General features: G+C 44.6%; 2 protein-coding genes across 6 annotated transcripts; both read right to left on the minus strand.

Moving 5' to 3' along the window:
- Window positions 1-11946: 11946 nt before the first annotated feature.
- LOC147621962 (uncharacterized) lies at window positions 11947-112389 on the minus strand. 5 transcript variants are annotated; one of them, XM_086822982.1, is made up of 7 exons: window positions 111975-112389; window positions 111222-111318; window positions 53771-53809; window positions 13273-13438; window positions 12676-12841; window positions 12404-12493; window positions 11962-12280 (listed from the first exon to the last, which is right to left on the minus strand). In XM_086822982.1, exons 1-6 carry the CDS (start codon window positions 112218-112220, stop codon window positions 12407-12409), a joined length of 801 nt encoding a protein of 266 aa, XP_086679108.1. In that variant the 5' UTR covers window positions 112221-112389; the 3' UTR covers window positions 11962-12280; window positions 12404-12406. The 5 variants fall into 5 exon arrangements, with proteins under 5 accessions (XP_086679106.1, XP_086679109.1, XP_086679107.1 ...); XM_086822981.1 differs by having other exon boundaries at window positions 11956-12493; XM_086822980.1 differs by having other exon boundaries at window positions 11947-12841.
- An 11165-nt stretch (window positions 112390-123554) lies between these two features.
- LOC147621963 (tubulin alpha-1 chain-like) lies at window positions 123555-125456 on the minus strand. Its single transcript, XM_086822988.1, has 4 exons — window positions 125245-125456; window positions 124888-125122; window positions 124432-124802; window positions 123555-124349 (listed from the first exon to the last, which is right to left on the minus strand). The coding sequence occupies exons 1-4, from the start codon at window positions 125335-125337 to the stop codon at window positions 123693-123695; spliced, it is 1356 nt and encodes a 451-aa protein (XP_086679114.1). The 5' UTR covers window positions 125338-125456; the 3' UTR covers window positions 123555-123692.
- Window positions 125457-144179: the final 18723 nt, after the last annotated feature.

Raw genomic sequence — 144179 nt, forward strand, 5'->3', positions numbered from 1 at the left:
GGCTGGAGCACAAGGGTAATGGCTATGTTAGGCCAGAAGGTGTGGGACCTCGAGAAGCGTGCACATGCACATAGAAAAATACAAATGTGAGAGAAGAAACCAGATTGGGTCCCAAATATCCCCAAGCATGTGCCAAAAACATCCCTGCTTGAGTATTTATAGATTTTATTACTTCAAAAATAGGTTACATGACTATTTTAGTCCAAGCTTGCTCTACAAGCTTTCTTTTTATAAAAATTGGATAATAAAATATTTCAAAAATCTCACTTCCGTGACAGTCCTCTCGGTTGAGGACACAACCGTCCTTGGTTGTAAACTATCAGCACACATAAGAGATTAAACACATTAATCGTTCCCAAATTGGATTCACTCACAATGTCTTTACATAATTAATTGGATTCACTCCTGATGTCCTCACACACGTCACACGTTTCTTAGAGTTGATCAGATTCACTCATAATCAAATTCACAAAACCTTTACATGCATCACACGTTTCCTAGAGTTGATCGGATTCACTCATAATCAAACTCCCATAATCTTTACACACATCACACATGTCTTAGGGTTAATCAAATTCACTCACTATCAAACTCCCATAATTTTTACTCGTGCCACACATGTCTTAGAGTTAATCGAATTCACTCACAATCAAACTCCCACATTAGATTCACTCTCATAATGTCTTTATATACGTCACACGTATTCACAGAGTACCCCACACGTCTCACACGTGTCATAGCTAGTAGTTGGATTCACTTACAACCAACAAGGGTCACCCTCTAAAGAATCAATTCACTCTTAATTATTTTACCACATTGGATCACCCTCATCAAGAATTAATTCAGAAGAGTTAATCGGATTCACTCACAATCAAACTCACACATTCCTTACATGCATCACACATGTCACTCATAGAGCTGGTTGGATTCACTCATCACAACCAGCTTGGGTCACCCTCTCAACACTTAATTGTGTTAAGTTATCCGTCTCACAGATAAATATCACAGACATGTAAAAGAGACATTGTATCATCAAGGACTTCTATGTGTAATAAATTCTAGTATCCCATACCACCAAAAGATTATCCCACACAACTCTAGAGATAAGTATGTATCGGAATACTTCACACAAGATTAATCTCGTGTCCCATACCACAAGACTAATACATAATTCATAAAGTATAGTTCAAGATGGAAGGGCAAGTTCCTCCTCCAAGTTCTCCTTGAAGTTTACAAAAATTCTTAAGTAAAATTTGTTATAGAGATAATCAAATGAATATGTTACCCTAAGAGTCGGAGTAGTCGTCTCATATAGCACTTTATCTTGCTCATTCTTGGGGTAATGCTTAAAATAAGTATCTGACTTAGCAATCCACTCCTCCAACTCATGTAAAGCAGAACCATCACCCTTGAATTTGGAGAGGGATACCTTTGTCCTTGATATCCTTAGAAGTATTTAAGGATGAAATCTCATGATGTGGTTTATTCTTTTGTGATTACATCCAGGAGTTGGAAAATTGAGAAAAGTATTTGTACTCCTTTATTGATGAAAGAAGGCAACTCCATCAAGGTTCTACTTGTCTTCATGCAAAAGACATACCAATCATCATGATTGGCCCCATCCTTATCCCAATGCATCTCCTAATCTACCATGATGGGCTGAGTTTCTTTTGGATAAGATGGTACCCCCATAGCATGGATCTATATGCTTGAAGGAATCTTGTGGTGATCTTCTATTCACTTGAGACATACTAGGCTGAAATGAAGAAGGCCTCAAATCTTTTATGAGAGGTCTCCTAGCATCCATCATAAATCCCAATGAAGGAGCCTTCATGGGAGCCTCTTGCATAGATTGTTTACCTCCCTTGTGAACCACCATAATGAACTTCATGCATAGGTTTCTTCCCTCATGAACCCCACCAATTCTATCCTCAATAGCTTCTTCATGGTGTTGATTCATGGATTGACCGCATTCATCTTCAAGGGCTCCCATCTTGGTAGTCATAGATTCAAAGTTTGAATTCAAGGTTTGATTCATGATATCCAATATAAAATCAATTTTATTTATAAGCAATTGCAAGAGAGTGTTGTTTGAAATGGCTTGCAAAATTTGAGAGGTGTGCTTATGGGGTGGGCACTTCCCACATTAGCATTCCTCTTCAACTCCCTTTGAAGTTTGACCCATGGATTGAGAGGCATTTTTATGAGTGCTTCCCCCAAGAATTTTCTCTTCAAGCTCTTCCAATGTGTCCATAGTGGCTTGTTCCATCAATTCCTCCCCTTCCATATCCTCCATTGCCAATGATAGCTTTCTAGGTCTACCTTTCGGCTTACTCGCCACCAATGATAGGACTGTTTTGGCAAATTCGTAATAGTATGATGTAGGAGTGTCATATTTGGGTATTCTATGGCTCTATAGAAAGGTGTTAGGATAAGAGGTAAGCCTATGATATCAATTTTGGTTCAATCAACCCTCTATATGCATTTGTTTTGACTTTTTTCCACAAGACAAATAGTGATAGTTTGTCCACCGCTTGCACTCCAATGCTCCAAATGAGTTGAAACTTGGTGGTCGTTAGGGTATTTAGCAAGTGGAGAACACACTGGTGAAGCCAAATTTATGGTCCAAGACTTGGTTTAAATTATGTCCAAACAGAGTACACGGTAGAGAAATGGGCATAACTCCTCAACCCGAAAGCCAAACAAAGTGGTTGAGGGCTCTATGGAAAGCCGTAATGGTATGAATAAACCCCAATATTCAATTTAGGTTCAATCTAAAACCACTCATACTGAATCACACTTTTTTGAAAACTGCAAGGTATGTCAAATTGTCAACCGCATGCAACCAACTTGCAAACCAATGCACATATGCATCTCAGCATATCAAAAGCATCATAATGCATCTAAAAAACTTTCATCCAAGGAATTTTGACCAGCTTTTGGAAAAAAATTAGCATGACTTAATACATTTATAAGCCAATCTCAATCACTGTATCAATACCAATGTGCCCAATAATGCCAACTATGCATCCTTGCAAAATCCCATTGATTGTCAAATGTATTTCAACTCATTGTCAAATGTATTTCAACTCATTGTCACTTGTATGCATAGACTCATAGCCCATTTGATTCGATGTAGCAAGTCGATGAAGAGCTTTTGCTTTTGCCAATCACCTAGCCAAGCCTTCTCACCCCCTTACCAAAGTTTGTAATCTAATGGAAAGAGTTGAGACCATGTCTTGATCACCATGTACCTAATCCCCCTCCTTACTACTTTTCCAAAAGCACTCATGACAAGGAGAGTTCAAGCCATGCTCCCCCTTGGCCTCTCCACTAATGCCAAGGGTACCCTCTCAACATGCTAGATTCTAGTGCTTGTTTAGAATGAACTTATACAATTTGATTGAGAATCCATCAATACGAACTGTTTTAGGGCTTACAATTCAAAGCATGTGCATATGCTCCCCCTTGGCCTCTCCACCAATGCCAAGGGTACCCTCTCAACATGCTAGATTCTAGTGCTTGTTTAGAATGAACTTATACAATTTGATTGAGAATCCATCAATACGAACTGTTTTAGGGCTTACAATTCAAAGCATGTGCATATGCTCATGTACGTTATAACTTTAATATATACTCATGCTTACATTATGCTCCTGGTACTCTTTCTTGATCAAAATCCTTTCTTGCAATAGTCATCCAACCATAGAGAAAGGATTGAAGCATTCTTTCCACTTAGTACTTGTTGGATTCTTTGCATGTATAGGGTAACAATGCCCTCACCAAGGCATAACAAATTCAAGAAGCATCAATGAATTGCACTCTTCTCCTCTTTTAATTCAATTGTTGGATTCTTTGCATGTATAGGGTAAAAGTGATTGGAAAAATGTGTGGAAATAAAGAGCAAGTAGAGGTTCAAGGCAATGTAAGAAATATGCAAGGGAGTGATGAGAATCCCATGATATGTAAGAAATTTTTCCTAAACCCTATTTTCTCCCAAAACCCTAATGCCCTTGGCCAAATTGATCAAGCAATGCATGATTGTGTAGAGAAGATCAAGGAAAGAAGGATTATGGATTAAAAACGTAAGAAATCCTACCAAAAATCCTAACCTTGAAGGTAATTTTCAAAACCATGTTTCTCTTGAGAAACCCTAAACCTATGATCATTATTTTAAATCAATGATATGCGAGGGTAGAGGAGAGATAGGGGAAGAGAACTAACACCTTGGATCTCAAAAATTTTAAATGAAAATCCTAATTTTGGCAAGAATCCCTAAATCCCAAGTAGCCAAGAAATCCTAATTTCTTATCAAGAATGTAACAAGGGTGGCATCTATATGGATAGAGGAGAGTGTGAGGAAGAGCCAAGCAATGCCAATTTCATGAAAATGTGTGGAGAAACCCGAATATTTAAGAAAACTCCCAAATTGAAGAAAAAGGTCAAGAAACCCTAATCCCATGGTTTGAGAGTTAACCAATGTATAAGTGAGTAGGGAAAAAGCATGAGAAATAAACTTATGGAATTCCTCATAAACCCTAATTTTATAGAAAAACCTTAATTCAAGAAAACTTGATGAAATGAAGCATTGAAGCATTCTTTACACTTAGTACTTGTTGATAGAAGCTTCATTGGCTTATTTTGTAGCATAAAGAGCATCGCCATCACTCATCTTCTCCATGAAATTGTGCACAGCAACAAACGCAGCCTTATGGGTAGGAATCACCGCCTTCTCCATGGCAACTAGCTACTCAATAGCTCTTCAAGTCCCCAATCCTTGCCCTAGGTACTAGCAAGCTATAAAGGCCACAATGGTGAGGGGGATAGCCATGGAAAACTCAAGAAAAAATAAGGACGAAGATGAAAAACATGAGAATTTTAAAAGATTCTCTAATTTTGGTCCATAATTTTCTAAAAATTGGTTTCCCATTCCAAATTTGGTCCAAAAATTGCCAAGATTCATTTAAACCTTGCCCAAATGCTCCAAAATCTTAGAAAATGATTAAAAGAAGAAAAAAATTACAATTCCACCATCTTCCCCATCAACATCAAGAAAATCCAAGAAAATGCAAGAAGAAAGTATGCAAGAAATCAAGAAAATACCAAAATCACACTTAAAAGTCCATTTTCTTACAAATCTCTTACTGTATTAGCATCAAAATTTCTATGACCAATATCAAAGCTCTGATACCAATTGAAATGGAGAACCATTAATGTAAGATTAAGGTAAGATTAAGAAGATAAGATATGGGACAAATCATCATGTAGACTAGTATGCAATTAGTAAGAATCACACACATAGAACACATAATGCCTAAGTGGTTTAATCTCCCACCATGAGAACAGAAATAGCCTTCCATAAGCCAAAGTGTGGTAGCTCAAGGCTCCATGGCTCATTCAAATGTCAAATGATCAAAAGATACAAAAGTGGCCCATGAGTCCCCTTTTATACTTGAGTCCATCACCATAATCTCTAATTCTAACTAATGAAATTACTACTTCATTACACTAAGGATCACGATCGTGGTGGGAGGAGATTTATGATGATGAGGTGACACTGATGTGTTACTCAGATGTTTACTATATGTGATGTGTAACATGCATATGTGATATATACATGAATTGAAGAGAATAATGTGGTGTATTCTTTTTAAAGGATTGTTTTGTAAAGGAATATGTGTGTGAATTATTATTTTGAAGTTGTGTGTGAGTAAAGTGGTAATTTTTAATTATGGGTTTGTGAGTTAACACCAACTCCATAGGTCGAATGGAGGGTGAAAGGATAGATCCATGGGATTGGAAGGGGGTAGGGTGAGCCTGTGGATCTAGTCAAAGTAGAAAAAGAATTAAACACTGTGGAAAGTAGGCAGTTGTGTGAACCAAAGAAGCGGATACTTTCCAAAAACAAAAGAAAATTGTGTTATTCGAATGAGAAAAACATGGGACGAATAGCTTAGTTGGCAAATCATGAATAAGGACAGACACATTGTCTTCATAATTGAGGAGTCATGATATCTTGTTAAGCTGGGAGGAGCCACTCCATGTGACTTGCTTGTGAGAATTTATAAAGGGAATACACTTCTTGGAATCATTCACTTTTATTGCATAAGGATTGTTCTAGTCAGATTGAGAGGAGCGAACAGAATACCCAAGTGTTAGTTACTCTACCCTTAGTATGGTTTCGCTTCCATAGATAGAGGGGTAGAAGTCTCACAATTGGTATTAGAGTTAGGTTTGGATGTGAGATTACAATGTTTAGATGTATTTTTGTCGTATGATACACTGCCTAAAATCGAAACTTACAGTATTTTACTAGGTTTCTCTTTCAGATGGAGTATTAGTTGTCTAGATCCTATCTATTCGCAGTTTCAAGCTATCTCTCTCTGAAGGCTGACATGCTAGTTTTTGCATTCGAGCATCTCCTCTCTTTAGCTCGTTGCATAGATTAAGTTACCCTGATTTGACATTTTAAGAGCCTTTACTTTTTAATCGTCACTGATGATCAAAGGTATAGGTGGTTCTCATGACAGTGGATCGTGGCTACCTGCAACCAAGATGAGCAATTGTCAAAGAACATTACCATTGCAATAATCCTTATCTGACTAGATATTGTGAGAGACATAATTCTTCATGGACTGCTTTTGGCAAGATCTTAGAGTTCATATATTGGGCACTTTCACTTGAGCTTCTTTATTAACTTGTGCACTATTCCCATGAAGAAGTGGTTTGTTAACAAACATGTGTTGCTTCCTCAACATCACCATCAATAATGGCACTCTCTTTAGCATTAATCATAATGTTTTGTACGTCATCTTGTCATGCTAGGGATTTTGGGATCATATGTGATCAAGGGGAGTATGACTCTCGCAATTTATGTGGAATTGGACAACCTGCCCATATTTTTGGTCAAAAGTTATTGTAACCTTAATAAAACACAACCAAATGAGCATGCAAGAGTGTCGAAAGGGTGTGTGTGCTCTCGATTTTTCCATGAGCTGGTAAAATTATTAGGGCACAACTCTCACCTCCACATGTAACCCTATCCCCCCATGTGTGTAGTGTCAAATCAAAGCCTATTTTGTAGCCCATTGGGTAGCTGAGTAGAACCACTCTAGTATATGACAAGGAGTGTAGGTCCAGTGAGACAGTTAAGGTGACAAACTCTCGGGGGAGTGTTGGGAGAGTCAAAATGATGAACGGTACATCTTAGGAATAAGGTGGAGTGTGCACCTTAAAAGACATATTTGTGTAAGGCATAAAGGGTCTTTGATCAAAGGTTAAATATTATAAATGTAAAATGGAAAAGGTGAATACCCAAGGTTGTAGATTCCCAATGATGTAAGCAATGAGGTGTCGAAGTGTCCCTTGAGGTTGTGAAGAGGTGGAGCTAGATGCTTCCATGAGAATATTACGATGTACTCCTTTTCTTGTTTTAGAACTTGATTAATAAGAATGTTATGGTGTGATTTTTTAGCACTATCATCTTTCGTAGCTTCATTCCATTAAGTGTCTAATAAACTTAATATTGCCATTATCAATCATGAAGCTAGTTAACTAGTTTGATCCTCCATAGCTCCATGAATTTAACTAAATGGACTCAAGAAGAGCCTCATAAGGGGGAAGGTATAGTAGAGCCTAAAAAAGGGGATTAGAACCTTAAAAATAAAAAAATGTGGGGCTAAAGGACCTCAAAGGCTCATGAGCTTTTTACAGTTCCCCTCCACATTTCGCCCCTCAAAAGTGCACTTTTTTCCTTGATGTCTTATCATTGCAATGATATTTTTTTTCAACTTAGAGCTCTCATCACTACACTAGTTTTTGAGCTTTTTATCTTTTCCTGATACTTCCCCCCACATTCCAAGGCCCCCTCTCTCCACTCCCCCTTCCCTTGCACCCACCCTTTTGCCTATTCTGTTTAAAAGAACTCTACAACATATATCCTAATTGTTCATATCCCTAGGCTCTTAGATAATCGGGGGTATTTTCAAAGTTCCTACATTTAACCAAATGCAAAGGATCCTCCATTCATCCCTAGGCTCTTAGATTGATTGTGTAAGAATTTCCAAATCTCTACATTTAACCACATGCAAAGGATCCTCCATTGATGCCAAAAAATGGCTCTAAGGGATCCGATTTGTTAAAAACATCTGCATGGAAACTATGAAGCCATTCATGTCTACCTTAGTGAACTTGAAGTTTCTCAGTAGCATCCAGACCTTATAGAGAATCCCATAGTTAAGGGCTATGTTTGATAAAAACATGTAGAGAGAGGGAGACATGAAGAGGATGAAGAGTGCATGAGAATGTTGAAGATGAAGGATGGAGAGGATGTTAGAGAGAAGATTATGATCGAGATAATGAAGTGAGTAAATGAAATCCAGAAAGAAACACAAGCTCATTCATATAAGCATTGTAGCAACATTGGAACATAGGTAGCCAAAGTCTTACAACATCATAACACAACATAACAGTCATAAAAACTTTAAATTTTCTAGGGAGCACCATTACACATGGTTCAATAGGACAACTTTAACTTTTAAGTATGAGTTGTTAGCTAAGGGTTGTCCAACTATATTAATGCTCACTCACCAAATCAATTGGTCATCCTTGCTACATATTCCACTTTTTTGCCTTTAAGAAATTTATAGTCCACCCACTTGGCTGCATAATTAGAAGGTGTCGATTCCTTTAATTTATAGTCCACCCATTTGGCTACATAATTAAAAGGTGTCGGTTCCTTTAAGAAATTTATAGTCCACCCACTTGGCTGCATAATTAGAAGGTGTCGGTTCCTTTAATTTATAGTCCACCCATTTGGCTGCATAATTAGAAGGTGTTGATTCCTAGATGCACCCCACCTTACCCTTCCACTAGGCTTCCGAGGACTGGACCAATGTGATCTTGCCTTGACGTTGGCGGTCCGGCTTTAGTCCACCCACTTGGCTGCATAATTAGAAGGTGTCAGTTCCTTATATACTTGGTTAGTTGAAATAATGGTCCCACAAAGTCCATTAGGGATGGAATGGACTCAATAAGAGCCTCATAAGGGGAAGGCATAGATCCTAAAAAAGAGGACTAGAACATTAAAAAGGGGAAAAGGTGGGATCTAAAGGACCTCAAAGGTGAGCTTTTTACCAAGTCCCCTCTCCACATTTCCCCCCCTCAAAAGTGCACTTTTACCTCGATGGCTCATCATTACAAATAATATTTATTTTTTCAACTTAGACCCCTCATCATTACTCTACTTTTTAAGCTTTTCAAACTTTTTTCTAAAGGGCAAAACAAATAGATTTTTGGGTTTATAGAGTAGAATCTAAATGGATCTTGTATTCAATGCCCACCTTTTAAAGATATGACAAGTTTCATGCCTTTTGTAGAATATGGGAGGGGAGGGTTTTAGGATAGTTTGAGATATTATCTACAGCTTGTGACTTTGAGGGAGATGCATTTAAATATGCAAACCATATACGTCAATTTTTTGAAAGCTCAACAAGTCATGATGTTAGCCACAATAGGGTCAAAAACTTTGAGTAAAAGGAGCATTTTTATTTTAAGGGAGTGACATAATCAAAGGAGAGCAAAATACCCTACAAGCTACTAGTGATAGATGCATTATAATCATAGTTGCACTCCCCATTGATCTTTCGTACTACCACCAACACTAAAAAGCATAAGAACTTGCACATATAAGCAAGTACAAGGAGTACTTTATACTCAAAAAGCCCAACATTTTGTAGCATCTTGATCTAGGAACTATGCAAAAACTTAAGAAAACGAATGTATATCTTTGGGTTTTCAATGGGAGGGGAGATTGTCTTGGATACTTTGAGATATTAGAGGTTGGAGAGAGAGAGAGAGAGAGAGAGAGAGAGAGAGAGAGAGATGTCTTATGATATTTTGAGAGGTTGAATATGAGTTGATCCAAAGTACCTCAAAGCTCCTTGGAGACATTCCAAGAGAAATGTTCTTGGGATCATCTGAGTCTGAAGAAGAACCAAATCTCCCTCCATCGGCTAACAAAGATTCTTCCTCAAATTAATGCAAAGATCTCATAAAGTCCATTAAATAAATGCTTTTCAAACTAAACCACAATTTCCTTGCTCTTCAAAAAAGCAGAATCCATTAGAGCGACAATGAAGAGGCTTTAGTGAGCCTCCTTAGCAAAAGCGTGGTGGATTCAGGCATAGTGATAGTGGTTATGGGTGCAACAATAATAATAGCTGATGGCAAAGCAACAACAATGACCATCAAGAAAATTCAGCATGGGAAGAGTTGGCTAATATAAAACGATGATTTCTTCTATAACAGTAAGTCTTGTTCTAAATCACATTATTAATAATTTGAAGACCTATTTCTATCAAATGAAGATGAAAAGAAGGAAAAGAAAAGCTCACTCTCCAACCGGTGGTCGAAATTACAAAAACCTTCCCGTGGAGCAGAGACGATCGCCTCCTAGGGTGGCACTTTAAAAAAGCTACCCTTCACAGTAGAAAGAAAAGGAAGATAAAAATTGAATGCAATGGTCAATCTTCGTAAAAGAAGGCCATGGCCTTGAAGAAGAGGAGGGGAGTGTTTGTGAAACAAGGTGATCTCTTGGCCATCATCTTACTTTCTATTGTTTTTTATTTGCAGGCCTTGATTAGTTGAGCATTTTTATTGTAGGGACTTCATGATTAGCGTCCTGAGTGTCGCAAAGATATAAGATGAGGTGGAAGTAAAAGAAATTTGCCTTTTTAGAAAAGATATAAGATGAGGCGGAAGTAAAAGAAATTTGCCTTTTTAGAAAGTCAGCTAAGACTTCAAAATTTTTAACCTTCAATCAAGAATTAAACCCAAAAACATATGAAAAAGGGGCATCATTTTGCTGTTAATGAAGTTTTGTAAAGCCTATACTTGTGTTGATGATTCTATACCTTGTATTCAATGTCACAATGTCATTCTTGAACATCACATTTGATGATGGTTGCAAAAGAGGCCTTTTAATGTGCTTTTGTCATTGAATAATAAATTGTACAAGTTTGTTGAATGCACTTCAATAAATAACAATGCTTTAATATGATTACAAGAAAAAATTGTACAAGAGTTTGTTGAGAGAGAGAGAGAGAGAGAGAGAGAGAGAGAGAGAGGAACATAACATCTATACATTAAGCAATGCCAATAATATCCTAGAAAACCAAGTCCAGTTACACAAAGAACGCTAAACGTCCTCTCGAGTCTCAAGCTTTACATCTCACGCTGTTGGTTGGTGTTGAGTGTAGGAAAGGCCAGGAGGCGTTAAATAAGAGATTGAACATGTATCATGTGAACGCCATAGACATGAAACACACAAAAACAAGTAGAGAGCCAGAAACACGAGATTACAGTTTACGGATCAAACAGGGTAATGCATCAAAAAATTTGAATTTCATTTTGACAGGGGCACATGATTTGGATTTGGTCTTCAATACCAACATCTTGATAGACTTGTTGAGCAGCCTCACGAGACCACCAACACCTCTCTCTCTTGAACCTCCCCCAACTTGAAGTTAAACAAGAACCTTTTCCCAAGGAAGGGAGAGAGAAGGTGAACAACATCATGTAATAAGCTGGAGGAGGAGGAGGAGGAGGAGGACTGCATCTCTATATAGGTATTGAGCTTGCTTGCTTGCTTGGTCTTCAAATAGGATCAAGATGTCCGAGAAGGACTTTTGCTAGTGTATTTGGGACTTGCTGCCATTGGCAATTTTTACGAGTGCTCTCTCTACCTTTAATGTTTTTACGAATCTAAAATTGGAAAAGGCCCATTCAGTTTCCGACGAGCTTATCAACACACACAACAGTCAGCGTTTAACTCTCTCTCTCTCTCTCTCTCTCTCTCTCTCTCTCTCTCTCTATATATATATATATATATATATATATTGACGCTCCTCTTCTCCAGAAACAGTTGGACTAGTCTGGAAAGTTAGTTTTATACGTCACGGCGGATGGATGGATGCCCCCCCATGGAAGGCAGCGAAGCACGTCAAGTCAACCGAGGGAAAAGTTTCCACCTCCAAATCATTGTGTGTATGGACGACACAGAATCCATTCTGCAGGTTTCGACGGTCCTTTCCTTTGTACAGGTTTCCATTCTGCATCCGTGTCGGGCCTTTCCTTTGTACAGGTTTTCTTAAATGGCTAGCAGCATCTGCATTTTAGGGCGCCTCCAAAAGCTTAAGTCGTCACCAGCAACTTTAAACCGTCTATTATTCCCTTCATAAGCAATCTACATAGCTTTAATGCAATGTTTTCTATGAATTACCTGGAAAAAAACAATTTTGCGAACTGAAAACATAATAACTAAAACAATGCTTAGCTTAAGTAATGCTTTAATCTAATAACCAAAACCCAAGTTTATCAAGAACTCTCTGAGATAATTGTATACTAGTCATCTCCTCTTGGAAACACTTGCACGCAGATTTGCTTGGCGGCTGTTTGGAAGCTTATGGAATACATGGGAGTGTCGATTCTCTTCCTGTCAATGTCAATGTTCTTTACTTGATGAAAGCAATCTATGCAATACGTTAGGCGTCATTCTTGCACATCAAGCTAGTTGCTAAACGTTCCAAAAAAAAATTGAATCAATGCCATTCTTTTGGGGACAGCTTTATTTGTGTATATATACATATAATGTATGTAATGTAGTGTTGTAAGTACCTGGTATGTATGTGATTTATCTGTGATGTATGTATGCATGGTGTCCCTGTTTGAACTCGTGCCCCATGCTGCGAAACATGGTATGATAGCCACTAGGGGGCCTGCCCGCTGTACCAAAGCCATTTTGTCATGCTTGATGAATGCACATTGCCAAATCACGTAGTTTCTGGTCCCCATACAGAAGTCCATGTTAAAATGTGCGTAATGTAACATAGTGCATGTACCTCATGTATGTATGTAGTGTGATGCATGTAATATGTGTACGTATGTATGGCGTCCCTGCTGGGCAGCATGCTACAATAGCCACTCATGAAAGTTCCTGCCGACCATATCAAAGCATGCTTGATGAATGCACATTGCCACATTACATAGTTTCTTGTCTTAGTTCCTTTTCCCCCCTAGAGGAACTGGATGTTAAAATGTGTGCCTCGGTCTACTATTTTTTTAAAATAAATACATACTAGTTTTCCTCCCAGACATGTTCGCACTCTTTCTTCTCTTCTTCGCCTGGCACTGGAAGAAATGCTACAAGACAAAAATATAAAGAGGTTGGGGGCTGTAAAAATCTTCCAAAGACTAACTGCACTGTAAACATACTTCTTGAAAGCTTTCTGGAGGCTCCCAAAACAGCTACTGCCTTTCTGGGCTGGTGCCAGTGTTTTCTTCTTCTTGGTGTATGTGGAAACCAAGGACACCTCTTCTTTCTCCAGTTCCAAGACAACGCTCACAGAAATCCAAACCACTTCCTTTGCAATCTCCACACCTTAATCAAATACAAAAACACGTGATAAGAACTTGCTTGCCATTTGATTAAACACGCATAAAGCTTCAGGGAATTTGAAACCTTGAAAACAATCCCAACAAGGAATTAGTTATAATAACCTGCCCTGTTTATGTTGGGATAGATTTGTCTAGATAGCTGCCCAGATGGTGCGTGTGTATGTGTGTGTGTGTGTGTGTGAGAGAGAGAGAGAGAGAGAGAGAGAGAGAGGAGTGTAATGTAAACTTTAATTGTATAAAAAGTAAAACAAGTGACCACATTTCAGATTCATCAATACATGTATCAAACCCAGTATGACCTCATCAATAAATGGAAGTCTTTTAAAAAATATAGATATAACCTACCAAAAAAAAAACATGTACTCATTCTCATCAATCTACTTTTGAGTGTTGTGCTGCTATGTCCCTCTGCTTGCTTGCTCCATGTGTTTGTGTGTCGCTACCTTTGTCTCCACTCCAACAGTTTAACCTGTGTTTTTCTTCATAGGATGCTGGTGTTTTGGTGTATAGGGCATAGATGGAACAATAATTGGCCTTCTCTCCCTTGGTTAATGGTTGCAGGCTTCAGCAATGTACCGACACTTGGCTGCCCAAGAGGATTGCCATGCTAGCTGCGTTTAAGGTGGGGCATCTGTTTAGCACACTAGTGACATACATAAATACCTCTAGCCAAAACACATGAGGCAAATCCTAGCCTTTAACCATGCAACATAGAGATTTGTTCTTCCTCTCAGCCACACCATTGTACTAAGCTGTGTAAGGCACTCTGCATTGATGTTTTATGCCTCTTTCAGCCATATATGCATGGAACCTTTTTGACATGTACTCCCCCTCTCGATATGTACGAAGGGTGCCAACTTTTTTCAGCCATAGTAACAAAGCATCTAAAGCATGTAAAAACCTCCGACTTTTCCTTCAACGGATACACCCAAGGTGTGGCTAGAGTAGTCATAAATAAAAAAACACAAAGTAGAGATATTTCCCGTCGATGATATCCTCATAGAACCACATACATCACTATGTATAGGCTGTAATTTCTGGACAGCCCTTACTAATCCATCTTTCGGGAATGACGCCTATTGCATCTTGCCCAAAATGCACCCCTCACATGCATGTTTGATAAGGGCCTCAAGATGTGGCATCTCTAACACCATCTCTTGCCTTTTAAGACGCAACAAACTGCCAAAATTCAAGTGACCAAAGCAACGAATGGCATAGCTCCACGTCACTCATAGTGTGTGGCAGTAACTGAACAAGCATTATGTGCCGATCTCTCATACATGTCCAACCTACGGCTTAGAGTATCGGATACCACAATGATGTCTCCATCACCCCGGTCATGAATTGTACACTCGTCATCAACAAATTTGACCACTAGGCCTACCCAAGCAATGGCAAAGACTGACAATAGGTTCTTTTCAATGCCTGGCATAACCAAGACTTCCGAGAGAGTGATTATCCCACCATTTACAACAGTAAGTACAACCCTACCAACTTCTTTCGTTGGATATGAGAAGTTGTTTGCATATGTGACTGTGCCTCCTTGAGAAGAAAAGTCAAGAGAGGAAAACAAACCGATAAGAAGTAATGTGCATGCTAGCACCACTATCAAAATACCAAACATGTTGATTTGTCACTGACACGCATACATCATGCCATCATGGACAGAAGGGTCATAACTACAGTACACAATGAATGCTCAATCCTCTTGGACTCCTCCTTTTCAACACTTCGTGCTAATGCATCGGCTAGAGCCATGCCTAACTCTTTCCTCTTCTCCTTCTCCAGCCTTTTTCTGCATTCTCTGATATAATGGCTTGGCTTCCGACATTAGTTGTATTTGCCTTTCTTCTTAAACTTATCAAAAAGACTGGCTGATTCTGCCTTTGGCTTGTAGATGCCATCAAAGAAGGCTTTGCCTTTACCTTTTTAACTGCCTGCAAATGCATGATCTCCCACATGCATAAGAGTTCAGTTTTACCGAGATTGCTCTTCTTGCAAGAGCACTGCACCCAACTCATCAAACATGAGGGCATTTGGGTTACTCTTCGTCATAAGACGAAGTGTGGATACCAAATCTTGGTATAAATGCGGTAAAGCTATGAGAACAATACATACCAATGAACTGTCCAGATAGGCCTCATCACAATACAAGCAAGCTCCTCTCTGAGATCTTTGATTCTTGTGAGAAACTCATCCACCGAATCTCCCTTACTCATGCACTCAAAATCCAACTGCTTGTGCAAGTAGACTACAAGCACCTCATTACACACATGTTAAAGCGCAGCAAGCGCATCCCAAGCCTACTTGACAGTTTTACATGAGCGAAAATGAGGAATAATGCTCCTTTTCACGGAAAATGCACCAATGCATGTACATGTGCATCCTTGCCATCCCACCGGGTTTTCTTCGTTGTGAGAGGTGTGCCACAGTTACATCTAAAACCAGTATCACCATCCGAAGTACATGTACTATCCTGCACTTACGAGACAGGGCGTGCCTCAATGCCAATAGCAACATTTCAAAGCTCTTACATGACACATTATATAGAACCACAATGGATAGTGGCAATGTCTTAATGATGAGTTCAAAGATGCAATATCAATGACGATGGAGAAATGGCAACAATGTCCCTATAAGAATTATGGCATATGCAAACAATGTCTGCACACCAAATTTATGTTGCTACACTGCAGAAAACCTAAAATCAAACAAAGACGTTCCAACTAACACTCCTAAAAGGATAGCTCAATCTGAGACAATCAGAAGAGCAACTTGAGGACGTGATGACGAGAGCAACCAACGAAGGCGAGAGTCAAGATAACTTGCTCTGATACCAATTGTTGGAGTGGAGACAAAGGTAGCAACATGAATACAGATGCACGTCAGCAGAGATATAGAGCCAAAGGTAGTAGCATGCATACAAATGCAACAAGCAAAGATATAGAGAAGCACAACACTCAAAGTAGATTGCTGAGAATGAGTGAAGTACCAAGTAAAAAGACATGATAAGGTCACTTGCACACTCACTCATACGACTCACTTGGGAGAAAAAATCTCCTCAGGGAAAAAGTACCTCGGCCCATTATTAGCCTACGTCCACACATCACTACCATATAAATGGCTACACTAACCAGCATGTAGAAGCATAAACACACATCACAAAGCTGTCCAACAGATGCTACATCAGATGACCAGCATACAACCCAAGACACCAACTTTCTGCTCAGCTACTATATATGAAGTTGCTGGGTAGCACAAACCCATTGAATTGAAGCTACTCATTTAGGGCTTTTAAAAAATTTTGGTGTGTTTCTGAAATATGGAGAAAATCATCAAGTTGAAGCTCCAACATTCACAATTCAAATTGAGCCTGCTGTACCAAATTGAAGCCTCTGCATCCGCCACAGAAATTTCCAAGGCCGCCAGCCGACTTCTAGAGCTGAGCGGCACCGCCGTGTGCACCAAGCTAGTAGAGTATAGGAGGATTCGGTTCTGTTAGAGACCCGCCGACAATGCCCAATCTGGAGCGGAGGCAGCCGGCGAGCTCCGTCCGCTGTTTGATTCATCAATTCTCGAAGCCGACAAAGATGACCATCGCTGCCTCGCCAATGAGGGCTCTCCCACCAGAGTCCCCACGTGGCACCCCTGGATCCTGGCACTGCTAGTGGATTACAGTTTCTTCCGATGTCTTCCGGTGGAAGGAACTGATATTTTTGAGGAGACAGTGGCTCCCATTCGGATCTGTGAGGTGCTTCATCATTCCAGGCCATTCACGCCAAAGAGTGGCTTGATAATCTTCTCCTTCCCCTTGAGTGCAACCACGGGGACGGAGTGGGATTCGGAGTCGGTGGCTGCCGCCATCCAAGGACAAGCAATAGAGCTCTCGCACCATCTTCATGATCTACGCATCGACGATGTGCTCACCCATTCTCTCGTCCCTAGCTCGGATGGAGCTGAGAGGCTCTGGCCATAGAAATCAAGACGAGTAGGTGGTGTCCTCCAGCCTTGGAGGTGCTGCTCTTTGTGTTCCTTCATATGTCAGTTGGAGTTACCCTCCAACCCTCTTACAGATACCTTCATTGTGATCGATGTAGTTCAGAGTATGCCTACTCTCATGCTCGGACAGAGTGGCGACACATGGAAGGCAGGACCCACGCCCACCTAGCGCTCCATCGCCCCAGGACCAATTGTGATTACTCCCCGTCAAAACCCACGCCCAAGACTCTTCAAGTGGAGGCCAATTCCTATAGTTCCGCCTCCCACAGAGATCGATATGCGGATAGCCTCATGGAACATTCAGGGTTTGGGAGGGCCTCAGTGCTTTTAGAGGCGAAGCATCCTTAGAGAGCTTCATAGAACTACAGTTGAGGGGGGTCCCATTGACATTCTTGCTTTCTCAAAGTCTAGGAGAAGCACAATGAGGTCCTGTTGCTGCTTCTTCGCCGAACTTGTCGCCCTCCCAGAAAGTGAAGATGTTGTCCAAAATGCTCTGATCCCGAACAAAACTTGTATGAGTGTCATGGATCAAGTCATGGAGGAAAGGTTGAAGTCTCCGGCTGATGGCTGTGGCCAAAATCTTGTAGGCGGTCCCGAGGAGGGTGATGGGTCTCCATTGCCGGATCTCTAATCTGCATAGTTGTTTCTCGTACCGGTACAAATGGGTTCGTACCGTACAATATCGTACGGTACGAGTTTTTTTTTTCCAAAATTTTTTTCCCTTGAAAAAAAAATCCAAATGCTTAAAAAAAATATAAAAACCTTGCTTAACGAAGATCCCAAATGCTCGCAATACTTCGCAACTTTCGTGTCCACTCTGTATTCCATATGGGGTTGTTGAGAGACCTAAAAAATCTGGCGAGGTAGACTGGTAGTGTACACTTGATTGGTAGGATGAGAGAATCTTGCTACGTCACTTGGAGATCCCTGGTATAGGTAGGCTAGACAATTAGATTCTCAAGTTATGTACGAGGGAGAAGATTTGTACATGGCCATTTTGATCTAGAGAGGAGTCCCTAAACTTATCACCCTAGATGCACTGCTCGCATTTGTGCAAGGACGGTCCCTTAGTCATAAACGCTACACTGGGAGACCTTTGGTATCGCATTACCCATCCAGGTTCTTTTTTTGAGACAATCGGGAGATCCAACTAGGAGAGACACATATCCATGTTCTGGTTCCTCAAGCACTGTAGACTCCTCCCCTCCCAACCTTCCCTCACATTCAAGCTTGAAGCTCCATAGGTTATAAGTGTAAAAAATAAAAACCGTATTTTATCGTACGGTATCCGAAAATTTCATATCGTACCAAAAATTCCCGTACGGTATCGTATCGTACGGTATCGTATTTTTGTACAATGACAACCATGCTAATCTATCACCACCCTCCTAGGAATCAATTGAATCAAACCCTCTGAAAGCCTCTCTGGCATGGCACTTGTAGTCATAATCTCATTCAAGGCTACACAAAGGCCGCCTTTCATGAGATCCCAATGGCGAACAAAGAAGGAAACTGGAAGCCCGTCTGCCGCTAGGCATTTGCCCTTAGGAAGAGCCGTCAATGCCTCCGTCAGCTCCTCTATTGTGAAGGGAGTCAATAAGGTGGTCTGGAGAGCGGGGAGAACCACCTCTGTTGTGTGCCGCCCCTCTCTCGCGTGTCCACCACCAGTGGGGATAATGGGGCACTCGTGAGGAGGGATTTGAAAAAATCCATGGCAATGGCTCTCAGATGGGGGGGGGTGAGAAACAAATGCTTCATCTTGGCCACGCAACCTGCCAATACCATCTCTCCGCCTATAAGGGCCTGCAATCTCAAAGAAGTCCCCCCTGACTCTATCTCCGGCTTGGGTCCAGAAGGAGGCTCTGGCATGGTATTTGTACTCGACCCTCCTCTCCTCAATGAATCCGATCTCTGTATGGGCGGCGGTAAGTTGACTCTCAATCCACGGGCTATCGGAGGAACTCTCCTGGAGATGCTGGACTCCCCTCCAAATGCTCCTCTCCTACTTACGAAATCCCTCCAATCTGCACAGTATTGCCTCTTACAAAAAGTTGTTGATTTTGTTGAGGCGCGCATCCAAGGTGCACACGGTAGAACCTAAGATAAAATCCAGTCCGACCATATTTGCTCTGTCCTGTTCCAGATCTCAGGGTCCTATATGAGGCTGTCTGGAATCCTAGTGCTCACATGCTTGTCTTGCCTCTAGGGGTCCTCCAATGAAAAATAACTGGAGCATGATCAGAGAAAGTGGTGCCCGCCAAGATGCCAATCATGCCCCGCGACCGCAAGCCCACTCATCCACATAAAATCTATGAAGTCGAGAGCAGTTGGGGCCTGTGCTCCTCCTATCAGACCATGAGAAGCACAGGCTCCCGGGGATACGCCCAAACTTTGGTAGATGCCAACTTCCAAGGGTCTACGTGGTAGGATCAACTCCTCCCAAGCAAAGCACTTTGTGCTTGAGACTCTAACTGTGCCTCCTCCGAGTCTGTCCTCTGTGCACCTATGCACCAAAAGTCAGCCTGAGGAAGGGCTTGATGGATTGTACTCCTGAAGGTGGCTCTACCTGCTGCGACGTTCGGGGCATAAATATTGAGGAAGCCCACACAGTCTTCTCCAATCTTGATGGTAACCCATTGCGCTCGCCCGATGACTGACACTTGAGCCATCCACTGTTGGCAAGAGCTACTCACTAACAGAAATACAAACTCCTCCGTACGTTCTCAGCATCACAGTCAGGTTCTTATTCAAGGAGCCCAAGGTGACAGATTTTCCCTTTCTCGCTCGGTCCCGCAGCCTGTCCACTAGCACCTTATCTCTTCCTATTTGTCACCGAGGCCATGAGCAGTTCTCTCTCAGCTCAGGAGACGGGGCTCCAAGGATTGTGTCTCCCCATCCGTACTCAGGAAGAGCTGTTGGAGTTTGCAGATGACACAGCAACATACCTATCCAGAGATGTGGGGAATCTCCAGAGATTTGCTGAGGCGATCGAGATCTTTTGTCCGCATCTAGAGCGCAGATCAACCGGCACAAGTCATGTGGTTTTGGGTAGGCTCTACACCTGCCCCGACTTGTCGTCCAATTGAGGCTTTCCAGTGGATCCCTAGGGGCACTTTAGTCCGCTATCTAGGATGCCAGATGGGCATCGATATCTCCTCGGAGCAACAACTCACCCCTCTTCTTTTGCGCATTCAGAAGAACCTTTTGTACTGGAGTTTTGCAAGGCTCTCCTTAGCTAGCCGAGTGGTAGTGGCAAACATGGTCCTTCTTGCCAAAATGTGGTGCATTACTTCTTGTTGGGCCTTCTCTTGAGCATGCATTGATCAGGTAGAGTGGTTGATCTGGAACTTCTTGTGGGCCGGCAGTGATGGGAGGCCTGCCCGGGCTAAGGTGGCTTGGAGAGTGATCATTCAGTCATGATGCAAAGGAGGCCTAGGCATCATTGACCCCGCCATTCAGAGCCGCGCCCGGCCGGTAAAGTTGATTGTTAGAGGGCTTCTTCCAACTGGTGAGTCTTGGAAGGACTTTCTTTTGGCCCGGATTTCAGCCCATCCTAGGGGAGCCCTGACCGCAAAGCACCATATGGATCTTCACAGAGATGCGGGCCCGCGGCTTTACCAAACTTTTGAGGACAGGTCTGGAGCCAGCCTACTCTGAGCTTGGGATCACCTTAGGCTGGCCCTTCAATAGTTGGCTCTAGTAGCCTTGGACGAGCGTCTTCGGTAACCCTTGATCTGGAACCCCTCATATGTTTACCTAGTGGCCACATGTTCGGGGCCCGACCTCGTGTATCATGGGGAGCATTGAGCATAGGACCTACCAAGTCCCTTGGAGATTGGCTTGCATTCAGACAGCTTCCCCCGGAGGCTCAAGAGAGAGACTTGGCTCGGATGTGGAGTAGAGATAGACCCAGTCTCGACATTGACTCTGCTATTCCCCAGGAGTGGCTGACCCCTATTACACACCCGACCCCCCCCCCCCCCCCGCGGGCGCGCAGTGGCTAGGCATGATATTCGCTTGGCAATCCATGGCACAGATGACAGCTATGCTTAGCTCACTTTTTCTATTGGACCCCATGGCAGATTAGAGAGATCAGAGCCCCCTCTGGATGATTTCAGTGGCTTCACCTTACAAAGGGTGAGGGTGATCGGATTTCAAGCACACGAGTGACACATTGACCCCCCACCAGCCAAGGTGGCCAAGGAGAGACTCTAGAAGTTATGGATTTGGGAGAGCCGACCCCCACGCGGAACCAGTGGGACCCGAGGGAGTGGACTTGGGGTGATCTTGCTGATCGGGGAGGAGACACTTGGTACCCCGTTCTTCGCATACACCGCATGGCTAGGCTGCAGGATTCAGATGCCCAAGGTTGAGGGAACCCCGGCAACAGCAGTACACTAGCAGTCACAGGGCCTCTCACAACAGTCTCTCTCAGATTTTTGGAAGAGGCTCGCCCTCTTTCTTTGATTGCTAGCACACAAGAGTTTGGTGGTTGGCATGTGGTTGGCCAGCAGCTTGTCCGAGGTGCGGCCACCCAAAGGAGTCTCAGCAACATTGTCTTTGGGATTGCCCAAAGGCTCAGTAGGTTTGGCAGTGGATTCTCCGCATTTTCACGATGGATAGGACCTCAACCCGTATCATTTCATGGGGCACTGTCCCTTGGGCCATTGAGACTAAGGTTGTCATGGCATATAAGGAGGAAGGTGGGGGGTTAGACCTTCAAGTCTCTCACCTTAGCATTTCGGCAATATCAGTCCCAACCCCAGTGCCAGAGATGGGAGATTTGTAGCAACATTGCAACCTAGCACATCTCGAGAGCTTGATGCAACAAAGCAATCGAGGGCACCCACTCTCTACCTGCGGAGTCCATTAGGAGCATTTGGCTTGACACCATTCATAATACTATAGCATGCAAGAGGTTGATCGTCGTAACACTCAACAAAGCCTTCTTTATAGCCGTGAGTCTGTGCAATTCCACTTAGAAAGAAAGAAAGAAAGAAAGATTTTATTAACGTCTTCCAAAAGACCGAACTCGGCCTATGAGACAAATCGGAGTACCTGTGTGGGGTATCCTCTGTCAATAGAGAGACAATAGAGAAGAGAGAGAAAGCAGATAAGAGTTGACACAGTATTGGGTCACAAATTTCCCACTAAAGGGGCCCCCTTGCAAGCAAGCGTATTTGCTTATATTACTCTTTGGGGAACTTACAATGAGCATGAATGATGACTGAGGACTGCCAGACGCAAGGACAATGTAGACCAAACGCAAGCTGATCCAGATGCTGTCCAAGCTCCGTTAAATTGCTCTTCAATGACCACTATGCAATCCCAAAACTGAGGGATGCACATATGCTGGCTGAATGCTGAAGATTCCCTTCGTGGAGGTCTTGGGAATGCTAGAACTGCTTGGAACTCATGCTGACTTTGTTGAATACCTGAATAAACAATTGGGAGGGATGCGCATGCTTTTATATGCTTCCATCTTGCTGGTCGGCCAACATAAGGCTATGGCCAGCTCAGTCTAGACAAATAGCTGCTGAAAATAGCATTAAATGCTATTTTGATGTTGCGCATGGGAAAAGAGGAGTTTTAATGATGCCCAACTGTTGTGGTGCAACCCAACTGCCACCTAATGTTAACAGACGTGGCCGACTCGAGATTGATCACCATAGATGCTGTCGTCCTGCTGTATATGCTGGCCAACTGCAGCAAGGTTCTTCGGCTATCCCCTAATGATGTCCATGGCTGTGATTAGCCCTTGGACAGGCTCTTGAGGCCATGGGCTGGCCCATTGGTTAGCCCATAGCTTACTGATGCATACCTAGTACTAAGGCTGACTGTATATGCACTTATCTGATGAACTCTCCAAGTGGGTTAAGAGGACTAACACTTGTCTGACCTCTAAGGCTCGGAGACTAACCTATCTAGCTCGTGCCTGACATGTCCCGGGCTGGGGCTCACAATGGGGCCACAGCATACGACAAAATATTTCTGAAAAGGTAAATCCTACTGATAAATGATGCATTGATGTAGAGCCAGTCTGTCACATAGCACTCCAATGCAGGGTACATGTCACACATACCCTCCATGGTCAATGGGGGAAGCTGCAAGGTGGCTCTAACCGCATGCGGAAGCGGCAGGAAGCTTTCTCGAGGCTCTAGCAGCCTAGCCCTTTTCTCACAGACAGTGGTGGTGATCCCACTTTTCATTACAGACCACTTGTGTGGTTATTCCCCCCCGCCCCCCCCTCCTCCACACGTATGAGATAGCCTTCTACTCATAAAGCGGCCAGCCACAAGAGAAGTGCATCTTTCTCCACCTTTTGATTCTTTGATTCCTGCCCCGTACATGGAGGCGAGACTGTATCTAGCCCTTTGTGGTTGTATTTAGACCTTCGAGGCTGGTTTTTGTTAACTCATAGATCGATCTTTTTCCTGGGAAAAAAAAAAGGGCTTGGGAGGTGTAGTCCTATCCGACCATGTCAGGGGCACCTTACTGGCCAACATGCAGCCAACTACTAGATCGATCTTTTTTGTTAACTCATAGATCGATCTTTTTCCCGGGAAAAAAAAAGGGCTTGGGAGGTGTAGTCCAATCCGACCATGTCAGGGGCACCTTACTGGCCAACATGCAGCCAACTACTAGAACTAATGCCATGTCAGGGGCACCTTACTGGCCAACATGCAGCCAACTACTTACTAGAAGTAATGCCATGGCAGTGCCATCGTCCTTGTAGTGAGGTCCAAGGCTGGTCTCCATCGCCCAGGCAACTACACTCATGTGATGAAGTGGCCGCCTCACTATCTTAGGTAAAAGGGCACAAGATCCTCCCTGTTGTTGTCATAGGTCAATCTCAAGAACATTGATGCTGGGACTCTCGAGGCACACCCATCGTAGCAGCTCGCGATCGACCCATAGTAGCTAACCATGACCCCACAACAAGACCTCAATGCGCCGTGAGCAAGAGATCTTGCAAGGGCAAAAGCTACACCCCTTCAAAACTCTAAGAGGATGGGTCCTGCCATACCATGGTCAGTCATAGTCGCAAGAAACATTTAAAGGTTTCTTGGGTTCATTTTGGAAAAATGACCATGAGGTTTTGAAAAATTATTAATTTCACAGCTTAAATATTTATAAAGCTTTTGCAAGGAGGGGCTCCCCACTAGCATGAGCGCCACCAGCCGAAAGAGGGCGGGGTAGAGGAAGGGCACTGGTGACTAGTTGAGAGAAGGCGAGGGAAGCGGGCAAGGGAGGTAGAAGGCACCGGGGTTGCAGCGGGGGGGCGGTGCCTTCTACCTCTACCTCCCCTCCATCTATCTCGAGCGTGCCCCACCCCCCCACCCCCCCCCCTCCCTCGGACCTTCTATCTCTACCTCCCCGCCCTCTATCTCAAGCGCACCGGGAATGGGCATTTTTAGACTCAAGAATGTTGGGAATGGCAGCATCTTCCCGTTCCCATTCCCGTCCCATGTCACTCTATAGTCACAGGAAATGGCCATTCTCAATCTTTTCCGTCCCCATTCCCCGTTCCCCATCCCATGTGACTATGGCGCACCCCCCTCCCCTACACGTTTCCCTCCCCATTCGGCCAATGCTCAGCCCCCTTCCGTCTCTGCACTTTGGCCACCAGCTCCCCTCCACCCCTGCACACAACTTTGGCCACCCCTTCCGTCTCTACACTTTGGCCACCAGCTCCCCTCCACCCCTGCATACAACTTTCTTGTCCCCTTCTTCTGTGAGCTTTTTTTGAGCACAGCCCTTCCTCCCCTTTCAGCCCCTTCCTAGCACAGAGCCTACCCTCTCAGCTCTTATTACTTTCTTTGAATTTTTTTTTTGTACCCATGATGATGTATTTCATGGACATTTTGGTCTCATAGGTCATTTTGGCCTTTTTATAGGCGTTAATACAACTCTCTCTCTCTCTCTCTCTCCCCCCCCCACCACTTTCTTTCTGAGCTCTTATTACTTTCTTTGAATTTTTATAGACGTTAATACAACTCTCTCTCTCTCTCCCCCTACCCTCTCAGCTCTTATTACTTTCTTTGATTTTTTTTTTGGTACCCATGATGATGTATTTCATGGACATTTTGCTCTCATAGGTCATTTTGGCCTTTTTATAGACGTTAATACAACTCTCTCTCTCTCTCTCTCTCTCTCTCTCCCCCCCCCCCAACCACTTTTTGTTTTGCCCACCCTTTGTAGCCTTCGCTCTACCTCCTTTACTTTTTCTGAGAGGGTTCTCCTCCTCTTCTTTTCCCGCTTTTTTGTGTTTTAACTCTATCGTTAGCCTCCTCCTCCATTTGGCTTTTAAATATAGTCCCTCATTCTCCTCCATGAAAGGACACCATGGAAGTTCCATCTTCCCCAACCGAGGCTGCCCTTACCTACAAGTTCGCCCATAGCAGACTTGCCTGAGGGCATATCCCGATTTACTGCAAGCCGTGTTAATCAGTAAGCAAGGCCAAATCTCTAGCAATCTGTTCCTCAGCTACAGCTACACTTTGATTGAGTTCATCACAGTATGGGGTGCACATGCATACTCCACAAGATGTCACCACAGCTTGAAGCCCAATTGACCTGCTGGCCTTGGTGGTTGGCTTTCCAATTTGTCATTTGCTTCCAGAGCCTCCCAAAGGACTACCAACAGCTTCTCCCGGTGATAAGACATCTTCGATAGGTGGCTAGGACCCCCTAGTTGATGATAGCCGCCATGGCATGGGCTGCAAGACTGCCGTCCCTCCAAATGATCATTCACTCACTCAGCATCTCTCAATTCCTCACTTGATGTATCCAATTTTCTCAAGCAGATGGATTGCCCTGCCAGTGCTTCATGTGTCACGAGATGAAACACATTGTGTCATCTTAACACCAGCAGCCATAGGAGAGAGGTGGAGCCTCACCCCCAATCGGATCATCACTGCCAAATATTAGGGCTAGCAGACTCCTGGAAGTGCGCAAGCCTTTAGAATCAATATGACATAGGTCTCCCTTCACACCTTAGAAATCCATCAACCATGGATGCCTACCTTTAAATCCTCACATATTCTCAAAGAGTTTTGGTCAAAGTACAGGCAGCGGCCAAGAGATAGGCAACCAGGAAGATCTCTAGAACTCCACCGAAAACAGAATACGAATGGTACAGCTGGTACAACCAGTACTAATACTACATCAGCAGGTACAGACAATACATCGCTTTTCCCTTGCTTTCTCTTGCTTTTTGGTAAATCGTGCCACAACCTCGTGTTAGGGCCACCAAATAAGACCTTCACATGTCCTTGGTTCTGATGGCAGCAGGCACAACCACATGCAAGGTGATTTGGTTCAGAACAGCCAGGTGTAAGACTGCACAACAGCCTATAGGTGGATGACGTCAGCACTGCCATGTCAGCAATCTACAAGCAACACCGCTAGGCAGGCTTGGTTGTGCAGTAGTAGACACTACAGTCGGATATAGGTGCTACGTCAACATGCTATATAGCAGTACGGACTGCAAGGTGGAAGAGCCCGATGATGCAATCTGTGTACAAGACTTCTTGTAAACATATGTATCATGGTTGTTTACCGGACGGTACGAACCTGTTCATACCATATGGTTCGTAAGGTACAGTACCATACAATATCATACGGTATGATGTGATTGTTGGGTGCAGTTTCAACCGTTTGCAAAAGTGTCGTTTCCCGCCCGTTTTTGTCTATTTTTTGACCTTTTTTTGGCGTTTCTTGCCTATAGGCTTGAGCTCTTGAGCAACTCCTTTAAAGTGCCCTCCACCCCCCCCCCCCAAAAAAAAAAAAAAAAACCTTCCCTCACATTCAAACTTGAAGCTCCATAGTTTGTAAGTGCTTTAAAAAAAGTTGTATTTTATAGTACGGTATCCCAAAATTTCATATCTTACCAAAAATTCCTGTACGGTATCATACCATACGGTATCATATTTTTGTACCGTGATAACTATTACACACACACACACACACACACACACACACACACATATATATATATATATATATATATATATATATGCGCACAATGCATTTTCTTTTACGTTTTACTTACACGCTTTTCCCTTCATAAAAATAACAAGGCTAAGGTCCTAAACCTCCCTGGGCGCCCATAGGTATAAAACCTATTACTCACAAGGAGCCCGAAATATGAATAGTCCAGACCTTCATAATAAACTTGTCCACCCTTTCAATAATGATGTGAATACACATAAATAGCATGTTTTCCACACATCTGACCTTCCAATCAACCAAATTACCATCGGCGGGGCGGGCACATGTCCCGTGTAATCCATGAAGCCAGAGATGATCTGTCAAGCTTGAGTCGATGTCTAAGGTGCCCATAACCTATTTGTGGATAAACTCCCATTCCCAAAGCTTGTCTAAAAGTCAATAAATCCTCATAATGCTAGTAATCCCCAAAATGGTAACATCACTCCCCTCTTCTTCAAACAATTGTCCTCAACCGTGAGAAGTCTCAAATCTGATACAATTTTTGGGAGTGCCTCCTCTCTCTAGCACAGCCACATTAACCATGAGATTTGAGAATTGAGGAATGTGCAATCAACATTAGCTATTGTTGACATGCATACCTCTCAATTGCATGGTGCATTGATTGAGTGCTTCTCCAATGTCATCCATGAACTCATGGAATGGTAAGTGTGTTGCCCTCATGTCCGCAATGGGAAACACATTGTATATGCGCTGAGTCACCTTGACAAGTGGGAAAGGACTCTAAAACCTAACCCAATGAACGTTCAATCACCGAGAGGGGTGTGTGATACTCCTTAGGGAGGCTTTGGAAGCAAACCAACGGGGAGAAACATGAGACACCAGTCAATGGGTCGGAGTGCTAAGAGAAGTATCTCCACTGGGAGAAGTAAACCTGAGAGCTCTGCACTTCCAACAGATCTTCTCGCAACTAGAGAGGGTGAGCCAAACTCAACTTGGATGTAACCATTGCCGAGGAAAATAATGTCGACAATGTTCCTTTGCTTGCCTACTAACGTGGCTTGCAAGAGGAATTCGTCCCCAAGCTGGTGTGCTGCCAATGAATTCGCCCACCAAGGTGGTGGCCTCAAGGGAGGCCACTAAGGAAGCAAGGAACTGGAGATCCGTGTCAGATAAATGACAGCTGATGGCAGTCTCGGACAGGTAAGACAGAACTGCTGCCGTGGAGTCCTGCAATAGGAGCAAGCCAAAGGGCACCACCAGCTGTCTAGAGAGCAGAAACGAGTGGTTAAAAGCGCGATATGGGAAAGAGGCAGCAGGAGGAGTGGGGGGGTGGGGGGGTTGTAAAGAGGAAGAAGGCAGATGGGACAAAAAAGAGGCAGAAAGGGGAGGGAGGGAGGGAGGGGGTTGGGGGGAAAGGTCGACAAGGAAAAAGGCAGCTGGGGCAAAAGGCAGCCCAGAAGTAAGGTGGGAGGTGGCAAGGGTGAAGACTGAGGCAACCAAAGGTGAGGCAAAAGGGCAGAAGGGGAGGGGAGGCGCAACCGCTGCACAAGAGAATATAAGGGGGGGGACGTTGTGCAGGGCAGACAGTCAGTCAGGGAGCTCCAGCTGCTTCGTTTTTCCCGAATGCTTATCTTCTAATTCTCACAAGGAGAAATCCCAATAATCAATTCAAACATCTCTCCAGCTGGTTCTGTTTATAATCCAAGTCTACATTTTTCTCCTTCAGGGCATCCTCTTTACCCTCATTTTGTTTGGATATTTTGCATACATTTCCCATATTTCTGGAATCTCTGTTGTCTCCTTCATGTTTTTGCATCTCATACATAGATGTCTTAAATTTGGCAATGTCCTCGGCTATATCTGAGCATCCTGCATATACTTTCATAACCCTACATTTTGCTTTTGGGCAAATTTTAAATGCACTACACTCAGCTATTTATGTGTATTTACTCACACCCGCAAAAGCATGCATTGCTCTCCCCGGTGGGTGGTTCTTCTTTGGAGGATGAAATTACTGAAAAAAATGAAATTTGACTTTGCTCACCTTGCATAGTTGATCATTAATGGCTCTGCCTAAAACTTTTTTTCTCTCATTTTGTAGCTTCCTCATTTCAGCTTCGTAAGCTTACCATGGCTGTCTCATCAATGCTGAGCTGCAGTACCCTTGCGGCAGTTATGACATGGCACCCACATCAAGATGCTCCAAATCCAACAAGAGTGGTGCCAATGGAAAGCGCCACTGTCCATCAATCCAAACCACCAAGAAGAGGAGGGAAGGTAGGCACTGCACGAGGCAAGGGTGGATGACAAGTAGAGTCAAGGAGAGAAGGCAGGCACATAGGTAGACGGGGATGTTGTCACATTCGTGTCTTCTTTCAGCCCTGAGTATGCTGAATAGGAACCTTGATGCAAGACACCAACCAAGACAGAGAGAAGAGAGAGAGAGAGAGCTGTATTTTCAGTATATTATATAGTACATAAAGCTTTCCATAGGACTGTACAAAACTGTGGCCTGAGGGCTTCCAAAAGGTGCTCTAAAGACCTCTAAGAACTGGACTGTTGACCCTTGACCTGCCCCAAAAGGGGGTCAGATGAAAGGCCTGACTGCTAGCCTAGCCTTATATAGGCTCTTCACATCATAGTTGCTCTCCTACGATGTAGGCCTGTCGTACGTACCGTACCGTACCATACGGTCTAGAAAAAAAAAAATCCCAGTTTTTGACCATTGCTGGTTTTGACCGTTTCTGACCGTTTTTTTTTAATAGAAAAAACTGCCTGTTTTGCCCGTTTTTGCCTATATATGGCCATTTTGGGGCTTGCTTCACCTTGGATGGGTCTTTGACCTCCCTTTATAAAGCTCCCCTCCACCTTCTCTCCATAGCTATAGCCATTGCCATTCTCAAGCGACAAGCTCAAGCCATAGCCATTCTCTTTTTTTTCGTAATGGTTGGTTGATTAGATTACGAAAATATAATACAAAGCAAAGGTCGCATGACCAGCTATACAAACATGTACATAGAGGCCATCAAACCGCACGCACTAAAAGCCCACATGAGGCATGCCCACCGTACGAAGAGCATGTGACCAGGGGTCAGCTTGCGCCCTGGTGATAACATGTGAATCGATCAAAGAAGAAACTTGCCAAAACAATAGACCACGAATGCGTTGGACATGATCTTTCACCCTTGATTGTGAATCAAAGATGAAAGCATTTCACATGAGCCAATTATGCCAAAGACCCAACCATCGAAAGAAAACAAAGACCTCATGTTGCTGATAGTTCCCCCCCCCCCCCCCCCCCCCCCCCCCCCCCCCCCCGGCGGGCTGATCATGTCCAAATACCCACTGCCTCGGTGACAAAGTGTCCAATCACCATTTGCCACACTGAAGAGATGAACTCCCATATCTAGCGAGCCACCAGGCAAGAAATAAACCTGTGCCGACTAGATTCTGGACAAGTCTGACAGAACAAACAACTGCCATTTGAAAGTCTCCAACGCCGAAGGGCAATGGCCAAAGACATGCCCCCAACCATGACTCGCCAAATATACACTTAGCCCTAAAAAGGAAGCTTGGAATGCCAACCACAAAATAGGATGCGCTTCCACCAGGAGACCGTTTTCTTAACATTCCATACTTTCTTAGCTTTTGCTGCAAGCCATCTCTCCTCTTGCACCAAAAGATGATATACAACATTAGCGGAAGCCTTCAACAGCCTGGTCTTGCGACCCGGAACCCAATCATCCCATCCATGAGAAGAATCCATCTAGGAAGGCACCCTAGAGACTGCACTTGTTGCTGCAACTACAACCAAATACACTTGTAACCTCGGGGCACACGAAATCTATGAAGAGTACGGCAGAATGATAACATTCACACCCGCCCAACAATAAAATATCAAACATCCTCAAAACACCCAGTCTCGCCATACAATTGAATTGTTGTCTACAATTATTCTTCTCTGGCCAAGTAATCACACGAGAGGTGGCCAACACCTCTGCAAGCAGGAAGTTCTCATCGAGGGTACCCGACACCATCAGGAGCATATGGCTAGATATCATTCACACCCTCCACGGTCAGTGGGGGAATTGAGGCCATCGAGGGTACCCACACTCCGTCGGCTGAGACCATCGGGAGCATTTGGCTTGATATCATTCACACCCTCCGCAGTCAGTGGGGGAAGTTACAGGGAGGTTCTGACCGCATACGGAAGCAGCGGGAAGCCTTCTTGAGACTTTGGAGGTCTGGCCCTTTCCTCACAGATAGAGGCGTTGACCCTATTTGGCACTACAGACCACCTCTGTGGTTGCTTCCCCCCCTTCCCCTGTATGAGATCACCTTCTCCTCATAGAGCGGCTGCCGACGGAGGAGAAGCATTTCTTCCCCTTATAATCACTTGTTTCCCGCCCTTATATGAGAGGCGAGGTTGTATCTAGCCCGTCATGGTTGTACTTGGCCATTTGTGGTTGTTTTTTCATTAACTAATTGAAGGATCTTTTTGTCGAAAAAAACAAAAAAAGATGCAACAATCCGGGTCTTCCCATGCACAATACCCACATCCTCCAAAAATGCAACAGTCATGTCTATCCATGGCTGGGAATCAACACACATAGCCTGAAGTAAAGTCCACCTACGGGCAAGAAGGTGTACCCAAACATCCAACAGAGTTGCCCCTCCCAATCTCTTAGGGGTGGTAATATGCTTTCATGAAACCCAAGTCAACCCTGGATTATTGCCTTTCTCTTTCCACAACATGAATCGAAGCCGCTGGGTGAGAGCTGTCAAAGCCTTTCGAGACCAAGGAAGTAAGGGCAAGAAATAAGAAAGCATAGCTAACATAATGACATGTGCCACTTTCAGCTGGGTGTGAAACGGACATGCTTGAGACTTCCAGTACACAACCTTTTCCCCAATACAACCTGATATCCATTCTAAAAGTTGTTTGTTGGTGACATCCACCCCGATAGGATAGCCCAAGTGACGTACAAAGGTCCCATGCGGCACAACATGACCCTACCAACCAAGCTCTTGTAAATCTCTCTCTGTGCAGCTAAGAAGGATTGACTTCTGGGTATTTATATGCAACCCAAAAGCTTTCGCAAACAAAATCCAAGCGCCATTGCCTTCTCAATGTTGGCTTTGTTGGTTTTAAGAAACATAAATGAATCCTCAACCAGTGCTTGGCCCACCGATTGCAGACCCGAAGGCAAAGTTAGCCCACCAACCACCTCCCCCTCTTGAGCCAACTCAGTAAGCATAGTAAGCATGGGATGGATATCCACCATTCATCATAATCCGAGAGTGAGATCTATGGCTGAGTGTGTGGATCGAATGAGACATACGTGGCCCAAAACCCATAGAATTCATCAATTCAGCAAGGAAAGACCAGCTGACATGATCAAAGGCTTTCTCTAAATCCAGCTGAACCATCACCACCTCCTGCTTTGTTTTCCTTGCATTATCGATGCCTATTTGAACATTTAAGGATATTATGCAAGATATTGCGCCCCTTTATAAACCCATACTGAGCCAGATGTATCAAGTCCGGTAGAAACTTGTGCAATCTATTTGCCAATACTTTAGAGAAAACCTTACACATACAACCCATCAAAGAGATAGGCCTCCAATGTTTTAAAGCAAAGGGAGAAGGCACCTTTGGCAACAACCGAATCACCCCCACTTTCCAAGAATCAGGCATAGCTCCAGATTTGCCAGATCTCCTGACAAATAGATGTCAATGGACCCTTCAACTGATCTACATACTTGGAAAACAATTCATTAGTAATGCCATCCCAACCTAGGCTCATCTTTGGGCAAATGAGCAAGCACAAAGCCAACCTCATGCTCTATAATATCAACATCTAAAATGTTGGCCGAGTCCAAAGACACTTGATGTTGCACCAATGCTAGAATACTAGGGCGTGCTTGATGAACATCATCAGATAGCACCTCAGGATTGCCCAAAAGCTCCAGGTAAAACTGAACACACAAATCAATGATGCTATGAGGCTTTGAAATCATCTCTTCCAATGAATTTTCAAGCCTCAGAATATTCTCTCTAGCATAAGAGGGATGCAACTGTGCATAAAATTGATGTGTCTAACAATTATTATCCTTAAGGGCCTCCAACCAGACAGATAACTTAGCCCGCGTATAACTTGCCTCTTGACATTCAACAACTCTACGAGAGCGCCAAGTAACAACAGTATCCACTCTATCATTCACAAGTGATATAGCCGCCTGAGATTGCAAGGCTCCCCAGTAAAGATTGCAGTAGTGTCAGCTCTTGCCTCCTTTTCGAGGCCTGATGAATACCATACTAACGAGCAAGGCGTTGAACATTAGACAAAAAGCAATCCCAGGCTGACATTCCCTGCTATATAAAACATAGCTGAAAATTATCAATCAATTGCAGCATGTATCCATGAATAACCTCATGATCAAGAAAGCTGTGATTGAAGCCCAAAGGCAACCTCCCAAGCAAAGTTTTATAAACATCCACAGGCTGATGCATTATGTCCAAGACCATTGGGAAATGATCCCAAAGAACATGTTGCCTCTCCACAACCACTTTCAATATCTCAAGCAAAAATAAATCATTGTGCATAACATACATTCTATCCAGCCTGCTCCAAGTACCAGGATACTGGCGAGACTGAAAAGTAAAGCGAGAATCATAAGGATGCAGCCAGGACCAAATCTCCTGTTTAAGGACTAGAGACATAAAATAGTCACAAACCTGCCTTTCCGGATTATCCATTATAGAGTGAGGCGAATTAGCTTGATCAGCACAAGCGTAGATATTAATATCCCCATGAGAAAACCTGACTTTCCTAACCTCAAACATTGTTGCACATCCTGCCAAAGAGAACAACAAGCCCCTACTCTATGGGGAGCATACACACCAACCAACCAAAGAAGTTGTTCTTCATACGTGATCTCCACAACAATAAATCTACCATGTACATCTTGATGCACAATAGAAGGCTGAAAACGATCATGGACATTGAAGAAAACATGAAAACCTCTCTATGTATAAAGCCACCACCCGCCTGACTATGTTGTTTGTACTCAACCGCACAAAGAACATCCCATTGGTTAGACAACAATGTTTGCCACAAGACATACTGCTTCTTACGGGAGGAAATCCCCCACACATTCCAATGAACCAACTTCATAAAGACAAGAAACAAAGTCAATAAGAGCGAGGTTGCGGCCTGCCTTGCCTTTCATTAGCAGACTGATCCATCTTTTTGTCTTTACGACTAACTACATCTTTCCAAGGAGCCTCCTCCTGAACTACTTGTTTTCCTCTATCCTCAACCTGGTTGGTGTACATCAACATGTTGTACATCAAAAGTATTGTATGTCCTCGACAACCATGTACGCCACCTCAACAGGCACCCCTGATCTTTGTCATTGAGCTTACAATCAGCAATGAAATGCCCCAATTGACCACATTGAAAACAGTGTCCAGCAAAAGCTCCCCAACAGAGCTTGAAATGCATACACCTCATTCCTGATCCATCAAGTCAACTTTAATCAGCTCAAAACCATCATTACCTCAGCGCCAATCTTGAAACTTCCTGATTTCACCAAGGAATTTGAGGTGGTTGCTGATGCCAGTAGTCTAGCACTTGGTAGTGTCTTAGGACAAGAAGGAAGACTAGTGACTTATACTTCTCACAAACTGAAGCAATATGAAGCAAATTATGCCACCATGATTTGGAGCTCTTAGCAGTTGTTCATTGTCTCAAATTATGGAGACATTATCTCTTGGTGAGCAAATTCCAGCTTGTAACTAACCACAAGAGTCTGGAGTGGATCTTCACCCAACCTAGCCTCAACATGAGGCACAGAAGATGGATTGAAATCCTACAAGAATATGACTTCGACATTAAATTCCGCCCTAGGAAGGATAATGTGGTAGCGGATGCACTCGGCCGCTAATTTTTCTTGAGTGCAATTTCAATGCCAAATATTCCCATGATGGACAAAGTCAAAGAAGTCTCATCTCGATATCATAACATGAGAGTGTAGCGCAACTTGCTCCCCCCCCCCTCCTGTTGTTCTGCTTGCGCCTCCCCCTCGCCTGCTGCTCTTGCCCCCCCCTTCCTTCTTCACAACTGCGTCTGCCCTGCCCCCCCCCTCCCCCTCCTCTTCTATTCTCTTTTCCGCCACCCCCTCCATAGGCTTCGTTTATGTTCGCTTGCCCTTCCCTCCCCCTCGGCGTGTGTGCGCACCCCCCCCCCTTCTCCCTTAGCTTGCCCTTCTCCACCGTTTTCTTTTTCTGTCCCCTTTCCCTTCGCCGCCTTTTTATCTTATTTTATTTTTCCTTTCTTTCTTTTCTTTTTCTTCTCTTTTTTCTTTTCCTTTTATTTTCTTTTTCTTTTCCTTTTTCCTTCTCTTTTCTGTTCTTTTCTTTTTTCTTTTTTCTTTTTTTTCTTTTTCTTTTCTTTTCCTTTCTGTGCCCTCCGGCCCTCCCTTTCCTGTCTTCTCTGCCATCTCTAGCCCGTTCTTGTTCCTCTGGCAGCGCCCTCAGGTTGTGGGTATTTCTCCATTGTCTCGGCAAGTTTCGGCCTCTTCTGGTTCGCCCCCACGAGGACTCCATAGCAACCGCTCCGTCTCCTCCGACCGAGGCCGTCGTTACCTGCCTTTCGTTGTCCGAAGTGGACCTGCAGCTTCTCGCTACAACTGTTGCATCCCTAGAGGCCTTCACTCTGGTATGCAAGATTGCCAGTAGCCGCCCTACGCGTGGCCAACTCGGGGATCTTCTTCGGGCTAGTCTCCTAGGTGTGCCAACAAAGATCGCAGATATTCATCCTTTGGGGCGCGGCTACTACCAGGTTGAGTTCGACTCACCAGCAGCGTCTGATCTTGTCATGCAACTGAGCCCCATTGCACTACATACAACCTAGGCCTTCTTTGAACGGTGGCAGCACGCCTTCAACCCGCCATCTGACCCACTAGCTGGAGTTTCAAGCTTTCCCGTGACAGTCTACTTTCCAGGCCTCAAGAAGGAATACCTTCCTCTTCTCCCAGTGATTGGTGGGTGCCATCGGGAGAGTGATGGAATCCTCCCCCCACTGCTACCTCGGCCCTCGCACGAGCAGTGGGGATTCCATCTCTCTTCATTTGTATTGCCTCTCCGGATTCTGTGCCTCACATGATATCTATTCCCAGTCTTCGAGGCGATCCCATTATGCAGTGAGTGGAGTATTCCGGCCTTCCAGGCAATGCTTTATTTGTAGACAGATGGGTCATCTGGCCAGAGTTTGCCCTCGGCCTCAGAGTAAGCAACCGCCCCTGGTGGTTCTCCCTCCTACTTCCCACTCAGATCCACATCAAGGGGCCGAGGGAGGAGCAAGTTCCCAGACCGCGGAGCACCAGGTTCCAACCATGGATGACCCATCAGCCGAAGAGTGGCAGGCGGTCGGCCCCCGCTCTGGTCGGCAACCGAGCACCAGAGTTGAGCGTCGTCGCCGTGCGCGCTAGGCTGGCAACATGCAAGAGGATTTGGTTCTGTGAGAGAACCGTTTCGAGCACTTATCACAGCACCCGCCCGCAGACGACAGGCCCCCTCCAGTCATGGAGAGGGTCCCCCTGCCTCCCCCGAGGTGGCGGCCAATTCCTCGTCGCGACTTCTCTTCTGGGCTTCAGTGCCCAGTGGGGCAGGTTGACCCCTCCCTCGCTTCGTCGAGCCTTCCCCAGCAGCCTTCCTCTCCGATGGATACCTCTCAGCAACATCCCTCTCCGGCCTCTCCGCCTTCCCCTCGCTTCCCCCCACCCCCCACCCCCCCCTTCCCACCTCTCTACAGCATTCCCATCGGCCCCCTACAGCCCCTGACCCGGAGAGGAGACAGCCGGCGAGTACCGTTCACCACCTGATTCATCATTTCTCCAAGCCGGTGGAGATGACCATTGCGGCCTCACAAGCAGCCGACAGGGCATCCAGCCCTTAGAGGCCTGTCAGCTAGGTGTGGGGAAGCCCACACAAGCTGCCCAGCAGCCCAAGGCATCTCATGCTGGCCAGCTAGCCAAGTCTGAATGCGTAGGATTAAATAGCATTAAATGCTATTTTCTGCCGTGGTGGTGAGGCTTTATTAATCAGCCGCCTGGATTTATGCCAGCCGACCAACCTCCAGTAGGGGTATAAATACCCATTGCATAAATCAGTTCCATTCATCTCATATTTCACCAAGTGCTAAAGCTGATCAAGGGGCCAGGACAGCCAAGGATAAGCTAACGCAGAAGGGGTGAAGATTGAAGGTCAAAGGAAGAGATCTATCTCAGCCAAGAAGGTTCAGGTTCAGTCTTTTATTTCAGTTTTGCATCATTCCAATAAAAGCAAATACACCATTCGTGGTGGGGGCCCTACAGAGGGTATTCGAGACCCAATGCTGTGTCCTCTTCTCCCTCTCTCTCTCTCTCTATTTTTCTACACATCTACTTGTGCATTAATTTCGTCGCAACAAGTGTGCTGATTTTTGAGCATTGAAGTTATCGATCTCCCCCGAAGCTTCCGCATGTTACAGTGAGTAGTGCTCTCCCACCTGAGTCTCTATGCGGGGCCCCCAGTGTTATATGCACATTATACGTGCATATACTAGGAGGCTAACCCAAATTAGGCTTGTGAGCATGGGAGATGGGAACAAGCTCTAGTGGAGCATGGGTTAGGACTAACCTTAAGGGTTGAGGTTAGGGTCAGGCATCCAAGGGTCACACATGGGAAATGGAGAGTCAAGAGTCACTTGAAGGCCCTCCTATATAATAGGGGCATGGGGCACACTCAAGGAATGTTATCTTGAGGCTAGGTTATGTTATGTTCTCTTGTGTAGAGGATTGTATCTACTCACCTACCATTTCACACTACAGCTACATGCTGCTGGATTGGAGTCATACCTCTTGGTGGTATGGGACATCAAGGTCAAGGTATGAGGTACTTCATTGTAATTCATGTGTGCATCCCTTGGGCTCGGGGGTGGTCGGGTGGATGAGTTTATGCCTGGTTTATGCATGTTTATGCATGACAATTATCTAGAGAGATCTTAGGGTTTTAACACCCATGTGGATTATAGTTTCTTCCGGTGTCTTCCGACGGAAGGGACAGAGAGGTTCGAGGAGATCGTAGCCCCTATTCGGGTATGTGTGGTCTTAGACCCTCTACACCAAAGAATGACGTGATGATCTTCTCTTTCCCCTTGAGCGCAGCCAACGAGACATAGTGGGATCTAGAGTCAGTGGCCGCTACCATACAAGATCAGGCAGTTGAGCTATCGCATCATCTGCAGGATCTCTGGATCACAGACGTTCTTACTCATCTATGGCCTTTGGCCAGGATGGAGCTTGGTGGATCAGCACACCGAGACCAAGGAGGGGAGATGGTGACCTCTAACCTAGAGGTGTTGCTTTTTGTGTTCATGCATACCTCTCTAACAGTACCTCTCCCCCCTTCTTACAGATACCTCCATTGTGATCGATGGAGCACGGAGTATGCATACTCCGCGCTCGGGCAGAGTGGCAGTACATGGAGGGCAGGATCCACGCCAACTTGGCGCGACTCCGCACCAGGACAGATTGTGACTATTCCCCGTCTATGCCCACGCCCAAGACTCTTCAAGTGGAGGGTAGTTCCGGTAGTTCCGCCTCACACAGAGATTGATATGAGGATTGTCTCATGGAACATTCAGGGCTTAGGGGGGTCTCAGTGCTTTCAAAGACGAGGCGTCCTTACAGGAGAGCTGCATCAAGCTATGGTGGGGGGATCTATCGACATTCTTTTCCTTCAGGAGCACCATCTTACTGAGGGGCGTACCCAGTGCTACGGGAAGATTCTACCAGGCAGGAGTCATACTTTTTGGTCTCCATCCTTCGGTCCTTCAGGGAAGCAAGGAGGAGTGTGTCTCTCTGTCAATGAGCAGCTTCTGCCGTCTCTGACAGGATCAAGAGTCATAGTTCCAGGACGTGCTCAGTGGGTTACCATTCTGATTGGAGAGGATAGCATTGGCTTCCTCAACATTTATGCCCCAAATGCGGCTGCAGGTGGAGCTATCTTTTGGAGCACTGTCCAATAGGCCCTTCCCTAGGCTGATTTTTGGTGCATGGGCGGTGTCTTCAACATGATAGAGGCAGCACAAGATAGACTTGGAGTTGGCACGGCCACTGTCTCAAGGGTGGAGTACTCTGCATGGGAGGAGATGATACTGATTCTTAGGGGACAAGACCCTTGGCATCTTCCAAAGTTTGGGCGCAGCCTTGGGAGACTTAGCTTTTCTCGATCGGATAGGCAGAGCACTGGCCCCAACCTCTCTCGGCTGGACAGGTTTTATGTTGACGAGTGGGCTTGCAGCCATGGAGGCATGGTTGGTATTCTGGCAAGCACTAAATTTTCAGATCATGCCCCAATTATTATGTCCCTAGAAGACCCATGGAGGCATGACAGACATGCGACCTCCAGGATTCCAGACAGCCTCATTCAGGACCCCGAGATTTGTAGCCAGATTGAGCAGATATGGGTGGGTCTAGACTTTTCCTCGGGATCTGCAGCGTGCACTTTGGATGAGAAGGGCTTGGGGAGGTCCGTATTTTCTTTCAGGAGGCAGCCCAGAGGAGATTGGAGGGATTTCGGGAGCAGGAGAGGAGTCTGAGGAGGGGCCTAGCCTCTTTATAGTGTCTTCAAGAGGGTTCCCTGGACAGCCCGTGGATTGAGAGTCAGATCGCAACCGCCCGCTAGCGGAGGCGGCGAAGGCATTACCCAGGGGAAAATGCACAGGGGCGGATGGGTTTCCTGCTTCTTTCTTTCTTCGCCATTGGGACCTCATGGAAGGTGGCCTTCGCGCTACCTTCAATGCGATTATGCTCATAGGTGCCATGCCAGAGAGGCTCACAGAGGGCTTGATACATTTGATTCCCAAGGAGGGTGGTGATAGATTGGAGATCCGGTCGTGGAGACCCATCACCTCTACGGACAGCCTACAAGATTTTGGACAAGACCATCAGCAGGCGACTTCAGCCTTCGCTCCCAGACTTGATCCATGGCACTCAAACTAGTTTTGTTCAAGATCGGAGTATTCTGGACAACATCTTTACCTTTTGGGAGGTGACAGCTTCGGCCAGGATGCGACAACAGGACCTCATTGTGCTACTTCTTGACTTTGAGAAACCTTATGATAGGGTGGATTGGAGGTTTCTAGAGGGCACTATGGAGTGGGATTCCCCACTCCATAGTGCCCTCATGAGCCGGATGGGATTCCCCATGCAATGGATTCGCAGAGTCTCAAGACTTTATTCAGCATCTCACAGCAAGGTTCTCATTCAAGGAGCCCGAGGCGACAGATTCCCCCTTTCCCGCTCAGTTCGAAAGGGCTGTCCTCTGGCACCGTACCTCTTTCTATTTGTCGCCCTGGCCATGAGTAGTTTTCTCTCCGTCCAGGAGACCGGACATCAAGGATTGCGCCTTCCCCTCTACACGTAGGAGGAGTTGCTAGACTCAGAGTTTGCAGATGACACAACAACCTACATTGCATGGAGATGTTGGGAATCTCCAGAGATTTGCGGAGGCAATAGAGATTTTCTGCCGTGCATGAGGAGCACAAATCAACTTGCACAAGTTGTGTGGTTTTTGGGTAGGCTCAGCACCCACCCCGACTTGGTGACCAGTTGAGCCTTTCTAGTGGATCTCGAGGGGCACTCTAGTCCGATACCTCGGCTACTAGGTTGGCATTGATATCTCTCCCAAGCAGCAGCTCACTCCGCTTCTTCTAAGTATTCGGAAGAAGCTTCTATATTGGAGCTCGACAAGGCTATCCCTTGCAAGCAGAGTGGCGGTGGGCCGGTGGCGAACCAGGTACTGCTTGCCACCATGTGGTACATCACCTCGTGCTGGGCCTTTTCTTGGGCCTGTATTGGCCAGGTACAACAATTGATCCAGAACTTCTTGTGGCCGAAAGTGAAGAGACCAAAATTGAGAGTACATCTGAGTTGATTTCTCATCAAAGAGAACAACCAAATGAAACTAAAAAGTACAATAAATTGACTGTCTTACAGTTATAAGAACTGTAAGTAAGACTCCTAGATGATATTGAGTAGAAAATACTGTAAAATGTATATCAAGTAGACCCATGTCAGCTGATCAGTTAAAGTGCTGCCCTCTCCTCAAATCAAATATCTCTGCCATGGGGCTGTCTAGAGCGGAGAGGTCGTAGAAGCGAGGTAGGCGCCTCCGATACCGAGCAATAATGGCTCTGATCTAGCGATGGTGAGGATGCCGTGGTCGGGGTCTTGGTGGGCATGGCCGATGAGCACGATATGAGATGACTGCTGTATCAATGGTGACTCCCTGGGAGGGTGGTTGGTGCCCTAATGGCCCGATGGAGGAGGTATCAAGAGGTGTGTGGGTTGGGCTGCTAGTGCCAAAGAAATCTGTCAGGATCCTCTGTCTAGGTACATTATGGCTTGGTCTCCTGTCTGCCAAGAGGGTCTCTCTGTGTCTCCTTAGCTCAAGTAGGAACAATCCCAAGCATCTTTGATCCTCAAACTCCAAACCCTGTGTAACAGCCCAAAACCCTCTCGGAAGAGGCAGTGATATCTTCCTCGGATCTCATAATATACTGTACATCGGCAAATGTAGTGCTCCTCTGTCTCTGCCTCCTGGTAGCATAGCTGACAAATGCGGTCATCCGAGATCTAATGCACATATCGCCCTGTCTCAATCTGCAACTCGTGTGATGAGGTCCGGATCTGTCCAATGGCACAACGTATACCATGTGATAGGTGTACATCCATGTACGTTAGGCGGGTGATAAAATCTTCTAGTGAGAGGTGTAGAAAATGCCTCTTGTAATGAGCCATTTTCGTGCCTAATGGCTCAAGGGGACTAGTCCATGTCCTCTCTGTGTCCACTCTGACGATATCCATCCTAATCACACGGTTCTGCTCTGAGCGGGTGAGATCCAAAAATGGACAATCCAGGCTATACTGAAAGGGTGGTAGAGCCTCTATCCGCAAACCATGTAGGTCAAACCATGATCTCATTGGAGCATACCAACAATGAGTATCTCCATCCTCTGCCAACTGTATGGATGAGGTCAATGCCAATCGGGAGTACCTCTGCGAAGGGAGCTCCCATAGCCGCTGTAAAAAGATACCTGCCTAGAATAGGGCCTTGGTCACTACTGATACGCCACCCAGCTCAGCCCGAACAATCTCATGTGCTACCGATGATTTGCTCCAAATCATGTGGGCAATCATCATAATCAGTGATCTCTCCATTTGCCTCCATCCCTCATCCGTCCCTCTCTGAGATCTGTGATGTATGCTGGGCCCCCAAATTGGAGCTCCGTACAAGAAGGTCGGTGTGACAAGTGCATCAAATAGCCACAATTTGGTGTGCGGCTCCTGAAACTGTATGTGTGCACACTGCCTCTCAAGTGCCCCCAAGGCTGCATGCCCTCGAGCTAATCTAGCTACTACTGCCTCCTTCAGGGAGAAACGTGGTCCTATGAAAGTAACTCCCAAGTAGACATATGACCTAACGTACTCAACCGGCTCCCCTCGGAAAGTGAACTGAGGCTATGATCTCGTCACCATGCCTGTGTGGTGTTAAACACCATAACCTTGGTTTTCCAAAGGTTCACTGTCAGATATCTATCCGCACAGAATGCATGTAATGCATCCAGATGTCTCTATAATCCCTCCGGAGAGTCTGAGATTAGAACAATATCATCAGCATATAACAAGATGGGTATCAACACCCCTGCCAAGCATGTCCCTAGGCCTCCCAATATGTCTACATAATCGGAGACCGCATCAATGTACAGTCCAAAGAGGGTGGGTGATAGCGGGCATCCCTGCTTCACCCCTATCGTGCTGGTCACGATATCGGATAGTCCGCCTGGAGCTCGGACTCTCCCTGTTCACAGACTCATACAAAGCATATATCCCCCACTACATATCCTCGAGTACCTCAATGTCATGCAATCTGTGCATAAGCCTGGCACGTGGTACAGTATCGAAGGCTTTGCGAAAGTCCACAAAGCAACAGTATATCCTTCTCTTCTGTGCCCTGCCCTCTTCAATAAGTGCCCGAAGTGTCAGTATGTGATCCAAGGTAGTAAATCCTCTCCTGAAGCCGGCCTGTCCCTGTGCTCAATGACCATGCCTCTCTGCCCAACGGCTCAGCTCTCCGACTCTAATATAGAGCCATATAGTCTGGCCAAGTAATGACCAATCATGATCATCCCATAGTTGCCTGGTACCATGGGGTCCCCACTCTTAAAGAGTGGTACAATGATATGCTATGTCCAGCTTGCTGGGAAACCCTCACAAATGGCACGATTAAACACATGTACGATCAGTAGAGCCAAAGTATCGCGCGCATAGTAGAAGTGCTCTCGAACTAGCCCATCATGATCCTTTGCCTTTCCATTCTGTAACCTGTCTATCGCATCTAGCACCATCCGCATAGTAAAAAAGGTGTTGCGAGCCGGTCTAGCTCCCAATGGAGGGGGGTGGGGGCTGTCCTGGTGCATCATATAGCTCTCTAGCATAAGCATGCCATGCCCAGGTGCAGTAATCGGAGTACCAGGCTGTCTCTCTTGTAACATCTTCCATGCCCTCTTGTTGTCCTTCCCCAGGAAGAGTTGGTAGATCTCCTCCTCTAACCTAGCCAGGTAGGCTCGTTTCTTCCTCCGCACAAGGCGTTGAAAGATCATACTAGCCTATCTATGCGTGTGAGTCCCAATGGCAATCTCACGCTGTAGCTGTGCCCGTGTCTCATGACACTCATCATCATACCAATTGTTCTGTGGGGTAGTGCTGTGGAAGGGGGTGGAAGGGATCATAGTGCACGGAAACGCATATGAGGCGGATGCATGTAGTACACCTGCCAATCCTCTCGTAATCTCGTCCAAAGCGCTATGCGGGTCTAAAGCAAACAAGCCATCAAATACTGCATATTGGTAAACCCCAACTGTCTCGCGTGTAAACTGATATCTCGGGTACCTAGGTAGATAAGTGGCTGGCCCATCTCTTGGGGGTCTACCTACTAGTGTGAAACTCAGGTATGCATGATCGGTTGCTATGCCAATGGACCGACTGGAAATTGTGCTCGCTCCCCCTTTAGAGTTCTAGTGTGTGAGAGCATCTGATCCCTGCCATCTCGATAGGCCATTGTATATGACCAACCCATGTGCACTCCCGAGTGTGAGAAAATGCTTGCCATAATCTGTAGTCTCCCCCTCATCGTGTGCTGATCTCTGCAACCCTACATCCTCTGCCGTGATCTCCCGGTACATAGCCTCCTGAGTATCATACAGCACTGTCTGCTCGATGCCTATACCTGCATTAAAGTCTTCGGAGAAATTCCATCTTTGGATACCAGAAAGCCCAAGTATTCAACGTGGTTGGCAGAGAAAGTGCATTTGCTCTTTTTGGCAAAGAGTTGGTGCTTCCTTAGAATCTCAAGAACTTTTCTGACATGAGCTTCATGGTCAGCTGCATTCTTTGAGTAAATCAGAATATCATCAAAGAAAACAAGAACAAAATCATCTAAGTATTCTCTGAGAATGTCCTGCATTAAGCGATTGAATGTAGCTGGGGCATTTGTTAATCCAAACGGCATGACAGTGAATTCATAATGCCCATACCGAGTATTGATGGCTGTCTTCGGGATATCTTGCTCATTAATCCTGATCTGGTAATACCCGGATTTGAGATCTATACCTCCCACTGCGCGTGGCTGAGGGCGGAACACTGATTCCCATCTATAATAACCCCGCACGTCCAAAAGCCTCTTGTTTGTGCACTGATGGGTCTCCGTATACATAGCAATATCAATGTTCCTCAAAGTATCCTGCATTTGTTCTAAGGGCTCCATTGCAATTCCACACCGTGAATCGCAAGGTCTCATAGGCCGCGCACCGTCAGGCAGGCCTCCTCTCCGTAATGATGACTCGGCCATCTCTATATACCACCCATTTCTCCTCTTTCCTTGGCTCAAGCACGCGCGGCATGTGTTCCTTCTGGTGTGCTATCTGTGCCGGTGTAAGGTCCTCATCCAAATAAATCTTTTCCCCCTTAAGATGTAGAGCATTCATCACCTCTACTTTATCGACTGGTGTATCCTTGTGCTTTTTTACTACTTCAATCCATGGGTTGACTTCCTCAATTTGTTTCTTTGTGGCACTGGCATTTCAGCCCATGAATGCATTTCCTTCTCACCCGCAATCACTTTTGCCTTACATGATTCCAAAGTGTTATGCATTTCTATGATGTCTCTTTCGCAGTCAGCCATACATGTCTTCAAGGGGGGCTAGGTCTCATTGATCCAGCTATTCCGCCACGTAGCAGAGGGGGGCTAGGTCTCATAGATCTAGCTATACAGAGCCGTGCCCTGTTGGGCAAGTTGATTGTCAGAGGACTCCAACCCGGTGGTGAGCCTTGGAAGGATTTTTTCTTGGCCCGGATTTCAGCCTACACTCCGAGCCTTGGAGGCCCGTGGCCGCAGAGCACTAGATGGATCTTCATAGAGATGCGAGCCCGTGGTTTTGGTCCTGCCTTTGAGGACAAATTTGCAGCCAGTCTACTTCGGGCTTGGGATCATCTCAGGCTAGCCCTCAAACAGATTGTTCCAGTGCCCTCAGAGGAGCAGCTTCGGTAGCCTTTGATCTGGAACCCCCTAATCCGTTTACCTAGTGGCCACATGCTAGGGGCCCGACCACATATCCTGGGGCACCTTGAGCATGGGACCAGCCAGGTCTCTTGGAGATTGGGTTGCACAAAGGTAGTTACCTCAGGAGGAGCAGGAGAGAGGCCTGACAGCGATCCGGGGTAGAGACAGGCTCAGCATCGACATTGACTCGACTATTCCTCCGGAGTGCCTAACTCCTATTCCAGACCCGACCCCCCCGATATAGCTAGGCGTGTTCACCAGACACGATATTCTCGTGGCGGTCTATGGAGCAAATGAGGACAGTTGTCTGCTCACTTTTTCTATTGGATTACATGGCAGATTAGAGAGATCAGAGCACCCCTTGGAGGATTTCAGAGGCTGCACCTTGCAGAGGGCGAGGGTGATTGGTTTTCGAGCACGTGCATGGCACATAGATCCAGCACCGGCCAAGGTGGCTAGGGAGAGATTTTGGTGGTAATGGATTTGGGAGTGCCGACCTCTCATGCGGTTGCAGTGGGACCCTAGAGAGTGGACGTGGCATGATCCCACAGATCGGGTGGAGACTCTGGATGCCCCTTTCTTTGCATATACAGCGAGGCTTGGGCGCAGGATCCAGATGTCGAAGATAGATGGCACACCGGCAATAGCAGCACACTCGCAATCTCAGAGCCTATCACAGCGCTTCCTTTCAGATTTCTAGAAGAGGCTTTGGGACAGCTTTCGGCCGAGGATCGGCACACAGGAGTCCGGCAGTGGGTACTTGGCTGGCCCTTTCCTCACATTCTCAGAGCATATTGTGGACGGGAACCAAGAAGATGGATTCAGAACCTTCCTCTGGTAGAATTCGCTTATAATACATCTTATCATCAAAGCATAGGAATGTCACCATTCAAAGCACTCTATGGGCAAGACGGTTTATCTCCTCTAAATTTCTCTGATCCAACCATAAGAGTTGAGGCATCTAGAAAAATGCTCAAAGAGATGGAGGAACAGACCAAAGCAATCCAAAAAGATATTAAAGCTGCGCAAGATCGGCAAAAGCATTATGCTGACACAAGGAGATCTGAGAGGATCTTCAAAGAAGGAGACGAAGTTCTTCTACAAGTGCAACCCAAGCGTAGCTCACTGTCACTTGGGAAATATAAGAAACTCAGCCCAAGATATTTTGGGCCCTATACAGTTATCAAGTGTTTGGGTAGAAGTGCCTATAAGCTCCAACTCCCAACACATATCAAGATCCACAATGTATTTCATGTAAGTTTATTAAAGCCTTATGTACCCAGTCTCGATCATATTCTTGATGATGAGTAAGTTGTAATCCCAACTCAGGGAATCCTTGAGTTATAGCCTAGTAGGATCACCGATTCTAGAGAAAGACAACTCCATAATAGAACTGCTGCAGAACATCTAGTACAGTGCAAAGATTACCCTCAAGAGGATGCAACTTGGGAAGATGAAGCGACACTCTTAAAGGATTACCCTGAATTCATGACAAGATGAGGACATCTCGATTTCTTTAAGGGGGGAAGGATGTAACATGCCCATCTTCAAAAATAATATATGCCCATGAATTTATGGTCTTTTGTGGTGTAAAAATCAACAATTTTAATAAACGAGTTGTTTCCACTTAGGTCCTTAGAATTATGAGTCCAAATTTGGAATTTGCACGCAATATTACCCTAATATAGGATTTTACGGCATCCAAAACGGACACCGGATCGAGCCTATATGTAAATTTTTAGTTATTTTCAATTAAAATACGATAAACTTACCTTAATAAATGCGCGACCGGGTGTTTGATTGACGGACGGACTGCACCCCTACGACCAGGGAGACACTCCGGACATTTTCGCCGAAAAACATTCTTCGCACCGTTGGGCGCTCCGGCACTAATATCGAGGCTGGCATCCGAAATTAGGAATCCTCGCCCCAAAAAGATGTTATACATACATCCGGGCACCCGTGCAAGGACCAAAGGCCGACCGCCCTAGTGTACGGTCCAAACAGACCACCACATGGATGCCCATGCTGCCTTTGACCTGAAAGGTACATGCGTACCATAGCTTTTGTCCACACACAGGTACCATTCCTTTTCCCAAGCACATGCAAGCCACAGGTCGGTGTACTTTCACCGTACACCGTCCTTTGCACCCACGCTTTGCTCATCCTCTCCCTGCACCCGTACCTGCACCTATATAAACCCCCCAGTACCTCGTAGTCGAGGCACCCAACACCCTGCTCTGCCCGCGCTAACACTCTACACGGTGACTGTGCCTGACAGCCCGCACCCGACACTCTGTGCGGGATTGTACCCGACAGCTCTTTGCACCCCTCTTCCAGCAAGCCATTTTTGCCTATCTCCAAGTAAGCCCTCTGCAGAATTCTTTTGCCCCATCTCACCCTTATGGGTAGAGTCCTTCACTGCTCTCCCATCCCTCCGGTGTGTGCATAGACTTAAGGGAGGACTCCCCCTTCTCTCCCTCTAGGTGCAGCTTACTCCCCTGCAAATCTAGTTTAAGGACACCTCTTCCTCACCCCCCCCCCCCAAAATTAGCAGTGACTTTAGTAAGGACTTGTAGGCTCTTAGAGGTGGTTCACACCTAGGAGTTTTTTGCTCATAACTTAAGCAAACGAGCTACGATTTGTGATCCGACTGAAGCATTGGATTCGTGGCGACGTGGGCTACAAGGCGGTGGGCAGAATGGCTCCTTCACGAAAGAGCCAAAATATCATCTTGAGAGACGCGCACAACAACGAGAGAGGTTGCTCCAGATGCCGCCCCATCTCTCCCCTTGGGAGCCCCACAAGGAATTAATGGCTAGGTTAGCTTGGTCATCATTTAAAAGAGATTTTTTAGCTTTAAGAAATTATGCCACTTTTCTTTATACCAAAATTTCTGTAAAATTGTTGTTTTATCAAGAAAGTGATAATATCTATCATATTCCGTGGTTTAGTTTATAAATTGTTATCTTGATTGAGTTTAGAAGTACAAGTACGTCTTCTCTCCGCCTCGACACTAACCTCGTTTCTGTGCTTGTATAGCCAAGCAGCGACGTTAGCGAGGCCCGCAGTCAACCCAAGGTATCCCTCATACCATTGGGAGAATGAGATTTCACCAATGGAGGCGAGTATTGTGATGCTACCTAATTCTGCGGGCCCAAGCTAGTGCGGTGAATAAGCCCTCCCTAGCGCATAGACATCCCTCTGAGGGACGGGAGGATCAAGCAATGGAGCCTGAGAGGACAACAAGCCGGCTTGAGTCCTCGCCACCTGTCGACGATGAGGTGTATGGTCCCGTAGGACAACAAGCCGGCTTGAGTCCTCACCACCTGTCGACGATGAGGTGTATGGTCCCGTAGGGATTGCCCACTCTATAGAGGCTGGAACGCCGAATTCTAGATCATCAACAGAATAAAGTAAAAAGCCTAGATTTGACTATGAATAATTTTAAACATTGTATCTTTCTTTTTTTTGAAATCCTTTGTTTGTAAGCATTGCGTATCATTGATAAAGACTGTTTAAACGAAGAGTGTGTAAGGCCTTTAAATAAGGAACTTGTTTATTTATGTCAAACAGTGTGGTAGGATTAATTAGAAAATAAATTGACGCATGAGTTGGGTGGAAGGTGGGAGGATGGAATGCCCTGACAGCAACATCCTATGGACGAGTGGATTAGTCGGGTAGCTTTCCAATAAATTAATTGAAGCTCTACGTTAGATAAATAAGTCACTCGGCAACCCTACTCTAGAGGACTCGGTCAGCGGCTATGCATTACATAGATGAGGAAAAAAGCATTGTTTCTAGAAGTCAAGAATAAAGATTGCCCGAGTTAAGGTCGATCACTCTATGAGTGGTTAGATTTTAGAAATCCTTTAGAGAGACCACGTTCCCCTATGGGATAGAACTAGGTCTTACCTACTAATCGTATCCTTCTATCTTACATGGTCAAGGTGTTGACGAGTACGAAATTATTCGACGTTAGACTTAGTAGACTATCTTAAAGGTTTCCCCTATTTAGAAAGGGGGGACCTTACAAGTTACAACAACGTTATGATAATGAAACTAGGTCCAAGGGCAATACTTACCACCCTCCATAAACCCCATAAAATACAACTTTTAGGCCACAAACAACGTTATGTTGATTCTTAGGCGTCCTTAGTCCCATGGACATTCACAGGCATTAAATCTAGACACTATTGCAATCATAAAACAAATTCAACTGTGCAAGTCATTGTTTCTCGCTAATTTTTCTATTAGCCGAATGGCAAGACAGGAGTCTAGTGTGGCAGACTAGTCAGGCAATGACGTAGGAGACATGAAGACTCCCACCAGAGGTTCAGGGTTCAAACACCAATTCTGAAGTGGTTGCGGGGAATGCTCCGGACTTCTCCCTCGTGGACAAGCTTGAGTGCAGTGAATATGTACCACTCCCCTCCTCACTCAGCTCTCACTTAGCATGTACACATCAGGAGAACTACAACATAATCATTCACTACAGAGTAACAGTTGACACGAAATGAAAGAGTAATAACAAGTGTGCCTTTTATTCCATTCCAGAAGTATTACAAAGTGAGACAGAAGACATTTGTAAGACTCTGACACATTACAAGCTCCATGACATGACAGTCAATTAACATTGCAAGCTTACAAGGCTACACCGTACACACAGACCATGAGTCTATACACGCACACGCCAGCACACTCTCCTCATCCATCTCTCTTTTTTGCAATAGTTGATCACTCTTTTAAGTTGTGCCTTCTTGATCTTGGCAACGGCTCCGAGGTGGTGCTCACGTCGTGCGTTGTGGGTTGACTGCTCCGCCACCTGCCACTGACCCTTCCACTGCTATTGCACAGTCAAGCGCAACACCTAGCACGCCCGGTGATAGAGCTTCTGCTTCCGGACCAATTTCCTTGATAAATTCTTGCTTGAACTTGAAGAACATCTCTGCGGGAGTGTGATCCGGTATGTAAATTTCATCAGAGTAGGTGGCGCTTTTTTGAATCTTTTTCATCTTCTCTGCATGTTCTTCTGAACAGCCCAGACCCTTGTTGGTTGCTTGTGATGTCTTTTCATCAAAAATCTCACCATTGGTCTAAGTGGAGTTTGCCCTAGAATCTTCTTTTCTGCCATTGGTATTGGTCTCCACTCAACCTGGGCGGCCTCCTCATACTCTTCCGGATCATCTGAAGAAGGGCTTTTTGCTCTTTCCGCTATTGCTTCTCCGGTGCTCCATTCCCATGTGTTGCATTCTGAGTGGAAGCATTCTCTTTCCCTCGCGTGTCTGTGAAGGTTTCCACGTAAGTATAGACTTTATTCTGTCTGCATTTTTAAAGTACTACGGCAACTCTATATCCGCTTTCAGTAATTCAGAAAACGTTACACGACATGCCTCAAAAAATGGGTTGTCTATGCTGGCCCATGGAGCTAAGGAACTGTTAACCAGTCGATCTTTCAGGCATTCTTTTTCTTTGAGTAAAGCTTGGTTGGCATCCTGCAGCTTCCAGACCTCAACCAGCAGTTCACCTCTTTCCTTTTTGGGCACACCGGGTGACAACATCTGTGTGTTTTCAGTGCTCAACTCCGCATCTGCTCTTACTTTTGCATTCTCTCCTTGGAGTCTGGAAATTTCCTCCTTTGTTTTCTTCAGCTCTAATTTCCATTGTAGCCTTGTTTTCTCGGTCTGCTGCACTTTTTCGACTACTTGCTGTGCTTCTTCTATTTGCACCTCAAGGGCAGCTCTATAACTTTCCTAGTCTTCGGGTCATTTCTTCCGAAACTGGTTTTCATTTTCCATGCACTGTTGCAATTCGAGTTCTAGTGCATTCAACTCCTTGATGGCATCCATTTCAAATTTTGTGCTTCTTTCCAACTTCTGCTTGTATTCCTCTGCTTGGTCTCTTGCCTTGTCCCTTTTCTGAAGTGCATCTCTTCGTATATCTGCATACTCTTTTGTGGGCGTGGCCTCTTGCAACTCCTGCTGCAGTAACTTGTTCCTTTCCACCAACTTCTTTGCTTCCTTCTCCCAATGTTCCGCCTTCCAAGTGGTGGACTTTAGTGCCTGTATTAGACTCTGATCTTCACCTTCTGTTTGTTTCCCCTTTCCAGAGGTACCGGTTCTAGGAGAATCATGGCATGTTGGCTATGGTTGTTGTTGTCGTTGTTGTTGATGCTGTAGGGGCTTACAAGACATTTGTTCCTCGATCTCCACTAGAGCTTGCAGCGCTTGATCCCATACTCTGCTTAATCTCGCCTTCACTGTTCTAATTACTATTGCTTTGGCATCCAGCGGAAGACACAGAACAACTTCTTCTTCCAAGTTCTTTAGGGCTTGTGCCTCTAACTGAGCTACGGCCAATGTTGTTGTGTTGTCTAGCACCTTGTTCTTAAGACCTTGAATTGTGTCAACCCAGACTTTGGCTAGCTTCCTGGCCTCTTCCAACTCCGCTCGTAGCCTTCCTATCTGTGACTGGAGTAATTGCCTGTCACTAGTAAGGGTGTGATTTCACCGTGTGTCTGCTTCAAAGCCCTCTTACCCTTGCCTAATGGTGCAGATTGCTACATCGAGAGGTTTGTTGTGAGTTCCCAAGTAGGATCGCTAGGTGTTTCTCACTAATGTCCCTATTAGCGAAATGGCAAGACAGCAATCTGGTGTGGCAGACTAGTCGGGCAATGACATGGGAGACACGAAGACTCCCGCCAAAGGTTCAGGGTTCAAACACCAATTCTAAAGTGGTTGCAAGGAATGCTCCAAACTTCTCTCTCATACTCTGCAGTGAATATGTATCACTCCCTTCCTCACTCAACTCTCACGTAGCACGTACACATGAGCAGAACTACAACATAATCATTCACTACAGAGTAACAGTTGACACGAAAAGGAAGAGTAATAACAAGTGTGCCTTTGTTCCATTCCACAAAGTGAGACAGAAGACATTTGTAAAAGACTCTGACACATTGCAAGCTCCATGACATGACAGTCAACTAACATTGCAAGCTTACAAGGCTACACTGTAGTACACAGACCATGAGTCTACATATGCACACGCCAGCACACTCTCCTCATCCATCTCTCTTTTTTGCAGTAGTTGATCACTCTTTCAAGTTGTGCCTTCTTGATCTTGGCAACGGCTCCAAGGTGGTTACAGTCCACCGCCTCTACACGTGTGACACCGAGATGGTGCTCACATCGTGCGTTGTGGGTTGACTACTCCGCCAACTACCACTGACCCTTTCGCTGCTATTGCACCGCCAGGCGCAACAGTCATACACCAATAATACATAATGCTACAGTGACCAGTCGCATTGGCCTAAGCTCCCATCTTCCAAGCTTGCATTTCAAGATGTTGAGTTTGAACATGGGCACAAATCCCATAGTGTCTCCATATGAATTTAATCCAAGACCCATAACCTCAGGTCGTGACATTTATCAATGGAAAGTTCAGGCTATTTCCCAAATTGGCAAAAAAACAAAGTGCAAATTTGAGTCCATGAGAGTCTACTCACAAAGCTAAATCTTGACTCCGTCATGCACGGGGCATAGCATAGACTAGGTGTTATGGCACAACCCCCCAACATCTTTTCACCATAGGAGACAAACTTTCATAGATAAACCATTGAACGGAGTAAATCTAAAACTCCTATGGAAGTTGTTTCTAGAATTCAATGTACTTACCAATTTGGCCACTCACCCTTCGGCAGCATTGCTAACTCTAAGAAATTTGTCCGACCTGCAAAAATAAAATCATACGTATTTTAAGTACTTCATTTAGACTTAGTCTTATATGCCCTAAGGTATTCTTTACTCTATGGCTTTCCTCTAGGATCTAACAGTTTTTTTTTTTAAAACTACAAATCCTCTTTGGTCCCTATTACCTTTATGATATGAAAGCCATATTGACATACAAGAGATGAGTAAATGCAAGACAAGCAATCTTAGTCATGGGTTTTGCAGCCAAAGAACCCCAAGTCTATATTTGATCATGAAGCAAACTTGGGTGAATTAAAACTTACGAGAGTAAGAGTTGGTTTGTACCTAGCTTCAAACCCCAAACAAACAACCAGCTCTTCCAATAACTTAGCTTTATCAAGGTCTATATATCCTTCAAGTCGTTTACATAGTAATGTATGTGGTCCTATGAGGTCACCACCTATTGGGGGATACCTCTATTTGTGACATTCATTGATGACCACACAAGGCATGCTTGGGTGATCCATTGAAGAAAAAGTTAGGATTTTACATGCTTTAGACACTTTCTTTCCATGGTTGAAAATGTGTTTGCATGCAAAGTTGGTACCCTTGGAAAAGATCAAAAGCGGGGGGGGGGGGGGGGGGGGTAGGAAGGAATATGTCAATAGAGTTTATTGCATATATGTCTGAGAGAGGCATCAAACACCAATGCACGGTGCGAAAGGAAAAGGCAGCAAGCTAGAAAGCACAAATGCTAAAAGCACAAACAGGTGCACCGTATGATAGTGAGAAACATTCTAAATCCTTCCCATAGTTGTCACAGTACGAAAATACGCTACCGTACAGGAATTTTTGGTACGATATGAAATTTTGGGATACCATACGATAAAATACGGTTTTTTTTTTTCCACTTACAAACTATGGAGCTTCAAGCTTGAATGAGAAGGAAGGTTGGGAGGGAGAGGAGTCCACAGTGCTTGAGGAACCTGAACATGGAGATATCTCTCCATGTTGGATCTCCCAATTGTCTCGAAAAAAGAGCCTGCATGGGTAATGCGATGCCAAAGGTCTCCCAGTGTAGTGTTTATGACTAAGGGACCGTCCTTGCACAAATACGGGCAGTGCATCTAGGGTGATAGGTTTAGACTCCTCTGCAGATCAAAATGGCCCTGTCCGAAACTTCTCCCTCCTACATAACTTGAGGATCTGATTGTCTAGCCTACCTATACCAAGGATCTCCAAGTGATGTAGCAAGATTCTCTCCTCATCCTACCAATCAAGTGTATACTACCACTCTACCTTGCCAAATTTTTTGGGTCTCTTAACAATCCCATATGGAATGCTGAGTGGACACGAAAGTTGCGAAGTATTGCGGGCATTTGGGATCTTCCGTCTTTAATTGTTGAGCAAGATTTCTATTTCTATTGAGCATTTGGGATCTATTTCTCAAGGAGAAGGGGGGGGGGGGGGGGGGGGGGGGGGGGGGGGGGGGGGGGATGTGTCATACAATATCGTACGGTGCGAATTGGTTCGTACCGGTACAAGAAACAACCATGGTCCTTCCACCATACAAATAGCAAGATTCTAATTCATGTCTAGAGCATTTCCAACCCATGAGAACGAAGATTAGCAACCTCAATAGGGCCCAAAGAAGAGTAGATCACAGAAAGAACACCACTATAACCGTCATCATCATTGTTGCTAGCTTTTTTTCCTTGCTGTCCAGCCTAACATCAGCAAATCAACAAGCAAATAGCAGCAGAAATCATCCTTATCTGTTAGCAGCCAACGTTCATCTAAAGACAAAGCTTCTGAACTCACTTGAGTTGTAAGTTGGGCAGATTTCTGAACCTAAGAGCAGGAGCTCCCCAAAAGCTAGCCTGTCCCACCCCCCCACCCCTCTTTCTTTTCTCCTTCGCAGATCCCTCCCATCTCCAGTGCCGCCTGTGCGTGCAACCCCTGCCGCACCCTTCTCTCAGCCACACTCCTGCTTCCGCCAAAGCCCTCCTGCACACGCCTGCCCTGCCTTTCTGCCTCCAGCATACTCCCCTCCTGTCCAGCACATCCCCCGCCTGCAGCAAATCAGCAAGCAAAAAACAGCAGCAGAAATCATCCTTATCTGTTAGCAGCCAACGTTAATCAAAGACAAAGCTTCTCAATTCACTTGGGTTGTAAGTTGGGCAGATTTCTGAACCTAAGAGCAGGAGCTCCCCAAAAGCTAGCCTGCCCCCACCACCCCCCCTCTCTTCTTTTCACTTTCGCAGATCCCTCCCATCCACAGTGCCGCCTGTCCGTGCACCCCCCCTGCTGTCGCCCTTCTGTCAGCCACACTCCCGCTTCTGCCAAAGCCCTCCTGCACACGCCTGCCCCTGCCTTCCTGCCTCCAGCGTACCTCCCTGCTCTCCTGTCCAGCAACCACCGTTTCCACCCCCCCCCCCCCCCCCGCTTGCCCCATTTCCCGCCTTTTGGGCTGCTGCCCCAGCCATTCCACTTGCCCGTCTAGCTGCCCTCCACCTGCCAGCCCGCCGCTTCCCTGCCATTTCACCAGTGCCTCCTCCTTCGACCCCACTGCCCCGGTGTCGCCTGTATCCTCCCCCCTTCTCCATTGTCCAATGCCATCCCTTCTTTTCCTCTTCGCCATCGTCCAAGTCCTTTCTATTCCCTTCAGCCTCTTCTTTGACAGGTTTCTTGTCAGCTTTTGGGCAGTTTGTTTCTTCGGGAAGTGTCAGCGCTTTCTGGTCTTCACCCATCAGGAGGACTCCATGGCAGCCTCCGTCATCCCCGGCCGAGGCCACCGCCCTTTGCCATTTTTCCGAAGCAGACCTCCAGCTCTTGGGTTCTAGGGTATCCTCAATTGTGGCATCGTCACAGATATGCAAGACTCTCGGGAGCCGGCCAGGTCGTGGCCAGATTTGGGACATACTCCAGGGAGCTCTTATTAGTCTCGAAACGTAACTAAGTGTCGGCGCTTTCTGGTCTTCCAGGAGGACTCCATGGCAGCCTGTGTCATCCCCGACCGAGGCCACCACCCTTTGCCATTTTTCCGAAGAAGACCTCTCTTGGCTTCTACGTTATTCTCACTTGTGGAATCGTCACAATTATGCTAGATTGTTGGGAGCTGGCCAGATCGTGGACAGATTCGGGATATTCACCCGAGGCAACTGATTGTGTGATGCAGCATCGCGATGTGCAGTGCTCAGGCGTTTTTTTCTCGATGATGCTATGGTTTCAACCCTACGTCAAACCCCCTCATAGGTGCTTTCGGCTTCCCTGTCACAGTTTGCTTCCCAGATCTCTGAAAGGAGTCACACCCCCTCATTCGATCTATTAGGCCATCAATTGGACAGGTTCTAGAGACTCCCAAGACTGTAGCTTCAGTGGTAGCCAGGGCAGCACGGATCCCCACCATTCGGGTTTGCAATGTGCATAGCCTCTCCAGAGGGTCTACCCTAGTTCACTGCGATTCACAACCTTGAGGGAGACCCTACTATGCACAGGGTTGAGTATTCAGGCCTCCTTGGACAGTGCTTCATTTGCAGACAGATGGAACACCTGGCTAAAGCTTGTGCTTCAGCCCCCATGAGGCCACGGTACCTATTGGTAGCCATTATGAGCATTTAGCATAGAACCAGGGTCCTGACCCGGCCCCTCGCGTCCCGCAGAGGAGGTCCCTGCTTCCTCTGCCCAGGTTCCAGTTTTCCCGAGAATCCCCCCGCGGGGCCCCGTTGTTGAGGTCCCCTTCCTTCGTCCCCTCTGAGTCCACATCCCCCCCGCTATGCATTCTGTGAGAATATGTGAATGTGAAGCGGAAGCAAATAGAGATCACACGAGAGAGTAGACAGCCAAGAGAGATTCAACACTTGAGCAAGAGACTGAGAATATTGAATGTATTGAACTAATAAATGAAGGCACAATGGCCATGCTTATATACATCTCATGTAGAGCAGTCGCCCAGTAGCACTAGAGGACAATTGTCCACGACATATAAAAATGCTGAAAATAGCCTAAGAAATATGGGAAAATCCCTAAAAATATCAAATAAATATCTGGATAAAAAGGGGATAAGAGAGGTGAAGATGACATGTCCAACTCCTCTCAACTCCAATATGGGGGTCTAACTCCCATATGGGTAAGGACCTGATCAATAGTATCTTGAGGAAGAGGTTTAATGAAGAGATCAACAATGTTGTCTTGAGAAGGACAATACCCCAGTGTAATGATGCCATCGGCGACCAGCTCACGAACAAAGTGAAAGTGGACCTCAATATGTTTGGCCCTACCATGGAAGGATGAAGTTTGAGCCAACGCCAAGGCACTCTAGCTGTCCATCAGAATACAGAACGGATAATCCGAGAGTACATCAAGATTTCTCAACATCTAGAACAACCATAACAGCTCACAACATGTATCCAGATACGCACAGTACTCAGCCTAAGTAGAAGATAATGAAACTGTATTCTACTTCTTGGATCTCCAAGAAATAAGACCGGAACCAAGAGTGAAGCAATAACCAGAAGTGGATCGTCGAGTATCTTGATCACTTGCCCAATCAACATCAGAGTATCCAACAAGCTCAGTGCCTCATTTGAAAGAGAGACCATAGTCCAAGGTACCGGATAAGTATCAGAGAATCCTCAGAGCAGCCTGCCCAATGAGAATGCCGAAGGAGAAGAAGAAAACTCACTGAGGACACTAACACCGTAAGAAATGTCAGGCCTAGTGTAAGTCAAATAAATAAGAGAACGAATAAGCCTCTCATACTGTGTACTGTCCTCGAAGAGGGGAGAGGAATCATCACGGGAGAGCTTGGAGTTAGGATCCATTAGACAAGAAATTGGACAGCACTCGGTCATCCCAAATGACTCCAGGAGCTGTTGCAAATATATGTACTAGCTAACAAACACTACATCAGAAGACTAATAGACCTCAATCCCAAGAAAGTAGCGGAGAAGTCCTAAATCAGTCATCTCAAAGGTGAGAGCTAAATCTGACCGGAGCTATTCAATCTTAGCAAGATGTGAGCCAGTGACCAATAAATCATCAACATATAAGACAATCAAGTAGAGCAAAGCATCCTGAGCAAAGACATAGAGATTCATGTCTGCAAAGCATCCCTAGAATCCAAGGGAAAGAAAGAATGCATCAATCTTATCATACCACACCTTGGGTGCCTGTTTCAAACCATCAAGGGCTTTGTGCAATCTGTACACCTTACCCTCATGTCCGAGAACCTAAAAACCTTGAGGTTGTTCAACATACACCTCCTCACGTAAGTCACCATTAACAAAGGCAGACTTGACATCCATTTGGTAAACCGACCAGTGCTCATGAGCAGAAAGAGCAAGAAATGTCCGAATGGTGGTGTATCTGGCTGTAGGAGCAAAAGTTTCCTCATAATCCACACCCTCAATCTGAGAGTACCCTTCGCAACCAATTTGGCTTTGTGTTTGTACAGAGATGTAACATGCGAAAGCTCTGGGGGTCTTCTTTCAGCCCTAAACACTCCTGGAAACATGCTGATGCAAAACGCAAATAAGAAGAGAGAGTAGAGAGAGAGAGATATGCTGGAAATTCACTATATTTATATAGTACAAAAAGGGTACCTAAATCTGCAGCCCTAGGCTGCCTTCATACAAAAGGTGTAACACACCCAAAAGTCTAGTCCTAATATGGACCCAACTCCTAAAGAGTTGAATGATCCAACCAATGAGCAAACATTGCTTTATATAGTCTTCTTGAGCATTGTAGGGGCTGGCCGACTGCTGTCGGACTAGCCGACTGAGCCTGAAAATCATACAATGTTGGTCGGGCTGCGCTTCTCCATGGACTGAGGTGCCTGCTGCAGCCGACCTCATCTGGTACAGTCGACGTTACCCTCCTTGCAGCCGACAGCACCTTCTAGCTCTTCCCCAAGTCTTGCTTCATGTCCAACCTACTGCTCCTTGTGCTCCAACTCTAGTTCTTATGCTCTTTTTCTGGTTGCCTTCCTCTGGACTAGCCCTAAGAATATACATGAGCATGTCATGCACATTTAGCTTTGCTGAGACTGATGCTCTGATACCAATGTAACACGCGGAAACTCCGGGGGTCTTCTTTCAGCCCTAAACACTCCTAGAAACATGCTGATGCAAAACGCAGATAAGAAGAGAGAGTAGAGAGAGAGAGAGAGAGAGAGAGAGAGAGATATGCTGGAAATTCAGTATATTTATATAGTACAAAAAGGGTACCTAAATCTGCAGCCCTAGGCTGCCTTCATACAAAAGGTGTAACACACCCAAAAGTCTAGTCCTAATATGGACCAAACTCCTAAAGAGTTGAATGATCCAACCAATGAGCAAACATTGCTTTATATAGTCTTCTTGAGCATTGTAGGGGCTGGCCGACTGCTGGACCAGTCGACTAGGCCTAAAAATCATACGTCGTTGGTCGGGCTGCGCTTCTCCATGGACTGAGGTGCCTGCTGCAGCCGACCTCATCTGGTACAGTCGACGTTGCCCTCCTTGCAGCCGACAGCACCTTCTGGCTCTTCTCCAAATCTTGCTTCATGTCCAACCTACTGCTCCTTGTGCTCCAACTCTAGTTCTTATGCTCTTTTTCTGGTTGCCTTCCTCTAGACTAGCCCTAAGAATATACATGAGCATGTCATGCACATGACAAGAGATCCATTAGAATGAAACTTGGTCTTAGAGACCCACTTGACCCCAATCACCTGTCAATACAAAGGCCGGTCCACAAGCTCCCATGTATGATTCCTATCAATGGAATTGATCTCGGCCTCCATGGCTGCCTGCCACTCAAGAAGAGCAAGAGCCTCTTTAGCTGTAGTAGGCTCATATGACTGTATCACTGTACTCATCAGGGCGAGGTTACAAGAATGACGAAGCTATTGTAATCTTCGTGCCTGTCAAAGATTGTGCTGAAGAATCAGCAAGTTGATGAAGCTCCATTTCGGAGAGATCATAATCACGAACAGTGGTTTCCAGTCATCATGGAATCTTGGGGGCAATCCTCCGTTACACATGAGCAGGAGGGCGACGAGAAGCCGAGGAAAGAGGAAGTGGGGGTGGAGAGGTAGGGGGTAAAGAAGTTGAAGGTGGAGAAGCTGGTGGTGGAGTTGGGGTGGCCGAGGAAGGAGGAGGGACCCCGATGGTAAGTTTGGGATGAGAGCGAGAATCATCTGATGAGGGTTCAACAAAGTGAACATTGCAAGAAATCACCAAGGATCGCAACTCTGGATTCCATAATCTGTAAGCTTTGGAATGAAAGCTATATCTAAGGAATTTGCACTTCCTAGACTTGGGATCAAATTTGGATCTTTCAGAATTAGGGATATGAACATAGACATCTGTCATGTGCACAGTGTGTATCTACTGTGTGCTACACGCACGCAAGACTAGTTTCGAGGCTTGGGGAAGCTTGGAACTAGGCACACTGATTGACGAGCTGAGTTAGGGATAAACTAGCGGGCGGGCACCCAAGTATGGACGGGCGGGCACCCAAGTATGGACGGGTGGGCGCCCAAGTGTGGACGCCCGATGATCGGCCAAGAGCCTATAAAAGGGTGGCCAAGGTTAGTTATTGGGATATAGAGAGTCTCGCGAGTTTGTGAGAGCTCTATGGTCTTGGAGCCTGGATCTAGTGTTGACGTGCACCTGCTTTGCGCAACCGAGGCCGGCAGTAATCTCGAGGCCCGCGAGGGCAGCTTCATGGCGGTATGGGACGTCGCGAGGAGGAGATTGGTCGGTATGTCATCCTAGTTAGCTCAGCTCGTGGCTCGGTGGGAACAGCCAAGACTGTGGGCTTGCCCACGGCTGTCATGGTTGGGAGGTGAGTCAGGCCTGCACCCCCTTGTTGTTTGTTTGTTCGTTTGTTTGCAGGATTCGAGTTTCGAACCAAGATCGAGATCACGAGGAGATCCGTGGGGGTTTGACAGTGGTATCAGAGCATACCTCGTGAACGAGCAAGTCGGTAGGTAGAGAAGAAGAGGTCGAAGAAAGGTATGTGTTAAAAAGCTTGCTGTTTTTTCTGTGCATACTGCAGTTTTGAGAATAGTATGTGTTTTGCTTCATCAAAGAAACCCATGTTGATGGGAGGTGGTAGTCTAAGTAGGGTCGTTGATTTGCATGAGGAAGAGGCCTGAATCGGTTGTGCAGTCGCATGTACTGCAGAGAGAGAAAAAAGAAAAAAAAAGCACGTTGCTTTTCGTTGAATGTTTGAGAGAGAGATCGGTTGTGAGAAGAGGCGCTGAAGGCTGGCGTGTTTGTGAGCTGACGGGTGTTGCTGGCATTGGGCTACAGTTGACTGAAGGCACCTTAGGCCTGCCAAGCCAGGCGGAGCTCAGCTCGTGGCTCGGTGGGGACAGGCAAGACTGTGGACTGCCCACAGCTGTCATGGTTGGGAGGTGAGTCAGGCCTGCACCCCCTTGTTGTTTGTTTGTTCGTTTGTTTGCAGGATTCGAGTTCGACACCAGCAAAGAAGAAACGACTCCTTAGGGCTTTAAAGCTCAAGAAGGAAGGACATTGTTTTATCTGCGAAGAAAAAGGACACATGCGTAATGAGTGCCCAAAGCAAAAGGGTACCATGACAAACGCAAGACCCAAGCCAAAGGCAGCTAACCAGTTGTCTTTGACAGGTACGTCAATTACTGTACTTTCTCGCCCTAGTACTTGTTCTAATTATCTGTTCAATTCTAAGGTATTTGGCTTGCATGATCTTCTCCGAGTTTATGGAGAAGTGAATGGCCATAAGATTCACATTCTTTTAGACCCTGGCAGTTCGCATAACTTTGTTAACTACAAACTTGTGCAGAAATTGAGTCTTGATACGACACTCAGCGACCATACCTATGAGGTACGCCTACCTGCGGGAAGGCAAGTTTGGGATCGCAAGATGGAGATGCTTCCAATCCAGATTCAGGACTACAAAGATACTCTGGAATGCTATGTTATGCATCTGGAAAATGTAGACTTATTATTAGGGATTGAGTGGTTTAAGACTCTTGAAGTCCAGATAGATTGGTTTAGTCATATTTTTTCTTTTCAGTATAGGGACACCAAGTATAGTATTTTAGGTGATTGTATTCATCCCTCTCAGGGACCTCTTGTAAATACAATTGATTTTGGAAATATAATGGATTCTTCTTTGTATACCGCTTTCCATTGTGTATTGATTCCACTTTCTTCCTTTCTCATCCCTTCTTTGGATGTAAATGAATTAAGTGTGTTTGAAAGCAAAGAATTACAGAAGATACTTGATTCGTTTCAAGATGTATTTCTTAAGGAACTGCCATCGGGTTTACCACCTGAACGGGCAGTAGATCATCATATTGACTTGATCCCTGGTGCTCATCTTGTCAGTATTCCACCTTACAGGATGAGCCAAGCTGAGGAAGATGAGTTGGCTAAACAACTCGAAGATTATTTGAGGATGGGCCAGATCCATCCAAGTAAATCACCTTGGGGTGCACCTGTGTTGCTTAGGAGAAAGAAGGACAATACTTGGAGAATGTGTATAGATTACAAGAGATAGAATAAGCTGACCATTAAGAACCGTTATCCTCTCCCTAGATCAGATGACCTGATTGAACGGTTAGCAGGAGCGAAATATTTCACGAAGATAGATTTACGTACTGGCTACCACCAGATACGTATTCATGAAAGGCATGTCGAAAGAACCGCCTTTCGGACTAGGTATGGCCATTATGAGTTTCTCGTATTATCTTTTGGATTAACCAATGCTCCAGCCACTTTCCAGCAAATGATGAACGATCTTTTTCGTGAACATTTGGGAAAATTTGTGGTGGTGTTCCTAGATAATATTTTGATTTATAGTCGTACTCTTGAGGTCAGACACCTCACGATTGTCTTATCTATTTTGAGACAGAATCGACTATATGCTAAGTTAAGTAAATGTGAGTTCTTTATGACCGACATCATTTACTTGGGACACAAGATCACTAGAGATGGATTGAGCATTGATTATGACCGAGTTCAGAAGGTTCTGGAATGGCCTATACCACGAACTGTGAAACAACTTCGTTCTTTTCTCGGTTTTGTTGTTTTTCTTCGGAAATCTGTACGGGAGTACTCTCAGCTCACACTACCAATGACCGACTTATTGAAAGGTCGTGGACGTAAGTCAAATCAGCCTATCACTTGGAATAACGATTTGGATATGGCCTTCAAACTTTTGAAAGATAAAGTCAAGGAAGCACCTATCTTAGCATTGCCTGATCCTAGTCGGCCTTATGTTCTTGAAACTGATGCCAGTGACTATGCTATCGGGACTGCTTTATTTCAAGATGGTAGACCGATTGCTTTTGAAAGTAAAAAGCTAGACGACACTCAATCTCGTTGGCCAACCCTTGAGAAGGAGCTTTATGCTGTGATTCATGCTCTCAAGGTTTGGAGACATTATTTATATGGCTCCAAGTTTGTGGTATTGACTGATCATCAGTCGATCGAGTATGTGTGTGATGCGGATGATTTGAGAGGAAGGAAAGCTCGTTGGACAGAGTTAATGCAAGATTTTGATTTTGAGATCCGTTATCAGAAAGGGTCCATGAATAGTATTGCGGATGCACTTAGTCGGATTAGAGGTGAATACTTTGTCGTTCACCGAGATTTCTACTGACTTATTTCGGTCATTGAGAGGGCTTTGCAGGACTGATAGTTATTTTGGTCCATTTTGGCAGAAGATCCAGGACGGGAGCTCATTGATTGACCAAGACTCGATGACTGAGCAGTCTACCATTCAGGCTGCAAGAGGCCAGTGAATGATTCGGAATGGTTTACTATTCCGTAATGGCAAAATTTGTGTACCACACATCCCGGACGTTAGGTCCAAGATTCTTAAGGAGTGTCACGACGCCCCTTCTGATGGACACCCTGGGGTACACAGGACACTATCGTTAGTGAAACACACTTTTTATTGGCCGAAGATGAAAGGGTATGTAGAAGATTATGTTCTCAAGTGTCAAATTTGTCAGGCAAATAAAGTTGAACGCTTTAGACAGGCTGGGTTGTTGCATCCTTTGCAAATCTCACGTAATAAATGGGAAAGTATTTCCATGGATTTTATTACCGGATTGCCAAGAACACATCAAGGCCACGATTCTATTTGGGTTGTGGTAAATCGCTTGACAAAAATGGCTAGATTTTTACCGACCCGGAAGACTATTACAGCTACGCAATTAGCACGGCAGTTTATCGAGCAATTGGTTAGACTGTACGGGTTACCGCAGAACATAGTCAGTGATAGGGACTCTAAGTTTACGAGTGATTTTTGGAAACTTGTTTTTGAGAAGGTGGAAACAACTTTGAATTTGAGTTTCTCTTATCATCCTCAATCTGATGGCCAGACTGAAAGAGTGAATCAGATTTTGGAGGATATGCTTCGAGCATATGTATCCAAAAGACAGAGTTCATGGAAGAATTATCTTCCTATGTTAGAATTTGCATATAACAGTACTAAGCATACGAGTACAGGGTTTAGTCCTTTCATGCTTATGTATGGTTTTCAACCTAGATCACCTGTTACAGTAGGATTCTCAGGACTTCAGCATGATGCAGCACGTAACTTTTTGCAAGATATGCAGGAAATATTACAAGTTGCGAAGGAATCTATTAGAAGTGCTCAAGACCGAGACAGGTTTTATTCTAATATACATCGTTCACCGAGAGAGTTCTCTGAAGGAACGATGGTGTATTTGCGAGTTTCGAAAGATTCCGAGACTTTACGGACAGGTAGATCTCCGAAATTATCCCCTAGATACTGTGGACCATTTCGTGTTACACGACGGATTGGTTCAGTTGCATATGAATTGGATTTGCCTTCTCATGTGAAAGTTCATCCTGTATTTCATGTCAGTAGACTTAAGGAAGTACTGGGTGGAGCAGATCAGTTAGTTACTCCTCAAGAAATTAAAAATGTCGAGGACATGACATTTGTTCCGCACGAACCTGAAAATAATCTTGGATTTCGTGAACGAAGATTGCGTTATATGCTTATCACCGACGACAAGATCAAGTGGAAGGATCGTGTTGAGAAGGACGCTACATGGGAGACATTGACTACTCTTCACAGAGATTACCCTAACTTTTTAGTGAGCTTAGGAGTGAGCTCTTAGAGGAAGGGGAGTATGTCATGTGCACAGTGTGTATCTACCGTGTGCTACACGCACGCAAGTTTCGAGGCTTGGGGAAGCTTGGAACTAGGCAGGCTCATTGACGTGCGGGCGGGCACCCAAGTATGGACGGGCGGGCGTCCAAGTGTGGACGCCCGATGACCGGCCAAGAGCCTATAAAAGGGTGGCCAAGGTTAGTTATTGGGATATAGAGAGTCTCGCGAGTTTGTGAGAGCTCTATGGTCTTGGAGCCTGGATCTAGTGCAGACGTGCACCTACTTTGCGCAGCCGAGGCCGGCAGCAGTCTCAAGGCCCGCGAGGGCAGCTTCGTGGCGGTATGGGACGTCGCGAGGAGGAGATTGGTCGGTACGTCATCCTAGTTAGCTCAGCTCGTGGCTCGGTGGGGACAGCCAAGACTGTGGGCTTGCCCACGGCTGTCATGGTTGGGAGGTGAGTCAGGCCTGCACCCCCTTGTTGTTTGTTTGTTCGTTTGTTTGCAGGATTCAAGTTTCGAACCAAGATCGATCACGAGGAGATCCGTGGGGGTTTGAAGCATCACAAACCAAAAACCCTGAAATGAGAGAGAAAAGGTTTCTGTCCAGTGAAAGCCTCCTCTGAAGTCATATGAGAAACCGCCTTTGCAGGAGAATGGTTGATGATATAAACAGCAGTGCTCACAGCTTCTCCCCAGAAACAGGGAGGAAGATCAGAAGAAGAAAGCATGGTATGGGCCATCTCCTGAACAGTCCTGTTCTTGCATTCAACTACACCATTCTGTTCAGGAGTGTGAGGTGTGGACAATTGACAGCTTATACCTTTCTGTGAGCAAAAATTATGGAAGGCTTTGGAGATGAATTCTCCTCCATTGGCAGAATGGACTTGTCGAACCTTCTATGTGGTCGCAATCTCGACCAAAGTCACCGACTCTTGGAAGCGGGAGAAAGCTTGAGATGTTTCTTTTCTTCCAAGAAAAAGATCCTTCTATTAGTTAACAAAAAACTGACCGCAAAGGGCTAAATACAACCACGAAGGGCTAGATACAAACTCGACTCCATGTACAGGCGGGAACCAAAGAATCAAAGGTGGAGAAAGATGCACTTCTCCTCTAGCTGGCCGCTCTATGAGGAGAAGGCTATCTCATACAGGGGGGGGAATAACCACACAAGTGGTCTGTAATGCCAAATGCGATCACCACCTCTATCTATGAGAAAAGGGCCAGGCCACCAGAGCCTCAAGAAACCTTCCCACCGCCTTCGCGTGCGGTCAGAGCCACCCTGCAACTTCCCCCATCGACCGCAGAGGGTATGAATTATGTCGAGCCAAATGCTCCTGATGCACTCCGCAAGCGAAGAGTGTTGGGGTAAAGGCATTATGCCCACCCTTATAGTGTGTACTAGCCCATAAGTTATAGTACATAGTACACTTAGTACATTAAGAGTACTAAGTGCACTATGTGTACTAGTGCAATATACATGGGTGATAAGGGAGTCACACACTCATGCTATTGAGTTGACTTATCCCCACAACTCTCTCTCTCTCTCCCTTCTTCTCTATGTATGTCTCCCACATGAAACCCTAATTCATTTCTCCCATCAACTGGTATCAAAGCATTCTTGATCCCCTCCCTCTTCTTATGATGGTTGTACCCTGTTTTTCTCTTACAGAACTGTAGAGATTCGCTTCTTCACTCTTCGCCTTCTTCTCCACCTGTGCCTTCCTGCTATCTGGCTTCTTCGTGGAGCTTTGCCATTAGCCCACTGATCACAGTGCGCAAGGAAGCAGTGTGTGTGATCGTTGAGATAGCAGATCGTTGAAGCGCAAGGAGTCAGCGCTGTCAGGGCAGGCGTGTCAGCGCTGGGCAGCACACGTACGAAGGCGGATGTGCGTATGCAGGCAGACGGGTATGCGCTTGCAGCAAACCGTTGGACGTCAAACGCCTGGTCACAAGGCGTAAATCTCCTAACCGAAGCTCGCCTAAACGTGGAAAACAACCGTAGCGCGAGCACCCGTAGCGCGAAGGGGAGGCAGGTGAGCGAGGAGGCCAGCGCGCACAGCTGGAGGAGTTGGGCGCCATACGGGAGAGGTTCCGGTCAAATCGAACCGTCGATCCTTGCAAACGGGTAGAAACCCACGAGCGCCTCCTCCGTTTCCACGGTCTTGGTGAGACGAGAACAAGAAGGGACACATCATTCAACGCGTAGACGTGGGCTGCCCACGCTGCCTAGCGCAGGTAGCCAATAGCCAGGCAGCTCAACGAGTTGCCCAGGCGCAGCCAGCGCTTGCAAAGCAGCATCAGCCATCAGCATCAGCATCAGCATCAGCATCAGCATCAGCATCAGCATCAGCATCAGCATCAGCATCAGCATCAGCATCAGCATCAGCATCAGACGTGCCCCCCCCCTTCTCCTGCAACAACAAAATTCAGTCTACAAATCTCAGAGAAATTCAAAAATTAAGAGGTATTTGCTTCAATTCTTTGGGAATTTCTTATCAATTCAATCAATTGAGCAGGTACAGGTGCCAAAATGGCTCAAATTTGAGCACAATTGGCAAAATTGGTGACATTGGTCACAATCAGGATCAATTTACAAGAAATTGGATGTCAAAATTTGGGGCTTTTGATGTAATTGTGCAATTAAGCATTCATACATGCTGTATGATGTGAGAAATCGCACATTCGGGCAAAATTGCAGTAAATTGCAGTGCAAATCAAGGGGCTTTTGTGCCAATTGGATTGATTTGCATGCAGGCACTCGCATTTGATGCTTTGGGCAATGTGTTGATGCCTGTCAAGCACTCAATGTGCCTGTAAATCAAGGGGCTTTTATGTATTGGATGTATACGTGGCCAGGGGGAAGCATTGTGAATACTCTGGATGCCTTCATGTGCGCTAATGTACCATGTATGATCAGAAATTGATCTTGAATCAAGGGGCTTTTCAAGATTTTATGCTTGTTGAGCTTGGCAAAGCAGCAGGGAAGACTTTTATGCCTTGAACCCTCAGAAATCCACTTGCAGTCAAGGGGCTTTTACTCAATTTCTGTCCGGGACTGTTGTATGCAGTGGTGGGGACTGTCAAGGTCTGATTTTCACTCATTTGGACAGCCAGGAGAGCATTTATTGCTGCTGTACTTGTTGGTACAGATTTGGTACAACCTTGTACAAGTTTTGGCATGGCTGTACATTGATTTGAGTGAAGAAAAGGCTCATTTTCAGCTGCTGTACTTGCCGGTACAGATTTGGTACATCATTGGTGAGCACTTAGTACTGTTGTACAGTACTTTGGAAGGGGAACAGAGCACATCTAAGGTGCTGTCCTAAATCTGCAGCAACCTGATTTTGGTGATTTTATCACATTCCGTGGGAGTAGAGTTGCATTCGTGCTTCCGCAGTGGGAGATAAACTTTGGGAGAACAACTGTGAGCACTTTGTGTGCTTTGGTGCAGTGTTTGCACATCTTGCAGGGAGTCAAGCATTGACTGTGTCAAAGGTTGCATATTGCTATGACAACCACAGGTGAGAGCTCTTCATTGCTTCACATCAAGAAGCTTGAAGGCTCACATAATTATGACATTTGGCAAACCCAGTGCTATAATGTGTTGCTCCAGAAGAAGCAGCACAAGCCCATCAAAGAAAGGGGTGTAATGCCCGCTTCTCTTACTGCTGAAGAATGGGAAGATATGGATGAGCTAGCAAGATCCACTATCATGTTGTCTGTGTCAGACACTTTACTTTTCAGCATACGTGAAGAGAAGACAGCTTGGGGAATGTGGCAAAGATTGCAGGACTTGTATGCCCAACAAAGTGCCTCAAGCAAAGTGTATTGGTTGAAGAAACTCATAGGTCTTCAAATGAAGGAAGGGGCATCAATGACAGCCCATCTAAATGAGTTTAATGGTGTTGTCAGCCAGGTCATCAATCAAAAGTTGGCAATGGACGATGAGTTCAAAGCCACCTTTCTCTTATGCACTTTGCCAGAGAGTTGGGACACATTCAGGACAGCCACTAGCAATTCAAATGCTATGCTTTCATATGCAGATGTGGAGGGTGCTCTCCTTCAAGAGGAGATGAACAGGAAAAACAACTCTGTTGGAAAGTCCAATGCAATGAATGCACGTGGGAGATCCCAGCAAAGGGGTAAAAGCCAAGAACGGGGAAGGAGCAAGTCCCGCTCCAAAAAGGACTTGGAATGCCATTATTGTGGCAAGAAGGGACATATCAAAAAGCAATGCTACAAATGGAAGAATGATCAAAAGGAAAAGACAAAGACAAAGATGAAGCCAAAGATGCAAAGCCAAAGGGCAAAAGTGGAGTCAAGATTGAAGAAGTCAATGTGTCACATGCAGGTGACAGTGAGGATGAAGTCCTATTCACGTCTTCACTTGATGCCCATTCACTCCTTGCAGGAGATGGTCATGGTATGCACTCATGGATCATTGATTCAGGTGCCTCCTTTCATGTCACAGGTTGCAGAGACTTGTTTGTCAGGTATACTGCTGGCAATGAAGGAGTAGTTTATTTGGGTGACAACCATGCATGCAAGATTCTTGGCAGAGGTGATGTGAGGCTTGTGTTTTCAGATGGCTCACAGCTTATGCTCCATGATGTCAGGCATGTGCCTGAGATCAAGAAGAACCTGCTTTCTACTGGACAGCTTAATGATGCTGATTATGTTACCACATTTGGTCGTGGAAAGTGGAAGATTAGTAAGGGCTCACTGGTTGTTGCCAGAGGCTCTAAGGTGGACACTCTTTACTTCATGCATGCTGGTGTTTGTCACCATGCTAATGTAAATGCAACCGAGCTGCCGGAAATCTCTATGTGGCATAGCCGGTTGGGACACATGAGTGTCAAAGGAATGGAGCAATTGTCTCGTTTTGGTTACTTGCCTTCTCTAAAGTTTTCAAGTTTTCACTTTTGTGAGCATTGTATATATGGCAGGCAACTCCAGTGCCCCCACAAGAAAGCTCTTGGACAGAAAGATGCTCAGTTAGAGCTTGTGCATACAGATGTATGTGAGATGCCTCAGCTTTCTTTGGGAGGGGCAAAATATTTTGTGTCCTTTATTGATGATGCCACACGCAAAGTGTGGGTTTATCCTCTTCGTTTGAAGAGTGATACATTCTCAGTGTTTGAGAAGTTTGTTGCTCGTGTTGAGAATCAAACTGGCAAAACACTGAAGGCTTTGCGTTCCGACAATGGTGGAGAGTATATGTCCAAACAGTTTCAGGACTTTTGTGATGCTAAAGGCATCAAGAGGGAGCTCTCTACTCCTTATGATCCTCCACAAAACGGGACAGCAAAGAGGATGAACAGGACCATTCAGGAGAAGGTCCGTTCTATGTTGTCACATGCTGCGTTACCTCATGGTTTTTGGGCTGAAGCTATTATGACAGCCGTTCATCTTATAAACAGGTCACCTAACACGAGGCTTGGTGGGAAAGTGCCAGAGGAAGTATGGACAGGGAAGCCTCCGTCCTACAAGCACTTGAGAGTGTTTGGTTGCGTTGCGTACGTGCACATACGCAGGGAAATGCGCACCAAACTTGATCCTAAGTCTTACAAATGCATATTTCTACGATATGGTGACAGAGGTGAAATGGGGTATAGACTTTGGGATACAGTGAATAGAAAGATTATACGCAGCAATGATGTCATTTTTTATGAAACATGCATGTATAAGGAGCCTGCAAGGCAACAGGAGCCTAACAGAGTCATCTTTGATGATGATGGACATCATGGACAACAACCAAGGGCTGTAAATCAGCCATTACAGCATCAAAACCAGCCCTTAAATGGTGCTGAAAATGGTCCAAATGGACAGCCAGAGATGGCAGAAGATATCCCACAGTTAGAGGAGATACCGGGCATGATCTTTCAGCCTTATGGCATGGAACAGGAGCCACCAATTGGTGATATGCAGGCTCGACAGCAACCTGCAAATGATGGTCATTGGGTACGGAGGTCCACAAGACCCTCCAGAGCCCCTACCAGGTTTGTTCCAGGGGTTGACTACTTGATGCTCACTGACTGTGGGGAGCCCTCATGTTATAAGGAGGCTTTACAGAGGGCAGACAAGGCTCTTTGGGAGCGTGCTATGAAGTCAGAGATGGATTCTCTGCACAAAAATGGAACATGGAAGTTGGTGCATTTGCCTACAGGCAAGAAGGTTTTGCCATGCAAGTGGGTTTACAGGCTCAAAGTTGCACCTGATGCAAAGCCAAGATACAAAGCCAGGTTAGTGGCTAAGGGCTTCAAGCAGGAATATGGTGTGGACTTTGATGAGATCTTCTCTCCAGTGGTCAAAATGACCACACTTAGAGCTGTATTAGCTTTGGTTGCTCATGATGATCTGGATTTGATTCAGATGGATGTGAAGACTGCTTTTCTTCATGGTGATCTCCATGAGGAGATATATATGCAACAGCCAGAGGGTTATGCAGTGAATGGAAAGGAGAAGCTTGTATGCAAGCTGAAAAAGAGTCTTTATGGGCTCAAACAGGCACCAAGGGAATGGTATCATAAATTTGATACATTCATGAAATCCCAAGATTTCAGGAGAAGTGACATAGATCACTGCTTATACACCAAGAAAGCTTTGGATGGCAGTCTATTGATCCTCATCTTGTATGTTGATGATATGTTGATTGCCGGGAAATCTCGTAAAGAGATGGATGCCTTGAAAAAAAGGCTGCATCAGACCTTTGATATGAAGGATTTGGGTGATGCAAATCACATTTTGGGTATGCGGATACTTCTGGACAGAAATCAGCATGTGTTGTATTTGTCTCAGAAGGAATACATTGGCAAAGTTTTGCAGAGGTTCAATATGGACGGGGAGAAGAAGACTAGTACTCCTTTGCCTCCATATGTGAAACTCAGTGCTATGGACAGCCCACAGTCGGATAGTGACAGGGCTGATATGGCCAAGATTCCGTATGCTTCAGCTTGTGGCAGTCTCATGTATGCCATGGTTGCTACCAGGCCGGACATTGCATTTGCAGTGGGAGTGGTTTCTAGATACATGGCCAAACCTGGCAAAAAGCAATGGGAAGCAGTGAAAGGTGTCATGAGATACCTGAAGGGCACACAAGATATGTGCATATGCTTTGGCAAGCAGGATGCATTAGTGCATGGTTACACGGATTCGGATTATGCCGGTCATCCAGATAACCGGAAGTCTACTACCGGTTATGTGTTTACATTCATAGGAGGTGCTGTGTCATGGATATCCAGGATGCAGAAGTGCACTGCCTTATCTACTACAGAGGCCGAGTATATTGCAGCCACAGAGGCTTACAAGGAGGCATTATGGCTATCTCGGTTAGTGGTTGATTTGGGTTATACAGGGGATATTCCATTGTTGCATTGTGACAATCAAAGTGCCATCCAGTTGGCAAAGAACCCTGTCTTTCATGCAAAGACGAAGCATGTGGATGTGAAGTATCACTTCATCAGAAAGGTGATAGAGAACAAGCAAATTCAACTTGTTAAGATTCATACGGATGACAACCCGGCTGATCTGTTGACAAAGAGTTTGCCTCCGGAGCGGTTTGCTCATTGCAGACACTTGATGGGCATTGGATGAGGCCAGTTTCAGCCTTGATATGGCCTTGTATATTATCATGTACATGCTGATTTTTCTTTTCCTTCATTTAAGGGCACTTTGCCTTTAAGTGGGAGGTTGTTGGGGTAAAGGCATTAAGCCCACCCTTATAGTGTGTACTAGCCCATAAGTTATAGTACATAGTACACTTAGTACATTAAAAGTACTAAGTGCACTATGTGTACTAGTGCAATATACATGTGTGATAGGGGAGTCACACACTCATGCTATTGAGTTGACTTATCCCCACAACTCTCTCTCTCTCTCTCCCTTCTTCTCTGTGTATGTCTCCCACATGAAACCCTAATTCATTTCTCCCATCAAAGAGTGTGAACCCTCGATGCTTCACTGCATTGAGCTCTCCATATGTGCCAAGCTCCAATGCTACTACAAATCTCCCATCTCAAGCACAAGCCCGGAGTCCAATGAGATCAGTCAATGGGGATAGGACTGGTGCTGCCGATATGCAAAGGTGAGAGACCTGAAGGGCCAACGCCCACCTTCCTCCTCATAAGCCATGACAACCTCAGCCTCTGTGGCCCAAGCGACAGTGCCCCATGAAATGATACGCTTCGAGCTCCTGTCCAACGTGAAAATGTGACAAACCTGCTCAACCTTCGCGCAATCCCAAAGACAATGTTGTGTGACTCCTAAGGGTGGCCGCACCTCTGACAAGCTGTTGGTCGAACGCCAAAGGCCAACCACGTACCGACCTCAGCCAAGCTCCTGTGTGCCATTAGCCAAAGAAAGAGGGTGATATTTTGAGGCCGAAAACTATCCTAGAGCCTCTTCCAAGAATCTGAGAGAAATCGTTGTGAGAGGCCCTTTGACTGCTAATGTACTATTGCTGCCGAGGTGCCCTTAACCTCGGGCATCTAAATCCTATGGCCTAGCCGCACGATGTATGCAAAGAAAGCAGTACCGAGAGTATCCTCCCGATCAACAAGATCATGCCAAGTCCACTCCCCTCCCCCGGGTCCCACTAGAGGCATGTGAGGGACCAGCTCTCCAAAATCCATAACCGCTAGTCTCTCCCTGGCCACCTTGGCCGGCGGGAAGTCTATGTGCCACTGATGTGCCTGAAATCCAATCACCCTCACCCTCTATAAGGTGCAGCCACTGAAGTTATCCAAAGAGGACTGTAAACCGGCCTCCAGCCTTCAGACGAAACCAAAGGGCGGTGCAAAAACAAACTTGCACACAAAACACTTCAACACCTTTGAAGACCTAGAAAAGGAAAATAAACAGGGGGAGCTAGAGTGCTCCTGCAAACAGTACATGGACACCGATTGGCCCCAAAACGCAGTGGTGCCCCTTGCGGTATTTCTTTAATTGATTATAAGAGAGCTTTGATTACAATAAGGCTGGAAACTCAACCACTGTCACAGTAGAACTCCTGAAGCCTGCAAAGACCCTGCATCATGGCTTCATATCCACTCGGCATCCACAAACAAGTCCACCCATTGTTCACATCAAAAGACTCCCACACATTGAGTCTGCAGACAGAAGCTTTCTCCCATGATCAGGGCTGCCACAACCATCCATAGCCTCTCACCCTATGAACAGCATCACACCCTAACACATCCAGTGCTCCTGCATCACAACAAAGACTCCCAAATTGTTTCCCAAAAGAAAACTCGCATCACAACAAAGCATACCATACAGTCGACACACCTGTACCAACCCTCTCTGCCTTCCAAGGGTACTATCCATCTCAGCCATGGATCCCGAACCCCTGTCCAATCACCACAGCAAGGCTGTACCAAACATGTGTCCATTACTGTACCCTCTGCCTGCATGTGACCTATCTCCTGGAGAAACCCAAATACATGTTTCCACAACAAAGACCTGTTTCAGCAAACATCGGGTGACTTGTTTTCCCATGAAACATCTGGTCTGGCCCAGCATGAAACCCATGTCCAGTTTCCACTTGAAAACATTCTCCGCACATACTCAAATGTAGTGCCAACACAAAACACAAACAAAAGATAGAGCTCTTATTGAATATGTCTGGCTGTATTTCTGCCCCACAACTATGTTACATAGGTATGCCCAAAACTGCCGGTCCCTCTGTCCCTTCCAAGTAGGAAGAAAGCAATCTGCTCCATGGGTATGCACCCATGAGAGCTTGCGTCGCTCCCTTGCCAAGAAACATAACCAAGTGACCTTGTACTTGCAGCCAATAAACCATGTACACAATGTACTTGCAGCCAAGCAAAAACAGCCCATAAACAGTCTCAAAACATGCCCTGTTGCAAGGAGGACCAGCATACTTGTGCACCTCTGTCCAGCAGCCCACTGGTCTTCTCCCTCCAAAAAGCAGAGAGAGAGGAAGGTTCAGCACCACAGCAGCCAATCAGCCAACCTTCTCTCTTCAAAAAAAAGTAAGCCTGGTCTGCGCCTGTGTTCTCTGTAGCACAGCAGCCAGAGAAGCGCAGCCCATGCACTCTCCCAAAAAGCAAGAGTAGCGCTGCCTGCTAGGAGTCCTTCCAGAAAAGCATGAGAGAGAGAGAGAGAGCCAAGGCGCATGTGCAGTCCCACTGTTTTTCCAGCAGTAGAAAGGCGTATCCAGCCATCTGCTTTCTGCTGTTCAGCCCCTATGCGCCCCTGCAAAACTGCCCACCAGTCTTCCAAAAGCTTGTATCAGCCCTCAGCATGCAGCCGACCGTCACTGGAGAGAGAGAGAGAGAGAGAGAGAGAGAGAGAGAGAGAGAGAGAGCATGTGCCGCAGCTCCAGCCCACCTCTTCCTGCTGTTCAACCCTCCACCTTTTCACCAATAGAGAGGCGCCTGCAGCAGCCCGCCAGTCCCTCCTCAGAAAAAGCACACACGTGGCCCCCAATAATAGCATATGTGCCACGATTTCTTTCATAAAGGGTATTATAATGTTTTTTAAAGGTTTTTAAAACCTTTTGACCCCTCCCCCCACATGGGGCAATAAAAAAGACCTTTTTAAAACCTTGAGTCCTTTTTGACTTCCAAACCGATGCCATTCACACTGTCCACCATGTCCCCGTGCACACCTGCATACTATCCAGAGAAAAAACACAGGGTCGTGACAAGGACTCTGATCTCTCTAGTTTGCAATGGAGACCAATAGAAAAAGTGAGCAAGCCACAGCCCTCATTCGCGCCATGGACTGCCAAGAGAATATCATGCCTAATGAACACGCCTAGCCACTATGGGGGGGTCGGGTCAAGGATAGGGGTCAGCCACTCCTGGGGAATAGTCGATGTTGAGGCTGAGTTTGTCTCTACCCCAGATCCCAGCCACGCCTCTCCCAGCCACGCCTCTCTCCTGAGCATCCGCGGGGGAAGCTGTCTGTGTGCAAGCCAATCTGCAAGGGACCTGGTAGCATAGTCACAGGGGACGGAAGGGACGAGTGCTTGGAATGGAGGGACGCCGAAACAGGACGGACCGGCGACGGGGACGGCAAGGGACGGACGGACGTCCCCTAGGAAGCGTCGCTCACAGGGGACGGGGACGGCTCTGTGGTGGGACGGCAGGGAGCCGTTGCGCGATTTTCTGCCCGTTTTTCTGCCGTTGCGTTTTCACCGTTTATGGCTGTTGGCTTGGCCTTGAGGCTTGGAACTCTCTCTCTCTCTCTCTCTTGCCCTTGAGGCTTGCCTCTCTCTCTTGCCTATCTATATAAGAACAAGCCTCTACAAGGCTACAAGCACACACAACTTTCAAGCTTTCAAGCTTCTTCTAGCTTCCAACTTCCAAGTTCCAAGCCTCTCACACAAGGCCCGCGGGCCGCCGCCCTACTATCTAGACTCTCTCTCTCTCTCTCTCTCTCTCAAGCCTCTTGAGTCTTCCAACTTCCAAGCCTCTAGGCTCTAGGCCTCTCTCTCTCTCTCTCTCTCTCTCTCTCTCTCTCTCTCTCTCTCTCTCTCGCTCGCTCGCTCTCATTCCTCAAGGCTCAAGAGTCAAGCCATCTTCAACCATGGCATCCTCCTCACGTGCCGGGGCTTCCCGTAGAAGGACAACGGGATGGACATGGTGAGAGGAGGTTAACTACACCCCATCCGCTCATGGAGGCGGTTCTCGGCCATGGGTATGCAAGCTTTCCCCTACCGGCGAACGGGTGGCGCCGACAAAGTGCGAGCCCACCTCTTGCATGAGAGTGGGCATGAGGTGAGGTTTTGCACGAATGTCACGTCCGAGAAGAGACGGGAACTACTTGACAAGCTTAGCGTCTACGAGGTGGTCGAAGCGACAAGGACACCACGAATGGCCGTGGATCCCGCGACGATGGGGAGAGGAACTCAAGCCTCTACAATGGAGTCATGTGGTGGCTCGGGATCATGCACACCATCACCTTCACCATCAAGTCGGAATGTTACTCCATCCATGACGCCGGCACCCTCCATCTCCACGGCCTCTCAACCATTACGTGGCCCACGACGACAATCTACACTTAGAGAGAATTGGAACCCCAACTTGAAGGAGAATTGGTGGTGGCCCGCTTCTTCTTCCACGACCACATTGCCTTTCAAGCAGCTAGGTAAGTGCAATCGATCATTGCCAATTCATCATTCATGTTTTCATCATCCTAGTCCCCTTCTCATTAGTAAATTTGTGCTCATTTTGATTACCATTTAAGTGTAAATTTGTGCTCATTTTGATGTACTTCCAAAGTAGAATAAGTGTAGAGTAGAAAAAAATTTTAAAAAAAATATTTTTGGAGTGCCGTTCCCTCCCCCGTCCCCGTTCCCTACTTATGGCCGTCCCTCATCCCGTCCCGTCCCCATCCCCCGTCCCTTGTGACTATGCCTCGCAAGTCCTATGCTCAACGCTCCCCATGATACATGAGGTTGGGCGCTCAACATATGGCCACTACGTAAACGCATCAACGGGTTCCAAATCAGGGGCTGTTGAACGCTCCTCTGAGGCTACCGAAGCTAACTGCCTAAGGGCCGGCCTAAGGTGATCCCAAGCTCCGAGTAGACCGTCCACAAATCTGTCCTCAAAAGCTGGGCTAAATTTGCGGGCCCGCTATCTGTGAAGATCCGTCCGGGCCAAGAGGAAGTCTTTCCAAGGCTCACCACCTAGGAGTCGTCCTCTAACAATCAACTTTCCCAGCAGGGCGCGGCTCTAAATGGCGAGCTCAATGATGCCTAGGCTCCCTCTGCATCGCGAGACTAAAAGATCACTCTCCAAGCCACCTTGGGCCGGGCAGGCCTCCCATCACTGCCGGCCCACAAGAAATTCCGGATCAACCACAATACCTAACCAATGCATGCTCAGGAGAAGGCCCAACAAGAAGTAATGTACCACATGGTGGCAAGGACCTAGTTCACCACCACCACATGGCCGACTAAGGAGAGCCTCGTAGAACTCCAGTGCAAAAGCTTCTTCCGAATGCTCAAAAGAAGAGGAGCGAGCTGCTGCTCCGGAGGGATATCGATGCTCACCTAGAATCCCAAATAGCGGACTAGAGTGCCCCTCGGGATCCATTGCAAAGCCTCAATTGGGCACCATGTCGGAGCGGGTGAGAAGCCTACCCAAAAACCACACGACTTGTTCCAGTTGATCTACACTCCTAATGTGCGACAAAATATCTCGATCGCCTATGCGAATCTCTCGAGATTCCCCACATCTCCGGATAAGTATGTTGCTGTGTCATCTGCAAACTTTGACTCGAGTAGCTCCTCCTGAGTAGGGATGGGGAGACGCAATCCCTAGAGCATCGTCTCCTGAGCTGAGAGAAAACTACTGATGGCCTCAACGATGAATAGGAAAAGGTAAGGTGCCAATGGACAGCCCTCCCGGACCGAGCGAGAACCCCATCCGGTACATCATGCCCTCCAGAAAGCTCCAGACAACTCTATCATAAGCTTTCTCAAAGTCGAGGAGGAGCACAATAAGGTCCCGCTGCCGCATCCTAGCCGAAGTTGTCGCCTCCCAAAAATTGAAGATGTCCAGAATGCTCCAATCTTGAACGAAACCTGCCTGACTGTCATCGAGCAAGTCGGGGAGGAAAGGCTGAAGTCTCCGGATGATGGCCTTGTAGGCAGCCCGTAGGAGGATGATGGGTCTCCACTGCCGGATCTCTAATCTCTCACCACCCTCCTTAGGAATCAAGTTAATCAAACCCTCTAAAGCCTCTCTGGCATGGCACTTGTAGTCATAATCTCATTGAAGGCTTCACGAAGGCCGCCTTCCATGAGATCCGAGTCGTGAACAAAGAAGGAAACTGGAAGCCCGTCCGCCCCCGGCCATTTGCCCCTAGAAAGAGCCGCCAATGCCTCCGCCAGCTCCTCTACTATGAAGGGAGTCAATAAGGTGCTCCGGAGAGCGGGGGGGACCACCTCTCTTGTGTGCCGCCAGATCCTCTCTTGCGTGTCCACCACGTGGGGATAATGGGGCACCCGTCAGGAGGGATCGGAAAAAATCACTAGCAATGGCTATCACGTGGGGGGGGGGGGTGTTGGTTTGAGAAACAATAGCTCCATCCTAGCCACGCAACCTGTGAATAACATTTCTCTGCCTATGGAGACCTGTAATCTCAAAGAAGTTCCCTGTGACTCTATCTCCGGCCTAGGTCCAGAAGGAAGCTCTGGCATGGTACCTATACTCCACCCTCCTCTCCTCAATGAATTTGATCTCTATACGGGCGGGAGCAAGCTGACTCTCAATCGTGAGCTATCGGGGAACTCTCTTGAAGACATTGTAGAGAAGCAAGACCCCTCCTCAAGCTCCTCTCCTGCAAAAATCTGTTGATCTCACCAAGGCCCACATCCAAGGTGCACGCGTCAAAACCTGGGATAAAGTCTAGTCCTGCCCATATTTGCTCTAGCCTGCTGTAGATCTCAGGGTCCTGTATGAGGCTGTCCGGAATCCTAGTGCACACATGCTTGTCTTGTCTCCAAGGGTCCTCTAAGGACAGAAAAACCGGAACATGATCAGAGAAAGTGGTGCCCGCCAAGATGCTAATCATACTCCCTCGACCGCAAGCCCACTCATCCACATAGAATCTATCAAGTTGAGATAGGTTGGAGCCCGTGCTCTTATCGGACCGCGAGAAGCACACGCGCACACGGCTACGCCCAAACTCTGGTAGATGCCAAGGGTCTTGTCCCTGAGTGCCAGGATCAACTCCTCCCATGCAGAGTACTCCGTGCCTGAGACTGTAGCAGTGGCTCCTCCGAGTCTCTCCTTGGCTAACTCAATCATGTTAAAGTCTCCACCCATGCACCAAAAGTCAGCCCGAGGAAGGGCCTGACAGACTGTACTCCAGAAGATGGCCCTACCTACTGCAGCAATGTTCAGGCATAAACAATGAGGAAGCCCACACAGTCCTCTCCAATCCTAATGATAACCCACTGCACTAGCCCAAAGACTTTGACACCTAGGCCTGTCATTGCCGACAAGAGCTGCTCCTCGCTGACAAAAATACAAACAAAGTGTGGCTCCTGCTTGATAAAATCTTCCCGCAGTGACGGGTACGCCCCTCGAAAAGATGGTGCGCCTAGAGGAAGAGAATGTCAATGGGTCCCCCAACTGTAAGTTTGTGAAGCTCTCCTCTGAGGACTTCTCGCCTCTGAAAGCACTAAGGCCCCCCTAAACCTTGAATGTTCCATGAGGCTAGCCGCATATCAATTTCTGTGGGAAGCTGAACTATCGGACCTGCCCTCCACTCAAAGAGTCTTGGGCGTGGGTTTCAATGGGGAGTAATCACAATCGGTCCTAGGGCAAAGTCGTGCCAAGTGGGTGCGGATCATATCCTCCATGTGTTGCCGCTATATCCAAGCGCGAGAGTAAGGATACTTTGAACTCCATCGATCACAATGAAGGTATCTGTAAGATGGGGGGAGGGGTACTGCAATTGAGATATGAAGGAACACAAAGAGCACCGCCTACCCATCCTAATCTCTATGGCATGAGCCTCCCAGTCCCATCCGAGGGAAGGGCCATAGATGGGTGAGCACATCGATCATGCACTGATCATGAAGATGGTGTGAGACCTCTACTGCCTACCCCTAGATGGCGGCAGGTACCGACTCCGACTCCCACTCCATCCCCGCGGCTACACTCAAGGGAAAGGAGAAGATCATCGCGCCACTCTCTGGCATACATGGTCTGGAATGATGGAAAATCACACAGATCTGGATGGGAGCCACTGTCTCCTCAAAAATATTAGTTTCTTCCATCGGAAGACATCAAAAGAAACTGTAATCCACATGTACCTCCAAGATCTTGGGAGGCCCACATGGGGACTCTGCCAGAAGAGCCCTCACCGGAGAAATAGCGATGGTCATCCCTCTACCGGCCCCGAGAATCGATGAATGAAATGGCAGACGGAACTCACCGGCTGCCTCTTCTCCCGGAGGTGGGACCCTCACAATGACTGGAGGGGGGCCATCGCCGACGAGTGGTGCTGCGATAAATGCTCAAAACAGTTCTCTAACAAAACCAAATCCTCTTGTACTCTGCCAACCTGGCACGTGCGGCAGCAGCGCTCAACTTTGGAGGTCGTCTAGTGACCCTGGCACGGACTCCCAGACTGGCGTCGAGGGCAAGCTCTGGCAAGGTGTCCCATCTGCCTACAAATGAAGCATTGGCCGGGAAGGCCTGAGTACTCCACTCTCTGCAAGATGGGGTCTCCCCAGAGGCAAGGAAGGGATATGGCGTGAGGCACTGTCTCCGGCGAGGTAATACAGATGCGAAAGGATGGAATCCCGGCCACCCGTGCGTGGGACGAAGCGGCCGGGGGGGGGATTCCATCACTCTCCCAATGGCTCCACCAATCACCGGGAGAAGAGGAAGGTATTCCTTCTTGAGGCTTGGGAAGCAGACTGTCATGGGAAAGCCTGAAATGCCAAGCAATTGGTCGCATGCGGGGTCAAAGCCATGCTGCCACCTCGCAAAGAAGGCACGGGCCATACGCAATGCAACGGGGCTCAGCTCTGCTGATTCGATCTGACGCCACTAGCGAGTCAAACTCAATGTGGTAGTAGCCGCGACCTAAAGGTTGAATATCTGTAATCTTTGCAGGCAATCCAAGGAGGCTTGCCTGAAGAAGATCTCCTCTAAGTTGTCCGCATGCAGGGCGGCTACTTTGGCAGATCAAGCATTCCCTAATATACTACTTCTCATACTTGGCCAAAAGAAATACATCTCCAAGGCTTGAGTTGTGGCTAAAATACCACGATGAGTCATGTAAGGAGGAGCATGACATTCCTCCATTACTTTAGACCTGAAATCCTTTGTCACACATAACATGTCCTACATTAATAGAAATCCATCCTTGATGGCATAAGAAGTCACTATTTCACCATGCTGCAATTTGTCCCACACGAGCTGAAAATCTTCACCAAAAGTATACATATCCCTCATAACAGTGAAATCTGTATGATAGATTATGGAGACAGCATGTATCTGGGGTCTTCTTGACAAAGCATCAACTACCTTATTTACTTTTCAGGTGTGTGCATAATCTGAAAATGAAATTAAATAGTTGGCCAATCTAAGATGCTTTTCAGAGATCTTAAGCTGAGATAGAAAATACCTGAGGCTTTGATGGTCTGTTTCGATGACAAACTCACCACCCAAGAGGAAATGCTTCCAAATCTTCAAAGCATCGATGACAGCCATTAATTCCTTTTCATTGGTGGGAGCATTCATTTCCAAATGTTGTAATCTTTTGCTTACATAAGCAACTGCATGCCCTTCCTGGTTTAAGACTACACCAATACACTCTCCTGAAGCATCACATTCTACAATAAATAGCATTGACACATCTAGAACAATCAATACTAGTGCTTTACTTGCATAACACTTCAAAACCTCAAAAGCTTCTTTCTCCATCTTGGTCCACCTAAACCCCACTACTTTCTTTGTCAGATCATGCAATGGTCCGGCAACCACTGCAAACCACTTGATGAACCTTCTGTAATAAGAGCACAGTCCGAAAAAGCTTCTAACTTCATGCACATTGGTCAACTCTACCCATTCCATAATAGCCTTGACCTTGTCTAGATCCATTTGAATCCCATCTTTGGACACTATATAGCCCAAATAGTGAATTTCTGACAGGAAGAACTCACTCTTCTTGCTATTTGCATAAAGCTTGTGCTTTCTCAACCCTTGGAAAACAATATCGAAATGCTTTTTATGCTCTTCCTAATTATTAGAGTGTGCTAAAATATCATCGAATAAAGTAGGCTCTAAAGATTCTATCCATCATCCTGTTAAATGTGGTAGGGGCATTAGTGAGACCAAAGGGTAACACAAGAAATTCGTATAGTCCAAAGGTAGTCCCGAACGCCGGTTTGTGCACATCCTCTGGAGCAATCCTTATTTGATGATAGCCACTCTTCAAGTCTATCCTGCTGAACACTTTGGATCCATCCAACCTGTCTAGGATATCATCAATCCTAGGTATGGGGAACCTCTTCTTTACAGTAATCTTGTTGTGGGCTCTATAATCCAAGCACATGCGCCAAGACCCATCCTTCTTCTGGACTAACAATACTGGAGAGCAAAAGGGTGAAGAACTAGGCCTTATCAAACCCTTTTCCAATAACTCATTTACCTGCTTCATAATCTCCTCATGCTAAGCTAGGCTTACACGGTAAGGTGCCTGGTTTGGAGACAAACTCCCAGGAATGAGGTTGATCTAATGATCTTCTGGCCTCTCTGGTGGTACTTCATTTGGTAAAGAATCTGCAAAACAATCTTCATACCTCTTTAAGAAATCAATCCTCTCGGTATCCAAACTAGAGAGGGACTCTTTAGGCTCAAACTCTTTATTTTTAGAGTCTTTTACAAAAAGCAAGTAGGAGGAATCAGACGATTTCATTACTTTGGAAACTTGTACAAGGAATATCATGAAAATAGAGTTTCCTTCAACTCCCAAATCAAAAGATACATTCTTCACTTTGAAAGAGAACCTAAAGTTGCTTCGGTTCCAATCAAGTCCCAATCAATGGCTAGATCAACTCTCCTATGCCAAGGCATACCAAGTACAACACCATAATTAGATTTCCCATAACAAAATTCTCATGGATCTACATACTCCCCTATCTCAATCCTAAGTTTCACGAGGATTGGGGTAATTTGAGATTGCATCCCTTCAAAGGCAACACCTGATATTTCCGGAGTGCCAAACCTTTTCTTGGGCAGTTTGAGGGCTTTAATGATCCGAGGATGGATATAATGGTAAGTAGCACCAGTATCAAAGTGGATAAGAACAGGCTGATTGGCAAATGATCCGAGGATGGATATAATGGTAAGTAGCACCAGTATCAAAGTGGATACGAACAGGTTGATTGGCAACCTTGCCCCTAGCCATAAACAGCTTCCTCTTCTCTAAAGGAGTATCATCCAGTTGCAAACTTGCATGAGTTCTTCAAGGAGAGCATTCACCTGAGGTGATTTTTGCGGTTCATTCTCCTTCTTTGGCTTACTGGCGCACTGGCCAACCATATGTCCTTTTTCTCCACAATTGAAGCATTTTCCTACCTTGGTATACTCTGCCAACTGTTGATACGTCAGCTTCCTTTTGGATGGCAGAGGTGGTTTACCACCATCTTTCGGCTTCTGCTCTTGTTGTTCTAACTTCTTTTGGTCAAACACCTTGGCCTTCTTCTTTTGGGACTCTTCTTTGTAAGACTTCGTGATTGTCCAAGACAAATGCAATACTTCTGCTTCCATGGTTGTATCTTGAGCTGCTTCCAAGGTGTCTGCTTGTCATCTTGACCGCCCGTTGATGAAATGGATGTAATCCATGGATAAACTTTCTCATCTCAATATTTGAGGGAATTTCATTGAGAGCCGTGAATTTGAGAGAGGTTGCAGCAAACTTATTGATATGAGTTTCAACATTCTCACCTTGCTTTTGCTTCAATTCATCCCATTCCTACTACACATCAGCTTCAAAGGATGAAGGTAAAAACTTCTTATTGAACGTCTCCTTGAAGTCCTTCCATGTCTTTGGTTCTTTCTCTTCATTGACAATCTTGAGCCACCAATTCAAGGCAGCATCCTTCGCCATCCTGATCTTGGACTTTTCTGAATAATTTTCACCACCAAAGCAGCATCAAATCGCCTAAAATAAGAAACAGCTTTTGAGAATCTCTCTTACCATAAAAAGCTTCAAACTTGATGCTCTTTTCTCCGAGCTTGAACTCTCGCTTGGCAACTACTTGTGAAGTTACTTCATGAACCACTACTCCTTTCGCCATAACGGCCTTAGGTGAATCAGCCACCATGGACATTTGTGGTTCTTTGGCTTTCTCCTTGTCCTTGTGGGATTTTCAGGACAAGATGAGGCTTGGGTATAGTGGGACTTCAAGGTTACAGCTTGACTACCTCCTCTGATAATGGTGGGTGACGTAAATTTCATGGTCTTTGACTTTTCTGAAGTAGAGACTCCTTTCATATTGAGGTAGGCTTTCGCTGCGACAACACCATCAATCGTTGCAACCTTCTGAGTAAGAAAGTCTTCAAAGACTTTAGCTTCAGCTATAGCTTTACCTCTCTTCTCTCCATCAAAGCTTGAATCTATGGATGTCTTCAAAGACTTTAGCTTCAGCTCTAGCTTTAGCTCTTCTCTCCATCAAAGCTTGAATCTATGGATCTACTTCGAGCTCTTTGTACCTTTGAATCTTCTCATAGTCTAAAAAAGACACCGTCAAAGAACGTCGAGAACCTCTAGATTGTTGATGAATACTCCTCTCCTTCTCCTGGCATGGTGAATGTAATCGATGGGCTGGCCAAAAATTGTCACCCCGGAAAAGTTCTCACAAGAGAAGACTTAGCTCTGATACCATGTAGCGCTAGGGCACCTGAAAGTGACAAATTGAAGAACTACTTGTAGTAAAACCACTTAATCAACAATCACAAATAATAAAAGAAAGTAGGATTCAAAGAAAAGAGAAACGAGACCTCACTGAGAGGGGAACAGGCCCCTCCCCCTCTGCAAGAAACCATGAGCACAAAGTGCCTGAATCTTTACAATAGATGAGAGATGCGTTATCCAAATGAAGAGGGAGTGCTCCAATTTATAGGTTTGAGGCTTCAATGCTATAGAATGGAAAGAGTAAGCTCCAAATGACAAGTGGCTACTTTAATTGACAAGCGTTCAACTAATTTGACAAGTGCAAGATGAAATGACAAGTGTAATATGCGGAAGCTCTGGGGGTCTTCTTTCAGCCCTAAACACTCCTGGAAACATGCTGATGCAAAACGCAGATATGAAGAGAGAGTAGAGAGAGAGATATATATGCTGGAAAATCAGTATATTAATATGGTACAAAAAGGTACTCAGTCCAGAGCCCTAGGCTGCCTTGTAAAAAGGGTGATAAACACCAAAATCTGGTCCCTACTTCGACCCTAAGGATCCATCCCCATAAAGGAGTGAATGACTAACACAATGTGCCTCTTGTGTTATTTATAGGCTCTTGACTAATGGGGGAGCTGGCCGACTGCTGTCGGACCAGCCAACTTGGCCTGAATTCAATAAAACACTGGTCGGGCTGTGCTTCTCCATGGACTGAAGCGCCTACTGCAGCCGACCTCATCTGGCACAGCCGACTCCATATTCCGATTGAGCCCTTTAAGTCCTCCTCCAAGTCCATTCTACTGTCTCATCTGCACCTTGTTCTCCAAATCCTAGCTTTAACCTGTTTTTCTTGGCTACCCCTTCTGGATTAGCCCTGAGAATATACATGAGCATGTCATGCACATGACAACAAGTGTAGGGACACTTGTCTCATTCTAGATGCCACATGTCCTATTCTAGATGTCACATGTCTTAGTTTAAGAGGTGATTCTTCCATAACCTTCTATGCTAAAAATATCCCAACTCATAAAGAATTTGACAAAGGTGCTTTAGTAACTCTTGATCCTTGCGAAAATCTGAAGGTTTTGATGCAAAGACAATTTCCATCAGAGTCTACCAAAAATAGCAACTCTCCTAGATTCTAAGAGTTGCATGCTTTAGATCCAAGAAGGCTTTGCTGTAAAGATTTACATGTTCATGGTTTGTTCAAATGATTTGAGCATCTGGTTTCGCCTTCGAAACCACTCGCCACTCATCCGGGTATCTGGTCTATGACCACCCGACTAAAAACTTTAGGCGTTATGCCAATGGCCACCCGTAAATAGAAATGAGCATTCTAATTTCTAGCTTAATTAGCCACTCAAAAGATATACAAATCACAATTCATGCTCCATGAGCTATCTGATAATTACCAACTCGCATATGGAACAGTTTTGGGTAAGACAATGATCAATTTGAAGAACAAAGTAGGAGGCTGGTTACATACTTTGTGTAACCAAGTCAATCTCCATTTGCCTCTCCTGTGATATTGGTGAAGAAGAAAGATGGCACATATAGGATATGCATTAATTATAGAGATCTTAACAACCTTACCATCAAAAACCGTTAACCCATACCTAGAATTGATGAGCTCAAGGGAGTTCAGTTCTTCTCCAAGATAAATCTCAAATCCGAGTATCACCAAATAAGGATGAGAGATGGGAATGAGTTCAAGATAGCTTTTGGTGCTGATAGAGAGCTTTTCCGTTTCATGGTTATTCCCTTTAGATAGTAAAATGCTCCCGCCACATTCCAAGCACTCATGAATAAGGTCCTTCAGTCCTCCCTCTACAAATGTGTGTTGGTATTCTTTAATGGCATCCTCATCTATAGCAAGAGAAAAGAGGAGTATTTGTTGCATCTGAGGCAAGTGTTGGATGCCTTGAGAGTGTGTCACCATTTGGCCACCCAATTGGTCCACCCGTGCTTTCTTATCATGTATGTACATTGGACTAGTGTCCATGGCAGTTGTATATGCCGGGGATTGATGCCACTCATGTGATACTGTGGACTTGGCTTTCCGTTGGGTCTTGTGCCTCCATGTACATGCCCGGAAATGCTTGGTGGATTGGTGTTCCATTGGGTCTGGTACCTCGTGTACTTGCCTGGAGCACATCTATTTTGGTATTGTCTCATGAACGGGGATTGTCCATAGCAATGCTGCATTACATAGCATCTTTATGTGCTTGCTTGCAATTGAAATTGCATGCCGTTTTCATGCTTGCTTGACCAGTGTGTAGTTCCAAGTAAGGGGACGCCCGCCCGTGAGCCGTGCGTGTGAAACTGTCTGCTGACATGGTTGTGTGGCATGCGAACAGGTGGTAAGTATTACCCAACCTAGGCTCAAATAGCCCTTAGGACTTAGCCAATATTTATAAGTGAGTGCGTTCCCACTTCATTAAAGTTTGGGCGCCCAAAAGTCACTTATAAATTATGACCGCTTCCAAGTTCACACTCACTGAAGTCCCGAGACAGACAAGACTCAATGTCCAGGACCTGATCCTCCCCTTTTACTCATAAATGGGCATCTCCCCATGTCCCTTCACCTGATTGCACCCCAATTCAGTTACTTATTAAGAGAAAATTCGTGTTTTCTCTTTATGAAGTGTGATATGCAGCGGAAGTCTTTGTATTGGATGATCCTGTCACACAGATGCTCACACCGTCTTCTGTATCCTGAGTTTCATGAGTTTAGCAATTCATTTTAATACTTCAAACTTTAAAGAGATATGAGAGAGAGAGATGAGAACTGTACACCAGATTGGGTCCCGAATTACCCACTGAAGGGCCCCCTTCCCGACAACGAGATAGTATTTGCTTTATTTCTTTAGAGAGAATGATTGTGGACTGTAGATAAGCCAAACGCAAGATCTCGGAGGATCGGAGATTGGCTGAACTATACACGGCTGTAGAAACACCTCGATGAACTGATCTCGAGCCTATGCACTCTTCCCAAGGGCATGAGGAAGGGTTGTACACCTCAGGCTGAGAAAGAAGATGGTGGACTGTTCTACGCTATGTTAGAATGCTGTAAATGCTTATGAATGCTGTGTTACCTTCACCAGATGACTGGGGCAGATGTAGATGATGCACTAAAGGCTGGATACTGATGTAAACTGATGATTCAGGGCTGAGAATTGCTGTGGACTAAAATGCAGACCTGTAGGGATGCTGCTGGACTGAAACGCAGGTTGTGCTGCTGCTCGATAGAAACGCTGGCTGTACGGCTGCTGCTGGACAGAAAACGCAGGTGTATGGCTACTGCTGGACAGAAACGCAGGCTGGCTGCAGGCGACTGGTTCACAAGCAGAAAGCGCAAGCTGTATGCTGAATCAGGGACTGAACTGATGCTGAATGCAGGCACCTAGGGCTGTAGGGATTGCTGAACTGCAGGTGTTGGAGAAATAGGCCTGGCTGAAGCAACCTCAAGCACTCCAAGGACTGGATGAGACTAGTCTAGTGATGAAGGCAAGGGAACTCCTAGGGCTGAGGAGGAAAGCTCTTAGCACACTGAAGACTGAATGAGAAACTAAGCCCTATGCAAGCCTATTTATACTAACTGCAGGTTGGTCAAGTTGGCTGGTCATTTAATAAAGTTTATATTTATAAATGACAAATAATGCAAATAATGCTAAATAAATACTGTAATATGGAAAAAATACCAAATAAATCCTAGTAAATTCCCTAAGACTTCTGGGATGTTCTAAATGATGCACACGCATATATATGCATATTATGCAGGATGCAGAGTGCTTTCTGATGCAAACCCTAAGGCTTCTGCTGACTCTACATGCATGAATGATTCTCTCCAAGTGGGTTAAGGGACTTGACTGACTGACTGACCCGCTAAGGCTGAGGAATGACCTACGTAGCTCGTGCCTGACTTATCCTGGACTGAGGATGTACAATGGGGTCACGGCGTACGACAAATATCATCCTACTGGGTTCTAATACTGTACAACTGTTGCACTTCTGATGATGAGCCATCTTGTCACCATGCACTAGTCCAGAGTGCATGTGAGATTCCCTCCTGATTAGCTTGGCGGCAGGTTCATGGCTTCCAAGTAGTCCGCCAACAACTGGGGGTACTCCTGGAAGAACTCCTTGTCGAGCCATACGGCTTCGTGGGTGCCTCGATCTCAGAATTTCGTATAGAACTGACGAATCCGTCGACCGGAACCATGCTTCCATCGATGAAGAAGAATCTGCTCGGGCTCAATCACTTCTACCTCGTCTACCACGTCTGGCTGCTGTTCATCTGAAACATCAAACACTTCTAGACCAACATATGGTTTTAGCCAGGAAACATGGAAAACATCATGCATTGTCCAACTGGCAGGCAACTTTAACTTCATGGAGACATCACTTAACTTCGTAACTATTGGAAAAGGGCCAAAACTACGGAATGAAAGCTTGGGATAATGTTTGCCCACTTGTTTCAATCTTTGTTTCATGATGCACTGAGAGACCCAATCCCCTTCCTTGAAGTGGATATCTCATCTAAACTTACATGCCTATCTGTGAACTGAATGATGGCCAGGCTCAAGATTGAGGGCCAAACTGGGTTGAGTACCAAACTCTGCGGAATCGACATACTGATCTTCTAAGTCTTTTCCAGAGATGTTGAGAATGGTAGACTCCTGACTGGTCGGGATGCTGGTCTTTCTACTAAGAACATCTGCTACTCGATTATGCTGACCAGGGATGTACTTAATCATTCCTCCAACTTGTTGGAAGAGCTGACCTTGTCTAGTGTGCAGGCACTCCACTGGGCACTTGGCATCGTCGGGAGCCACTTAAGTGCTTGGTGGTCTGTGGTGACTGTGAAAATGTGGTGACTGTGAAAATGTGTCCATAAGGAACACGTTTTAAAACTGACTGCTGTTCTAGCTTGCCCTTGAAAGTCTTGGAAAGACAAGAGGGAAACTTGCTAGGAGGTTCTGCTAACTGTGGGATACTGGGTAGGAGATCATCCTTAAAAATGTCTGAATGAGAAAGGAGATCTGCTAACTGAGGGATTGAAGATGATGAGACAGCGGTTATTGATGAGATAGAAGTTGTCTGAGCATAAATTAATGCTCCTTCTGCTCCCTTGCACATAGCTCGTCGGGCCTGGAGATGAGAAATCAAAGGAACGCCAAGAATGCTTCTATCCCCCCGAATCATGACAGGCTCAGGAAAACCTTGAAAGATAATAAAGGTGTCCTGCCCCCAATTGGGAATAGGTTCATACTGACGAAACCACTGGATTCCTAAGATCATGTCACATCCCAAAAGAGGAGAGAGAATGAAATCTCGCTGGAATGAGGCCTTTTGAACTTGAAAAGAAAACTGCTGTGCCTGTTGAGATATGTGGGTGCGGAGACCAGGTGTAAACCCGTCTACCTCCAAATGATAGGACACTATGGTACAGCTCATGTTGGTAGCCAACTAGGGAGAGATGGCGTCCTCAGAACTGCCCATGTCAAAAAGGATTATGAACTGTCGGCCCTTGGCACAGCCATAAGCTCGGATCAGGCTTTTTTGTGTGGTTGTTGCCTCACCCTCCTGCTTAGCATCAAGTACCACGGATGGCATGGAATGCATAGAAGGTAAGATCTGAACCGCAGTGGTGGCAGCAGGCAGGTCTGGAGGAGCAGGGGATACTGCGGCAACCATGGCAGAAGGCTCTTTGGAGACTTGCTCCGCTTGTCTTTTTGAACAATCCTTCTTACCATGCCCAATGGTATGACAGAAAAAACATCTGTTTTCTAACTGATACTGTCTTTGCTCCTCTGGAAGAAGATAGCCTCCAGTGATGCCTGCTTGAGCCTTTTCCTCAGGGGTCTTCTTAGGCTTGGATTCTTTACCCCCTGAACTAGAGCTAGGACTGTTGTTTGTCTTAGTGTCTTTAGGAGACGAATTACACGGTCTTCGTCGATCCTGCGTTGGGCTTCCTCATAGTCCCGTCTTTCTGCTTTTTCTCTTTTCCTTCGGGCCTCGTCCTCTCCCCTTTGTTGTTCCATCTGAAAGAAGAGGGAGATGTAGTCAGGTGCTGCTGGAGGTGTAGAAGGACGTGTTGCTCCTGCCTCCAAGAGTTGGAGACGCTCCATGAGCAGCTGGTTCTGAGCTCTAAGAAGAGCTACGGTGTCTGCTGTAGGCGGAAGAACAAGGTCTCCTTCGGGGGAGACATCTTCCGGCTGATGAGTACTCTCTCCTATAGACATGATGCTGAAGTCGGTGGTCGTGCCGGAACGCAATCTAACCATCCAAGGATGCCCCCACACTAGGATACGGTGTGTGTGGACAATCTGAATCTGATACCAATGTGATATGCAGCGGAAGTCTTTGTATTGGATGATCCTGTCACACAGATGCTCACACCGTCTTCTGTATCCTGAGTTTAGTGAGTTTAGCAATCCATTTTAATACTTTAAACTTTAAAGAGATATGAGAGAGAGAGATGAGAACTGTACACCAGATTGGGTCCCGAATTACCCACTGAAGGGCCCCCTATCCCGATAACAAGATAGTATTTGCTTTATTTCTTTAGAGAGAATGACTGTGGACTGTAGATAAGCCAAACGCAAGATCTCAGAGGATCGGAGATTGGCTGAACTGTACACGGCTATAGAAACACCTCGATGACCTGATCTCGAGCCTATGCACTCTTCCCAAGGGCATGAGGAAGGGCTGCACACCTGAGGCTGAGAAAGAAGATGGTGGACTGTTCTACGCTATGTTAGAATGTTGTAAATGCTTATGAATATTGTGTTACCTTCACCAGATGACTGGGCCACATGTAGATGATGCACTGAAGGCTGGATACTGATGTAAACTGATGATTCAGGGCTGAGAACTGCTGTGGACTGAAACGCAGACCTGTAGGGATGCTGCTAGACTGAAACGCCGGTTGTACTGCTGCTGGACATAAACACTGGCTATACGGCTACTGCTGGACAGAAAACGCAGGTGTATGGCTGCTGCTGGACAAAAACACTGGCTGGCTGTAGGCGACTGGTTCACATGCAGAAAACGCAGGCTGTATGCTGAATCAGGGACTGAACTGATGCTGAATGCAGGGGCCTATGGCTGTAGGGACTGCTGAACTGCAGGTGTTGGAGAAATAGGCCTGGCTGAAGCAACCTCAAGCACTCCAAGGACTGGATGAGACTAGTCTAGTGCTGAAGGCAAGGGAACTCCTAGGGCTGAGGAGGAAAGCTCTTAGCACACTGAAGACTAGTGAGAAACTAAGCCCTATGTAAGCCTATTTATACTAACTGGAGGTTGGTCAAGTTGGCTGGTCATTTAATAAAGTTTATATTTATAAATGACAAATAATGCAAATAATGCTAAATAAATACTATAAAATATGGGAAAAATACCAAATAAATCCTAGTAAATTCCCTAAGACTTCTGAGATGTTCTAAATGATGCCCAGGCATATGAATGCATATTATGCAGGATGCAGAGTGCTTTTTGATGCAAACCCTAAGGCTTCTACTGACTCTACATGCATGAATAATTCTCTCCAAGTGGGTTAAGGGACTTGACTTACTGACTGACCCGCTAAGGCTGAGGAATGACCTACGTAGCTCGTGCCTGACTTATCCTGGACTGAGGATGTACAATGGGGTCACGGCGTACGACAAATATCATCCTACTGGGTTCTAATACTGTCCAACTATTGCACTTCTGATGATGAGCCATCTTGTCACCGTGCACTGAGTGCAGAGTGCATGTGACATAAAGATTTTTGGAGGCTGAAAACTCTGTTTTTCCACCATTTCTCTCCATTTCCAAGCTCTCCATAGCCATACCCAACTTGCTAGGGTGTTTTCCAAGCTTCCAAGAGTGTTTCCAAGTGCTAATCACTCTCCTACTCACTCCCAATGACTGAAATTCAACAAAACAGCTCTCATTTTTGCTGTAATTTTTGGTCTTTTGCTGAAAACCCTAATTTCAGCCTTTCTTTCTCAAGTTGAACCATAGGGGAAGCTTTCCCAAGGTTCCCTTCCTCTTCTTGAAGACTTTTGTCGCGAAGAAAGGCGACAAATCAAAGATCTCAACACTCCAAGGACTTCCATCGCGAAGACTTCCGCTGTCATCGACTCTACTTGCTATTGGTAAGCTTTTATGCTTAAATTTGGGAGCATGTAGCAGGAGGGAGGAACCGGATTACAAGATCACATACCCTGTGTAGTGTTCTCTTGTCCTACGTGCTCTCGTGCAGATTGTTGCTACCTTGTGTTGGTGGAACAATAGAGAGCAGATGGTAGGGAACATGGGCACTTGAGAGGGTAGTATGGGTTGCAAGCCTACATCGACAACCACTTGTTTGCAATACTGTATTCATATGCATTGGTATGGAAATCTGGTCAGAAATGCCCATGACACTATGTACTTGATTCTCCCAAGATCAATATACTTTATTTGAGGGAGGGATCAGCCGTTCCGGCTCATTGTGTGTCTCTTGTCAATTCAGCAATTTACTTCTTGTATTTTGAGCAAGTGTCCATCAAATCTTAGTGTATTTAAGTGTATTGATTAGCATTGTGTTCATACCAAGTTACATTGGTATCAGAGCATACGGTTCTCTTTCACTTCTATCGTGAGAGACGATCACCGTGAACACTAGCTATCTCTACACTTAGAACATTATGGACAGCCATACAATGAATGTTGGAGATGGTAATACAAGAGGCAGGGACAATGAAATGCATGCCTCCAATGCTTTACAGGATGAGCAAACTCATGTGGTGCACAATAGGGAACATGAATATGTGGGACAGCCGTCCCATAGCAAAGAGAAGATGCACGAAGAAGAGTCCATAGTCTTGAGGGCTGAACTTGCTCGTATACAGACTCTTCTCCATGCACAACAACAAGAATTGAATCTCTACCGCCGCGAGGATCCATTGGTACATGACCATTTGAAGACCAAGAAAGCTGAATCTTATATGGATCATGCAATGGCAATGATTGCTCAAGAGTTGCACATGCAACCGAGAGATGTAGCACGTGCATACTTGGCTCGTACCGAGGATGCCTATGCAGAAAAGACAACTATCCCACATGTCTTGGCAAGTTGCGCATACACATTCAAGGCTATGTGGATCATGAGGATTTTCTTGTGGCACCTTTGAATGGTTGTGATGTATTGCTTAGAAAGCCTTGGCATACACGTATTGATCCGTACAAGGCTTACAAGACCAACAGGATCACCTTCATGCATAAAGGCCGAGAGCATGTAATTGATGCTGGTGAAGAGGGTGATACCATTGTCAGAATACGCAGCGGAGATGATGACCAAATCTGGGAACACGAGCAAAAAACGCAGGCAGAAAAACAGCACAAGAGAGAGAGAGATGTAGGCGTGTAACTCTGCTCTATATACACAAGAAGATCCCGAGAAATGATACAAATAAGGTATGGGGACTGGGGGCCTATATATTCCTCCCTGGAGGGCAGTCGGCCAGCACTAAAGTGCCCACGACTGAAGAAAGAGGTCCCACGACTGCATAAATGCAGTCGGCCAGCAAACTGGTGCCCACGACTGATGAAAACCAGTCGGCCAGCAGCAAGAGTGCCCACGACTGATAAACACCCAGTCGGCCAGCACTGTACTGCTCTTGGCACCCTCTGGCAGCCCTCCCAAGCCTCAGAAAAAATGGAAAAAAAATAGGGAAAAAATGCGGAGAGTGGGGAAAAATGGGAAAACACCTCATAAGGGCGGGCACACCCACAACAAAGGCCCTGGTGTATAAAACTGGACAGGAGATGACTTCTAACACCCCCTCTCAGCTCCTGGCTGTGAAACCAACCACTGGGAGCTGGGGTGCCGCCTGAGCAAATCCTCAGAGAGCGACTTCGTAAAGAGGTCCACCGTACTGTCCTTCGTTGAACAGAACTCGAGCAAGATGTCATCAGCAACGATCTGTTCACGAACAAAGTGCCTCTGGATGACCATGGGTTCCTCCAGTGGAAGCCCAAACCTGCAATGTAACCTCCTCCTGCTCCGTAAAACTGCTCCTGGGCCTGAAGTAGATCCCCTCATGTCCGGATCTCCTCCCCAAACCGAGTCACTCCAACCGCGGAGTCGGACTCCATCCAACAATCCCCCTCCTGTGTACAGGAGTCCATGATCCTTCACATGCCGCAGAAACCACAGGAAACGCAATCCGGCCTCCCAAAGAGACATCTGCAACCAAGAGCTCAACCGCCTCATCAGGAAGCTCCCGTCCAATCTGGTGTCCATCAACCAGATCAATGAACCATACAGCTTCTGAGTCAAAGAGACATCACACTGCTCACAAGGATCAACACCTGTTACGATGCACAAGCAAGTCCTGGAAACCTGATGAAACCTGTCAACCACCCCCTCTGAATCCGGAACCACAAAGCCTGGAGAAACCACCTCCTTCTACAAGCAAGCACCTGTCACCTGCCTGGCTTTCCGAAAGGTCCCCGTGGAAAGAACATCCTCATCTACTGGAGGTTCTATGTCCCGAACACTACGAGACATCAGAGCATAAGTGACCTGTTCAGCTTCCTCTGACGCACGAACACAAGAACTACCAACATCAGTACTGGAAAGTTCCTGCCAACTGCTGCCATCTACTAGCAAGCTATCCACCACCTGGTCTCGGAAAGCTCGCACCTGCAGCGTATCCACACTTGAGTAGCCATTACCAGACTGCCACTCATCACAATCCTGAGGACCTGGGAGAGAGAGTGCTGAAAGCCTGTAAACTCCATTCTCCACTCCACCTTCCCAAACCACTTGGCCTCTTGCTTTGTCCCGGCGGAGAGCAACAAAATGCTCATCAAACTCCACCCGTACGCCAGTCTTGCAAACCTGATGCACTGACAACAGATGAAAACCAAGTGCCGGAACATACAACACCTGGGAGGAATGCTTCCCCCCTCTGCCATCGGGAACTATCTCCATCCTGCCCTCACTGTGAACTGGGATAGTGGACGTATCCCCAGTAAGAATATGACCAGAACACCTGCAGAGATCCTGTAAACCGGAACGGGAAGGAGTCATGTGCCTGGAAGCACCACTATCGAGAATCCACTCCCGAGCATCTGCGGAGAGTCCTCCAATCTCCTCCCTGCCTGAAGAAAATGAAGCATCGGTGTCCATCACCTCCAGGTGCACAAAAGCCGGAGTCTTCATGATTGCTGCTGAGGAATCTTCACCCTTCTCGGTCTTCCGCTTGGGACACTACCTCCAGTAGTGGCCTTTCTCGCCACAATCATTACAGGTCCTCTCTGCCTTCAGTTTCTCGCGGTCAGCGTCGGACTTCTTCTCAGAAGACTTCTCCAATGAAGCCTTCCCTTTGCCCGAGTTACGGCCTTTCGACCGTTGGCCAGTTAAGGCCTCCGAACCTCCACCCTGAGGAGGGTTCGTGAATCGTTCCTCTTGGTCCAGGACCATGGGCACAAGCTCCTCCCACATGATGGTGCTGAGCCTGCCACTGGTAATCAAAGAGGAGTAAAATGCTGAGTACGAAGAGGGCAAATGTGACAGCAACGTGATGGCCATGTCCTCTGACGATATCTCCTTCCCAGTCTGAAGAACTTCCTGCTGAAGAGCCTGCAGCTTGTTAATATGCTCCCGCATCGTCGCCGACTTTGCAGGGCTCATAACCCGCATCTGTACTTCCAAGGAAATCCTCTTCATGGGCGATACCCTGTTGTGAAGTGAGGCCAAATGCTGCCATATACCTCTGGCCACCGTCATGTGCTTTACATGATTGATTACCTGTGGTGTGCAGTTGAGGAAAATAAACGAACGGATCCTGGCGTTGACACGATCCCACATGTGTGTCTGAGCCTCCCGGTCCTTTCGGGTCGACGGTAACTCCCCTTCCTCTACTTCCGGCCGTGGAACACCAACAACGACGAAATCAGCGAGGTCGTAAGACTCCAGAACAGATTCCATCATCACCTTCCATATGCCGTAGTTGTTCCCGTCCAACTGACGGTCCACCGGGAACGTGGGGAGTGTCGGGATCTTCACATGTCTCTCAGCCATCTCAAACAGATCTGCCATAGCGGGGAAGTACTCTGAAAAGGGTCGGTGGGTGGGAACAAAGAAGAACTAAAACCTGCAAGTGGCTGTCCAGCAAATCAGCCCGCCTTCCTCTTGCACCTTCTCTTCCCGATCAGCCCAAAACAGTCCACCAATCAGCCACAAAACAGTCCCCCTCTTGCTCACACAAATCCCAAGACCTATCTAGAGCCTAGGGCTCTGATACCATGTCAGAATACGCAGCGGAGATGATGACCAAATCTGGGAACACAAGAGCAAAAAACGCAGGCAGAAAAACAGCACAAGAGAGAGAGAGATGTAGGCGTGTAACTCTGCTCTATATACACAAGAAGATCCCGAGAAATGATACAAATAAGGTATGGGGACTGGGGGCCTATATATACCTCCCTGGAGGGCAGTCGGCCAGCACTAAAGTGCCCACGACTGAAGAAAGAGTTCCCACGACTGCATAAATGCAGTCGGCCAGCAAACTGGTGCCCACGACTGATGAAAACCAGTCGGCCAGCAGCAAGAGTGCCCACGACTGATAAACACCCAGTCGGCCAGCACTGTACTGCTCTTGGCACCCTCTGGCAGCCCTCCCAAGCCTCAGAAAAAATGGGAAAAAAATAGGGGAAAAATACGGAGAGTGGGGAAAAATGGGAAAACACCTCATAAGGGCGGGCACACCCACAACAAAGGCCCTGGTGTATAAAACTGGACAGGAGATGACTTCTAACAACCATTCCCCTTGTATCTCATGTACAAATTAAGAAAGTAATGAAAAAGAGTGTTTTTGCGTACTTGATTTTTGTACGAGATCATGTTGAGAAAAATAATGTACTTGTAAACACTCTTAGTAATGATAGGCTGAAATTTTTGCAAGAGCACAATGATTGTTTTGCTGATGAGTTACGAAATGAGTTACCACCTCTACGACTGGAAGATCATCGCATTGATCTTGTGCCGGGTAGCTCACCACCTAATAGGCCAGCCTATCGTGTAAGTGCATCCCAAAAAGAGGAGATCATAAAGCAAGTGAATGAGCTTCTTGAGGAGGTTTTGGTTCAACCAAGCTCTTCCCCATATTATTCACCCGTCCTCTTGGTTCAAAAGAAGGATGGATCCTTTCGTATGTGTGTGGATTATAGAGCTTTGAATAAGCTTACCATCAAGAATCAGTTTCCGATTCCACGCATAGACGACATCCTTGACAAGTTGGATGGATCAGCATGCTTTAGCCGAATTGATCTCAAGAGTGGATATCATCAAGTGCATGTAGTGTCTGAAGATGTACACAAAACTGCTTTCAGAACAACATTTGGGCTTTTATGAGTATCTTGTTATGCCTTTTGGTCTTACAAATGCCCCGACTGCATTCAATAGAAAGATGGATCGCATATTCCGTGGGTACAGGAAATTTACAGGTGTCTTCTTTGATGACATCCTAGTCTTCTCGAAGACCGAAGAAGAGCATAAAGCTCATTTGGCTATTGTTTTTGAAGAGCTCCATAAGCATAAACTCTTCATAAATGCAAAGAAGAGTGAGTTCTTCTTGTCAAAGATACATTATCTTGGGCATATTGTGTCCAAAGATGGAGTGCGGATGGATCCTGCAAAGATTGATGCAATTCGGAATTGGCCCGAATTGAGTTCGGTGCATGAGATCCGTAGTTTTCTTGGATTATGCTCTTACTACCGCAGGTTCATTCGGCACTTTGCATGGATTGCTTCTCCTTTACATGATTTGACAAAGAAAAAGGCCGTGTTCAAATGGACTAATGTAGAGAGAGATGCATTCCTCAAATTGAAAGATGCAACTACTCATGGTCCAGTGTTGACCATTCTGGATTTGCAAAAGCCTTTTTGTGTGGAATGTGATGCATCTGGAAATTGCATAGGAGCTGTCCTTAATCAAGAGGGACATGCCGTGGCTTATGAGAGCCGTAGATTGCATGATGCAGAGCTCTCTTGGTATTTATGAGAAAGAGCTCTTGGCTGTAATTCATGCACTTACTATATGGAAACATTACCTTCTTGGGACTAATTTCACTGTGAAGACAGATCACTAGAGTTTGAGGTATTTTCTTACTCAAACTAAGTTGTCAGAGAAGCATATAAGGATGGCCAATTTTCTCTCTATGTTTCATTTTCAGATCTTGCACACCCTGGGAAAGAAGAATGTAGTGGCCGATGCATTGTCACGAAAGCCGTATGTAGCAGCTATCTCGGTTGCCTCTCATGGGGACTTGTCTACCATGCGTGATTTGTATCATACAGATGCTGATTTTGCCACTATTCGGACTAATTTTATGGCTGGTCATGCACATGCCTCGTATGTGATCAAAGAGGGTTATCTCATGAAAGATAATTGCCTATGTGTGGTGTCTAACATGAGGCAAAAGGTTTTGGATGAGTGCCATGCTCCTCCATATGCTGGTCATAGAGGCATAATGCCTACTACGCACATGATTGAGCGGTATTTCTTTTGGCCAAGTATGCGCAAGGACATAGAGGCACATGTACGTGCATGTATCACCTGTCAAAAAGTCAAATTTGATAGGCAAAAGGCACCAAGTTTGCTTCAGCCATTGCCTATTCCCACGTAACCATGGGAAAGTATTACAATGGATTTCATTATGGACTTGCTACGTACCCAACAGAGTAATGATGCAATTTGGACAATTGTGGACAAGTTTAGCAAGCAAGCTCATTTCTTGCCGGTCAAAAAGACCATCAAAGCTGAGCATATGGTTAAAATATTTCTTGCACAAGTGTTCAAACATCATGGAATGCCGAAGTCCATTGTGGGGGATAAAGATCCCAGGACTACAAGTCTCTTTTGGCGGGTCTTATTTCATAATATGGGCACCAAATTGGAGTTCTCATCAGCTTATCACCCTCAAACGGATGGGCAAAGTGAGGCTACAAATTCTGCAGTGTTGGATCTCTTGAAATGTTATGTGGCGGATCAGAAGTCTTCTTGGGAGAAGTACTTACCGCTTGTGGAATTTACATACAACAACACGGTGCATGCATCTACTACGGAAAAGGCCCCGTTTGAGATTGTTTATGGTAAGGTGGTTTTGCCACCCATCCTTCGCACAAAGGATGAGATATTTGCAACTGATGAGTATGTAAGAGACTTGGATATTGCTCTTGCTCAGGTGCGGACAGCCATTGCAAGGTCACAGGACAAGCATAAAAAGGCTGCCGACAAGCATAGAAGGCAATTGGATGTTAAAGAGAATGATTGGGTATTGCTGAAATTTGAGAAAGCAAGACTTGCAAAGAGGCCTGGCAAAGAGGATGCATATCGTAAGCTTGCAACCAGGTACTATGGGCCTTTTCGAGTGATCGAGAAGATCAATGAAGTGGCTTTCAGATTGGCATTACCTAGTCATTGGCACATACACAATGCTTTTCATGTGAGTCTCCTTCGCAAGTATGTAGGGCCAGAGCCCAATGAAATGGTCATTGAGCATCCACCAGAAGTGGATGAGCTTGAGGAGATCTTGCAACCAGGGCAGATTGTGTATCATAAGGAACGCAAGCTTGCTGCATGCAAAGTTCTCAGGCGTTACCTTGTGAAGTTTAGGAACTATCTTCCCATTGATGCTAAATGGGTAGATGAAGAGTTCTTCAAAGATTGCCCGCATGTGCTTCAGACATATTTCGATGCTTTTCAGTTGCGGACAACTGTTTAGAAGCCGGGGGAGGATGTCACCATTTGGCCACCCAATTGGTCTACCCGTGCTTTCTTATCATGTATGTACATTAGACTAGTGTCCATGGCAGTTGTATATGCCGGGGATTGATGCCACTCATGTGATACTATGCACTTGGCTTTCCATTGGGACTTGTGCCTCCGTGTACATGCCCGGAAATGCTTGGTGGATTGGTGTTCCATTGGGTCTGGTACCTCGTGTACTTGCCTGGAGCATGTCTATTTTGGTATAGTCTCATGAACGGGGATTGTCCATACCAATGCTGCATTGCATAGCATCTTTATGTGCTTGCTTGCAATTGAAATTGCATGCTGTTTTCATGCTTCCTTGACCGATGTGTAGTTCTAGGTAAGGGGACGCCCGCCCGTGAACCGTGCGTGTGAAACTACCTGCTGACATGGTTGTGTGGCATGTGAACAGGTAGTAAGTATTACCCAATCTAGGCTCAAATAGCCCTTAGGACTTAGCCAATATTTATAAGTGAGTGCGTTCCCACTTCATTAAAGTTTGGGCGCCCAAAAGTCACTTATAAATTATGACCGCTTCCAAGTTCACACTCACTAAAGTCCCGAAGCGGACAAGACTCAATGTCCAGGACCTGATCCTCCCCATTTACTCATAAATGGGCATCTCCCCATGTCCCTTCACCTGATTGGACCCCAATTCACTTACTTATTAAGAGAAAATTCGTGTTTTCTCTTTATGAAGATTTTTGGAGGCTGAAAACTCTGTTTTTCCACCATTTCTCTCCATTTCCAAGCTCTCCATAGCCATACCCAACTTGCGAGGGTGTTTTCCAAGCTTCCAACAGTGTTTCCAAGTGCTAATCACTCTCCTACTCACTCCCAATGACTGAAATTCAACAAAACAGCTCTCATTTTTGCTGTAATTTCTGGTCTTTTTGCTGAAAACCCTAATTTCAACCTTTCTTTCTCAAGTTGAACCATAGGGAAAGCTTTCCCAAGGTTCCCTTCCTCCTCTTGAAGACTTTTGTCGCGAAGAAAGGCGACAAATCAAAGATCTCAACACTCCAAGGACTTCCATCGTGAAGACTTCCACTGTCATCGACTCTACTTGCTATTGGTAAGCTTTTATGCTTAAATTTGGGAGCATGTAGCAGGAGGGAGAAACCGGATTACAAGATCACATACCCTGTGTAGTGTTCTCTTGTCCTACGTGCTCTCTTGCAGATTGTTGCTACCTTGTGTTGGTGGAACAATAGAGAGCAGATGGTAGGGAACATGGGCACTTGAGAGGGTAGTGTGGATTGCAAGTCTACATCGACAACCACTTGTTTGCAATACTGTATTCATATGCATTGGTATGGAAATCTGGTCAAAAATGCCCATGACACTATGTACTTGATTCTCCCAAGATCAATATACTTTATTTGAGGGAGGGGTCGGCCGTTCCGGCTCATTGTGTGTCTCTTGTCAATTCAGCAATTTACTTCTTGTATTTTGAGCAAGTGTCCATCAAATCTTAGTGTATTTAAGTGTATTGATTAGCATTGTGTTCAACCAAGTTACAGAGAGCATAAATTATATGCCTAAGAAAGCAAATGTTCTTTCATGGAGTATAAGGTGGAGTATTTGGGACACATTGTGAGTCGTGAGGACATCAAGGTGGATCCAAAGAAGGTGCAATGTGTCAAAGAATAGCCTACTCCAACCAACACTACTCAATTGAGAGGATTCTCCAGGCTTTCTTTTTTCTATAGGAGGTTCATCGAGCATTATGCATCCATTGCCGCTTCCCCCCCCCCCCCCCCTCCAAAAAAAAAAAAAAGAGGCTTTAAAACCGAAGGAAATCCTCACTTCAACCCCTATCTTGGTATGCCTTGATTTTTCCCTGCCTTTTACCACAAGGGCGGATGCATGTGGTAGTGGTATTGGGGTCGTCTTATACCAAGAGCATGGTGTGATTGCATACGAGTGTAGAAAGCTCACCGACAAAAAGAGATCTTTGCATATGTATGAGCAAAAAATGTTGGCAATCATACATGCAATCAAGAAGTGGTTGTTGGAGTATGCAAGGGCGGAAACATAGACAAGGAAAGCAAGAGAGAGAAAAGAAGAGAGAGAGAGAGAGAGAGAGAGAGAGAGAGAGAGAGCCTGTTGACAAGATCACCTTTTATTATAGCATGAAGCTTTTACAATGGCAATAGAGCAAGCAAGGGGAGTTGTACAATGTGCAAGGAATGGATGATTGAGGTAAATAGAGGAGGCCCCTTTATAGTGATGCAAGGGAATATGGCCGACTGCGCATAGGGGCTGGCCGACACCCCATGACCTACTAAAAAGAAAGAAAATGGATAAAGCCCATAAAATAGGTATTCCCCCAATACGCTAAGATGCACAATATTCGAACACCTCCTCTGCACCTCATAGTGTGCAAGAGTCTAAAGAAGATAAGCTGATGAAGATGCAACCATAGACCCTCCAGTATTACAGATACCGGAATCACCTCGGAGCCAACCTGTTTCCTCGAAACACAATGCCACCACAAACAGCAAAGAAATCTGCTTGGCTCCAAATTCCCACGACAGTGTGTAATGAACTCCAAGAATAAAATGATGGGCTGTTGAACACACCGCGCCCATTATCTCCCAACAATGGACTGTGAATACATCACGTCCCAAAACCTCAAACAATAAACTCCGAACAGATCCTGCCCATAGTCTCTACTACACCAAAGCCGACCTTGTCCTACCAAATTTTAAATTGTTGGAACTCCGACTCATGGTTCCCATGCACCAAAAAATGGAGCTGCTACTAATCCCCTCTCCCGCCCACAAGCCTCCTCTGGCTAGAAGCACATGGGGGAAACTGCATGTATACTAGAGAAGAACACCATCTCGGTCCTCTCGAGCCGCAATCACCCTGGGAGCCCTAGATGAATCACTAGAAGTATCTGTATCACTGTTGTGTGTTGTGTCTTTGCCCTTCTTCTAAGATGAAGACGTGTCCTTGGTCTTGCCCTTCTTCTTAGACAAACAATTCTTAGACAGATGTCCTCTCTTCTCACATGAGAAGCAACGACTCCGACCTTTCTTCTGAACTAAAGTAAGTGCCTGATCTGAACTGTTAAGAAAAACCTTGATCTTGTTAAGAAATGAATCTCATGTGGGATAAGCCCCTATTTAATTATTAATGGGTCGGCCATCTCTACCTATGGGATATATAAACAACCCTATGCCCCCATTGTAAAAAACCATCTATTCATTGCTAAATACGTCAAGCGTTGTTCGCCAACCCCTCTCTCTCTCTCTCTCTGCGTCAACTTCTCTCTCTCTCACAACGTGTATTCAAGCTTCCGCATGTACGATTCTGACATGGTATCAGAGCTTGAAGGCTTCTGATCCTCGGACACACACAAGGCACGAGGGAGGAGACGCACGGCAGACTGCGTCTGCATCAAGGCTAGAGCAAACCTGCGTTTCTTCTTGAAGCAGCCAAAGCACCCAAGGCCAGCAAAAGCGGGTATCTCAAGGCAGCGCACTATGCATGGCGGCTAGCAAGGGCAGCGTCTGCATAGCAGCCAGCAAGGGTGGCGCACATTGAGCGGGCAGAAGCAGGACTCAAGCAAGGCGGCAAGAAAGGCACACAAGTGCGCGAGGCAGAGCAGCAGCAAAAGCTACGTTTTCTTGCAGGCGGCAGAGCAAGAGGAGGCCAGTGGCACCGCTCGTGCAGCAGGAGTGCAGCCGCAAGAGAACCGCCGGCTGGGAGAAGAGAAGGCGAAGGGAGGAGACGTGCGTTATCGAAGACCGGGTCGACTGAGAAGAGGTGGACGGAGTTTTCGAGATGGGACTCCCGTGTTCGAGCAAGGATGACAAACTGAATGGCGACAATTATGCGCATTGGAACTTGATCATGAGGCTATGGTTTAGCAGAAAAGGCTTATGGAACATTGTTGATGGCTCGGAGGAACGTCTCCGAAGGGATAGCAATCGGTTCACACGTCTTCAGGAGGAGGAGTTTCTCAAATCCCTTGTGGATTGGGAAGCTCACAATGCGAAGGCGATGTCGGCGATTGCAGAATCTCTCACCAAGGAAATTTCCCCTGCCATTCAGACTTTAAAGACTGCCAAGGAAATGTGGTCAAAGCTTGCAGGAATGTTTGATCGAGACTCAACAATGCGAGCAGTAACCCTTCTCGGCCAGTTGTTTTCCATCAAGTTTGAAGCCGGGACCTCTATGCAGTCATTTCTAATGAAGGCAAAGGTTATCCATGATCAGTTATCGGCTATGAATAGTGCATTAACTAGTACCCAGTTAGCTGCCTTGGTTCTTACGAAGTTGCCTGAGGAGTACGAGATGGTCTCGAGGGCATTACGCTTACAAGTCACGAAGGAAAAGCTGGAATTTGATGATCTCAGCTCCTTTCTCATTGAGGAGGAAGCAATGCTCATTTCCCAAGGCAAGATTCGAGTTCCGAAGGATGTAGAATCGGCACATGCTGCATCGGAATCCAATAAGAAGTCTAGGAGCCGTTGTTATAAGTGCGGAAAGCGAGGGCATTTGGCTCGGGATTGCAAATCCAAAGCTAAAGCTCAAGGCTCGACGAATGACAAAGGCAAAGGCAAAGCTGACGAGGATGACAGTGACAGTGATTCCACTAGGGATGCTACGGCGTCTGCCGGTGTGGCGAGGACTACACTGGCACATGCTCCAGCATTCTAGCTTGGTGGATGGATGCTACCACGTACTTCAGCCAGAGAGAGGCATGTGAGTGGCAGAGAGGGGCAGTCTGTGCTCCCGTTTTGATGACTTGGACCCGTGTGTCGGAGTTCAATTTCTGGGTGTTTGGATTCGTGTGTCAGAATTCAAAGCACTAGGCATCTGGCAAGGAACCAACATGGCGTATAAAACACTATGGATATGCTGCAATCATTCATTGTTGTTTTCGGGATTATGGACAGGGTGTGTACCAAAGTTCATTATCTTGTGGAGTTTTTTTGGACGTGATGTGTTCACTGTTCATGAATGGGGATTCTTGGACGTAGTGTGGTCTACAGTTCAATGTTCTTTGAAGCAATTGGTGCTCAGGATGGCATTTTTGGTGGTGACAAGCTGGTGGTTGCAAATCCGAGGTGTACCTAGTGGTTGGCCACTGCTGGGGTGTCCATGGTAGCTTCTTCATCGACTTGGTATTCCTACTTATGCCCACTATGAGCTACAGAGAGGGTGTTAAGAAATGAATCTCATGTGGGATAAGCCCCTATTTAATTATTAATGGGTCGGCCATCTCTACCTATGGGATATATAAACAACCCTATGCCCCCATTGTAAAAAACCATCTATTCATTGCTAAATACGTCAAGCGTTGTTCGCCAACCCCTCTCTCTCTCTCTCTCTCTCTCTCTCTCTGCGTCAACTTCTCTCTCTCTCACAACGTGTATGACCTAGCACCGCAAAGCCCGAGAAACCACATCATACTCCAGGGGAAGCTTGGTGAGGATAAGAGCAACCAACTGAGCAAAGGACAAAGCAACACCCATTGCCAATAACTAGTCGTAGATAACTTTGGCCTTCATGAGAAACGAGTGCATAGAACTGTCGGCAGGAAATAACAGACCATAGAGTTGCCCTAACTACCCGCATCGATGAATCTCGAGCAAAGAGATCCTCCAATTCGGACTATACTTAATTTGCACTCGTAAGAGTTTGCACGGCCGGTGAGACCTCGTTTGTAATGAATGCGCCTTCAAATCACGATCCTCCCAGTCTTGTAATTCCACAAGGAATTCATCCTCTTGAACCTCGGTCCACCTCCTCAAGTTCTGAGGACTCTCGGGCTTCTTCTCACTACCCTGAACAACCACCCACAAACCCTTATGGATGAACCAAATCTACATATTCAGCTTCCAATGGGCATAGTTGGTTCCGTCCAGCTTGTCATCCTTGTTCGTACAAGGGAAGAGCCATATCCACAACAACAAAGTACACAAATCTCAGCACTCCAACTCGAGCATTTTCCAACGAAACAAAACACGAGGACCAATCAACCCCCTCTCAAATCTGAGAGAAAGAGGCTAGACAAAGCAAAACAGTCCACCAAAACGCACCGGAAACACCCAACCTAAGGAAAGGGAAGCGGGGAAGAAGCAAAGATGTTAGGGCCGCTTGTCGGGCTGAACCACATGCGAATAAACCACCTCTAGAAGCTGTCTTGACCGTTAAAACAGTAGCAGCCACTGCACGGGGCAAGAGCACCTTTAGTAGAAAAACGCTCGTGTGAAGATGCGAGAGCAAAGGAGAGAGAGAGAGAGAGAGAGAGAGAGAGAGAGCCTGTTGACAAGATCACCTTTTATTATAGCATGAAGCTTTTACAATGGCAATAGCCAGCAAGAGGCGTTGTACAATGTGCAAGGAATGGATGATTGAAGTGAATAGAGGAGGCCCCTTTATATAGTGATGTAAGGGAAGCTGGCCAACTGCCCATAGGAGCTGGCCAACTGCCCACGACCTGGTAAAAAGGAAGAAAATGGATAAAACCCATAAAATAGGCATTCCCCCAATACACTGAGATGCACAATATTCTAGCAGTGGCATCATTACATCTATGGGATCATAGGGTACTCAAATATTTCATGTCTCAACCCAATCTCTCTCCCAACCAAAGGAGGTGGTTGGCCATTCTTCAAAATTATGATTTTGAGATCTCATACACGGTGAGAAAAGACAATGTGGTGGCTAATGCTCTCTCCCATACGTGGGCATGTACTCTATCTTTTATTTGGGAGAGATCTACAAGGATTGGATTATGAAAATACAAGAGGAGTACCTACTTGATCAAGTGGCTGGCCCTATGTTTCAAAAATTACAGCATGGTGTTAGTGATGAGTTTTCTCATTATAAGGTGCACAATGGCCTTCTATGGTATCATGGGAAGTTGTATTTGGTTCCTAACTCTTCATATAAGGAAAGAGTGTTGCAAGAGATACATTCTTCATCGCTATCGTGTCATTTGGGTCTCTACAAAACCTATGACAAGGTGAGGTAAAGCTTCTATTGGAAATGCTTGTGGAGGGATGTATATGACTATGTTTCCAAATGCTTACCTTGCCAACAAAACAAGGATTCTATTCATAAGCCAAGTGGTCTACTTCAGCCTTTGCCTATTCCACAAGACAAATGGACTTATATATCTATGGACTTCATCACCGGCTTGCCTCTTACAAAGCATGGATGGAATTTCATCTATGTTGGTGGTGGATAGGCTAACCAAAGCGGCTCACTTCATTCCAACAAAGATCCAATTTTCAGCTTCTCAAGCGGCTTCTCAATTCATGGAGAATGTATTCAAGCTACATGAGATGCCTCAATAAATAGTAAGTGATAGAAGCTCTAAGTTCATGGGTTCCTTTTGGAATAATTTGTTTGAAGGCATGAACACCAAGCTTACTCCAAGCACCACCTATCACCCTCAAACTGATGGGCAAACGAAGAGGGTTAATAAGTAGTTGGAGACATACTTGAGGAATTATTGCCATGAGACACAAACCACTTGGGATAAGTGGCTTTACTTGCCTCAATTTTGTTATAACAATAGCTCTCACTCAAGCATTGGCATGTCATCATTTGAGGCTCTTTATGGTTATAGAGTGCATGTGCCATAAATGGTCTTCAAAGAGGATGAGGTCAACCCTCATGCAAAGGAAGAGTTTGAGAGAATGCAAGAGTTGATGCAACAATGCAAGGACAACATGAAGAAGGCTCAATGCCGATGTGCATACAAGGCATAAAGAAGGAGATTATGTCTTCTTGAGAGTGCCCAAGTCAAGACCTTCTTCTCTCAAGGGTGGACTCAATAACGGTCTATTCACGTGTGGTGCAGCCTGACAAGTGGCCTCAATAGCCCTACTTCTTCCCCGGCTTCCCCTCCCTTCAGTTGGTTCTTTCCGGTGCGTTTTGGTGGACTGTTTTGCTGCTGTCCAGCCCCTTTCTCTCTCAGGTTTGAGGGGGGGCTGATTGGTCCTCGTGCCTCGCTCCGTTGGAAAGCGCTTGAGAGAAGTCTTAGAGTGCTGAGATTTGTGTTTTTTTTTTGTGGCATTCGTTGTTGATGTGGTGGATATGGGTCCCCCCTTACAAACAAGGAGGACAAGTTGGATGGAACCAACTATGCTCATTGGAAGCTCAATCTACAAGTCCAGTTTATTCATAGGAGTTTGTGGGAGGATTGTTCAGAGGAATACGAAGAAGCCCGAGCGTCCTCAAAACTCGAGGTGTTGGACCCAAGCTCAGGAGGATGAATTCCTTGCGGAATTACAAGACTCGGAAGAACGTAATTGCAAGGCGCACTCAATGCTAGAGCGGACCATTACGAAGGTGGTCTCACCCACCGTGCAAACTCTTGCTAGTGCACATCAAGTTTGGTCCAAGTTGGAGGATCTCTATGCTTGAGATTCCTCGATGAGGACAATAACTCTGCAAGGGTAACTCTACAGTCTGGTATTTTGTTACATGCACTGAGGTTGATCGTGGTAACATACAAGAGCACCTTCTTCAACCACACCATTCTGCTGAGGAGTGTGAGGTGTGGAAAATTAGCGGCTTATACCTTGTTGTGAGAAAAAATTATGCAGTTATGATCTAAAATAGATGGCTTTCATGTTGGTGCAAATGATGAGCTCGTTCTGAAACTATACCACATCTGTCATGGCATTGTTTGGAGACAAGGGAGTTTCTTCGATGATTGGCCGATGATATCACAGGAAGCTTTCTAGGCAAGCGATATGGAAAGCAATTTTGGATATTTGGGATTGGTGTGCCCAACTCTCCTAATTTTGATGTTTTCTTTCTATGGACTAGATATTAGGCTCTATGGACAATATGGAAGAAGAGAAACAGTGCTATGTTTGGGCATATGCTTACTTTAAGATGAATTTGCGACAATCCCTCCATGAGTACTTGCAGTTGGAGGACATTGCTTTTAGCCAGTTCGAGGTGTTTTTACTTCTGAAGTTGTTTAAAGATGGACTTATCTTGAGTCTATCTCCTATACTGTACATAAGTCATTGTTAATAGAAGCACCCAAAAAAAAGAGCGTGCGCACGCGTGTGTGTGTGTGTGTGTGTGTGTGCGTGCGCGCGCGCGAGAGAGAGAGAGAGAGAGAGAGAGAGAGAGAGAGAGAGAGAGAGAGAACCTCTGCCTCTACAGCGCCTGCATGTAACACGCCCAGTCCCTTTGCAAGTCGCACATGGTGGGTCTGGCAGTTTTCTTCGTTCTCGTCTCACATTTGACTGCAAGAGTGTGGTATAAGTCTCAAAGTCACTGATGTTTCATGACAATCTTTAATGTAAACCCATGCTTCTCATAAAAAAATACAACTCACAAGCTCAAATAATGAGCTAGTACCAATTGGAATACTGCTAACACAGAGAATCATCCTCCATACAGGTACATCTAGGTGCTGTTTGTGAAATTAAACATATTTACAGCATGATGTAAACTATCTATCATTCGTAACAGAGTAGAAAGCATAATTTATACATAGAATACTCGAGGGCATATTGCATATCAACATGTTGAGCTTCTACCAATCTGTGGAGTGCCGAATGGAAAACTCAGCCACTAGCACAAAGAAAGAGTTAATTACACATTAACCTTAAAATCAGGCTGCATAGAGCATGATGAAGGCGGGCAGCATCTGCCCACCGATCTCACCCAAGGGCTGATCCTGACTGAGGTCAGGCCATCTATTTCTGACAAGATTGGTATTTTATTTGCACACAAGGGCAGTCCACATACGTACAATGGGTTGCTGCATACAGCCCTTTATGTTTGAAGGGCAGTAAACGCTCCAAGGTAGTGTCAAGTAGCTCATATGTGAAAGCCGAATGTGCCTTATCTCAGAGAAGGACGCAAAAGATAGAGGGAAGAGAGAACAAGGGCCTACCTCAGACTGCACAAGCCAGGGACGCTTCAAGTCTCTCCAAGGGCCTAGCATCAAATGGATGTAGGCGTCGTTGCTCATCATCGACGGAGACTCGTCGTTGCTGCTTCCCTTGTTGATGGTGTTGCTGTTTGTGGTGTGAAAGCCTGCTAGTGCCAAGGGCTTGTCCACTACAGCGAGCGTTGTTGCCATCTCCAAGTATTTGACATGTGCGACATGAAAATGAGTGGGTGGTACTATCAGATTCATGGTTTATACACCGTATACTATACATTCGGGTACCATAGACTAAGGTATAAAAATTCACCACTTAACTAAGACATAGCAAAACCTTCAGAACGAAGAACAAAAAAAGGAAACACTTCCCTACAAATTTCCAGCCATGGCTCTCTCATAGTTCATAGAAAACCTGCAAACTATATACAATGCACCTGTAATTTTATGGTTTTCACCTATAAACTTTATTTTCTCAATTTTGAAAAATGGGCAAAAAAAAAATAGGGCATTTATGTTATATTTTAGCTCAAAATTTTACAAATTTTCAACAAAAACCTTCAAAATTTTAAGGGTCCAAGTTTTGTAATTTGTTGAAAAAAAAATGTTTTCTAAGAACACCAGCTCTCTCCCAAACTCTCCCCCCCTCCCCCATTTCGCTTTCAAGGATCCTCTCTCTCTCTCTCTCTCTCTCTCTCTCTCTCTCTCTCTCGCAAGTCAAGAGCTTACTTTAGCCTTGCCTTAGAGCCATAATTGTAACTTTTTGATGTGGGTGCACTAACTCATATGTCGTGTTCTCACTCCGTTGTGACACCAAAATGCTCTTTGCCGAGGGGATGAAGGGAGTGACATCTTCGCCTAGATGGAGGCAAATAGTGCTGGTCCATAGTGATGGTTCTCTCTAACAAAAGGTGGGGGAAGAAGAAGCTAACGGAAGAGGGAAGCCTATAAGCAAACCTATTCAAGCAAGCAAGCATCTAGCATGCATAAACCGAATAGCATACAAGCAAGCAGGAATAGAGAAGAGAAAAGCTCACAAGTATTCTATTACAAGAGAATGATTGTGTATTGCTTATTGTCAAAAAGGACTTATACTTAAGTGACTAGTTTTTACACTAGGCCGACCAAACTTAAAAATAGTACGGCCTCTATTACTAGTCTTAACCAAGTATGTACACGAAGTCGTTAGACTTTCCTTATTTAACATTAATTACAAGGTAAGGCAGTTTTATATTTTCCACTGCCATCTTACAAAAGGTAAGGGCCCGTTCGAGCAGGTAAGACGGTGAAGTGCCTTGATGGGTGAAATCATGTTAATCAACGGAATGGTTAATATACCCCCCTTCCTACTGGTGACATGTCCTCACATCACCCAAGTCGGTGGTGAAGTTGCTATTAGGATGGAAAGGCATGGATAGTCCAGGATACACAATGAAGTTGGCACGCAAGGTTAAGTGGTATGGTTCGGAACCAATCCCCAACCAGATATAGAACAAAGCGGTGAGAAGCTTTGGGTAGCCCTGGTAGTAGGCAACGTGTGGAAGCGTTATGAAAAGTGATAGACGATATAGAGGTTCTTCATGTGAGGCCCCCGATGGCTGTGGAAATGGCATGGACCTTTAAAATTAGATAGTTGTAGAAGCGGTCGGCACCTTGCGATGGGCAAAATGAGAGCCAAGACCACCATGGAATGATTTGCATGGGTAGATGTGCCAGTCCAAATCTTCATGGCATGACATGAGAGTTATCCCGATCTCACATCATGATGCTTAAAGACGAAGACTTCTCCAACTCAACTTCTTTCTTCGACTCCCTTGGCTAATTTCTTTTACATTTACTCAACATCCCTTTTCTTGGGGTGTCAAGATGATTATAGCGTGAGGCAGGGTAGGCAGCTAGCTTTACACATAGCTACAATAATGGAGCTAGGTGGCCTATATGGCTCGAGGGATTTGGCGTTGTTGAGCACCACTCGGGATAGGGGCATTGTGGATCAACGGGTGGTGTGGTTGAAGACAAGGTTATGGAAGGGTCCTACAAATTTTAGGAAGGTCCACACAATGGATCATACCATGGCCAACTCATGCCCTATGGTCCCCCCATCTAGAAACGTACATGGAGGGTTTGTCAACGATGAGGCTTACTGCAAATTCTAAACGAGTGGTGTCTATGTGTCTACTATAGACAGAGCTCATGTATGTATGGCAAGTGTCGTGCATGGGCAGTGGGAAAATGTGAGGCTCGTGTAGAAGCTTCTTCTAGTGAAAACTCCAACACACTGCTTACTTTGACATTTTCACTTCTACTTTCTTCGCCTCTTTTTTACGTGCAACTTGTGTTGGGATGAGACTTAGCAACCCGCATTGGTACCAAAGATACCATCAGTAAAACGTGATCAAGGGCTTGTGGGAAAGAATGTGAAAAGTAGTAAGCATGGCCCATTATGGGGTGAGACTTACCAACCTACATTGGTACCAAAGATATCGTCGGTAGGATGTGATTCTTGTGGGAAAGCCATCAACCAGATCTTCACATGATCTCAAAGGGCTTCCAAAAGCCGATATCTGGCATGTCTTAAAAAGTGACCACTTTGTGGGGCTGCAGAAGTATTTGACCATGCTGTAAAGATCTCTGCTAGAGCTGAATTTAGGACCTTCATTGAGATTGAAGACTAGAGCCCCTCTTTGATTAGGTTCCTCCTTAAAGATGAGGATGATGAGTTGCTCTACTCTGCTGGCAAAAATTGGGACCTTCATTGAGATTGAAGACGAGCCCCTTTTGCTTACATACCTCTCCTGCAAGTAGGAGAGGTCATTGAAGTTCTTCATTTGGAGCCACATCTCTGTGGTAGTGAGGGGTGTGAGGGGCCATCAATGTATGGAAAGTTATAGGCAGGCCCTTTTCCTTCCATGCACATAAACTTACTCCAGGACCATATTCTTTTGATTTTCATGAACTTGGGTTCAATGTGGACTTCTCTGGGTATGGCTATGTAGTCATGCCACATTTGGTGATCACTAGGGAGATAGGGCATGCGCACCACTCAGGCTAGACTCCTGTGTGACTTGTGGATGGGTAGTCCTTAGGACCAACAAAGTGCCAACCTCCTCTATTGCGACGGCAAGTGGTTGATATTCCACTAGGCAAATAGGTGATCCATGTGTTGATTTCCAGATTGATTTCAGGGATATCCAAGTGGTTATGAAAGTTGCCTTAGAATATGAAATCCCGCATGGTTGGCAAGTATGTAAGCTGATGTTTATAGACACACAAGGACACTATTGGGTCCTTCCGATAATCTTCAATGGATTCTTCTTATGTACTTGGCATTGGTTCCTCATTGAGATCCTACCCCTCAAGGAATGATTTGAGGGTGCGAGGCTCATTGGATGCAATTACTAAGGTCGTTGAGTTGTGGGAGAAGGTTGGGACTTTAGGGTAGTTGAATAGTGGATGAGGTAAGAGGCTCCCATGGAATATGTTGCCCTTGATAGGAGGGCTATGGATGAGGGTTAGAGTTGGGCCAGTTGGAGAAGTGGGTGGGCTTAGCTCCATGGGATTTTCTTTATTGCCCAAACTATCCAAAGAGGGGGTCTGATTGTTGGCTTACAGGGCTCTCGAAAGATTCTCTACAAGACGTTGGTGCCCACCTTAGTTTCCTTCTAAGAACCCACCAAGGTCATCCTCCTCATTATCAAGCTTATGGCTTTGGAAAAGGCAAAGGCATGTGCCTCATCCATGGATCTAGATGTCCACAAAACGAGTAGGCCACATGGATGCGATGGATAGTAGCATTGCCAGTGGGGCTTGTTTAAGGTAAGAGTAGACTATATTATATAGATGCCCAATGGGTTGTATTGATTGTTGACATGTTACAAAGCTAACAAAAAGTAGAGTTGATTGTTTGGGGAATAAGTGTCTTCAAGGCTAGCATGGCTGAGTGAAGTGAGTGTACATGGATGGGAAAGTTGAGGGTAAGTGGTACTGAGAGGTCGAGTAAATGATCTTCCTTGATAAAGAGTGTAAAATTCACAAACAAGTGACACCAAGAGGCTAGGGTGGACACAAGTGGATGGGATTCAATGGAGTACAAGACTGTGGTGTCCATGAATGAGATGGGTTGGTCAAAGAAGAATAGGGTGACAAGGGTGGGTTTCCACACGATGTTGATGATGCAGGCTAACATGGTGTGGCATGTGGAGACTAAAATGGGGTTTGATAAAAAGATATTGAATTAAAGCAAACAAAGGGCTAGGGTTCAATTGAAGAGGGTAAGAGTATCCATGGGAGACAGACTCATCGTTGGGCAAAGTCTCGAGGTCGGTAGCCCATGAGAGAATCATGTCCAACATCCTTTGGTCACACCCTTCCAATGGGGTATCATCCAAATTCAAGGGCGTCCAAACTTTTAAAAGGCAAGGTCTAGTGTTAATGACCAGTTACTCAAGGTACTTGGGAGCAACTAGGTGAAATGGGATGCCTAGTGGCCAACGTACAAGTAATCGAAAGGAGTTGACCAAGCAACGTTGAGGTTGCCTCATCCAAAAGAACTTCTAGATTGAGTCGACGATCCAGAAGTAAAAGGAATTGGCCAAAGGATTAAATGGTTACTTTACTCTTCATTACTTATGGTATGCAAGGTCTGTCAACTAGTACGTAAGGTACTAAAAGGTAATAGAACAATCTTATTTAGGAATTGTGTCTCACGGCAAGGAAGTTATTAGTAAGATTGGTTCTAGTTAGTGTATATAAGTATTCACTAGGAAAAGGGTTGATGGTAACCAGGTAAAGCTTCTATTTGATCATGACACTCAAGAAGTAAAAAAGAGCAATGAAAAGTCATTAACTGCATACAAGCCTCTCATCAAGGACATATGCAAAGTTGGTGGACATAATCATATTGGTTTGTCCTCATGTTTAGCATTAACCATAACAAAATATTCATCTTAAAAGAAGAAGTTAAAGCCAAACTCATTGTTATAAGGATAACATAAAGTTCAACACTGTGTCAAATCGTTATGGTATAATGACACTTACATGGACAATAGGTGTTTTTAAAAGAAAAAGATACTCTTATAGAGAAAGGGATTTTAAGAACACATAAACGAGGAAGTTATATTCCTTCATGAAAGGAAAAGTTTCTATAATTGAAATACTTATAAAACAGAACTTTCTCCAAGTTAAGTGGCTACACTGAAGAAAATTTTTTCTGAGTTTATTCGAGGACGAAAACTTTTCTTTCAAGGGGGAGGAAATGTTATGAGGCTGACAGGAAACACTATAAGTTAAGACTAGAAAAAATTATATAAGGTTCAAGGGATTTCAAATTGGAAATACCTAAAGCAATGGTTAATAGGCATTAAGTTCAATGTAAAAGGGAAAGGCCACAGAAGTAGGCACCCCCTTCTAGGGGGAATCCAGGGGGAATTCAGGAGGCATTGAATAGTGAAAGGGCTATGCTAGCCGTTAAAAGGTCAAGGGGCTAACGTTGGAAGGTCATGCATCAGCTAGGCCTATATAACAATGTGTTTAGGGTCCATTTGGGATATGGTTGGGTCGAAAATCAAAGTTGTAGTCTTACAAGTCCTCAAGCTATTGATGCAAGGAACATCACATTAATGCTATGAGACTAACAGGAAACACTATGAGGTAAGACTAGAAAAGATTATTATATGTAAAAGGTTTTCATATAAATAAGGTTCAAGGGATTTCAAATTAGAAAGACCTAAAGCAATGGTTAATAAGAATTAAGGTCAATGTAAAAGGGATGTAGATGGTGCATAAGGGAAACCCAAAGGCCACAAAAGTAAGCGCCCCCTTCTAGGGGGAGTTGGAGACGCATTGGACAGTGAAAGGACCATGCCCAGCCACCATTAAAAGGTCAAGGGGCTGAAGCTGGAAGTTCATGCATCACTTAGGCCTATATAACCATGTGTTTAGGGTCCATTTGGGATATGGTTAGGTCAAGAATCAAAGTTCTAGTCTTACAAGTCCTCAAGCTATTGATGCAAGGAGCATTACATTAATGTTATGAGACTAACAAAAAACACTATAAGGTAAGACTAGAAAAGATTATTTATAAGTAAAAGGTTTGCATATAAATAAGGCTCAAGGGATTTCAAATTAGAAATACCTAAAGCAATGGTTAATAGGCATTAAGGTCAATCCAAAAGGAATGTAGATGGTGCATAAGGGAAACCCCGCATCACCTAGGCCTATCTAACCATGTGTTTAGGGTCCATTTGGGATATGGTTGGGTGGAGGATCAAAGTTCTAGTCTCACAAGTCCTCAAGCTATTGATGCAAGGAGTATTACATTGGTATCAGAGCTAAATTGGGTATACCTCTTGCCTAATTGATTGAGCATACCTCTTGCCTAATAAATTGGGCATACTTTGGAGATTCTACATGAAGCAAGTGGAGTACATGACAACCTTGAAGAATCATTGAAGCAAATATCAACAAGGATGAATCAACAAAATTGTTCTTCACATCATTTATGACAACTCATATTTACCTAACCAAGTAAGGTCGTTGTGTTGCGTCTTTTTTTGCTTTATAAAAAACTTTCCATTTCGCTTGTTATTAGACTAAATGGCTTGTCAAGGTGGAAAGGATGAAAATGGGGAGAACCCAATGTCCTCTTTCCACATGGAAGAGGATATTACAAAACAAATGAAATAGATATGCAAGATTTAGATCTTAATGAGTATGAGGATATAGAAATGAAGAAAATAAAGGAAGAATCTCTAATATAGAGAATAAACTTGAGAAAATGATGGATCTTCTTAGCTCCTTAATAAGAGGACAAGGATTGGGAGTATAAGAAATATCTAAAAATAACATTGAGGAGATAAGGAGAGAAACACTAGAAAAAGGATTGAATGAAACCATAGTTGAAGAGGGTCCCAAAACTAGAGACCAAGGTATGGTATTTAAAGATTTAAAGGCTCTTACTTTTAGTGGAGAAGAGAAGGAGAGAAATAAAGATGCGGTCCATATTTTTCTACAAAAATGACAAGATTTTTATCTTTTATGAAATGTGTCTAATCATAACTGCCGCCCCATTGAAGCTAGCTTATCCTTACAAGGCAAAGCTTATAAGTGGTGGATGGGCTTAGCAAAAGCTAAGCAAGTACCCAATTCTTAAGATTCATTTAAGGAATTATTCTTAAAGGAATATCTTCTTGAAAATGAAGAAGACCAAAATTAGGAGAAGACCGAAGTTGGGAGGAGCGAGATAATCATTCTATGGAACAAAAGAATTTAAATCACTCAATATCTCAAGGGGTTCACCTAAAAATATGTAAGTATACCACATGAGTTAAAATGAAGGGGTTTTTTAATTTAATATTTTAAGGTAAAAATACATTTACAAGAGGGGTTTTTTTAATTGATCTTGAAAAAAAACACATAAGTCCATAAAGAAAAAGGGGTCATTTATTCAAGAAAAATTCACACATCAAGGGTTTTTTAAATACTCGTTGAACGCACGTGATACATAGGGTTTCTTAGTAGTGCACCCTCGAAGCTCAATATATAGCTTGCTATAGAGAAATTGTCTTAAAACTTAAGGACATAGACAATTTTCAAAAAGTAAGATTGTGCCCTCTCCATGCTTAAGTTCATCTAAAAGTTGGTCTCTTTGGGCTTCGTGTACCTAGGTTGCCGCAATCTCGATAATCTCTACTAGGGCTTGGTATTAACATTGGAGGGCATCTATGTCCTGCTTTTGAGTATGGATTAACTCTCTTGGTTGGCTTCGGCTCCCTTTGAGCTCATTTCAAGGCCGATGGATTTCACACTTACCTTTCTTGAGCTCGACTTTGAACTAGGCATTCTTCTCATGGACGCCAAGCAATTATTAAGAATGGCTAAGTTTTCGGTGTACCTCTTGAGCTCTTGTTACTGCTGAAGGCTGTGACGCTTTAAAGTTTCAACTACCCAAGATCAACCCATCGAGATGAGTGTCGATGTATGTACAAGGAGCTACAAAATCGTAGGTTGCAATAGTTCTAATGGAATAGAATGGTCTATGAGAGTGTGTCATGGGACAAAGGTGGTTATGGGATGGTCCCAAGGATGGAAGACCGAGCAATGCAAATGTGATAGTGGTAGTGGTTTGGATGAAGTAGAGTTGGTTACGGATTTTGGGAGAGTGGTGGGAGCTGACTCATGGATCACTTGGTGACTCTCTTGATGGGTTTCTTTCCATGCGCTTGGACTCTCCATGTGCTTCTCATATATGGTGTCAAGAAGTCCCGAGGCTCAAACATATCACTTACAAAGCCGAGAGGAGCTTCCTCTTAAGTGGATTTAAGAATGGGAATGGTGGTAGCGAGAGGTTTAAGTTGCAAATTAGGATGGAGCTTCAACAAGTGTGTGGTTAAAGGTTCCTCCAAGGCTAGCTTTAGTGAAGAAATGGATGTGTTACAAGAGGGTTTCCCATTCAAAAGAGGTTAGGAGTTGGGGGTGTCAATGAGTCGTTATGCCAAAAGCCGCAAACGGGTTGGGCAAGGCACAAGAGGTGGAAGCTATTTGTCAAAGTAAGAATCTTTGTGAGCATATAAATGCGATGTACCTTGCCAATTTACCTTGCACGAGCTTTGAAGCTCAACAACAACAGTGAAGGCTTTGGGCCCATTTCGTCATGGCTAGAAAACAACTTAGCTCTAGGATGGTGCATTGTGGTGGTCCTAGACCTTCTAGTGAGAGAAAGGTGAGCATTTAGGCCAATGGCACACCCATCCAAGGATTATGATGTGGTTAAATTTAGCCCATTAAAATTGAAGCCATCATTCGTGATCAAGTGTTGAACCTTGGCCATTGCTTCCCTTCCATTGTGGAATTCAAATGTGGGGGGAGAGGTGTAGGGCTCTTTACACAAGATATCAATTGAGCCCCATTTGACATGCAACCACCCCATGAATTGTGGAAGGCAAACCTTGTCAAAGTGAGGGGTAAATAGAACATGGCATGACATTTTACCGAACAATAAACAACCCTTAAAATTTTGCCCGAGGGGGGCTTTGACTTTAACATGAAGGAGCCAACCATCCTAGGATGGGGTGAAGCATTACGAGATCCAAGGAGTAGGAATGGTACCAAATTCATGGGACATTTTCACAAATGGTCCGAAATATCCAAAGGATACTTTCTAGGCTCCCTACAAAATGGTGAGGGTGTGGATGTGGCTCCATAACCCTTTCTACATATGACCATGTTGGAAGAGTCATCACTTGTTGCCACGTGGAAAGGGTTTATCCCATGTGCCTAAGCTAATTAGCCCTTGGGCCCTTTCATCCCTCCATAAACCTTTGTGGTGTGCATGGGATTGGACAAAGGGGGGGCCAACTAGTAGTGGCCATTGCTGTCTGTTCTATGCTTGGGATCTCCATTGTAGGATCAATTTATTAAGGCCAATTCCGTGGTGTGATTGGGGAAGGTATTGTTGCAATGGTGTGGGAAGCCCTTCTCTCACTCACACACACACACACACACACACACACACAAAACCCTCACTCATCACATCATCTCGCTCTCATCTCTCAATCCCAACCTAAGGCAACGCTATAGTGGGGTGAAGAATGGGGAGTGCAATCTACTCCTCTCCCTCTATATACTAGCAAACCACTACACTCCAAGGGGCAGATCGAGCTATGTAGGGTGTATCACTTCAATGAGAGCACAGCATGCATATGGTAAGTGGAAGGCAAGTATGGTAAAGCAACCCATGCTAGGGCACAAGCTAGCAATTGTGCCACATGCTAGGGCACAAGCTAGCAATTGGTGGCACATGTAAATTAGGGAATGTAGGGCAAGTGCAAGCTTAAGAGAGACTATCATAAGTGCAAACAACAAAGGCAAGCAAATGTGTATAAATGTGTATGTTATGCATATGCACAACGTGTAAATAAGTGTGCACCTCTATGTGCACAAGAATATGCATGTCCACATGAAGCACATAAGTGAACAAGTGTGTAATGCACACAAAATGTGTAAATACATGTGCATGTGTTTTAATGGTTTTCATTCCCAATAAAGGTAACTATGTACATTAACAAGGTGTTATGTTATATGTACACAAGGTTAAAAGGTATTGGAGAACCAATTACCCTTCCACAATGAAAGCTTTAAATACCACTATTGTCAACTTTGTTGGTACATTTCTCTAAACTTTGACCTTCCAACTAACAAGTTAACATTGTGTGATACACACAAGGGTGTTATAGAATCATAAGAATCCTCGCATTTTAAACTTAGGGAGAGCACCCTTAAAGACTAAGCACCCCAAGGTCTTAAGACCCTTGCCAAGTAATATCACTAGATGACATTAATCAAAATTACAACACCTATTTTCAACCAACAAACAAAGAGAACTAGGCCAATTAAATTAGAAAGAAATCTAAGACTAAAGACATGAAATATAAGACTTGGAAACCACATGGCTTTTTGGTTGTTGGTTTTGTGTGAGGTCCTTTATTAAAGCCATGATATTATTAGTGCATCTTTATGTATTTTTATATTAACAAGGCCATGTGGTTTTTAAGTCCCTTATATTCTATGTTTTTCACTCCTAGTTTACTTCTTGGTTTATTTGGCCTAATTACCATTGAAAGTACTTTACTATTATGATAGCACCGTGTAGATAAAAAAAGAAGTGAATGTGTGAGGTGTGAAGTTCCTACACATACAAGACAAAGAGAGAGAGAGAGAGAGAGAGATGCATTTACATGCAAGTAGGAGGTAAATTTGAGCCAATTAAACCAGGAAGAAAACTAAGGCTAAAGACATGGAATATAAAAGACTTAGAACCACATGGTTTTGTTGCTTGAAGGTATATCATAATAGTAAAGTACTTTCAATGGTAACTAGGTCAAATAAGCTAAGAAGTAAACTAGGAGTGAAAAACATAGAATATAAGGGACTTGAAAACCACATGGCTTTGTTAATATAAAAATACATAAAGATGCACTAATAATATTATGGCTTTAATAAAAGACCTCACACAAAACCAACAACCAAAAAACCATATGTCTAAGCAAAAAAAGCAAATGAATGTATGACATGTGTAAACCTACACACAAGAAAAGAGAGCACCGTGTAGGTAAAAAAAGAAGTGAATGTGTGAGGTGTGAAGTTCCTACACTACAAGACGAAGAGAGAGAGAGAGAGAGAGAGAGAGAGAGAGAGAGAAATGCGTTTACATGCCAGTAGGAGCTGAATTTGAGCCTCAACAGTTGTAAAAAGAGGAATTGCCAATGGGAGGTGAACTGAACCTTCACACTTGGAAAGAGGAGAAGCGACTGAACACACTTGCACATTGCGTAGTGTTCATTCGGGGGCAATGCACAAGCCAAACACAGAGACCAGTAATAGGGGAGACAGCCCTCCCTACATTCTAGAAAACAAACAACAGCAGTATAGTGGGTGGTTGATGATAGCTTAAAAATGACCAGCACCTAGTATAACGGTGGAAATCTCCAATAATTCCACACACCTAAGACCTCTCACGCACTACAAACTTTACATTGCTAGACTTTTAGATTCAAAAAAGAAAACACAGCGACAAAAGTGCACATCACACAATAAAACGAAGTAGTACGACCGCCACAAAATATATTGATCAACCGCAAAAAAGATAAAACCTTCATGGAAATAAAGTAAAAAACGATAGCTACTGATCAGCGAGAGATCGGAGATCATGTTCCCTGGACAGGAAGTTTCTCAATAGTCGTCGCCTTCGTCGCCTTCATCGCCCTCGGTAGTCTCGGCACCCACCTCCTCGTAGTCCTTCTCGAGCGCAGCTAGGTCTTCGCGGGCCTCGGAGAATTCTCCCTCCTCCATACCCTCGCCCACGTACCAGTGCACGAAGGCCCTCTTGGCGTACATTAGATCGAACTTGTGGTCGATGCGAGAAAAGACCTCGGCCACACTAGTGGAGTTAGAGATCATGCACACAGCCCTCTGGACCTTAGCCAGATCACCGCCCGGCACTACCGTTGGCGGCTGATAGTTGATGCCACATTTAAAGCCCGTTGGGCACCAGTCCACAAACTGGATGGTCCTTTTCGTCTTAATGGTGGCGACTGCAGCATTGACGTCCTTGGGCACCACATCTCCTCTGTACATGAGGCAACATGCCATGTATTTGCCGTGCCTGGGGTCGCACTTGGCCATCATTGAAGAAGGCTCGAAGGCACTGTTCGTAATCTCAGCAACAGATAGCTGCTCGTGGTAAGCCTTTTCTGCGGAGATAACAGGAGCATAAGACGAAAGCATGAAATGGATTCTAGGATAAGGAACCAGATTAGTCTGGAATTCGGTCACATCCACGTTTAGAGCACCATCAAAACGCAGGGAGGCGGTGAGGGATGAAATGACCTGCCATAAAACAGAAGCATGAGACCCACACTACCTGGACATCAAAAACTTTAACCGATCCCGAGTAAGCATGCGGACGTACCTGGGAAACCAAGCGATTGAGGTTGGTATAGGTAGGCCTCTCGATGTCGAGAGAGCGCCGGCAGATGTCATAGATAGCCTCGTTGTCCAGCAGGACCGAAACATCGGTATGCTCCAGAAGTGAATGGGTGGAGAGCACACTGTTGTAGGGCTCCACAACAGAGGTCGAGACCTGTGGCGATGGATACACGGTAAAGCCCAGCTTGGACTTCTTGCCGTAGTCAACAGAGAGTCGTTCAAGCAGGAGGGATCCGAGGCCAGATCCGGTGCCACCGCCCACCGCATGAAACACGAGGAAGCCCTGCAGCCCGGTGCAGTTATCCGCGAGCTTTCTGATGCGATCCAGGCAGAGGTCGACGACCTCCTTGCCAACTACAGAGGCAGCGTCTCACACTTAAAGAAAACTACCCGAAATAGGGCCAGACAGCATAGAGCAGCATGAGGAAGAAAAATTAACTGGTGTAGTGGCCGCGGGCAAAATTGTTGGCGGCATCTTCCTTGCCGCTGATGAGCTGCTCTGGGTGGAAGAGCTGCCGGTAGGTGCCCGTCCTTACCTCATCTATCACCGTAGGTTCAAGATCCAGAAACATTGCTCGCGGCACGTGCTTCCCTGCACCCGTCTCACTGAAGAAGGTGTTGAAGGCATCGTCCCCACCTCCAACCGTCTTGTCGCTGGGCATCTGCCCATCAGGCTGCGCCAAGGATTTGCGAGAAACATGACGGCATTAGAAGCAAACCAAACATAATGAAGCATTAAGAGAACCTACATGTGGTGCTGCGCAGAGAGATAGGCCCTCTGTTAAGCAGACTTTACCTGGATCCCATGCTCCAGACAGTAGAGCTCCCAGCAGGCGTTACCGACCTGGATGCCGGCCTGGCCAATGTGGATGGAGATGCACTCTCTCATGTTGAAACGATAGAAGGAAGGAAGGAAGAAAGTAGATCTGAGCGCAGGAGCAACAATAAAAGAGCCTCGGGAGAGACGTGTGTAAAGACGCCTACTCTGAAAAGCTCTGCTACGTCCAGAGCGGCAATTGCGTATTTAAAGGAGGTGGATTCCCGCCCTCTTTCCCGTTTGAATTTCGAAACTTTTTAAGGGGGGGGGGGGGGGGGGATGGGTCAAGAGAACATTGCCGTTGTGGAAGACAGCAGCACTTTAAATAATAGCTTCCACTTGTCCATATAAAAAAATATTACGACGCCAGCCCACTCACTTACTCTTGACGCAGACTGCTGGTACCACACTCGTGACTCTACGGGGCACCAACCGGGGAAAATGCCAAAATCTACCAGCCACCCCACCCACTCAAACTCCGAAAGCATTGCTTTAACCATCGTGATAGGCCTCACACACCATCATGATGTAAGTTTGTTTTTTTTTACAATAATTATATATCTTTATATTAACAAAAGCTGCCATTTACAACACTAGTGTCGCGACCCGTCTTTGACGGGCATGAAGCATTTTGCATTTTCAAGGTTGCATTTTCCATGTAGTTATAGGCTAAAGAAATATGTGTAAAATCACCCTTCCTTTCTTTTTAGAAGCTAAGCACATCGAGTTACACACAAACAAGCATAAAGATGTGTGTATGTATGCATGTATGTACATGTACGTGTATTCCATTGAAATCATACATGTAACAACTTGAAGATATGTGTATGTGTGTGTGCGCTTATGAATGCATGTGTACACGCATGTCACATACACACATGTAAATATGTGTCTGTGTATACACACGCATCCATAATATCCATAGAATAGTTCACACTCATACATATATGTATACATCGTCCTCAACTTGTCAACTTTATATATAAACACATCATGATTGCCATATATAGCCATATAGAAGCTTCTAAAGCACCAAACTTGGCATATAAATATACATCTAGTATTACAAACCCATAAAATAATGACAATCTTAACACACTTGAACACAGCTTCAAAACAATCTTCGAACAACTGGATTATCTCTCCTTAGTAGCCTGTACTCGCGCCTCCATCTAGCAAAATGTATGCCAGAAAAAAACATTAGCATTGAAGATATAATTCTCATTGAAAAAAAGTAGGATAAAAGTGGTGGATCAATATTTTGAGGCAAACGGCGTTTGAACAAGCTTGTAAACAGCAAATCGAAAAATTATGTATTGTCCAGTGCCTATGCACCGAAAATCTAACTTATCAGGCTTTTCATAATCCACAAACATTACACGTATATAAAGTTCATATGTAATCTTCCGCAATCGTAGATTGTAAATTCTAAGGAGCCCAAGATCTTTTCACATAACTGTCTCAACCATACAAACCTAACAATAATCTAGGTTCTAAAAAGTATAGATATTTCCTATTGCAAAAAGAATGTTTCAATAAAAATATAAGTTAATCAAACAAAACACAAAAGCTACATAAAAAAGAAGTTTCTATATATATCATAAAACATCAGTGCTCTCTAACAATTCGATAAATAAGAGATGTTGTTGCTTGTCCTTCCCAAAATGGAGGGTCTACAATTCAGCCATGAATATTAAATAGCTCTTAGAAAACAATAATACCTATATTATAGCAAACGTCCAAAAAAATTACCTTCAATATCTTGTCCATCACCATAAACGAACGAAAATGATCTCCTTGCCACATCCATCTTAAGCATTATACCCTTGATATCAAGTATAACTCTCTCTCTCTCTCTCTCTCTCTCTCTCTCTCTCTCTCTCTCTCTCTCTATATATATATATATATATACACACACACACACACACACGCACACACACACACACACATATATATATATGGCTCTGTGTGTGTGTGTGTGTGTGTGTGTGTGTGTGTGCGCGCGCGCGCGCGCTCAGTAGCTTGAGCCAAGCAACAAATAATATAATGGCACTGTATATAAAAGCGATCCAAAAGCAAACAAAGACTGCACTTGCACATCTTCGAAAATATTTTCCATTCAAATGCTTACTTCATTGTACAAATATATGTATAAATGTAGGCTCTAACATTTGCAAGCTGCCATTTACATTTACATTCTTCGACATGCCATTTGTAAAAGCTCCTTGTAGACAACATTGGTTGTGAAGACTTTATTTGAACCTCTCGTACCGCTTTCATATTCCACAATATGCTTTACACACACTTTCACTACATCGGATGATCCAACACGTTAACATAGCAACGTACAGTTGTTCATGTGTGAATACTTGTGTGGCCATATAAAGTCCCAATACACTCAATGTTTGTCCTTGTTGGGACTTATTTATTGACATACCAAAAGCTAACCTAATAGGAAATTGCCTCCTTCTCTCATGTTAAAAGGCAATTGAAGCATAGTAGGCATAAATGTTATCCAAGGAATAAAGACTCTATCTCCAATGTGTGTACCTGTAATGATTTATGCTTCTATCACCTTTGAGTTAAATTGCTTGCATATCAATCTGGTACCATTATAAAGTCCCCGTAGGGTCCAAATTGCATAGTAAAATGATAGAGGCATTAATCTTTAGAAGTAAGCAACGAGGAGGGTAACCACCACCTAAGTTCAAACTGTTCAAGTACTCAATTGGATACAGTATTGCATCATTCTCGCAAGAAACAACAAAATCTGCAATGAGGTATTCTCTTTCAAGACCAGGCAACGAACTCAAGGCTAGTTCATTGATCTCATCAACCTCTAAATTTCGTGGTGCAAGAATAGCACGGTCTTTGAAGAAGCATGCATAATCCTCAACTCTCTAAAGATCTTTGTATACCCATTCTCCAAACTCAAAACAGAGTTGCCATGGATCAATATTTGTAATGGAATTACCACTCTGTCTTCATTGTTTGGCTGACCTATAGTGCCATCCCCGATTTGTAATGTTCATTGACAAATTCATGTTCTATACCATTATAAGCACTCTGTCTAACCCGCATGTTTTGGGTGAGCTTTAAAACACTCACATATCTCCAAATATGTGGCCGCTATAACGTTGCATCAACAATGTCCTCACACGATCCTTTTGGCACAACCGATAAGATTTGCCTGAAGTCACCACCAAAGAGCATAACTTTTCCACCGAACACTGTATCACTTTGCATAATGTCCTTCAATGTCCTGTCCAGTGCTTCATATGCATAATGTCCTTCAATGTCCTGTCCAGTGCTTCATATGCATACCTATGCATCATTGAAGCCTCGTCCCAAATGATTAACCTTGCAAGCTTCAACACCTCGACCAATGGGCTATTAGCTTTGATTCCACGTGTGCTAGAAGCATTGAGTACCAATGGGATTTTGAAATGTGAGTGAGCTATATGACCATTTGAGAGTAACAATGCGGCTACTCCAGACGATGCACATGCCAAGGCAACGTGTTTATCTCCACGCAGTCGAGATAGCAAGGCATTGTAAAGATAAGTTTTGCCTAATCCACCTGGTCCATCAAGGAAAAAAACACCACCCTGGTTCAAAGAAACAGCTATAAGGATAGTATCAAATACTCTTGATTGACAACTATTAAGACTCCTTTCCATGGAAACAGACAAACCAGCCTACTAAATAGAATCAAACATCATCTCTTCCATCAGAAAAGCAAACCATTGTTGATAGTGGAAACACTTGATCTATCTAGAATAGGCAACCCTTCAAAATCAACTAACCGCTTTCCATATTGGTGTAAGAGATATTGCATGTGCAACAAAGCCTGCTTCTTTGCTATAGAATGACAAACACCAACATCGACACACCCTCTCTGCTACTGTAATGAAAGGAAAAAAACTTCTGAAAGTTCGGTAGAGAATTTGTCCCAAAGCTGCCCAGGGTATATAAGCTCACAAAAAACCATTATAATGACAACCAATTGATGAAGCTAGAATCTTGTATTCTGAATTGCAGCTTCATGGAGACACATGTACCACTCATCATCACTCTCCAGCATCCCTCTGGCTTTACATACAGCCTTAAAACATGGATACAAATGTCCATTCATTGTTTGCAAATCAAGTAGCATCCATAAAAGTAATATTGCTCACCTGCACTTAGACTAACATTATACATACATCCAATCATATTTTCCCTTTTCCTTTTAGTCCATGAGCGAAGAGCCAAATTTCGCACCTCTTTGGTTTTTATCACAACTAATCACACCACGCAAGTCATCCTCGTCATTGAAAAGCACATTATTGTGCATTGGGAGATGAACATGTAACCTTTGTATATCGGGCTTTTCATCATGCAAATCATATTGATATATGCGCCAACATGTCTCTAAAGCAGAAACATACCGTGCATCTAAATATTGAGTAACCTCATCAATAACCCCATTTCTGTCTTGCAACTCTATAGTAGCTCTATCATGTCCTGTGTATACATACTTATACAAATATTTTACAACTGTAATGGTAAAGCATACTTCTATGTTAATATGGGCTTTGTACCTCTCAAAGAGAGAAAAGGATTATATGGAACAACCCATCGGCTATCCACCCTGCAATCCTTTACCTAGATGAAACTACCATTATCTCGTCGCATGTAAGTTGGATACCCATTGTCTCATCAACGCTAGTAGTCTCGCAAAAATTCCAAGGATACGGATGTTTGCAAATCCCATTAACCATGCAAGGAGAGTGCATATTCAGTTCACCACATGGTCCATGGACATTGCAATGACTAATTATAATGTGCAACTTTGGAAACATCACCTTGTCTCAGGAAGTTCAGCACACACCAACATATCATAGTCAGGGATCTCGATCGGTTTACATCCACTTTCCAATATCAATAAGATATGTGCATGTGGCAAGCCTCTTTTTTGAAATTCAATAACAGAAACAAATCCCAATACCATTTCAAATATATTTTTTCACCGATAAGTGCATCATGTCCTGATGATTCTCATAAAAGACCCGTGCAGTTAAGTCAGGTCAATCTTGGGCAACTTGACCCGGCAATAAAGCATTAGTTATTTCATCCCACTTGGGATTGCAAGTAAAGGTGATAAACAGGTCAGGTTTACCCATCTTTCTAACAATAGCCATTGAATCTTAGTACAATTGATGCATATATCTAGGCCCCCCACTATATGTGATGGCAGGCACACAATGCTTTCTAGTTATTGTGTATCCATACTAATCTAGATTCTTCCATGCTACATATACATCAACAATGTACTGTTGCAAAAGACCACCACCGCGTAGAAGGTATACATTTGTATCTTCCCTAATCTGTAATCTATAAGCATAATATTGTCATTGAGTTACGGTCTTTGTATCCTCATTTAAGCCTTCTCTATTCCTACCATTGAGTGGAATTCCAACATGCCAACCATCCTCTCCTTGAGGAAATAAAAGAACATATAATAGAGGCATATGCGAGCAATGCAAGTTATATTTTTTTTTATAGCACCTATGTGTGACATTATTTGAATGTCTTTATACCTCACATGAAAATCATCTCCTTGACCCAGCATGATAGTTGCTATCTCACTTCCTGTAAGGACCAAGTATTGCCGTAAGGTTGATCGAGCTTCAGTGAGATGACCATTCTCAAATCTACATGTGGACTTGACAACATTTCTCTCATTGAACGAAGTGCACGCGTGTATGGATTATGTACATACATCATTGTTTGCAACCTTTCAACAATGTTATGATTTAAAGAGGGCATCCCATGAAGTCTATTCTCTAATTCATGCTATGTATCATACACATAAAGCTGAGCAAATCGTGGAGCCGCATCTCAGGTTTCATCAAGTATGACAGAACCAACACGATGATAGGTGGTACCATGGATTCGAAAATTGAATACTCCTCCCCTAGTGAACTGACTATCCAAGTGAGCACCCAATGAAACGAATGCCAAGGCATTATTATAAGAGCATATATTCTTTATGTATTGCTTACTTGCATTATCATTACCACGCAACAACTCCACCAATGCAGGAGGTGGATTTTCCAATGGTAGTAAAGAGACCTTCCCACTTCCACAACAGTGTTTGCCCACATATTCTCCAAGCTTTCTTGACACCTCACACTTCCAAATTATTGCGCCACAAAAATGGCACTTGTAAGAAAGGGCTCCTAATGAGCGAAGAGTACAATCTCCAGAATATACCACCATAGTTGCTAGGTGCTTGACATTCTGAGGCAAAGAAAACACCCGCCTTATAGAGTGACATTGGGATTTAATATCTTTCACATCACCAACAACAAACATTATAGAATCCATAGGTAGCTCATTTAAATCAAACGAGAAAGGGCCTCGCGCCAAATTATCATCCATAGGTAGCTCATTTAAATCAAATGAGAAAGGGCCTCGCGCCAAATCTCTATGTGTCTGAGCATTATGATGTTCGTTGATAGGTTCTTAAAGAACCGTAGCATTGAGAATTGTTTTGTTTCTTGAATCCAAGTGGGTTCTGCCATGGGGTCCACTATGCTCCTCATTTTCAACCCTTCCAAATGTTTCAATTCCAGCTATGTTAAAGTAATCCGTAAATTTAGCACCATTTTATTTTCGAATGCAAGTCCTTGTCCATGACTATTTACGGCGGCGAGTCATACATGTTGCATCCAAAATTCAAAGCCGATGAACTTGGTTCGAACTCAAGTATGTACAACTCTTAGCCATCTTCAATCTCCTTCGAAACACAAAATAACGAATACTATTTTTCTTAACTTCAAACAACATAATACTTGAGATACATAAAGAGAGAGACAATGACATACATGGACAGTGAGATATACATACATACATACATACATACATACATACATATATATATATATATATATATATATATATACATATATATACATACATACATACATACATACATACATACATACATACATATATATACATACATACATACATACATACATACATATATATATATACATACATACATACATACATACATATATATATATATATACATACATACATATGTATATATATATATATATATATCTCTAGTGAGAGAGAGAGAGAGAGAGAGAGAGAGAGAGAGAGTGAGAGTGAGTGAGATAAAGGAAGGCATAGTTGAAACATGCTGAGAGATGGAAGAGAGAAGTATTAAATTTGAGAAAATAGAAATTTCATATATATCGCCAAAATGAAGAGCCAAATCTAAAAGTTGAAACACAATTTGACCCTTGATCAAAAAACATCATCCCTCTCATAAAATCTCTAAGCAACTATCCTGGCTTCTAAAACACGGCACATCTTTTTCATAATTGCATTGAGTCGATTAACAGATATCTTTAGACTCAATACCTCCACGCCTAATGTACGCACTTGATCTTTTAGAGAATCTACGTGTTCTTTACATTGCCCATCACGTAGACATTCCCCAATTTGAACATGCATGTTCTCCATGAAAGAATTCATGTAGTTGGTTCTTTACATTGCCCATCACGTAGACATTCCCCAATTTGAACATGCATGTTCTCCATGAAAGAATTCATGTAGTTGGTTTGCCTCCATATGACCACTACTGTCTGGACGTGATGGAGATGATGAGTCAACTCATCTCTTAACGTATCTCCCCTTTGGCTGCCACTTCCACGAATCTCATCCCAAAGGGCATCTAAGTACTCCTTGCAAGCAACCAAATTTTTCTCAATGCGGTCTCATGTATCCGCAATAGTTTGTAGACGTTTAGAGCTTGTTTGTCTAGATGGAGACCTTGACCAAGCAAGGTGCCGAACATTTATTAACTCAGCGGCATAGATAAAGCTACTTCTTCATTAGAAGAATCATCCACAGCCACTACATCTTTGGAGTGGTTGTTATCATTTTGAAGCTCCATTTGCTAAAATCCAAAATTAATATCTTAAAGCTCTACAATTATCTATGTATCTTTGCCAACATATACCTAACCCTAGTAACCATGTATACCGCAAACCAACAAAAAGAAGAACACAGTGATACATATAATTGTCTATGAAAGGTTTTTTTTTTGGCTTTTTTAAGAATGTTTATCAATTAATGTAAGATATTAAATGCATATATTCTCCAAGCCTACTACAATTTGTATATTCTATATATTTTGAACAATCTCAAAGGTAGAAGTCCAAAAAATGAAGATTTCTAACATATCAATATTACATTAATATTTGCACCCAGAGCATCAACAATAAAACACTCATAAGATAGAAAGAGATAAAAAAAGTATCTTGATGTACACAATCCTCTCTCTCTCTCTCTCTCTCTCTCTCTCTCTCTCTCTCTCTATAAGTAATCCTCACTCTATGCATCCCTTTTTAACAAAAAAATTGAGAGAGACACTGATGGCATCAAAAGAACTAACCTCAACTTAAAGAGAGAATTTATACTCGAAAGCACTAACTTTGATTCAATCGTCCTTGTGCTTGCTTCTACACATTCACATATAAAGACACATAAAATAACAAACTTATGATCTCTCTAATTTTTTCACCCTCTCCTAACTATATTTCAACACCAAATACAAAAAAAGCGCAATAATAACTTTTGGTATATATATACATAGAGAGAGAGAGAGAGAGAGAGAGAGAGAGAGAGAGAGAGAGAATCCCATCAATAATCTTAAATCTTATTACATTGTCTTTTACCAACTTTTTCAATGGAATGCATTTCAATATTTCCCTAAAAATGAAGCACTTTTTGTCGGAGCTCCTACATCTACTACCCACAATGTAAAGCCATCTAATAATCCCAATGCCTCTTTGATTAAAAGGAGCTTGAGATTGTTCATCTAGCTTGTAAGAATCTAGGACTATATAAATATATCAAGGATTAATATCAACCCACCCAATCAAAGCCAAGAACTTCTCATTTTGGGCTACAATGATATCACAAACTTTTAAAAATTCAAAAAATGCATTTTCACAAACCTTTAAAATTAAAAAATACATTTTCACAAACTTTTAAAATTTAAAATACATATAACACACACACACACTATTCACAAACCTTTAAAATTTAAAAAAACTTCCAACATTTAAAAATACATATTTACAAACTTTTAACATTAAAAATACATATTCACAAACTTTTAAAAATTAAAAATACATATTCACAAACGTTTAAAATGTAAAAATACATATAACACACACACACACTATTCGCAAACTTTTAAAATTTAAAAATACATTCTCTCTCTCTCTCTCTCTCTGTGCCAACATGGCCGCATGCAGACGTGAGCTAGACCAATCTCTCTCTCACACAGAAGGATGATTGCAAACTGTTCCCTAGCCATACCACCACCTCTCTGTGCTTGCAATTTCCCTTCACAAATCGACCCATCTATGCGCCCATGACTCTGGCACTCTGATCCACCCCATAGCTTCTCCCTTTCCTCTCCTTGCCATATATGTCGTCCTTGAACTATACTCTCTCTCTCTCTCTCTCTCTCTCTCTCTCTCTCTCTCTCTCTCTCTCTCTCTCTCTCTCTCTCTCTCTCTCTCTCTCTCTCTCTCTCTCTCTAAATCTCTCTCTCACACCACCCACACACACACGGCCCTCATTGGCTTACTGTGGAGACGACATCGAGTAGGGGAGGCGCCAAATAGAGACACCGAGGAGGGGAGGCGCCAAACAACCCATCTCTCTCTCTCTCTCTCTCTCTCTCTCTCTCTCTCTCTCTCTCTCACACACACACACACACACACACACACACACACACACACACACTTTTTTAAAAATAAAAAATACATATTCACAAACTTTTAAATTTAAAAATACATATAACACACACACACTATTCACAAACCTTTAAAATTTAAAAAACTTCCAACATTTAAAAATACATATTTACAAACTTTTAACATTAAAAAATACATATTCACAACTTTTAAAAATAAAAATACATATTCACAACGTTTTAAAATGTAAAAATACATATAACACACACACACTATTCACAAACTTTTAAATTTAAAAATGCATACACTCTCTCTCTCTCTCTCTCTCTCTCTCTCTCTCTCTCTCTCTCTCTCTCTCTCTCTCTCTCTCTCTCTCTCTCTCTCTGTGTGCCAACATGGCCGCATGCAGACGTGAGCTAGACCCAATCTCTCTCTCACACAGAAGGATGATTGCAAACTGTTCCCTAGCCATACCACTGCCTCTCTGTGTTGCAATTTCCCTTCACAAATCGACCCATCTATGCGCCCATGATCTGGCACTCTGATCCACCCCCATAGCTTCTCCCTTTCCCTCTCCTTGCCATATATGTCGTCCCTGAACTATACTATCCTCTCTCTCTCTCTCTCTCCTCTTCTCTCTCTCTCTCTCTCTCTCTCTCTCTCTCTCTCTCTCTCTCTCTCTCTCTCTCTCTCTCTCTAAATCTCTCTCTCACACACACCCACACACACACGGCCCTCATTGGGCTTACTGTGGAGACGACATCGAGTAGGGGAGGCGCCAAATAGACGACACCGAGAGGGGAGGCGCCAAACAACCAATCTCTCTCTCTCTCTCTCTCTCTCTCTCTCTCTCTCTCTCTCTCTCTCTCTCTCTCTCTCTCTCTCTCTCTCTCACACACACACACACACACACACACACACACATACACACCTCGCTTGCAGAACAAATAATGTTGACCATTTTCATTGAATGTAGAAATAGACGACACCGAGGAGGGGAGGCACACTGCAGACGACACCGAGGAGGGGGCACACTGCAGACGACACCGAGGAGGCACACTGCAGATGACACCGAGGAGGGGAGGCACACTGCAGACGACACCGAGGAGGGACGCACGCTACAACACACCGAGGAGGGTAACCTGCATCACAACCAGCAAGAACACCTGAGAAAATAAGGTGAGAGAGAACCAGCAAGAACACGAGATAGGGGAGAGAGGTAGCTCACCAACTGCACATAGCAAAACACACATGCAGACTCTCGAGTCTCTTGCACACGGATTTTTGAATCTCTGCCCACTGCATTAAATGTATGGCCGCACATGCAACCTGTGTGTCAAAGAGGTGGAGGGGTGACAAAGGTGTCGTGGAGTACCTGCAACCAAGCATGAAGGAGGAGGCATCGTGGAGTACCTGCAACCAAGCATGAAGGAGGAGGCATCGTGGAGGACTTGCAACCTGCGGAGGTGTCAAAGGTGGAGGGTGACAAAGGTGTCGTGGGGTACCTGCAACCAAGCATGAAGGAGGAGGCATCGTGGAGGACTTGCAACCTGCGGAGGTGTCAAAGGTGGCTGCACGCAATGCAAATGCGTTTGCATGCCACGTTGGCAGTGTAAAAGAGAGGCGATTGCATGCCACGTTGCGGGGTAGCCTCAACAGGGCTTGTACCTAAAAAAGTCACCACGTGGCAAGTAGGTGCAAGCCCTGCAAAAATATAGTATAAGAAGTCCTTTTCAACTACTAAGGGTTCCTAGGGTTGCTTGACTCGTGAGGTCCCAAGGCTTGTGAAGAAGCAGTGTAGAGATTCCTCTCGAGAAGGTGCTCTTAATTCAACATCATTTGAGGCACTCTCCTCAAGCATGGAATTGAGTGTAAAAATTCATCCTAACTCATGTACATGTAAGGGTGTGATCAACTTAGAGCACACCCCCTTGACACAAGTTAAGCAGTGGTCTTGGATATTTTGGATTTAGCTACATTTTTAATATTTTTATATTTTTAATGTTTTTGTCTCTGTTAGACTTGTGAATATGTATTTACAAGTTGAGAATGTGCATTCCCACCACATATGTACGTACGTGGCTAAGTGAGTTGAGAATGTGCATTCCCACCACATATGTACGTACGTGGCTAAGTGAGTTGAGAATGTACATGGCCAGTTCCTAAGACTTGTGAACATGCATTCACAACCTTAGAAACGTGCAGGGGGGAGCTAGAAATGTTGGCCCGGTATGATTTGTGAATGTGCATTCCGAGATAGGAACATACGTGGTCAGGAAAGATATAAACATGCATGGCTAGGTATCTGTGGACTTATGAAAGTGTGTGTGGACCTAAGAACGTGCATTCCCACCTTGGCAAGTGTGTACGTAATTGTGACAGGTATGCCACTTATAGCGGTGGAACACGTGATGGTTAGTTTTCAACCATTTTTATCATTATGGGCATTTATGGTGGGAAGAATATTTTTGACCATTTCTTAATGAGAATATTATGCGGATCTTCCCTGTCAGACTTAGGCACGTAAATTCCTACTTGAGAACGTGTGTAAATAGGCCCATCAAGCACATATGACGTAGGCAAACTAGAGAGCAATTTTCTATGTTTTGGTCTAAAAATCTAGATTTTGCCCTTTGATTTCTCCTTCATGGTGCATGTGTTTGGATTTTTTATTTGATATCATGCTTTAGCTTTCCCTAACCCATCTAATGATATGCACAATATGACCTAATGGTTATCTACAAAGATTAATGGTGAGATTAATTCCTAAAATGAACAAAAACTCAAAAATTACAAATGCAAGTAAAAAGCAGCCAATATCAAAGGAATTTGAATTAAAACACTTGTAATCATGCAACTCAAGTTTGAAGAATTGCTCCATTACATCAAGGTGGAAAAATAAACTATAAAACAACAAAAAAACAAAAGTAAAACAGGTGATTGCACTCCAACTGGGCTATGTCCATACTCCAAATATAAAGTATAGCAAGGGAGTCCTACGCAAAGGCACTTCCCGGTAGCAATGCCAAAGATGTTCATTGACCACGTGATCCTTGCAAGATAGAGAGAAGGAGAGGAGAATGCAAGGGTCTTACCAATTTGCACTTCAAGCCACTCTTGGTAGAGTAACTCTCTTGTGGGTGGAGAGCTAGGGTCCTCAACCCTGCCTCCGTTTGTCACACAAAGGAGGTTTGCAAATGGGTGGGGAGCAGAGAGAGAGAGAGAGAGAGAGAGAGAGAGAGAGAGAGAGAGAGAGAGAGAGAGCTATGGAAATCTCAACCTCTATTTTGATGCCACAGTGAGAAGGAGAGAGAGCTATGGAAATCTCAACCTCTACTTCGATGCCACAGTGAGAGCATGAGAGAGTAGACAAGAGAAGGAGAGAGGGAGAAGAGAATATACATCAATACTATCTCTCACCCACACAATCCCTAAGCATGCATGCAACAAAGAAGAAGATAAAAACTTACAAGCTACTTTAAACATAAAGAGCAAGAAGACTCGTGGAATGCCATAAATTCAATGAATGTCAGGACATCATCTCATAATAAGATGGCCATGGCTCGACTGACATGATATGGGCTAAATCCTCCCAATCATACTCAAGGAATGGAAATATACCCCACGAATCCTTATACCACCCAAGAATGTGCATGAAGCTTGTGTGTGGAAAACGCTCGTATGGTGGTAAAACACGTGCTAAAAGATGCACCATGATACGAGGATATGTGGCATGGAGCGTAATCAAGGCACAAAGATGAGTCGCACGGGCACTTGAAAAAATGAATCCTTGGGGTGGTATCTTTTTTGGGATTTTAAAAAAAATTTCTTGTATATATATATAGGTTTTTTTTGGAATAGAATGTGACAGGGGGTTAGTGAAAAAATATTTACAAAATAAAAATGTTAGTGAGTTTTAAAAGGAAAGAAGATTTGTGGGAAAAAGAGAAGGGGGTAAGGTTAGTTGAAAGCAAGGAAGGGAGTTAGAAAAGTTAGTGCTAGGGGGAGGGGTTGTTTAGTTAGAAAAGTTAGTGCTACGGGGGAAGGGTTGTTTAGTTAGAAAAATAAGGAGAAAGTTAGTTTAGTTAAGAAAAAAGGGTAGTTTTTAAAGGAAGGATTTTTGAATTTTTAGGGGGGGAGGGTGGGGTAATGGGTGTAAGAAGGATGGGTGTGGTTTAATGATGGTGTAAGGGAGTGGATTTAATGAAAAATGTGTAAGAAGGGTTTTTAATGATAATTAAAAAAGGGCAAGTTTCTGTTCAAGCATGTGAGAAAAAGGGGGGGCGTGGGTATGTGTTGTGAGTCGGTAATAGGTATATATATATATATATATATTCTCGCAAACAGAAAAGGGGGGGAGGAAATTTTAATGGTTATGAAAAAGGGGGCAATCATGGCAATGCAAGTGGGGGGGGGGATGAGACATTAATGCCTTTGGGGGATACCTTTTTCAGACATTAATGCACCCGAAGTAGGCTTCTTGCTACTTCTTCGCCTCGACAGCCCTAGGGGGAAAAACTATATAAAAGTGTACCCATGATTATAACTTTTGCAAAGACATGCCCAAATAGTACAGTAGTCCATTGAATGAATTTCACAATCCAATCCCCCTACATCTTTCATTGATTAAGAATATGGATATTTAAGCTTATCATATGTCTTCTCAAAGTCAATCTTAAGGACGATAACATATTGTCTAGATGTCTTCGCATATTCAATCACTTCCCAAAAGGCAATGATGGCATCCATAAATAACCTTCCTTTTATGACCCCTTTTTCTTTAGGTTTAATCCATGAGATCACATGGTTTATGAGCCTTTTGGGAGGGCTTTGGTAAAGATTTTGTAGATGGCGGTAAGCATGATGAGAGGTCTCGAATTGGATAGATCGTCTTCAATCAAGATCATTTCCCTTTGTTAAAAGGAAAGTTATGCTTTGATACCAATGTAATCGGTCCAAAGGATCGGACATGACTATTAATGCAATTAGACACTAAAAATAAAGGCACACAATTTTAACCACTTAAAACCACAAGCCACACATAAAAATTTGACACCACACGACATGGGGGCCAAAATGGGGCAACCCCTCCTCCCCTTGGTATTTATGCATATTACCAAGGAATATTATATATTACAAACTTTGGGGGACCATCTTGTTCCCACACATGGAATAGGCCAGGTTATCTAGAATGCCATGTACGAAATTCCAAAAGATAGCACAAGTCCATAGATACTAGTGGACGGGGGATGCATAGAACATAAGCTCCTATCTTCAATCTCCATCTTGAAGCACATAATAAAGGATCCCAATGTATCACATCACACATAGGCCCACTGGCCCGCAATGCCTTCATTATAAAACATTCTTTTTTGAATTAACTTTGACATCATACAAATCATTATAAAATAGTTTTTTTAATTAGCTTTGACATCATATAAATCAAGACAAAATCATATATACATCATTAATATTCATTCCATAATAACTTTCTAGGGTAATATGAATGCAGCATCACATGTTCTTCTCACAAGAACTTTTCAATTATAATGTTTGTAATAACCATAGAACATTCATAGCTATGGTTTTTCTTGTTAGATTCCCCCATCCAACATCTTGGAGGGTTAAGATTTGGTATTAATTATGGAAGGCATCTTCTAAGTTTTCAATTGAATTAATAATATTTTGGAGGGTTAAGTTTTGGTATATACTTATGGAAGGCATCTTTTGAGTTTTCAATTGAATTAATAATATTTTATATATTTTTTTTGTTTTTATATACTTATGATCATAGGTTTAGGTATTATGGTCATAGGCTCAAGAATAAAAAGGGGCCCATGAGACACTATTGGTATCTTTTGACTATATTGGAGCTTTTGGCTTATACACATTTGGCTTATGGAAGGCTATTTTCATCCTCATGGTGAGAGGATAAACCACTCAAGAATCGTGGATTTGTATGCGATTACTAGCTTACATGCAAGCTTTTGTGGGTGATTGCTCTACTTTCAATTATCTTAGCTTTCATATTTTACACAAGTTATTCTCCATTACATTTGGTATCAAAGCTTTGATTTTCAATTTGGGCAAGAAATTTGCAAGAAAATGGGTATCTACTTGTGCTTTTTGCCAATTTCTTCCTTTCTACACACTATTTCTCTCTGATTTCTTTTATTTTCTTGGGAAAATTTGCATAGATTTTGTGGATTTTTGTTAGATTTGATGGAGACCTTCATTTATGGGTTTCTTTTGTAAAATACACTCAACTTAGCTATCCTAAGGCAAGGGTAACCATGTGTATTATGAATCAGCAATTCCATGAAAGGTTGGAGTATCTTCAAATTCCGACTTCTCAAGAGAAAAGATTACCTTCTCTTATCATGTCCACATTGCCATGATTCTTTAGAACTAGCTACAGTAAATGTATATAGAAATTAATAAAAATTAGATAATCCTTGCAGTTTTGCCTTATAAAAAGGCTTTCTACTTCAATAAAATTTTGTCACTACCTATTTTAATCAATTACCACCCAAGCTAAGTACCAAATCTTTTCGTCAACTCTTTTCATGAAAATTATTAATTTAATTAATTAATTTATTTTTAACATTGGTTTAAACCAACCTGCTCTAATAGTTGAGATCACATTGTTATGTGTTTCTCATGATATTGATATTTGTGCAAGGCTTCCTTGGTGATGTATAAAGGCCACCCCATAGAAGTGGCCCAATGGCAACCTAACCATGCAATCATTGTGTATTCGTCCTTGAGTGCATCTTATAGGGATACTCACCCATGATTAGAGGTTCTTTTGTGAGACAACTAAGGACAATTGCTTCTCAAGCCCGCAACATGTTATGAGGAGTAATTTAATTTATTTTTTCTATTATTTATGGATTCTCCTTGATGGGTTTATATGGGTTTACATCAGGACACCTTTCTAAATTTAGGTGGCTATAGCCAAGGATCTCACGTGGATGACTCTGTATATGGATGTGGTATTAGTTACATCATCTTGATTATATTTAGATTATATATGTGGTTATTTATATTGTTGTCATCCCCATTAATTTATTAGTTGATGTAAGTGCAATTATGATTCTCAATAGAAGACTAGGATCTGGAGCAAAAGTGCTTAAAATTTTAAGATATTGTCTTGAAGGTACCTCATCATTCCCCTAATGGGAATGCTTTGAGCATAGAGCTTGAGAAGATCTTTGTGGCCAAATCCCCTAAGCACCAGGCAATGAATACAAGCCTTTAGGAAGGGCTTAATCATAGAGATTGAAGAGGTGGCTATGAGGTTAAATCTCCAAAGAATAAGTCATCGAGCACAAGGCTTTAGCATAGAGGATTTGGGTGATTAGGAAGGGCTTAAGCATAGAGCTCGAGGAGATTTAGCTATGTGGCCAAATCTCAAGAGCACAAGCATTTTGAAAGGGGAATTGAGCATAATATAGCTTGAGGAGATTTGGTTGTGTGGCCAAATCTCCAATGCCCAAGGCAAGGAGCACAAGCCATTTGGAAACATTTTGAAAGGGATCGAGCATAGTGCTTCATGAGATTTTCTTGTGTTGCCAAATCTCCACAAAATAGTGTATTGAGCACAAGTGCACAAGCCATTGGAAGGAAGGTATTGAGCATATAGGTTGAGGAGATTTAGCTATGTGGCCAAATCTCCAAAGGACTAGGAATTGAACATAAGCCAGAATGGGCTTGAGCATAGAGCTTGAGGAGATTTAGCTATGTGGACAAATATCTAAACCGCAACCCCATTTGAAAGGAATTGAGTATAGAAGGTCTTGCTAAGGAGTTTTGCTTATGCATCCTAATCTCTAAAGCATGTCATTGAGCACAATCCTTTAGGGGGAGAGAGAATAGAGCTTGAGGAGACTAGGTTGAGTGGTAAGGGCTTGAGCATAGAGCTTGAGGTGATTTGGGGCTATTTGGCCAAATCTCCACAGCATAAGCCTTTGAACACAAGAATATGAGAAGGGCTTGCAGTTAGAGCTTGAGGAGATTTTGCTATGTGGCCAAATCTCCAAAGCACAAGATATTGGCATTGCCAGTGCCTTAATTGTGTAGCTTGAGCATAGAGATTGAGTAGATTTAGCTACATGGCCAAATCTCCAAACCTCAAAGCAAACATTAAGGCATTTAATATCAGGCTTCAATTGAATTAATAATATTTTGTGTTTTTTTAATTTTTATATACTTACGATCATAGTGAACGGGCTTTTGCTGCTAATATGCACTGCCCCTTGTGGCTTGTGTATGGCAGCACTCAGTTGAGAGCTGCACCATGTAAGAAGCACTCTCTTTACTTTTATGCACCAATAGCTCAAATGGAGGGCTCTAGTTCTTGGAATCGAGAGATAGGGGTTTGAATCCTCTTTGGTGAATAGTTATCTATGTTGATGCCCAAAGTTAAGCGTCTCAAAGTTTGCCTAACCACCACTAGCTCATTTCTATTATCCAACCCAAATGCTTGCAATTATTAGCATCATTAGAATAAGGGTAAAGCATAAAAAAAGGCACACATAGGATATTCAAATGCTTGGCGCTCCACTATTTTCATCATTTGCAATGCTTTACACCATTAAATATTTGCATGAACTCCTTCTTATTAAGAACCTTTGCAATGTTGTTATAATCAAGCTAAAATTTTAAATTTGAAACCATTCTTTCCGATTGTCTCCACTTGTTTGTTGATGTCTTGGCATCCAAAGTAGATCAGCGTGTGCCACGCCAAGAGTAGATGATGGAATTTTGTTCATAGGTCAATGCTTCCTTGTAAACTAGCCTCCTCTTGATGTTGTCTCCTTGCAAACTAGTCCCAGCAATGGAACCATAGTTAAGCCACCAGCGAGGTGCTCTCTAATCTGGACATTCACGGGTCAATGGAATACCCATGGGAGGTGCTCAAGTGCTTGTCTCTCACCCAAGCCCTCAAGAAACGATTAAAGAACGAAAAATGTGCTAATATCCATTTGTAATCTAGACAAATGAATAATGAATAAGCTAATCTAAGAGAGAGGAAGAGGGTAACAAGATGAATGAACCTAATTAAGGAAATAGAAAACTCACACATCACTCATACTATCATGGCACACTCTCACTCCACACTCACCTCTCACTCACAAG

This window comes from Cibotium barometz, chromosome 29 (genome assembly GCF_041138505.1).
Source record: "Cibotium barometz isolate CiBa-2024 chromosome 29, ASM4113850v1, whole genome shotgun sequence".
NCBI classification, from domain to species: domain Eukaryota; kingdom Viridiplantae; phylum Streptophyta; class Polypodiopsida; order Cyatheales; family Cibotiaceae; genus Cibotium; species Cibotium barometz.

Coding starts and splice junctions, on each gene's coding strand:
- LOC147621962 (XM_086822980.1), bottom strand. CDS start 112,220: ATGAATCTGATAGTACCACCCACTCATTTTCATGTCGCACATGTCAAA. Junction 111,319..111,974: donor CCTGGCTTGTGCAGTCTGAG/GTAGGCCCTTGT, acceptor ACACTCTTGCAG/TCAAATGTGAGACGAGAACG. Junction 53,810..111,221: donor CAGGCGCTGTAGAGGCAGAG/GTTCTCTCTCTC, acceptor TTATTTTTGCAG/GTCGGACAAATTTCTTAGAG.
- LOC147621963 (XM_086822988.1), bottom strand. CDS start 125,337: ATGAGAGAGTGCATCTCCATCCACATTGGCCAGGCCGGCATCCAGGTC. Junction 125,123..125,244: donor GTCTGGAGCATGGGATCCAG/GTAAAGTCTGCT, acceptor TCCTTGGCGCAG/CCTGATGGGCAGATGCCCAG. Junction 124,350..124,431: donor TCAATCGCTTGGTTTCCCAG/GTACGTCCGCAT, acceptor GTTTTATGGCAG/GTCATTTCATCCCTCACCGC.